Source organism: Phragmites australis, chromosome 2, assembly GCF_958298935.1.
Source record: "Phragmites australis chromosome 2, lpPhrAust1.1, whole genome shotgun sequence".
In the NCBI taxonomy this organism is placed as follows: Eukaryota; Viridiplantae; Streptophyta; class Magnoliopsida; order Poales; family Poaceae; genus Phragmites; species Phragmites australis.
This window is the reverse complement of record NC_084922.1, coordinates 37600385-37743292: the sequence shown is the minus strand read 5'-3', so window position 1 is coordinate 37743292 and position 142908 is coordinate 37600385. Positions and strand designations below refer to the sequence as shown.

Here is a 142908-nt window from a genome sequence, read left to right as displayed (position 1 = left end):
CGCTGATGTGCTCTCTGGGCTCATGTTGTCGGATGCTACCTTCTTCAACGCGTCAGCCGCATCCTGGATTTGGTCTTGCATCAACAACACAAGCTTCGCCAGAGCCGCCGCGTCCATCTACATAGTTCACCACGGCAATCCCATGAGGCCGATGACTCCCCTTCACCGCCGGCATCGCAAGTTCCCCTCGCCCCAGTACGGAAGCATTCCACCCTCCCACCGCCATCGCCGCCATTGTGCGCAGCACAGGGCCTAAGCACCCCCTGCGATACCTCCAACACCCACCCCGTCCGAGCTACCCCCATGTCCGACAACGAAGCAATCGACCTCCGCCGCCGCCTCCCTACCCCTCCGCCTGTGCACTGTATCTCGCCGAACCTTCGGCTGTGCTGCAACATACCGACGACCTTCGCGTCCTTCCCCCCCTGTCCAACAACCGCTCCATGTACCGACGGCGCCGCCTCCCCCCCTTCCTCCTTCCCCCGCCGAGCAAGGACTGACGACTGTCCGGACCTCAACTACAAGCCGAAACCCAATCCATTGACCTACCCTTCCCCGGATCTACGGCTCCTATATGGGCAAGCTATTGTGGGCGTACCTGCCGTCGATTCAACGTTGCGCCGCCTGGCCGCCTCCGCCGACGTCGACGCTCCCGTCCCCGCGCGGTCGACCTGCCCCCGTCGCCCGAGTCGCCTGCCCGCCGACCCTTGCGCCTCCGTCCTCCCGGCTCGTGCCGCCTCCGCTTCGCCTCTCTACGGCTTCCGCACCAGCGCGCGACGCCAACTGCCGGACCGTTGGCCACTCTCCGTCTGCGCGAAGGGAACGGAGAGAGGTTCCCACGGCCGAGGGAACCTCTCTCCTTTCCCGTCCCACGCCGCGCCGGGAGGGGAACCGATTGGGCGTGCTCGCGCGTTCCCATCTCGGGCGTTCTCCCATCGCGAAGGGAATGCGGCCCGGGACGGGAACCCGTTGGGTTCGGTCTAATACGAGGAAGCTGATTAGGAGAACTCGTGAGATGCGCTAAGCCCAATAATTTTCAGGTGTCCTACATAGCGAGGCGAACGTGGGACCTCTTCATTCCTACATGTGCCAATAATCAGCTGGAATTTGAATCTGATGGCCAACAGCAAGAACATAGTCTGGGACGTTTTGAGGTAAGGCCGGAGGTATCTGAGCACTCGTGGGTCGAAGAAGCGCATACATCTTCCAAACGTTGTCGCTTCCTGTCATTTTGTGAGATTTACTTGCCCACTAGCGAATTAGTTGATGGACTGATGGCTGGAGAAGCTAGGGACAAGAACCGGCATATCTCCTGCTTTAGATACTTCCATGGAAAACACCACACTTCGGGGACATGATGAACTAGGGACAGGAACCTGAATTAGACTATATGAGCCATTGGGGGCTAGTCTGTGCCGAAATTGGAGGGCGTTCCGGCGCATGATGTCGTACTATCTAGAAGCGGATTCACGTTGATCTATTCGCGCAGCGCCGGAGCCACAACTTAGGGTACCAAGCACCAAGCCATAATGCCCACCCAATTGCCAATAAATGGCATCCCTGTTGCAGCTCATTATCGATCTATCCATCCTACTCTGTTCACACCATAAACACTAGCGACAGGGACACGGGGATAGTAAGCAGCCACACGAGGTCTTCGGGAGGGCATTGATTCAAATCCCAACTGCGATGACACGATTTAGCATTGGCTACAAACAGGCATATGCTCGCCGATTCCTGCAAGGGGTATCGTCTGATATGAGCGTGATCGTATTAACACCACTATGTCTGATCAACAATCAAATAGTTGAAGAGACATGTTCTAGAGACTTGAGTCATGCAATTATCTCAGCAATTTAGTGCCACATTTTCACATCAGAATAACTGCGATATTATAGCCGGTTTAAACAGCCATATGGTACATTTCCACATCAGAATAGCTATGGCATTATTAGCTTCCAAACACTAAAACAACGTATCATAACCGTCTTACTTGCCTCTGAACCTGGTCAGAGAACTCCTAGGGACCGAAGTATTCCTCAGGAACATGGAACTTCAGACCGATGGCCTGTAATAGGAAATATCAGATGTCAGCTAATGAAGGCTTCGACTTATCCCAAATAGAAATGAATAGAATAACGAATAAGTCAACTAAAAGTAGTCTAGAAGTAGCGTAGTATTTGTAGTACAGTAATGAAAACTGTTTAAATAAAATCAAACCCAACATTTAGTGGAACTGAGAATGGTCCAATATTAGGAGAAGATCCCAGTGCTCCCTCCAGCTCGATGGTTGAGATGGTATATGATATAATCCTAATTTACACAGCTTGGAACCTATGGAAGGAACCCAAAAGGCGGATTTTTTAAGGCAAGTTGCAACAGCCGGCACAAGTATTTAACTTCATCAAAGGGGAAATCAAGCTACACAAGATGGCCTATGGTAGCCCGGAGTTGGAATAGTATGCCCTATGATAAAACAAGAGTTTTCTTTGATTTATGTAGTAGACCTTATGTAACTATCGGCTTGCTTTATTCTTAAATGAAAGAGCAGTGCTCCTACTCATGGTTTAAAAAAATAGTTTTCACTTTCCCTTCTTTGGTTGTTGCGGTGTCACGGCGTGCTCAAAAGCAAAGAACAGTGGCACAAGCTCTCCAGAATCGTCGTTGGGTGTGTGATATCCGGGGTTCCTTAACTGTGCCGGTGTTGACGGAGTATTTGCAAGTATGGGATGCTATTGAAGAGATCGTGCTGCACCCGGAAGGGCAGGACCATCACATATGGTCGCATTCAGTGTCAGGCCAATTCTCGACCAGATCAGCCTATAGAACTTTCTTTTCTGGTGCAATTGGCTTTGAACCTTGGAAACGAGTTTGGAAATCATGGGCACCCATCCGCTGCAAGTTCTTTCTATGGCTGGCAATAAGGAACAGATGTTGGACAGCCGACCGGCTAGCTCGCCGAGGGCTGCCGCATCCAGAGTGGTGCCCCCTGTTTGATCAAGAGGAAGAGACAGTCCAGCAATTGTATTTTTGCATGAGAGGTATGGTTCCATCTGCTTCGGCAAGCTTATCAGCAGGATGCAGTGTTGGCTGAATGGTAGCGTAGCTCTCAGGAGGGTTGACAAGCCGAGTTGCAAAGGTTAAGCTTTGGTGTATGGCTGGAGCTAAGGGCCTGAGGGCCTTGTGGCTGGATTAGTTCTTTTCCTCTCCTTTGTTTTTTTGGGTCGTGTTCTTATAGTGTGTGGCGCATCTGGTGCTCTTGGTTGTGAGAGTGTGTTCGTGTGAGATTTGTTTTTCTTCTTTTCTTGAGCTTCTCCACTTATGAGGGGCATTTGTTTTTGGACCGTGCTTTATTCCTTCTTAATACATAGATAAGCAGCTCTCCTGCATGTTCAAGAAAAAAAAAAACTTCCCTTCTTTTACCAAAAGAGATAAATAGATAATCCAGTTTTCTTGTAAACTTATTTAATGTATTTTTACCATGACTACCCAATCTTACAATGCAAGATGGAACACTTACTCCAAAATCACTTAATCACAAGGTTCAACACTTCCATTAGTAATTGGCAAAATGGCAAATCATAGCAAAAGCATGGATGAATAGAGCAACAACTCTGAAATGCTGCCTCCGCTAGCAGCTATTCGTAAAACGAAAGAACTGCCAGTGTGCTAGTGCTGGTTTTAGATCTGTTCAAAATGGTGATAGACCTTGAACATGTCTAATTCCTAAGGCTTCCAGTGTCCAGCAAATTTCAAGCGCGATGAGTTATGATAGTTTTTTTCCATATTTAGAGAATGTTGTAAATTAATAAGTTCCATACAGTAATTGGATTTCAGAGCAGTCATTTACAATGCAGCCTACAAAAAGCCAATAGAGAAGTTCCTAGCACACAAATAAGACGGTCTAACAAATCCTGGTCATAATCAGCTCTTCTAAAGCTTCTGAACTTCAGCAGCAACAATTATTTTCCAAACTATTTTGCATATTTGTTAAATAATTAAATCCCTAAAAGAGCGAGCTGAATTGATATTATCTGCTTAAAAGTCTGACAGAGTTAACTGCAGTAAAACACATTCACATAATTTTTACTTTCAATAGATATATAAAAGTTAAAATCCTGCTCTGGATTGTACAGCCAGATCTCAGTTTCTTATTAACTACTTTGCCTATGCCTTGTAAACCATGTTGTTATACTTTCTCTGAATGACAAGTAAAATTGTGAGAGACATTTCAAATTGTTTGAATTGAACAAAGAAAAATGTTTTGCTTATTGCTCATTCGTTGTAGCTCAAGGGACAGAGATTTTGTCATACCTTAGCAAATTCTTTATCTGCGTCACTATGATCGTTCTCTCTCCCAGCAGCATCACCAACATAGAAAGATCTGAAAGATTATGGCAAATATCAGAAGGGGTGCTTGTGGATAACTTTGCATCAAATACAAAAAAGGAAGCTAGTAGTGTCTCTTGAGTTTCTTGTATCAACCAACTTAAGTGACCCAAAAGCTTAATCCACAAGGCCAAGGTGGGGAATGCTAGTCACATCTTTTAAAATAAAAAGAATGCTCACCATATTTAGACTTGATCAACCCTAAAACAGTAGCACATGGATGGAAAAAAATGGTTTTGAGCCTTTTTTTCCTGTGTGGGTTTAGCACTCAGACCTCCTGTCTCTAGTACAGATTTCCATAAGCTGACCATTTCGGACAAAAGGTTTAGGATATTCGGATAGGTGAGGTGGTAAAAAAATCCTCACATCTTACAACATCTGCATGTAAATCACAAGAACATATTGAAATCCGAAATGTTATTGGTGTACATATTAGCAAGTTGAGCATGAACTATTGTACAATCAACTAGAGAACTACAGGGGCATAGCAGCAAAGAAGCAATGGTCCTCAATACAAGCACTGTGAGATTGGTGCTTGTTCTTTCAAGCTCAACACCTATTGTAACATCTGGAATGCCCAACAGAGGTTCATTTCCTCAGCATCTGACACTAGTTTATTTTGAGAATATATAGGACAAAAAATCTGAAGAAATTACTAAGGCTTGACATACAACACACATGCATCCCTACTTGCAAGCATATATGCAAACACATACTGCTCAAGATTTTTTTGTGTGTGTAAAAAGAGAAGCCATGTGCATCTGTCTATGTGTACCCCACTGCAATCTCGCCAACATTTCAGCCCATACACCACGTGTAACTACCTCCATATTAGCAAAAGGAAAGAGGGTAAGCTTGTGAGACAGACGAGTGGTCGCAGCCCATTGGATATGATGGCAATACTTAAAAGTGGTCCCAGAGAAATGCAGTTCTTTAGAATTATTGATTAAAAGTATGATTTTGTGACAGTTTTACCAAAGGTAATGTGGTTTTGTAAAACTAAATATTTGTCGAAGAATAGAGTGATTACTGATCCATGTCGATTTTGATTCCAGAATTGAAATGCTGAACCATCAACCACCACATTCCTGGATTTGGTTTGCGGTATGGATCATCTGGAGTACCTTTTCCTTTCCCTAAACCACAAGCAATGAAAACCTGCAGGTGCAAATCAAATTAACCCATCATAGAACTACCTGAAAAGGCAAACACGCTTCAGGTGATGAGTCCTATTTGAGCAAATTCAGACTGGGGACTGGGGACTGGGGACTGGGGACCCCAGACCAGAGGTTTTTTTTCTTTTGGGTGGGGGTGGGGGTCCAACAAGATAAAAATAAAACGCATAATAAGAACTCCCAGAGAAGCTTTTGGTGTAAGTAAACTACACCAGACACCCTACTGGCTCTCAAGGATTTGCAACGTCAGGCCAGATATGCCCAGCACTGTTTGTAGCTACACTCTAATAAAATGTACTAGACCTATGTTTTGCCACAAATTGGAATGCTGTATCCAGTGATAAAGAATTCAATGTTCGCAACTTTATCTTGAAATATCATAAACATTTTACATAATCCAAAGTCCAGGTCTCATGATTCTGACAATAGCATCAACAGGGAAAAAAAGGAAATCCAAGGTTCTATGTTTTGCGTGTCAAACAATAGTAGACAAAGGCTCCCTTAGCATTCTGGTGGATTATGATAATCTCGTTTGTTGAAACTGCTTTTCAAAATCCTAGTGTATGGCTAACTGATTTTGCAATCTAGGTTGCAAACATAAATACTAACGGTTTCAAATAACATACGTGTGAGAGAAAAAAAAAGATTTGTATAACAGAACATATCTAAAATTAATTTGATTTCCCTGACAAACTACAATTTTTTTTACAACTGCTTTCTGACAGCACCTTAAGAAATAAACACAGCACTGCACAGCAACCGCAAACTGGTCCTAAATAGATCTAAGTGATTTAAGTTATAGCACAATGCCCATTTCAGTTATCAGAGTATCAAAATAACTGATACATTTCTTTGTTAAACAGCAGATCAGAAGCATCCGGATAAATTTTAGACAGAACTCAGATAAAGAAGATAAGTTTACAAAATACCTGAATAGGGACTTTAACGCACTCAATGAAGTTGTCTAGGCGTCCAACTTTGGAGTCAACTGCATTCTGCCGCTTATTTTTCCAGCGCTCAATGTTTGACTCATTGGTGAATATGACCTAAAAACAGCAGACAAAATGAATTAGCATTATTACCAAAAGATTATATGCCATGAAAGCAAATTGATAACTATTACATTGAGATACTATGTCCTGAGTTACATTTTTTTCCTTGTAAGAACATGCTACATGATACTTACTTCAAAGTACGCAGATACAAAAACTAAAAAAAAAACAGTGATGGAACTAAAATAACTGGTGAAAATAAGGCAACTAACCAGCTTGTAACCATCATTGTACAGTATTTGCAACTTTTCTGGGATTGATTTATGCTGTAAAGACCACTTGTCTGCACCAATGCTGCACTTGCAGTAGGTTGAAAATTACCATTTGTGTTCTTATTATAGCAACAGCATGCAGAACAGATAGTATTTTGAATCAGAAGCTCCATTTGTAAGAAACCGTCAAATCGGAGAACAATATGCCACAAGTGGGCCCTTAATCATTATGCAGAAGGCCATCAAAAGGTCCAGCATATATTTTTCACGGCTGAACTCTAGGTTGGTCTGGTGTCAATTTCTTAGAAATATTAACTGATAGTCGATACTTGGCTTGTAGAAAGATCTTGCTTATTAGCCAAGGACGCCAAGGCAAAAGGCTGAAAAATGAAGAAAACTTGAAATCTCCTTGAGACCAAGGCTCTTCAAACTTGAGCATATGGATGTCTACAGGTTTTCTAGCGCGTTTTGCAAATATATAATGCTACATGTTTGGTTACAGCAGGATTTAGGACACAATACTCTAACTTATAAACAGATGACAGGGTATGAGAATGCTGTTTTATCCAACTGCTAGAAGAACTTCAAATCAGCTACCATTACTTGTAGAACTGCACTCTGTAATTTAAAGCCTTTATTTAATAAGTCAATTTAAATGCATCATCATAATAGAAGTCTGAATCATGGAAATAATATTCACAGCAGAAGCATCTAGAATACCATTTAGAATGAAACAATCTTGTATATCTTATATAACACAATACCTCCTCACTGAGGTTTTGGCAAGGCACCCATCAAAATCAAATGCAGCAATCTTAGCAGAAGCATGAAGGACATCTTCCTGAACATTACAATTGGAAGAAAGTTATTTACTGCAAAGTTTGCAGAAACAGTATATGACATAGATATCAACACACCTGCTCACGGAAGATAACTGTATCAAAAACCTTCCAATGAGAAGGAAGGGTAGCATCCTACATCAACAGACAGCAAGGAGATGCATATGTAGCAAATTAGTAGAATAACATGCTTGCACAAAAGCAAACATGGCAAGATATAGGGAGCAGAATCACTTAGCAGCAGCAGCCTAAAGATGGGATTAGCTAAGAATTATAGGTCTACCTTGTACTTTTTCTTGATATCAGAAACTGAAAAGGATATCGATGGACCATTTTTTTTGTTCCCTGCAGACAACTGTTAGAAGAAACAATAGAAGATCAGTAATCAGATGTTGAGATTTGTGACGGCTTTTTTGAGGAAAACATGGTAGTTGCCTGCCAATTCACAATAGAAGTGAAAAGTATTTACAAGGTTGCCTGGCTGAGTGCCAGGCCAGGAGCACTATTCTAATGACACTCGGAGTTACTGAACCCTGTCTGACAACAGAAGGGAAAAACTAAGAACTAAATGCTCTGAACAACAAAAAAATTTAAACGTTTCGATGGACATGCTAAGGGATTTGAAAGTAGAGTTGACCCTTTACTTTCAGCAATTTTAATTTTTTTGTGTGCACTCTCTGTAGTTATTATCAAAGGTTTAGGTAGAGTCCAAAGTATATAAGATCACACAACACCTTTACTTCTTCCAGATTCTTTTCAGCATCTTCTTTAGAGTCCCCCATGCCGTGAACCTAGAAGAAATTAAGCAATGCAGAAAAGTTACATCAACAGGTGCTTTTGGCACTACAGCCAACTGCAAAATGCTCATGTGGAATCAAAGTCTAACCATTTCTTTCGTCAGATTTGGCTCATTCGACTGATCAGCTGCTTTGCTATCTCTCTTGTGATTCTGCAAAAGAATACAGTGAACTAACTAAGAAACCACATGTAAGCACATAACATACCACAAGTCACAGGGAAAAAACAAATAAACAATACAACTGAAATAGGATGTTAAGCAGCAGCAGTGCTTTAGAACTCCAAGGGTTTCAATTGATGAAACAATGTAAAATCCTTTCATCTTCCTTTGTTCACCAAAAAAGAACCACATCTTTTCGTATTTACAAAAGCTACACACTATGAGTAGAGATAACTGGTACTACATCCGTTCTCAAATAGATGTGTTTTAGAATACGTGCAGTCAAACTTAAAAAACTTTGACCATGAATACACAAATTGCTAGGATTCGATACATGCAAATGATATAAGTGGATTCACCATGAAAAATACTTTCATATGATTATATGTTTAACAAATTGCACTAAGAAATAATTGTAAAAGGTAATTAAAACATGTGTATTGGAGATCGTGTCAATGTCCTAAATGACAAGTAAAAAAGAACGGAGGTAGTACTTCATTGCAAGAATGTAATTTGAATTAAACTAGCTGTATGAGTGACTGAATTGTTACCTCCAACTCCCGCAACTTCTCACGGTCATGATCCTGCACGCACCACAAATACACAAATTAGTATCCATAAAGAGAACAAATACAAAAGTTTGTGACATATAAAAGCACAAAGCCACAAACCTTGATAGAATCAAACCCCTTCAGATTCTCCGCTGGAAATACAGGATATGATGATGCAGGGAAGCACACAACATGGTACCACTTGGTATTGTCAAAGCCACGAGTATCATGAAAGGAGGTACCAAGGCGGAGGGAACCTTTGGCAATATTCTCACTGCAGCCCTTACAGGTAGAGCGGCCAGACTTCGCGTACTCAACAGAGACGCTTGCCTTATCTGACACCCCCTCTGCAGGGGAAGACATCTGAGTCTTTACTTTCTTTGGACTTGGTTCCTCCAATGGACCGACTGCAGTCTGGTCTGTCTCATGATTCTGAAAACGAATTGCTCTGAGTATTAAACTGGGAACTGGGTAAAGATATTCTCACAACTTCAACTTTAACAACTTGAATAGCCATTACAAATTCTTTTTTGCTTCTTTTGTCCTCGCTTCCCATATATGTTGCTTTACTAATTACAGAATCAGGGCAAACTATACAAGCAATAGCTCCCAAATGCTCCCATTCAAAAACAGAATGACTGTGGCGCATGTATTTGTGATTTATGCTCTTTCCATACAACTATCCAAACATATACACATCATCCTACAAGCAGGGGTGGCGACGAGTGGAGATTTTTTTTTGTGGGGGGGGGGGGGTGCAAAATCTGAAAAAAAAAACAATCATTTTTCCAAATATTATTCTACATTACTCAAAATTAGCATCCAGAAGGCAGAAAGTTTAGGAATCTGTAGCAGAAATACGAACAGCCATTTCAACAAATAAAGGATGCATTACCTTCTCTAGCTCTCGCAACTCCTCGCGATCGTCTTCCTGCAGTCCCAAAATCCCACATATCAGTAAGCTCCCAAATAAAAAAAAAACACAGAACGGGATACGATTATACGAACAGCACGAAAACCAACAACCTAATGCGCAAACCTTAATGGCGTCGAACCCCTTGATGCTCTCGACGAGGCCGAGCGGGTGCGACGCAGAGGGGAAGCATGCGACGTGGTACCACTTGGTACTGTCGAAGCCGCGGGGGTCGCGCGCGGAGGTGCTGAGGCGGAGCGCCCCGGAGGCGATACCCCCGCTACACCCCTTGCAGGTGGAGCGGCCGGACTTGGCGTACTCGACGGAGACGGTCGCCGGCGGCGGCGACGAGGTCGACATGGCGACGCCGGAGGCGCGAGCGGCGGAAGCGGGGAGGAGAAGGAGGCGGCTGGGGTTTCGCGCGATGGAGGACGAGAAGGGGAGCATGTTATAAATTTAACATACGTATTTAATACCTTATTTATCGAAAATAGTGAATTTCTCTTTGCCATAAATAATACCGTATTTATTAAATTTCGTCTTCTCTCTACTTAAAATGGTGGTCTTCTGTTAATTCATATCCAACCCATTTTAATTGGATTCACCAAAAATCCTTTGTATATTTTAAACTAAAATTCTAAAAAAATTATTTTTATAACTTCTAACTATTGTTAGTGCCTCAAATAAATTCTCAAAAATCTGGAAAAATTCACTAATATTCTTATTATATGATGAAATAATTTTTAAAATTATTTTTATCCCTAGGTTATATGATGAAAAAGTGAGTTCTTTTGTAATACTTCATTTGTATGCATTTTTATCATTTCATGTGATATTTTTTATTTTAATTCAATTTAAATTTAAACAAAATCCAACTATCTCATTATTTTTATCCCGTTAACGTGCTAACATGTTAACTACATTTCTGAAGAACTACTGCTTAAATATAATCATACTTTAAGCAACTATTGCTTGCACCGTTCAAGAGACGCGCAAGCTCGCCCACCGTTCTTCAGGGATGTAGTTAACATGTTAGCATGTCAACGGGATAAAAATAATAAGATAGTTGAATTCTTTTAAAATTTAAATTGAATTAAAAGAAGAATATCACATGAAATGATAAAAATACATGCAAATGGAGTATTATAAAGGAACTCACTTTTTCATCATATAACCTAGGTCTAGAAATAATTTTAGAAATTATTCTATCACATAAGAAGAATATTAGTGATTTTTCCTAGATTTTTGAGAATTTATTTGAGGCACTAACAATTGTTAGAAGTTATAAAAGTAGCTTTTTTGGAGAATTTTAGTTTAAAATATACAAAGGATTTTTGGGTGAATCCAATTAAAATGGGTTCTACATGAATTATGGAACACGTAAAAAAAGTTTTAAATTTTTTGGAGTAACAGAAGACCACCGTTTTGAAGGAGAGAGAAGACAAAATTTAATAAACGTGGTACTGTTAATGGCAAACTTAGTTGATGGGGCTGGTTGTATTCGGCAGGTCAGGTGCCGAATATGATACTGTTCATTATATTTGGCACCTGAGGTACCAAATACAGTTGATATTTTGTACCTCGGGTGCCGAAAATGGTGAATAGTACCATATTCGGCACATGAGGTGTCAAATATGTCATTGTTCACTATTTTCGGTAAATAAGGTACCGAATACGTATGCTAAATTTATAAATACGATAATATGTTATCTATTTCATTAAATACGGTCAAGTATGTTGTCTACTTTTAGATTTTTGCCGATGATATGGTGATGGAGGGGAGAAGGGGGTGGGGTGGGGTGGTGGCTAGGGTTTTGTGTGGTGGGTGCAGGTGGTCGGCGTGGGGATCGACGCGTGGTGCAGTGGCCGATGAGGGGCGATTGAGGGAAGGGCGGGAAGAAAGGGAACGAGATCGTGTAGACTAGGGTCTTGGTTGGACTTTTCCCGGGCTTCTGCTTATCAGATGCTAGAAGCCGCTGCTGAGAAGTTAGTTTTAACGAAAATGGATTAAAAGTTAATAAGCTGGTTCAAATAAGTTTTTTTTCTGGCGTGCTGAGAAGCTAAAAATTTATTATAAAAGCCAATAGCAAAAAACCATCAGCTAGTTTTTCAACCCAAAAGTCAAAAGCCTCAACCCAACCAAATACAGCCTAGATGTTAGCGACCAAGTCACTGTGCATTAAAGGAACCATTTCCGGAAGAAAGATGGAGGTGCGCAGGTTGGGCAGCGACTCAGTGAGCCGTGGTGGTGTGTTGTGATGACCAGTAGGGTTCTCAAGGGCTGTTAAGGTGTATTTGGTTATTGCACTTGGTTTTGTAGAACGGTATCGTATAAATAGTTTGAACGGAGTTATATTTATTTGAAAAAAATAGTATTTAGTTGGTTGTATCTGTCTGGAAAAGAGTTTCTATTTGGTTGACTGAATTTGAGGTCGTATAAGCGGATATAAGAGTTGAGATTGTGATTGGTTACTCGTATGAAGATAATTTTGTGACACTGATAAGTAGTCCTGACTACATAAGCAGATATAGAGCATGCATTCGTCGGGCCAGGATAAAATCGTATATTTGTGTTCGTCGAACCATATTGCAACAATAGATGTATGCAACCAAATAGGCTTTTTTGGGATTTTACGCATTCGTTGGTTAGGATTGCCAGTATTCTAATTAATCATTAAGTCAATCATTTACTTAATCACGACTTTAATAATTAACTAAACTATTATTTCGATAGTCCCGACACATATTTTGTGCCCAAAATTAAAACACATGCTTTTCCAACATTTAACATCACAACGTAGCTTAATAAAAAGCGAGTAATTAACATTAAATTACAAGTTCTTAAGCATTTATCAAGTTATTACAATTTACAGTAAAAGAGAGTTAGGAGGAGATAAAAACGACTCAACTCTTAACCAACAAAAGAAACTACATAACGAAAACAAAAGCTAAAGATAACACAAGATGGGTGAAGCCATATGCCCTTACGCTTCACCCAAAAAACACGACATCCAAGTAGTTACCTACTCATGCCCGTTACCACCCTCGGCGGACGTGAAGTAGTCAAAGACCAACTCCTCCTCAGCGGTGCGCCTGAAAAAGCAGCGTGAGTACGAAGATACTCACAAGACATAATATATAATTGACGCTTATAAATAGGCCGACTCCAAGGATTATATATTTGGATATTAGCAAGGATGTGGCCACATGGTTAAGTAAATTTCATATGCGAAAGCAAATTTGACATACACATATGTGAGCATCTATAATTGACCAAATTAACATACTTGCCCACAAGCATCAATTGAACATAATGTAAAAGAAACCATTAGACTAATATCTGTAAAGCACCATCTCAAACCATCAGCCACATCAATCCACACTCGTAACTCTACGACTGTTGCAAATAGACAAAAACATACTCATAACAAATTATTTTTACTCCCTGCAGAGGTACTCCTTTACCTACAGGACTTGAGGACCATACGGCTTGTATGAGCACACAAGTCCATACAGGGGTACTCATGTCAACGTTTTTCAATAAGCCCTGACCGTTTGATCATACGTCAATAGGTGCGGGGTCATCCAGAACTACTGCCTGAGTAAAATGGATACCTCAACCGGCCTCATGCCCGACACCATCGATCCGCACGCCAAAAAACCACAGCTACGAAGGTAATTGACTTATCATTCCCATATGCGACATGTAGTAAACACGAAAAATTCTTAAGCCAACTGCAACAACGATCGGTACAATGCAACCAGTCTACAGTGTCCGAGTCCTTCTCCCGACCTACCCAGTGGAACTCCACATCCGGACAGGACAAACACCCCTAACACCCCTCACATCTCTTCTTATCCTCATCACTCATCCAACCAATACTATCAACCCATCATTGTGATCGTTGTGCAAATAATTAAAGCATATGCTCGCGAACGATGAAATATTTCACTGCTTGACTTCTACCAAAGACCTAAGCACTTGCTAAGCATCGCGAATAACATTTTTAGACAACATCATATTAAACCTAGGCCACAAGAATACAGATCAACAATTATTCAAGATAAAAGAATTAGTGCATCAATATAGGTTCTACCCATCATAAACCCGACATCGACTCGAACTCATACATAACATATGTAAAGTGTAATTTATCACATATGACACATATGATCCAAATTAATGGGAGAAGTATGCTTAGATGCTCGCTTTGCTGCTCAGGTAACCGTCTAATGCTACCCATACAACACTCATAGAAATCAGGGAGGTTGGCGTCGTTTTTAACCGTGCCCGCATCACGCACCGGTTCTTCGCTCACAAAAGAAGAACACATGCAATGATGAACATGAATGAAGTGCAACAATGCATACTACAATATGCATAATAATATGCTAAAAGTGTAATATATGCGAAGAAATAACAAACTTCACGATCTAACAACATCGAAAAAGTACATGAGGCTGGAGACTTCGGGCAATTCTCCAGACTCCCCGGGTTGCAGAGTCTCCGGATAATTCTTTGGGCTCTCTGAACTATGGAATCTCTGGATAATTTTCTGGACTCTCCGGGGTTCTGCAAAGAACGTGTGGTTCCAGAGCCTCCGGACTTATCTCTGGACTCTCTAGATTTATGTGGAGAACATGTTTGTGTTGTTTCGTCGATCAATTCGATTTGCATATTGAATCTATGCTATATAGACATGCATATATACTATACAAAAGGGTTTTATATTCAAATTGCACCCTAAACACTAACGATTTCTGAGTACAAAACAGGGGGGGGGGGGTTCCTGGGAAGTCCAAATTGTCCGGACTTTTATCCGAAGTATCCGTATTTCAGCAGAGAGCAACTCAGAAGGAAAAACTTGACCAATTTGGTTTGCGAGCCTCTCTAAACCACAAAGAAATATGTTTAAGATAGTTTATAGAGTTTAAAATTCACTCACCAAGTCTTCACACAAGTGCCTCGTGGCCAAAAGTATGGATAGCGATATAAGTGATGATGAATCTGATGAGGATTCCCCCTCCTATGATGAACTCCTTCAATTGATAAATGAGCAACAAAAGGCCATTAAGAAACAATCAAAAGAGCTTAATAAATTCAATGCACTTAATGACATCCATGCTACATTTGTTTCTAATTATGATCAATTATTGTGCAAATTCAATTTGCTAAACAAGGAGCATGAAGAGCTTAAGGCTAAGTGCATTGAATCTCAAACTAAGACCCCTTTGAAGCAATCTACCTCTCTCTTTAATTACAATCCTAAGGTAGATATTTTCACTTCTTGTAATGATTTAATTGCTTTATCATGCTCATCCCTTTGCAATGAGATGTGTGTTGAGAATTTTATTGTAGAATCATCTAACAACCTCATTGCAAAAGAAAATGTTAAGCTCAAGCAAGAAGTGGAAAAGCTCAAGGAAGACTTGGCAAGATTGAAGGGCAAAGGACATGTCCAACCTCCTCAAGATAACCATGCATTCATGGTGAAGAAGCTTGCGGAGGGGTCAACTGTGACATGCTTCAAATGCCATTTGGAAGGCCACAAGTCCTTCAAATGCAAGCAAGTGAAGAAGGAGACCAAGGAGAAAAAGAAGATGGCTAACCTCTTAAACAAAGCCTCCAACTTCTACACCAAGCCCAACTACAAGCTCAAGTCTAAGAACAACCACTACAAGCTTAAGAAGAAGGAAAATGTTAAGGTGGTTGCACATAAGGTTGGGAGAAGAGATTGGGGGAGGAACCAATCCATTTGGGTACCCAAATAAATCATCACCAACATGAAGGGGCCCCAATCGGTTTGGGTTCCAAAGAAGACTTAAAGTCCGAAGCGGCTACGGGGATTTGGAGACTTGGCTCACAAGATGAAGATGATGCTCAAGCAATGAAGCCAAGTGTACAAGATGGGAACATTGATGAAGATCATAATCATCATATACCCAAATCCCCATCCAAAGGTGAAAGGTACCATATGTTAATTTCTTTCAATTTGTACCTTTGCCTTGTCTAGGATTGCATGTGCTTAATTCAATTTGTTGCAATGCCTAGTGTAAGTTTTCATATGGTAGGTTGCTTGTGTTTATCTTTAATCTATGAGCAACCTACATAGTTTATTAGTTGTAGGTTTAATCAATGGCACTAGTTTTCATTTGGTATCTTTTTATGTGCCATAAGTCCAATCTATAGGATAAATTCTCATTGTTATCAATAACAAGTGCATATATCCCTCACAAGTATTCAACATTTGTATACACACATTTAGGTGGAGTATATCCTATGGGTTGTGATTTTGAGACTAACATGTGTTGCAAGTTGTATCTTTTGTAGTCTCATGGAGAAGTCAATAAGACCCCGGAGGTATGTTATGCACATACTTTTCAATTGGTATCATTGCCAATCCGGTTGTTCATTTAAGCTACCTCCATACATAATATGGTTTAAACTTTTCATCTTCTATATTGTCTAGTTTTGCATATGTCTTTCTCTTATCATATGTATGCACCATATAGGGAGAGTTTAAATTATATTACGTGAGTTTCATGAATTGTGATCCATATGCTTTCTTTGCATTGAATTGGTACCATCTCCTTGATTTGATTTCCTTCAATTGGTATCATTTTCTTTTATTGGATCATGATTTGTAAAACTCTCTCCCATGTGTTCTAATATTTTCCCTTGAGTTCAACATGTGCATATAGCCTTTTTGGGAGATTATTGACAAAGGGGGAGAATTATGGTGACCAAAGCAATAGACAAATCAAGTTCAAGTTGCAAGTGTTGACAAAGGGGGAGAAGAAGGAACAAGAAACAACTTGAGGCATCTAGGTTGACAAAGGGATGAAGCTCTTGCATGGGCCATCCAAGGGAGATAGTGGCGATGGAAAAAGGGGGAGCCACAACAAAGGGGGACTTAATGGTAAGAATATGCATCCAAGCAATGTGGTAAGGCATTTTGCCTTTACAATTGGTTTACATTTGTTATCTTTTATTATTTGCCACTTGTTTTGGTTGTGTTGTCATCAATCACCAAAAAGAGGGAGATTGTAGGAAACATGCCCTTAGATTGATTGCCTAAATTACATAAGGGCATGTATGTGATTTTGGTGATTAATGACAACATAGTCAATAAGACTAACATGTTTGTCAAGTATATACTTTAGTAAGTCTCATGGATGCAACAAAAGAGAAGTCACCGAAGCCGGAACAAAGAAAGGAATGAATTGGACTTGTTCCATGAATTTTGATGTGATCAAATGGGTTGGATTTCTGTATAATTTTGTAGAGTTCTTCAAAAGCTTTCAATAGAGCCCAAGATCATCAAAATCGGAGTTCGGAGCGAAAAGTTATGCCCAAAATACAAAACGCAGTTGTGCTGAAATTTGCCTCACCGGATTATCCGGTGCTCACAATGAATTTTGATATGATCAAATGGGATGGATTTTTGTATAATCTTGTAGATCTATTCACAAGCTTTCAATAGAGCCCAAGATCATCAAAATCGGAGTTCGGAGCGAAAAGTTATGCCCAAAATACAGTTGTGCTGAAATTTGCCTCACAGGATAATCCGGTGCTCAAAATCAACATAACTCCGGTGCTTCAGAGGAATATCCGGTGCTCAAATCAACATAACTCCGGTGCTCAAATCAACATAAGTCCGGTGCCTCACAGGATAATCCGGTGCTCACAAAATGAACTCACCGGACTAATTTTTGCAGAGAGCTCCAAAATGAACCTATGGGCATAGGATAATCCGGTGCTTTTGTCCGGTGTTAACTAACTCATCACAGGATAATCCGGTGCTCACAGTTGAGTTTGAGTGGGTTCCAACGGCTAGTTTCTCTGATGTACTCACAGGATAATCCGGTGCTCACAAAATGAACTCACCGAACTAATTTTTGCAGAGAGCTCCAAAATGAACTTATGGGCATAGGATAATCCGGTGCTTTTGTCCGGTGTTAACTAACTCATCACAGGATAATCCGGTGCTCACAGTTGAGTTTGAGTGGGTTCCAACGGCTAGTTTCTTTGATGTACTCACAGGATAATCCGGTGCTTGTACTACTATCATCACAGGATTATCCGGTGCTCACAATTTTCTGAGCCGTTGGGGCAACGGCTAGTTGGCGGGTTTGAGGCTATAAATACTCCTCCACTCAGTCATTTGAAGGTGCTGGAGTCCAGAGAAGTTCATGTACACTTGAGAAGACATCCAAGCCACCAAAGTGCTTAAGTGATCAAATCCAAGGCGATTAAGCACACCATTAGAGAGTGATTAGTGCTTGTAGGCCTAGAGAGAGTGTAGCTAGTTGATAGCTGCATAGAGAGTGGATCAAGGAGTGATCCTAACTTGTACCAAGTGGTACGCCGGCACCTTGGAGTCTTGGTGACTCGCCGGTAAGCTTGTTGACCCTCCGACTTGGTGTGGAGAGGCGGCAAGGTATTTGTGCGGGGACACGGAGACCCTTGCCTTTGTGGCTCAAGCTCCGAAGTGATCACGGCGGTGAGGAACCGGAAGAGAGGCTAGTGGTGAGACCTTGCCTTGGTGGTTTGGTGGCTCATCCGGGTAGAGGCCTTGTCTTTGTGACTTGGTGGCTCAAAGGCCGTGACCGGGTGCCGACCGGGAGCATATCCTTTGTGGAGCTCCAACGTGGACTAGGGGTGGCTTTCATGCCATCGAAACCACGGGATAAAAATCCTTGTGCCGAGTTTGTTCTCTCTACCCTCTTTACACTTCCGCATTTACATTCTTGCAATTTACCTTATTAGATAGGTTGCAAGTTTCCTTAATCGGTAGAGTAGACACGCTAGATAAACCTAGAGCACATTTAGATAGAAATTGATATAGGTTTATCTTGTGTTATTTTTTTGAGCCAGTTTAGTTCTAAGTGTCCTAATTCACCCCCCCCCCTCTTAGGACGTCACCGATCCTTACATTTCTAACTCAAATCTCATCAAAAATCCTCTAATTCACTTCAAAGCTCAAGAACATGCCAACTTCACAACCTTAGCACCAAACTCGAGATTCATCCAACCAAAACATGCATCTATGGGATCCTAGAAGACTCACCCAAGATGCTTTACCGAGCTTAGGGACCGTCGGGGAAAGGTGGAAAAGCTCATGAATAGAAAACCCTCCTGCTGAAATTTCAGTGAGGAAGGGTGATGAATTTGAGTTGTCAAACCTTCAAATCTTCATGCACGCGAACAAGAGTTAGATGGATGGGAAGCTAAATAGGAGAGGAATGCAGTGGTATAACATGCATACCTTGAATCCTTGTTATTGAGTGGGACTTTGGGTGAGAAAATGGAGAGTTTTGAGGGAGAGGGAAGAGGGTGCTGCAGCTCTTGGCCGGTTGGAGAAGGATGAGCATGGGTGAGGGAGGAGAGAGAGAGGGAGTGGGCTGCTACCCAAGTGGAGAGAAGGAGAGAGTGGTTGGCGTACTTCAGTGAGGCCCACGTGCTAGAGAAAGAAATCCGTTTTAACTGTAAATTCTATTATTTTCTCTCCCGATTTTTTTTTTCTCATCCATTTGACTCAAAACGAAGTGCTCCGATGTGCCAAAATAAATTGCCATGAAATTAATCATGACCCTAATGATGCATTATACTTACTTACATGATCACGTTTTCGGGATATGACAAGGATGGAGGAGACGTGGGTAACCGAACACACCCTTATACGTTGCCCTGCACCAACAACCGCACACCCCCACCCACCTTGAAGGTAGCAATGTGGCCCATAAAAAAGCAAAGTAGCGTGGTCCATCGAACCCCTCCAAACGGCCCAACTCAACACTTGCCCCACCACACATTGTCCCCACTCACAAATATTGTCAATGTACTCCCCCCTACCCCACCTCGATGCCTTTCGCCAGCTCTATCTCTGTCTCCAGCGAGCCCCAACCCTCTCAAATCAAAATGTTCCACCATTTATGATCAATTGTTCCAACAAATAAAATCAGATGTTTCGAGGGGCAAATCATTTGTTCCGATGGTAGAGGCGACAAGTGGAGCGACGGCGGCAAGGAGCGGAGAAGAGGAGGGTGAGGGAGATGGGAGCATGGATCACGGCTACTGTCTACTGGGAGCCTACCTCATATCCTGCAAGATCTCCACCCCTAGGCGAGCGAGCGTGCGGAGGTGAGGAATCAACATTGAGGCTCACGTGGAGGATAGGAAACGACAACGAGAGACCCTGGGCATGTGGGGGGAGGCAGTGGTGGTCAGGTGTGGGGGAACGAGGCACGTCGCCTACAATAGCAATAGCGAAGAGAAGATATGGGTAGTGCTCAGTTGGTTAGGGTAATTGTCATAAAATCTGTCTACCTAGATTTCAAAGTGTGCCCGTGTTATATGAGATTATGTCTTTAATCTTGTTTAGACGTGTGCTTAGATATACTCACGTAAATATGATTTGAGTACGTATATAGGTCCGACTTGTGTATATAAAAAAGGAGAAGACATGGGCCGCCACGGGACACGGTTTGCGTCCACCTGTAACATTGGTGGTCCTCAACTACTTGTTGCCCTTGAGTCGCTCCTGGCGGTGGTGTGTTCGTAGCAGGCCAGCCTACTGGCTTGTCGTAGGAGAGGGAGAGGCAAAGGCTCCTGCGTCGTGAGCCTAAATCTGAGCCAGTTGTGCTAAAAACATCTAGATCAATTTGACCAAGCCTATTACGTAGTACTGCTTCTGATTACAAATAATTATCACTTTGATTTTTATTGTTTCAACTTTAACTAACATATTTGCTCAAACATTTAGTTAAGTAAAACGGAAAAGTATCACTAGATTTGTTATCAAAAGTGCTTTAAGCATGTCTTATATTTTTGGCTATTTGCACAAATATTCGTGGAAAAAGGCGAGGATTTTGCTCCTCCAAGGTTGCTCTAGTGACGGTATAGGCGTCTGCACTGACGGCTTCCCTGACGCCACTTCGAAGAAGTCAATTATGATCTGCCTGTATATGAATGTGTGGGAGCTTTTGTGTAATCCATGTGTGTGGGTTTCAATTTCACGTCGTTGGCTTTAACACCAACGGTGGAGATTGTTTTTGATCTACCATCTCTGGTGATTCCGACAGTGGTGATGCTGGATATTTGCTTCCTCTTTCAGCTTCGATGATGGGACTACCGATGGTCGTTCAACATCTAGATATGCCTCGATGAGGGTTCTGTGGCGCTGGCTCCTGCAGCCATCCAAGGAGTGAGGTCCTTCATTGGATTTGGTAAGAGGATTTAACTCCAACCTGTGTGTTCTGATCTGCTTCGAATATGTGAAGCAGTGTGAGGAATTTGAGAGATTGGAAGAAGGTGAACAGAACCCGAAGGTCTTCTTTGAATTTATTTTTCTACAGGGTTCTTTATGTTAAAGGGTTATACTGTGCTTGATATCATAAGACTATCCTAAGAGATTCTCTTTTTGGATGAGAATTACTTCTACAGAGATTCTTGTTAATTTTAGTACTTCAATGATTTTCATTAAAAAAGAATTTTTAAAGTCATTCTCTTTAGAACGAGATTATCTTATTTCTCTTTACAAATCTTTTCGAAATAAAACTATTTAAGATGAGAGAAAATAAAAAGATTAAGAATTAGAAAGAGGACAAAATAAAAGAATAGGATTGAGACGGTAAGTCTATAGTTTCCTGTCACGCTACTGTTCACTGTTCACTCTCTTCGTACGGCTGTTCGATCTCGCGCTGCAGAAACGATCCTACGGTTCAACATCCCTTAATCTCTATAATGTCCCTTTCTCTTCTCACATATATTATTTTTAATATAATCCCTACTTTTTTTTGGCCATTTGATACGAACGTCGGTCAGCACGCAACACAGAACATACAGGCACACAGATGCCTGCTCGAGAAGATGGCGTGTCACTGTCGGTCAAAGCGCTTTAAGTTGCTTCTTCTAACAGCCTAGACTAGAAGGTCCTAAACTCGTCAGCGTAAAATTGACGTGTCTGAATTCTCAGTGATAATCAAATGGATGATTGTAGAATCTCTCGTGCACACCCACAAGAGGTGCCAACAATTTCACCGTAGAGTTCACACACGCATACGTGTTTGATGGTACTACGTATTCTCGTGCAGTGAAGGTTTTGAAGTCTTTTAATTTTTTCTAATATGTGTATACATATAGGATATACTAATAGTGTACCTTATAACCTATTAAAAAACAATTCCACCCGTGGCGTCTTGCGGGGCGCGATGCTGCGACGTTCTCTTCCTTTGTCGCCTGTCCGAGGAAGGGGACCCGAATAAATTCTCAGGGGCTGTGGATTATGTCACACGAGAGCGACCAGGCCGAGCCATGTCAGCGAGGTTGCTTGCATGTCGTGGTAATCGACCGCTCATTTTTCGCTTGTTTTGTTCTAGCCGCTATTTCTTGCCACCGATTCCAACTCCACCTCTCGCGCATGGCCAGCGCAAGAGCTGCACCACGGCACCAATGGATCACACTGCCTCACATCACCTGCCCCCCGACGTCGGCAGCTTCTCCTACAGCTGGCCGACCAGCAAACCGAACCCGCAGCTCGAGGAGCGCACAAACCACGGCGACATCGCCGCCTTCATCGAGATGGACCCCTCGTCGTCGACGCAGTGCAGCTTTGACTTCCGGCTACCAAGCTCCGAGCAGACCGCGGGGATGGTCGATGCCGACCAGATGTTCCTCAACGGCCTGCTCCTTCCACTGCAACTTGTGGGCTATGGAGGCGAGGAAGACGGCGACGGCAGCCGTAAGCGACCGGTGCACCTGCGGTCGCTCTCGCTGGACTCGTCCCAGAGGATGATCGTCTCCGCGAGCAAGCGGCACCGGGCGACCCGGGCGGCGTCACTGAACTCTTCTCCTTCGGCTGTCCGTGGCGACACGGTAACCCCCGCGAGATCGTCGGCCGTGTCGAGGGGCGCCGTGTTCAGGGCATGCAAGCTCAGGCTGCCGTCGTTTGGGAGGTCACGCAGGAAGCAACACAAGTGGATTTCATCCAAGTACCTAAAGTTTTTGGTGCCTTTGTATGAGAGGATAGTGGGATGCGTCTGGAGGAGGAAGGCGAAGGAGAAGGCGAAGGATGCTCCTCACCGTGCTGAGTTCTGCAACGGTAAGGTACGTGATCTGGGTAAAGAGAATGCCATCAGGGACGCCATTCTCCATTGTAAGAGATCCCTGTAGGTCATAAACACCGAAGCATTTACAAGGCATGTTAAGCTCTAGTGTCGTATCTTTTCTTTAAAGAGATGCATGTTTAGCTTAAAGTCCTGGATTAGTGGTGCGCTAGTGTCTAGATGTCCGATCAAGGGAAACGATAGCACGCATCTGCGGGGTCCGACCATCATCAGTCCTCCAATCTGGCACAAACATGAATCGCTACCAAGAGAAGTGAAGACCATCTCAATGCATAAAAAACACAACAGAATGAGAACAAGTGCAGCAAACCATCAACACTGCTGCGACCAAAACCGATGACCGCAAAAGTTCAAACATTCTGCTACATGGATGGCCGGCCAGTAAGATGGCGCGTGACAACAAATGTTTTTTTGCATGATTGCTTTCAGCTCGATCTAAATTTCAAGATCAAACTGGAGACTGACCCAGTGTTGAATGCCATACATGACAATAACATCCCACGAAACGTGCTTTAAGGCCACAAATGATTGCCGTAAACATTCTGAATCTGAAACAAACAACCGATCTCTTTTCCTAAGCACGACAAGCAAACTCTGCCCAAACACTTGCCATGCAGAATTTCTACGGTGTGATTGGTTGTCTGCGTGGTTTTTACTCGTACGAACCGTATATACGGACTGAGAGAAGTCATATTTATTTAATAAAAGAGTATTTGATTGGTTCTATATGTCTGGACAGGCTAAACTAAATTTCTGTTTGGTTGACCGAATGTGAGGCCTCATAAGCGGATACAAGAGTTGAGACTATGATTGATTGTTTATATAAAAATAATTGTGTGACACTGATAAGTGAAACAACCTGCATAAGTAGATGCAAGAGACTGTATTCGTCGGGCCAGGCTACAAGAGTACATTTGCATCTACCGAGTCAAGCTAGAACAATGCATATGGACAACCAAACATACTTCTCACCAAGATTATATACATTTGTCGAGCCAACATCTATTCGTACAGACAACCAATCACACTCAATGTTTATGTAACAACGCTCAAAATGACTAAAGACAAATCATCAAGCATCAAACCCGCTAAGTACCAAGAACACGAACACAGTCACTTATCAATGAATTTAGCTCCTAAGCCATCCGCATGTGCAATCTCATTTCAGAAATTAAAAGACAATAGCATAGACCTCTATGTCATTCCAGAAAAGTACAGCCATTGAAATTGTTAGCGTTGATCTAGAAAAGGTACTAAAGCCTAAGTTTTGTGTTCTATTTTATCTGTTACCATTGAAACCATCGTAACTAAGGGTTTGCTTGTTTTTTTACTGTGATTCTAAAAATCCGATTCTAAACTGTGAATTATGAAAAATTGGATTGTTAAAAGTTGGATTATAAAAAGCTGAGTGTTGTTTGGTAATCCTGGATTCTAGATGTCTTAGATGGTTGCTTTTTGTGTATTATGTCTATAATAACCCTAGTTGTTAGATTCATATTTAGAACATAGTTTCAATCCATATATGATGTATGACACCATATGACGTGAGTGTTGACTGTTGTAACTACGGCCCATCTATTTTGCTTTTGTTATCTCGTGTTGAGGCTTACAATAATGAAATTGATGTGAGTGTTGAGCTTGTAATAACCGAGGAAGAAAAGGAAGGTAATCACACACCAAATGAAGATAACAACATTGATATGATTGTATTTTTATCTCTATAACATGTCCTCTAATGGACATCAAAGATAGTAACAATACACTCTCTCATAGAAAATAAAGCGTTAGCAAGATTATCACAAAATGTATTCATGTCTCCATCTGCGTCTTCTAATCCCTTGCCACCACCTCTTTGAGATGAAGATGATTGACCCTCACTAGGGATATAATTTACGTCTTGATCACACCTCTCAAAGTCTTCATCTATCAAAGCAATTTCTCGAATGAAGTTGTGAAGAGCCATGCATGCAATAATTATTTTTGTTTGCTTAACCATAGAATAACTAGACAAGTCCGATAATATTCTCCAATTCACCTTCAAAACTCCAAATGACTGTTCGATCACATTGTGAAGAGATAAATACAAATAGTTAAATATTTCCTTCTTACCACTAGGGTGCGAGTCTTGTCGAAATTCTGGTAAATGGTACTTCACTACTTTGAATGGAGCTAGATACCCCACTCGATTAGTATAGCCGGAGTCAATGAGATAATATTTTTCTAAAAAAGAACAAGTAACATGATTAATACTTATGACAACGCTATAGTGAAATGAGAGTGAATAATATGCAAATATATCTTGTGGGGATGTGAAAACTTGTCACCATATTTGCGTAAAACATCATTGAACACCCTCATATCATATACCGAGCCTGACCATTTAGCAACAACAAAGGTGAACCTCATGTCAAAGTCACATATGACCAACACATTCTATATTGAATATCCATGGCGTCCCACATGTGCAACCACTCTAGAGGAAGGCACAACAAAATGTACACGTGTGCCATCTATTGCACATATGCAATTATTGAAATATGGCAAGAAATAGGGATCTTCAAGTCTAGGATGCATGGTCTTGAACTCTAGATCTCTTGGTTTGATAATATTTGCAGCAACGAGTTTGATACTATCCAACACTATATGGAATTTCCTATTAATAGTTTTAGTTGACCTTTCAAATTGGTTTTTAACTTAGACTACATTACTGTGGTGCCCCAATAGTCTATAAAAATATGCATAAAGATTCAATAGAACTCAGGACTGAAGTTGACTTTAAACCATAATTTGACACCAACAAGTCATATAACCTATCAAACAATAGTCTTCTCATTCTAAACATGTTGTAGCACTCCGTTGGATTGTTCAAGTGTTCTAACCTGATCAAAATATGAGAAAATAGATTCTCTCCCCTTCATCTTGTTTAAGAACTTGTCACCATAGTACATACCAAAATCATATGATATCGCTCCATATTGTTCAGGATGACGTTGTTGACTAATTGCAATCTCAAATATTGCATCATCATCATCATTGTTGTTGTTGGGGGATAATTCCTGACAATGAATGCAGGGTGTACCGGACGACGCGCGTTGATCTATGTTTCTTGTGGGTGTGTATTGAGCGAACTCAAGAACATAAGGATTTATCTAGGTTCGGGCCTCCTGTGGGATAATAGCTCTACGTCATGCATATTTACTTACAGATTGAGCGAACTTGTTACAGAGTGTCCTCCTTTTCTACTCGGGTCTTCATCCCCTTATATACCAGGGGAAAAGATCTTCATACAAATGAACCATGGCAAAATACGTGACATACCTACACCTGACGAAGCCTAGCTATTCCTAGCTCATCATGATGTTGGGTAAGCACGCCCACCCTGTTCTAGTCATCGTGCACGCCCTGAAACATCACAGAACATAGTCATGCTCACCTGTTAGGCCATCCCACAACATTAAACTATGGGACGGGACACTGCAACACCACGTCGTCCTACAACCATGCTCACCGAAAGAGAGTGCATGTGGAAGGAAAATACTCGAGTGGGTAGTATTCAATAAGATTTGACTGGTTATGTGAGTACCTACCCTGCGACTAGCCTTTGCTAGTCGCAGGGTCTCCTACCGTGACTAGGGGCTAGTCGCATGAGTCTTACATTGGTCGCGCAGTGAGGCTGTGGTCTTGAAAATATCTAAAGACGGCTGACATTTGGCGGTGCAGAGTCCCCCTGTTAGGGCACCCCCTAACCCATTACATCGGCAATCACTACCACTTGAACTCATCTACAAACAAATATAAAAGATAGGTTACACACATGGCTCGAGTAGTAGCAAGGTTGAAGCCAATATTACATATAGATGGTTCAAATAACAATAATACATAAAGATTGTTCAAATAACAGCATTACATATATATTGTTTGTTCAAATGGCACAAATAAAAATATTTGGTTCAAATGGCACCAATAAAGGTTGATGGTTCGAATAACTACAATAAAAATAGATAGTTCAAATAACTAATTCTTATTTTCCTCACACCACCTCTTCAACCAGTTGAACCTCCCGTCTTTGGTGCTTAACATGAGGAACATATCACGATTTTCAACTTTAGCAAAAGCTTGCTAACCATGAAATATTCTTCACTTCCTTCTATTGCTCCACACTCCACAACCAAATCCATCACTTCCTTAATAGATTCTAACCTCATTGGACCTTGCAGCACCTCGTTAGATAGCACACTAGAAGACTACATATTTTCTAAAATGCTTTTCATTATCTTAACCATATGGTTCTTCCTACGCTTCTTGGCACTATCAGTATTGGGAAGCACATTTCGTTGCAATTCATTGGCACCCTTCCTATTGATGATGTTTTCCCCTAAGAATTCATCATCATCCAACTGTTCCTTGTCAACCTCTTTACTAGCATCTTCTCCCACTCCTTCACCCGAAACACAAGAAGAAAAACCATCAACATGACTATTCTCAAACATACTTTCAAGTTCTGTGACATTTTCAGATAGCCCATAGCTTTTTTCATTCTGCATATCCCTAAAAACCATAGAGTATTATGCATTTCAAACTTGGCTAAAATAAAAAAAATAAAACAAATGATGTGGAAAAGTGGTTACCCTAGTGTGCTCTTTCCACCAACTGTTGTTTTCTACCACTGTTCTTTTAGCATTATCCCATCCAAGTCTTGTTACTTTATTAATGGTTAACCAAAAGTTGTACAAACCCCTCAATACATTCCATCATTTTTTAAATTGTAACTTTGTGTGTCTCTTTTCCGTCCGAGCAAAGAACTTGCCATGCAGATTCTTAAGTCCTTTGCTATTCAGATTTTCAAAGGCCTATTCTTAGCATTTATTTCCTACACACAAATTTTACAAAACACCCTATTATGAAAGGTGTCCTAATTTATGTTATCTGGAACAAATTTCCCAACATGTGTTTCCTCCATCTATTTTTTCACAAATAATTGTGCAATTAGCAAAAAAATAAAAAATAAATAATTATGCAACTAGTTTCACACGAAAAAAAACATATAAGACAGAGACATGCCACACTATTGGAAACAAAGAAACAACAGATAGCCAGGACATGTGAAATCGAGTTGTTTCAAACACACAACATGCATTCTTCCACACTAGGATCTTTCATCAATTAATGTGTAACTGTAGAGGATTGATGAGTTGGCTTGAGAGACTGCAAATCATATGCAAGTGAAGTAGCTATCACTGCCGGTTGATAAGCTCAATCATCACATAAAAAATTGAGCCATCAAGACCTGACAATGACAGTAGCTATCACTGCCAGTTGGAGTTATGAACAGGCAATGATAGCCTACTGCCGGTACGGCTTCAATGCTCTGCCTATTTGGCTTCTCCCAAAAGCCTTATAAATCCCAGCCTCCGATCGCTCAACTCTCTCTCTCTCTCTCTCTCTCTCTCTCTCTCTCTCTCTCTCTCTCTCTCTCTCTCTCTCTCTCTCTCTCTCTCTCTCTTCCGCCCTCTCCCCTCCACCACCGCCATCGTTGCGATGGAAACTCCACCATGATCGTCAGCTCTAGCCACTCCATGGTCCCCCTTACCACCACCATATCCGCCCACACCATCCACCCCTGCGCCTTCATCCAACGATGAAGCTCCGGTGCCATCGGAGAGCTTGGATGAGGCGTAGTCCTCGGACTCTAGATTAGCGGAGTCCCCCTCTACTGACGAAGTATGGGACTTCTTCATTGATGAATCGAAGCTAAAGAGGCGCTGGTGCGAGGACGACAACGAGGAGGCCACTGAAGCCACCGATGCCAATGACTACTTCTTCGTTGTGGTCGATTCCAACTGGTCGTGGTAGGCATAGGTGCGTAACGGATGCAGTTCTTTTGTGACCACGGCGACCCGAAAGTTTTAAGGTTCCTTTTGCACGCATGGCCGTGTCATTTGCTTTGGTGTACAATGATGACTAATAGCTAGGGTTTAGTTATTAGTGTGATAAAAAATAATGATTCTGGTTTAGTAATATAAAGCTTAATTAATTATGGCATATCGGTTTCAATTTCGATTTTTTGCCTAGATTGTGTATCACTGTTGGTTCGTAGTTGGAACCGGTAGTGATAAGGGATATTCTGCAGATTAGAGCCAATATCAGTGTCAGTTCTTGAGCTGGTAGTGACAATCGGCAGTAATACAATTTTTGAACCGACGGTGTTAAGAGGTTCTGTCATAATGCTTGTTCATTTGGTTTGGGTTAAGAAAAGAACTAGGTTTGTGGGTAGTGATAAGTTGAGCGCATATCCCACCAGAGAGCTTAGTTTATATAGTGAGGGGATTATATTATAACTTGAAAAACTACCAAATGTGCATATATTTAAAATGATAGCTTCCTATTCATCTTCCAAACCCAAATCCATTCACCAAACCAAAAAAAGGCAAATATGAGAATGAACAAATATGTCTATTACCCAATCCAAAACCACACTCACATCATTCCCCGATCCCAACATAACATACAGACGTGACCCGGACCCCTACCGAGACGTTGGGATCGCATCGTTTTGGTGCCCACAAATTTAAGGCCGTCTCCAGCGGAGGAGGCATCGAGCGGCTACATCCCTATATGCGTCCTTTTGCCGATCCGTCCACCCGCAACACCGCTCCAATGGGAGCCGTATCGAGCGGCACAGTGTGTGCGGCAGGTGAGCGGACGGAGGAAGGCAACGGCAAATTTGCGGGAGGAGAGTGGAGACCGCATCACTATTCACAGAGAATGTATGTGGGTCCGAAAGAAGGAGCAGAGTAATAGAGGTAGAAAATAGAGTAGTTGCTGGAGATAAAAAAAATAAAAGATACTGTAATAGTTTTAGAGGATGTTATAATAGTATTATAGGAAATGAATTTTTAGAGTATCTGTTGAAGATGTTCTAAATAATTATAAAGAGTACGTTCTTTTGCAGGGTTTTTCAATATGTACTCTAATCCATGGCACAAATGGCTGTGAGAGGAGGAACTCGAATTTTATTGGTTTGTGATGTGAATTCTTATTAGGCTATATAACGGACGTATTCGGTTTCCGTTTTGAACCGTCTGTATTATATTCGAGTCGTATGTGTTCAACTATATAAATATATATCTTATAAATTGAAAAAGAGTTGAAATACTCGTTATAATCCTTTGTATTAATATAATGAAGATTATCAATTGACGCTCGTGTTTTTTTACAATAAGAGTTTTCTAATATAAAATAGTGTCTAGTGTTTAATTTTATCATGCTTTATTAGTAACCAATGGTATTAGAACCGGATTGATACACCACGACACTAGAAAAAATAGATCGTTCGGTTTCACCAAATCGATTTCGCCGTCGTCTCGGTCCGATCTACGTCGCCTTAGTCTCACCGAATCCGTCGCCGTCGTCTGCCTGGATCTGCGTTCCGTCCGATTCATTCTTCCTTTGCAGCGATTTCAACCGGAGCACCTCGGCAAAACAATCTGCTCACGCGCGCGTGGTGCTGCCTCGCCTCGGCCCGCGTGGATCGCGAGTCCGAGTCGGCCGTACCTGGAAGAGGCTCGGCTGTCATCCATCTACAAATGTTACAGATCCAAGTCTCGAGGTGATATCCAGCCTGCTCTCTCGCGTGAAGACCGAAGCTCGGTGATTCTGCACACCGTAGGTTACTAAGAAGAGTTTACTAGCTTCTTTGCTAATCGTACATCGGAAGTGTACACAGGCTGTAGTTTTTCTTTTTTGCTAGGGTTACACAGCAGTGTACCTAGACCACTGCACATTATTTTTCTTCTGGTATTTCTTGGTCATAAATTATTTAAATTGTGATATTCTGTCACTAGACCGAGATATAAGGTTTTCTTGATGACAAATAAAGATGTGAGCTGTTTTTAGTTGGAAAGCATGTTTGCATGCTACTGTTGCTTTTATCAACTACTGAAGTTGTTTCTGAAACATGCAAAGAAGCTGTTTGACTAAGAGGTTTGTACACTTAGCTTTGTAGAGATAGTTCTTACGTTAATATTTTTTACGATAGTTAGAGTGTTATTTGCCTTACAAAGAATCATATGTTTCATGAAAGAACAAAGCATATTGATGTGACGTATCATTATATTTAACATCTCATTGCTCAAGGTGATATTAAAATATACAAAATAAACACTCACGATAATCCTGTTGATATGATGACAAAGTCAATTCCTGCTACTAAATTTGAACTATGCTCAAGTTTAGTTGGTGTTACAGTTTGAGCCTAGAGACTTTTAGCGTCGTTGATATTTATTATTGAAGAGAGTTTATTGACGACTCTTCATTTGCTACAAGATAGAATTCATCTCAAGATGGAGTTTGTTCGATTGTAATCCGAATTCTTGTTGGACCATATAAGGGACGCCTTCGGTCCACGTTTCGGAACAGTCTGTATTAAACTTGAATCGTATGTGTCCCTCTATATAAATATGTCTTGTAAGCTGCAAGTGGAATTAAGATGTTCATTATAATCTTTTATATTGTACACATCTTTGATATAGTGAAGATTACCAATTAACGCTCGTGGTTTTTCCTGCAAAGATTTTTCAAAAAATTATGTCTCATATTTAATCCTATCATATTTTATTTCTAACAAATTTTGTAGCGGGAAAATTCCAGAGGAACCATGTAAAAATTGTACTCACTTGTGTAGAACTCTCTCTATATTACCGTGGAACTCGTGCACTTCAGAAATCAGAACCTAACCAGGACACTCTAAAGTTGCACAAAATTAAACCACTCTAAATATAGATTTGGGCCCAAACTACCTCGTGCCATCATTGAGGCCCAAGTGGGCCGAAGCCCGGAAGGAACAAAATGCTTGGTGAATAAAGAGGAGAAAGCTCTACCAGGACATATCCTGGTACCTGAAAAGGATTTCATCAGTATGTCGACAACTCGACATGAATCCCGATGCTAAACTAGCTCAGAATTAAATTTCTGACTCCATGCTTTCCTACATGTCATGCACAATCGAAAGTGTATGGTTTTGGCTCTTATGCCACCACTGTACACAGTACGACGGTAATATAGGGTCTAAGCATGTTGTTCTGAGCCGTCTAGCGCTCACACTCTGAGCTGAAACTCTGAACTCAACCATGGCTAGGATCAGCAAATTACCTGAGCAATTGAGCATGGCTAACTAAAGTACTGCTAAATTCAGCAAAGGAGAACAGGTGAAATCGCATCGTCAAAACTCAAAAAGGACGAGTTGCCCGGGGGATCGAGGACAAAGATAGGCTAATAGGCTACTCACAGTAAGAGGTCACGGGTGAGAAGAGGAGACCATTTCAAGTTCCTGCCTGCTCGATCGAGCTTCATCCGTGACGGCATCGCGGCGGCGGAAACTCTAGTCGACATGCAGCTGGTGCGGAGAAGATAGGCTCGTGTGGTCGATGGGGGCAAAGCGAGCGCACAGACTGAAGCGGAACCGGATCACGATCTACTACTAAAAGCCAAGAGCGGAAGCTGGAATATGCTGCTGCGGGTGCTCAGCGATGGATGAAATTGACAGTCATAGTGTTTACCATCATGCAATTATAGTAATATACATTTAGTATTTATGATATCCACCACCATCAAAGTCGTTGTAGTATAGTGGTGAGTATTCCCGCCTGTCACGCGGGTGACCCGGGTTCGATCCCCGGCAACGGCGATTTTTCCTTCTCCGTTTTGCATTTTAGGAAGCTTCAGGTCTCCAGTTTCCAAAGCATGATCTGAACCAATGCAGTTTCGCGCTGTGCTCTACTGACGCCGATAGCAATTCGCCGTTGCACAGAGAACATGTGTTATTAGGACCATACCTCACTTTGGAGGTAAGGGATAAGCTTAATCGTTGGAAATGAAAAGGCAAATCTACCATCTCGTTGATATGGCATTTTGAAGCCACGCTAACAGGTGATGGCTGACAAGCTTGAGCAGCGAGGAGGCAGCATCCCCAGCAAGCCTCCAAACTGGGAAGTCACTCGTGTACCTGTTTCAGAGGAGTTAATTTTAGATACAGTAGTTACGGAAAACCTATCAATAAAAGTTGTGCAACTTTTGTATTTGTTCGGGTGTACGGTAGTGCACTTTTTGGTTATTGATGGTCGTGGCGTTTCTATAATTAAGGTCTCTGCCAGTTTTTACTATTTTCGAACTTGATTTATTTTATAAACTAGATTAATTATCTTCTTCTATAATAAAAATTTCGGGAAAAAAAGTTATGCAACTCCATCAGTCGATCGGACGACATGATATCCTCCAAAATCGACTCCCGCTCTCGCTGTCACCACTCAGCAGTCGTGCGCAAAAAGGTCAAACGAATGAGTTCCAACATAAGTTTCCCTCCCACCCCACGCGGCCACTCCACAAGTGACAAGTCGTTCTCCTACCATCACCCATCGCAGCTTGAGCCGGGCCGAGCCGAGCAGCGCAGCAGGAGGAGAGCATCCCCGACCCCGTCCCCCGCCATTACTCCTCGCCGTCCCTCTTCCCCGGCAATAAATGCAGCCGCTCGAGCCGCGCACCCACCCCCGCCAGATCTAAGCTCCGCGACAACGCGAGAAAGGGGAAAAAAATAGCACCACGCCACCACGCACATTTACTCCCCTCCGCCCCACCACTCGGGTGCGCCTCGGTTCGATCGAGTTCGATCCACCAGACCACCACCACCGTGCGCGAGCACCGCCAATGCCATTCCGCGGCTCCCTCGCCACTAGGGACTCGCTACTTCCGCCGCCGCCGCCGCGGGCAGAACCGCGATGTCGTCGCCCTCCCTCCTCTCCTCGCTCTCCAACCTCGGCCTCGGTTATTCCATCGCTATCGCGCTCGGCTTCCTCGTCCTGCTCGCCTCCCTCCTCCTCGCGTCCTACTTCTGCTGCCGCCGCGGTGGCGGGGACCATTGGGCCGGGTGGTACCCCTCGGGGGCCATCACTTCGGCCTCCAGCTCGGGCCACCTCTCCATCACCGTCCCGCGGGTGCTCTTCGTCGCGGAGGGGTCAGAGTCCCCCGACGCAGCCTACTCCTCGTCAGCCGCCGTGGCATCGTCCCCCGTGGGGCTCGACCCAGCCGCCATCGCGTCCTACCCCAAGGTCCCGTTCTCCAGCAGGGCCGCGGGCACCGAGGCTGACGCCATGTGCTCCATCTGCCTCAGCGAGTATAGGGATGGCGAGATGCTGCGCGTGATGCCCGAGTGCAGGCACAGGTTCCACGTCGCGTGCCTCGACGCCTGGCTGCGCCGGAGCGCGTCGTGCCCGGTCTGCAGGTCCTCGCCCATCCCGACGCCCACCGCTACGCCGCTCGCGACGCCGCTTTCGGAGCTCGTCCCGCTCTCGCAGTACGCCGCCGACCGGAGGCGCAGAAGGTGATGGATGTGAGTTGCCACATTGGTGCAACACTGTGCTCTTCACTATTACCCTCCTTTGTAGCAAATCTTTTTACGTTTAAGGGTGTAAAGTTAGTGGCTTGCTTGATTGGTCATGAGGGCTTTGGGGGATGTTTCAGTTTCACTCTGAGGGTGTGTTTAGGACATCTAAGGAATTGTTTGGTTTGGCAATCAAAATCGCCTTGAGTAAATTTTGTAATGTAGAGGTAGATGATGGAGTAAAGGATAGTGTAAATACATCGTTGCTGGTTTCAATATGCACAGTACCTTCTTATGATACGGCAAATACTTTATGTGCTACGGAAACAGTTGCGAGCTTGATCGAACAGTATAAAATTGGTGCATGATGATTACTTGTATCAATGAATGAAATGAATTACTGTAATATCATGTTGAATCTTTATCTGTGAAATTGTGAAGTAGTATCCCACATCTGCAAGTACATTATTGTTACTGTAGCAAAAGCTAAGCGAAAGCATTCTTCATTAAGACCCTTTATCGGTATAAGAATGAGACCTTTAACTCTGGATGATTGGTGAATTGGACCATCAAGGCCCATGAGTTAAACGAATATTGATTTGTCTGCTACCTTCGTTGGCATGTGAACATGCTAATGTCTGTTCTAGATAGAATGATACTCTGAGCCTCTGAATAGCTTGTCTCAGTTCAATATCTAAGCATCACATTTAGAAGAAAAAAAAACTCTATGTTCTTGCTAAAAAAAATCATCTTTTACCTCCTCTTCGTAATGACTTGTGTAATATTGGGCTTCGGAAGAGTGAATTCATTGTTCATATAGTGACGCAGAAAATTGGATCCTACCTGCTCATTTTGTAGTAGATGTTTACCTACTACTAGTATTGTGTTTGATTTTTCTTCCCATGCAATAATGACAGAAAATAATCCTTTTGGTACGCATTCAATTGCGCTACGCTGTTTCCCTGTCACTTAATTGTCCCTCTGTTGTTTAGTCAATATATCTTGGTGCCATTTGAAGTTGCTTCTGGCCTCGGAAGTACTCTAATTGGGTCCACTTCAATGCTCAGGGATTTCAAAAAGGCTGATGTGTTTTTGTGGGGGCCAACAAGCTAGAACAGCAAGAGTATGTCACTACTGTAGAAACCTTTAATACCCAGCTTCAAAATCTCGACTACTAAATAACATGCAGTGATAGTCCTGTATGCTATTACTTAAAAAACTCTTAACATTTTCAGCTTCAAAATCTCCTTTATTACCTGTTTTGTAGCTGAAGGTTTCACCGGTAGTAATTATCGGTCTCCAATTCAACATGTTTGTGGTAAAACAAAAACATTTTTTTTACGACCAGAGGCATCCGATCAACTATTGCTCGCATGCCCTTGACTAGAAGCTCGAGTATCGATCACTGCTCATTCGCTATTTTTTCACATGAGTTTCACGACTCGAACTCACGACCTCCATCAAAAGCTTCGTGTGTGTGACCTCTCTGACCATCTCACTTCTCATTCGTTTTTTATACAATAGTAAAATCAATCATTTTGACATCTTCTCATCGAATGTTTGAATGGCTATTTGCACATCTAAATGATCCTAAATGAAAATATATTAACTACAAAGTTGTACATCTCATCGAGTTTTATAATGTTAATAGCAAAAATTTGTCTTCATCCGACTCCGTATAAAAAATTTTGTGTCCAATCCGTACTGGACCTTTTCATACGGAGTCCGATTTCGACGTTTGACCTCTACTTTTGAAGCTAATGACAAGACGTATCCTAAAAAAAATATAGGTCATTAGATCTGGACCTTTCTTGACCCAAAAAAGGCTCAAAAGATTCTTGATATGACCTATGAAGTTTTTAGACGAAAACTAACATTCTCCAATTTGTTTGATAATTTTTGAGACATAGTGCTACATCTGAAAATCAATACTGTTCAGACGTTTCATCAATCCGAGTTAACAAACTCGCGATAAAAATATTTCAATTTGCAGTTTTCAACTTTCTGATCTTGTGTGTAGCTTTTCAAATGATTTCTACTAGTTTTACACTAGATCTAAGCCAAAAGTTTATGGTCAAGTATGTGGCTCTCTGTATCAGTTTTAGATATTTATTTGTACATATATATAGTGTTAAATAAAAAAAAGGATCAACTACAAAGTTATAGATCTCATTGAGAGCTATAATTTTCATATAAAGTTTGTCTTTATCCGACTTCGTATGAAAAAAAATTATTTTTTTAAAGATTAGCTGTCATCGATCACGGCTGAAACTTTGTTAAGATTTTTGGGTATTTAAATGATCTTAAATTAAAAGATTTTCAAGTACAAAGTTGTAAGTCTTGTCGATGACTATAATTTTCATGTAAAGTTTTTTCTATCTGACTTCGTATAAAAAAAGTTATGAATTTTTTAAGATACGCTGACATCCATTACCACTATCGGCTCGTCACACGAGCGGATATATACATATTATCACTGTCGGTTCATGGCTAAAACCGGTAGTGATAGTTTAGGTATTACTGCCAGTCGGCGCCCTCACCCGACAGTGAAACATCACTGCTGACTTAAGCCTTCAACCGGCAGTGATGCATTTTATCACTACGAGTTCATAAGTCACATTAGTTGATTCTTTTCGCGTAACTTTTGATATGATAATGATACCTTATCACTGTCGGCCTATTAGATACCGATATTGATAGATCAATATAAATGGCTGGTTTTATAGGAGTATGTAAATGTTTGAGTCGTGACTTACACTTTTGTAACATTAATCCATTTCTCTAGATTACCTACCTGCAAAAGTTTTAGCGGGGAGATCTTTTGATCCTTTTGTCTTTTGTCCTGGTAGGTTGCGTTTAAGTTAAAGGGCAAGTATGGATGGGATATACCTATTCCCCTTTTTTTTTAATATATTCATCTAAATTGTAAGCTTGGTTGGTGGATATGATGAATCAGTTTTTTTTTTTTGGTTGGTGGATAGGATGAGCCTGTTTTGTTTGAATGAGGCTAAGATAGTATAAGAGCAATTAACTAAATTATATCTCTGAATTTTAAATAATAATAGTTAACTATACACTATTCAACATGTACTAATATTTATCAATGCTAATCTTATTGTAGTAATTATTAATTAACAATAAAATATACTAATGATCGCTAATCGTACTCTAATCGACACACTAATAGTGCACTAATAAACACACTAATACTTAACAACCATAATTTTATAGTAATAAATACTAATTAGCAGTACAACATGCTAATTATCATTAATTATTTTTACTAATAATCATGATTAGTTAAGGTGGATGGCATCATCTGGCTAAAATGAATGGATTGTGTAATCCAACATATTTAAAAAATACTCATAAAAATCAGATGATCATATTCACCTGTCCTCCAACCAAACGTCTCAAAAATATACATGGTCATCTCCCATTCAATCTCATTCCACCCACCAAACACACCCTTAATGAATTAATGTCTTTACTTCTCTTCCAGAATTATTGTCTTCACTCTTGTTTCCGCTTGTAAGGGTGTATTTAGTTGGAGGATAAGGTTGGATGAGCTGATCCAATTTTTGTTTAGTAGTACGGATAGAACGATTTAATTTCTTGTTTGGTTGAATGGATATAATTTTGATATGGTTAGTTAAAATTTTATAGGACCCGCTTATCATATATTTAGTTTTTCATTAAAATATATTCATGCAAGATCTTATTTTATTGATTTAATTATAATGAATACAGTGGTATAATCAGACTATAAATCAGATAAACGGTTTAAGAGATAATATTATTTAAAATGTATTAAAAAAAGTCCATTTACTTAATTAATCAGAATATGTCATATCATCAGGGATAAAACTCATTCAGAATATAAATAGATCATAAGCTCATTCAACATTTAAAAAAACATTCACTCAAAATGATCGTTCTATCTAGCTTGCCGTCTAACTAAACACTTCAAAAAACTGAATAGTTATCTATCATGTAGGATATCCTTCTAACCAAATGCACCTTACATGTTTGAAGCTTGACAGCTGGAAATTGAAACTCTGTTGCAGAAGGTACCTTCCAACCAAAAGCTTGATACTTGTGAAGTTCTGAATTCAACCGTTTTTATCATTTCGAAATGAATTCCATTTTTTTACCTTACCTTGCTGATTCTTGTGGGTTTATGGCTAATGCAGTTGTTAAGTGATCGACAACTTTTGGTATACTTTTGCGTCCAGACTAGCGGCTTTGATATATTCGTGTGTTTGCATAACTGTTCTAACTAGAGAGTCCTATATTGTGAATCCATGTACCCTCAGTTGTAATCTACATGCTTCAACTTGCATTCATCTGTTGACCAGTATGATTGTCTATCTTCATCTGTTTTTTTTTCATTGATTTGTGTTTGTTACCTTTCTGGTCTACAACTGTGAGAGCAAAAGGTTACGCTCTGCAAAGTTTCTTAGAAGAGTTGTAATCTCTATGCTTGGATCGCAGAAATTCCCTTAGGAATCAGGGGAAAAAAATTCCGTGTTGCAAACATGTTTTAAAGTTCAGATTTAGTACATGCTCGTGCTTGTACTGGAACACCAAATTGATCTCTTAATCTTAAAAACATGATGTACATGCTCGTGCTTGCAAGAGCAAGCCAGGAAGTAATGGTAAGTCAGCCTGAAGCATTTCTACATGGCTATTGTTTGCTACTGCATCTGTTACTGACTTGCTACTAATACTGTCGGAACCTTTCCTCGACTGCAGTCATTGGAACGAAGAACAGTGCTGAACTCGCGGTGGCTGGCACGAGCTGGCATCGATCTGTGCAAACAATGTGTACATCGAAGACAAGGAGGCTGGGCGGGCATCATCACGCCGGAGAAGCGGGGAGCAGGGAGGATGAGATTACTGGCGACCGGGCGTACAGGCGTACTGCATACATCTATGGCTACCTCTGAAATACGCGTCTTCCATCATGTACAATGAGAGCTGGAGCACTGAAGCAGCAGAGACGGTGCTGGCGTGCACATGCAAGCTGGACGGCGGGGCATTGTATCGGGGCTGGAACGGTCGGCAGGATGAGCAGGCGAGGCTGTCTGCTAGTCAGGGAGTACACTGTAATGACTGTATAATACTGGTACGTGAAACAGAGCTGCAGTTCGCACGATTTGGACTGATTTAACGAGGACGAACCAGCTGGGATAAAGAAAAAGAACCGAAGCATGCCAATATCTTATTCTAAGGGATATTGTCGGCTTACTCGCTGTAGAATATACCTTCCTTGTTTTCTTTTCTTTTTATGGTTAGGCACTCTTACGCGTAGGTGTTGGAATTCTGATGGCTCGAAGAATGGGTTGTTATGCACATATACGGATATACCTGTTGTGGTGTACGCTTCAAGTGCAAATATGCGTGGTTTTGGGGTTTCTGTTTTAACTTTTATTTTCATTTCGATTTCAAATTTTTAAAGATACTTTTTTCTCAGAGGGCTTTGGATTATTTTATTGGAAATAGTTTCTTGAGCTACGCCTTCTTTTTTAGGGAATCTTGAGCTCACATGTGAGGCCTTTAGCCCAATTTGAAGATTCCACAAGGCCAACTCTTCAAGATCACCCAATGATTCAAACACAAAAGAAGCTCACATGTGAGGCCCAATTTTATTGTGGCCCATAAAAGGGCCCATGAGCACCATTACCCCCAGGTGTATGAGTGCAGAAATGCTATAACTCCGGAACGGCCCGTTCAGTCCATAGCTTATTGTTGGGCTGATCTAAAAATATTATCTATTTGAGTTTATTTTTGTATTCTATCTCGTATCTCTAATGTTTTAGATGTTCAAGTTTAATGTTTCAGACGTTATGGAATTTTGTTAGAATAATTATTTCTGTATGTTGTATCTCGAAAACTCTTGCTTATAGATCTGGACCCGAAAAAATTATCCATTTGAGTCAATTTCTATATTTTCGTATCTTTAATGTTTCAGACGTTAAAATTTAATGTTTCAGACGTTGTGAAAATTTGTTGCCATAGTTATTTTCGTATGTTGCATTATGGAATCTCTTGCGTGCAGATATGGACCCAAAAAATTATCCATTTGAGTTAATCCTATATTTTCGCATCTCCAATATTTTAGATATTCAAATTTAATGTTTCAAACGTTATGAAAATTTGTTGCTATAGTTATTTTCATATATTGCACTGTCACATCCGGTTTTTAAGAGAATGTATGTCAGGATCAAGATTCAATACATGCAGTGACTTCATAAGTGATAACATAATTGTGTCAATAAATAACGATAATATTCATTAAAAAATGACCCATAGGTAAAGAAAATACTAAGATAACTTTCAGCGGCAGCAGGTCTTCCATCCATCCACAGGCGTTGTCCGGGGGAGCGCCAGCTTATGACATGGTCTTCAGGTCGACATCTTCCTTCGCCTAGAACTCGGCTCCATCGGTCGAGATGTCTGCGAATTCCTCACCTTCTGAGCAACATCAAGAAGTTGGGAGAAGGCAAGCGTTAGTACATAGAGTACTTAGCAAGTGTGGGAAAACATGACATGTAGGCTTTAAGACAAGGAAAAACTTGACTCGGACTAACTGCAACTATGCCAATCTAATCTTGGACTCAAAAGACATAGCAATATATTTACTATGTGATGACTCCAACATTAAAGGAGACAACTCATCGGATTCCATCCGACTACCAGTCTCACCAGATATCCCATATCCGGCTATCGACTCATTGGGATTTCACCACCCGACTACCCAAAACCAACCATCCAAGATCCCCAATAATTATGAAGAAGTCAAAGCTCGCTCTTAACCGTGAGCACGACTGATCGATCAGTTTTACACTCTGTAAAGTTTGCACACTTTACCTACGAGTCATGATTTCCGTTTTGTTTTACACTTCCGGGGTGTAAAACCGGTCCTTAGGACCCCCCACAGTAACAACCACAAACCTGTTGTGCAGCAGCACCTTAAACTAACCATTTAGTTGAGATCCCTATACCATGTTACTACAAGATTACCATACCCAAATTTTTGTTGCATAAACATTAGTATAGATTAACCTTTACCCTAAACATAACAGCACTAGCATATCTACCCTTCATTTTCCATGATTCATCAACGACGACAAGGATAGTCAAGTAAAATCTAGTAAAACCCTAACCATGGGATTCCAAATTAGACAAACATGCATCTAGAAAAATAAAAGCTACACTTTCCTACAATGGGATCAAAGTGATCAAGGACACTTGCCTTCGAATGCAGGTTGATCAAATTCCTCGAACGTCTGGTCCTGCAAGTTTACACACTGCTAGTCTCCTAAAGCAATCGCACACACCGAAAATAAACAAACACAACATCTAAGAACAATACACAAAACAGTAGAAATGCACTATAAAAAGGTTACTAATTGATAGTACACGCTGCTACAATCGTGTAAGCGCAAGAATCGCCTAAAACAGAGCTCGTATGAAAAAGTCATGAAGGTTTTAAAGCTACAGGAGCTTTTCTTAAAAGGTGCAAGGGCTAAATTGTAAAAACAGAAAGTTCTAGGGGCTTATTTGTAAAATTTAGGGACCTATTTGTAATTATACAAAGGTTTAGGTGCTAAAAAGTAAAATATAGTAGTACCAAGGGTATATTTGCGAAAACAGAAAAGTTTGAGAGCTTAAATGTAAAATTACCTAATTTCAAAGAATAAGGGAATTATTTTTATGCAGAAAAACCTATTTATTGCGTCACGCTGACCTCATCCTACTGACTGGGCTCAGGTGGTTGACGTGCCCGTGCCACGTAGGACAAAAGTGTTTACGTGGCACGCTGACATGGCCTGGGTGGCTGACTGGGATTAAGTGCACATGTGGCGCGATCTAACTGGTCACCGAAAGGTTATCCAAGCTTTTAATCTTAACCGCACACAAGAGATCCAACGACTCAGCGTGATTGGGGAGGTTTGATGGCCGATGGTGACAGAGAGACGGCGGCGTTGCCGCGGACATGGCTGGAGCATCGCCGGCGAAGCGCGGAAACGAGCTATGGTCTACCAAACGCGATGGGAAATGACACAATTGAACGAGATGATGATGGGGATTCTCACCGAGGGTTTTTCGACGGTCGGAGAGGTCTTAGCGGTGTTCAGCGACTGAGAGATGCAGCGGTGGAGGTCGGAGCTCGACGGGATCTCGGCTACGGCGGCGGAGGAGCGAAATCAACTGTTAGTGAAGCTCCCTCGGGGTTCTACGGTGCCGAAGAGGTGATCAATTGGCCACGAGATGCAGTGGGTAAGGCTATCAACGGCGAGGTGGCGGCGGAACTTACCAGCGTTCAGTGGGAAGGGTCATTCGGCGGCGGAACAGCGTCGATAAGCGGCGAAAAGGGATCCTCGTGCTTCGGCGAAGCTGATGGCGGTCTCAGGTGCGCCGGGGAGGGCTCAGATGCGGCGGAACGGCGCTCAGCGTAGCTCGGTGGCGGCAATGGCGGCTCAGCGACGGTGAGGGGAATGCGGGATGGGGGGCGCGGGGGCTGCAGACGCATCTATATAGGTGAGAGGATGCGCGTGCCGTTGCGGAGATGTGGGCGCGAGGGGTGGAACGCGCGACGGCGAAATCGAGCGACGCGGCACGGCGGTTGCGGACGCGAGCGCGAGTGCGGGCGCGATGCGGAAGAAAGCGCTGACAGGCGGGGCCCGGTTGTGAGAGAGAGAGAGGGGGCGGGCTGGGCTGCGCTGGGCTGGGAGGTGGGCCGCGACAAAAAAACAGGCATCACATGCACCCATGGGGTTTCACCCGAAAATGTTACGTGCAATATGGAGTGATGTTACGGTGGGAATTTTCTCCTGAAATCGGATGCATATAACGAACTATTTTGATGTATATTTTTTAATATTACAGACACTTCTCTTCGATATTACAGAATTAGTGTTTGATGTTACGATGAAAGAACATAGCGTCCGATGGAAAATTTTCCAACGGACATCCAGGTGCTAGTAAGACCGTTCTGAATGTCATGCCAATGATGCTATTATTTTTGTCTCTAGATTTGTCCTTTCTCAATGCAGGAATAATCAATAAGTTGTTTTGGAGAAAAGGTTATCAATAAACCTATAAACAGAACATGTGACATCAGGAAAAAAGAACTATGAAAAGCACGGTTGTTAGCCTACCAATCAATATCAAAGACACGGATTAGTTGGTTTGTTCCCGTCCTGTCAGAGGAGATTGAAACTACTCTAAAGTTGATTGATTGTGGGCTGAACTAGTAGTTGGCCTTTCATAAGAATCTTGAGAGAAGTAGTATATATATAACAGTCGCTCACCTCGAATAAAAACGTAGGTACACAACAATCTATAACTCATACAGAAAGGGAGGGGAGAAAGACAAAAGGTACAAAATTAGAGTGACAAAATATATGAATCCGCGGAGGTAACAACCTGCTAGCTGATCAGCTGACGTTTGCAACGCAGTCCGTGGTTTTACTCTGCACGGTGGTGAAGGCCCCCACCTCCAGCGTGATGGAGCAGTTCATCTTGATGTCGAGGTCCCTCTTGTAGATGCCAAGAAGGTTCACCCTCCCGGTGATCTCCGTGTAGCTCGTCAGGTTGTAGTCCTGTCCGAAGATGAGGTCGGTTATGTTGACGTTGGGCGAGATGCGGTCGGCGAGCACGTCGAGCGTGACGTTCATGCGCAAGGTGCGGTCGGCGCCGACTTCGCCGTCGGGCGCGTACGCCACGCCGACCGTCTCCCCGGCGTAGTAGAAGTCCGTCTCGCTCCGCGCGAACCTGAACGAGGCCACGTTGGGGTTCTTGATGGAGATGTCCGCGTTGAGCGTGGCGTTCACGGACACCGGGTGCTGCTGGGTGCCGAGATCGCCGTCGACGCCCTCCAGCGTGACGCGGTTCATGGTGAGGATGGGGTCCTTGACCCTGAACACGGTGAGCGCGAGCACGAGGATGACGATGCCCAGGATGACCACGGAGGTGGTGCAGCAGCCGCAGCAGCAGAGCAGGCACCTGCGCTTGCGGAGGTACTGCATGGAGCGCCAGCGCCTGGTGGTCGCGGCCGCCTCCTCGTCCGCGGCGTCGTTGGTCGTCGCCGGGTGGACGGTCGGGGACGGGAGGGCGAGCGGCCTCATCGGCTCGTGCTTCTCCTCCACCTTGGCGGCGTTGTACGGCCCTGTGGTTGCCATGGGGGTGGAATGGAAGACCAAAACAAGCAGCGCAAAGCAGGGCTGGTTTATTTGCGAGTGCCGAGTTGGATATGAGAACTTTTGACGCTGGGTCGCACGGCTTTATACGGTGGATTCTAGCAATTTTTGACGTGTTCTCGCGACGGAGCGGGGCAAACACGTTCGCTTGACTTTGCCAGTTTGCCATCGCTTGAAGCCTTGAACTGTGGACTGCTCCAATAAATGAAGCATTGCAGGTTTCCGCTGACACAAATTGACTCCCGGCCTTTTCATAGTCACCATGCGCATGTTTGGCTTTTTTATCTACTAGTTTTGCCGGGCAAGGATTAGCAAGACAAATCTTGTTAGGGGAGTAGAGTTAATTTGTCTCTGCCTTGAAAGAAGATCAATTCCATAGGAGACAGGTATCAAAGAAATTCTAATCCATTTTGGTTAAATTCAAATAAGTAAAGGAATCAAATATACTTGTTTGTACTCTAATCTTGTTAGACAAAGCTAGACAACGATGGGCAAGAAAATCAAACATACCCCGTAACACCAATTCACCATAGCCACCTGTCACGTGAGCTTCGTTGCTAGATCCTTGATCGTCCGGAGGTCTGCTCCGGATCGATCGCTTGGAGCCCGGAGAGGGGCGCACCGACGCACAGTTCAATTACTGTTCGCTCCAGAAAACGGTTGCACCGGGACGAGTTGGTCGCGGAAGGCATGACGACCCTTTTCGTCAACAAAATTGTAGTCCCGACTCCCGAGTCGCGACCCGTGAGAAGCGTTTAATCAGCTCGAGGGAGTGATCAAATTTGACCTCAAGCACTTGACTTGGTATAGTGTGATCAGCTACTACGATTGTGGAATCATAGGCTAATCTTTCTCCATAAAATAATATATCCCTGCTTCACAAACTTACAGGCGACAGCACAACTTCTGTACGTAGTACAACTTTACCAGCATCTCTTTAGAAAAAAAGGAGGAATGCACCAAGACGAAAGGATATGAAAGATACGGGTCAAAGCTGCCGGCCGGAACGACTCCACAAAACAGCACGGCCGTGCCAAGAAAGCGAGAGCACGATGGAACCCGGCCGCCGCGTTGTGCTGTACGCCGGCTTGGGCGTGGGCCACCTGACCCCCATGGTGGAGCTCGCCAAGCTCTTCCTCTGCCGCGGCCTCGCCGTCATCATCGCCGTCCCGACCAGGCCCGGTCCCGCCTCCGTTGCCAGCCTCGCCGCCGCCAACCCCTCCGTCTCCTTCCACCTCCTCCCGCCCCCGCCCTATCCCGACCCGGATCCGAGCCAGTTCGTGCGCATGCTCGACACGTTCCGGCTGTGCGCGCCCTCCCTCCTCGCGCTCCTCCGATCGCTCCCCTCCGTTGCCGCGCTCGTCGTCGACATGTTCTGCGCCCACGCCGTCGATGTCGCCGCCGCGCTCAACGTCCCCGCGTACATCTACTGGACCTCGTCCGCCCGCGCCTTCGCTTCCTTCCTCCACCTCCCTTACTACTACTCCAAGACGGCCAGCTCCCTCGGCGACATGGGCAAGGCGCTCCTTCACTTCCCTGGCGTCCCGCCGATCGCGGCATCGGACATGCCGTCCACGGAGCAGGACAGGGAGGGCAGGGCGTACAAGGCGCGGACCGCGCTGTACGCACGCGTCGCTCAGGCGACCGGCGTGCTGCTCAACACCTTCGAGTGGCTGGAGGCGAGGGCCGTGAAGGCGCTTCGGGAGGGCGCCTGCGTCCCGGACCGCCCGACGCCGCCGGTGTACTGCGTCGGGCCGTTGGTGGCGGCAGGCACATCCGAGGCGGGCGAATCGGAGCGGCACGCGTGCCTCGCATGGCTAGACGCGCAGCCGGACCGCAGCGTTGTGTTCCTCTGCTTCGGCAGTGTGGGCGCCTTCTCGGTGACGCAGCTGAAAGAGATAGCCCGCGGGTTGGAGACCTCCGGCCACCGGTTTCTGTGGGTCGTACGTAGCCCACTTCAGGACCCGAGCAAATTCATCGAGCCGCGACCGGAGCCGGACCTTGAGGAGCTGCTTCCCGATGGGTTCTTGAAGAGGACGCGGGAGCGTGGGCTGGTAGTGTCCTCGTGGGCACCGCAGGCTGAGGTGCTGCATCACGGCGCGACCGGCGCTTTCGTGACTCACTGCGGCTGGAACTCGGCGCTGGAGGGCGTCACGGTGGGGGTGCCATTGCTGTGCTGGCCGCAGTACGCGGAGCAGAGGCTGAACAAGGTGCTCATCGTGGAGGAGATGAAGGTTGGGGTGGTGATGCAGGGCTACGACGAGGAGCTGGTGAGCGCGGAGGAGGTGGAGGCGAAGGTGAGGCTGGTGATGGAGTCCGAGGAAGGCAAGAGGCTCCGGGAGAGGCTGGCGGTGGCGAGGGAGAAGGCCGCGGATGCCCTCATGGACGGCGGGCCGTCGCGGCTGGCGTTTGACCAGTTTCTGAAGGATTTGGGGAGGTCCAAGTGATCATTCGGCATTTGGGCACAAGATTCACGCGAATGACATGTTTGGGCGGATTTATGTTCAAGATGTTGTGAGAACGGGTAAGAGATCCAGAAGAACAGGTCGTTTGATCAAAGCATCATTGAAGCGGAATTATCTTGGAAATAAATTTGAGTTGGAATCCATTTGCTCTTGACGATCATGCCTGGGGACCTAACGATCATGTCAGGCACCCGCGTGAGATGCACATTGATCGTCCCAGCTCCTATCTCTGAAGGGAGGAAGGGATCCACGAAGTCCCCCGACTCGACAACACCGTCCACATCCGCAGCTTGCGTGCTCGTCTCCTGCGTTGCTCGATGGGTCTCTCACTCTCCACCATGTAGGTAGTCCACCAGTAGTAGTAGACTGAGAAGACTACGAACATTCTTCGCTGCATCCAACTATGCAAGCCCTCCGCATCTTGATCGTTAACATCCCTGGCGACGAGTTCACCCGAATTGTTGCAACACTTCTGGAAAGGCCTGGAATACTGGATGTATCGTGCTATGCTAATTGGGCTTGGAGCGAAGTAGCCCAGTAATGAACGAAATAGGCCGAGTTGTAAAGTTTCACGGTCCGTTCTTCAGACTCTGAACTTTTTCCTTATTTTCTCGTCTCTAACCGTATTTTCTTTATTTTGTTTCTTTCTTGATTTTCTTTTCTGTTCTTATTTCTCTTATTTTTAACAACTTCACTTCGAGTGAATCGTGAAGAGAAAAAAAAAGATAATACCGTCTTGAAAGGAATGACCTTAGAAATCACTTCGTGACGGGAACCATAAAGAAAAACCGTTAAAATATTAAAAAAAAATTTATCGTAAAGAAATTCTATCGTTAAAGAGAAACCGTTGAAAACGATCTTAAAAGAGACTTTGACTCCTGAGCGAGAATCGTCGCTCCTGAAGAGACGATCAAACGAGTTAACGTTCTTGTCGGGCTTGACTGGTCGATGCCAGGCAAGCGCTTCTGCTGAAGATCAAGGGTGAACATGTCAACGATTTTCTTCCTCAGCGGTACGAATCGCTCATTAAAATTCGCTGAGAACACCTCAGAGGATAACATGAGGTCCGATCGTTTATTTGAAAAATAGTGAAGCTAGAAAGGTGCCACGATTAGACCCGTACTCCCGTGCACGACGATTCGGTAGGACTTGTGGACCAAAACAAAGCCGCCGTGTAACGGTATAAGTACAACTCGGTTGTCAGTGGAAGCACACCACGGCGGTGAGAGAAGTCGGAGGCAAACGCAAGCTTTGCCAACATCTTCTAGCTCAAGCTGCCGTGTGGCCTTTCATTCGCCAGTGCAGTAATCCCTCAATGACGACCCCAGATGGTTGCCATGATGAGCAGCCGAAGAAGCTGGTGGTCATCTACTCCCCGCCAGCGATGATCGGCCACCTGGTCTCCACGGTGGAGCTCGGAAAGCTGCTCGCAGAGCACGGTCTCAAGGTCACCATCGCCCTCGGCGGGCAGGCTGACGATCACAAGGCCGCCGGCAGCACCACAGCTAATCCTCTTCTCGAAGGCGTCGGGGCCGCCCACTCCGATCTCTCTGTGCACCGCCTACCTCAGATCACGCGCCCGAGCCACGTGCCAGCCCATGACCACGTGGCGCAGGCCTTCGAGCTCGCTCGCGCCTCTACCACTGACCTCCGTGACTTCCTCCGCTCCACCTCCCCTGCAGCCCTCCTCCTCGACTTCTTCTGCGGCAGCGCCGTGGACGTCGGCGCCGAGCTCGGCATCCCGACGTACTTCTTCTTCACCTCTGGCGTCGCCGGCCTCGCCTTCTTGTTATATCAGCCGGTCATCCATGGACAGACCACTCTGAACCTCCGAGACCTCGGTGGCGACCTTCTGCACGCGCCGGGCCTCCCTCCGGTACCGGCAGATCACCTAGCCGAGGCTGTCCTCGACCGCAACAGCCTTTCCAGCAGGCACTTCCGCGCCTTGTCCGAACAGTTGAACAACTCCCAAGGCGTCATCGTGAACAGCTTCCGCTCCCTGGAGCCACGCGCCACGGGCGCCATCGTGGCCGGCCTGTGCACGCCCCCCGGGCGTCGAGCTCCACCGCTGCACTGCATCGGTCCACTGATAAAGTCGGAGGTCGGCGCAAAAAGGCACGAGTGCCTCGTGTGGCTCGACGCCCAGCCGAAGGCCAGCGTGGTGTTCCTCTGTTTCGGCAGCTTGGGCCGGTTCAGCGCAGAGCAGACGAAGCATGTGGCGCGCGGGCTGGAGATGAGCGGGCAACGGTTCCTGTGGGTCGTGCGCCGCCCGCCTGGCGATGACGACGAGCAGCAGCCGGACCCCGACCTTGACTGGACCGGTTCGGCGCTCCTCCCGGAAGGCTTCCTGGCCCGCACCAAGGACAGGGGGCTGGTCGTCAGGTCGTGGGCGCCGCAGCGCGAGGTGCTGGCCCACAGCGCTGTGGGCGGGTTCGTGACGCACTGCGGGTGGAACTCGGTGCTGGAGGCCGTCGTGGGCGGGGTGCCGATGCTTGCGTGGCCGATGTACGCCGAGCAACGGATGAACAAGGTGTTCTTGGTGGAGGAGATGCGGCTGGCCGTGGCTGTGGAAGGGTACGACAAGGAGATGGTCAAGGACGAGGAGGTGGCGGAGAAGGTGAGATGGCTGATGGAGTCAGACGGTGGCGCGGAGCTCCGGCAGAGAACGTGGGCTGCCATGCGGCAGGCGAAGGAGGCGCTGTGCGACGGCGGCGAGTCTAAGATTGCACTGTTGGAGCTTGTAAGACATTGGAAAATGCTGGCGTGGACGGGTGAATGGCGTAAAGGACGAACACAAACTAGATGAACAAGCAAGTTAATTCGTGTGACTGTACAGACTAGAAATTTAGTTTACAGTTGAATAATAAATATTTGTGTTAATAATAGTTATATGTTAAGATACATCAACTATTTATATTTAAATATTAGAATGTAAAATATAAATGTAATTTTTGTTTAAAATATTGGAATCATGTTTATTATTTGTGAATAGATCTAATTTATAATTTTCGTTTTATGTGTTATGAAAATTGATTTTTATTTGTTTCTTGATTTTTTGAAATTATTATTATTTTTAATGTCGTCACCGTATCTCATATTATTATTATTAAATATATTATAAATTCTTTGATATTATTTTTGTGTGATAATTCATAATATGTTTGCATTCTATTGTTTTAATTTTGTAAGGTTTGATTATAATTGATTTGGAAAAGTGTGTTGATTGCTAACATAATTAAGTTGGAGTTTGCTAACGTAACCTTGTTGGACAAATGATATCTGCAATAAAAAAGTGAAGGAAATGTAAGGCAATAAGTAGTCTTAGGGCTGGACTCTATGATTTATTTTTTTAATCTTCTACGTTATTTTGTCTGGTTCTTGATCTATGGTTATAATTAGTCAATCAATTAATTCGACGATCGAATGTTTTACTTTTTTATGAGAATTTTAAGGATTTTCTTAGGATTAACGGGGAGGCACCAAAAGAGCCTCCAATTAGTAAATATAAGATTGTACTAGCTATAATAATGTAGTGGCGATGTACAAGACGGTTTCGATGCACGTAGATTTAAAAAAAAATCTATATAACTCCAACTATTGAACGGTGTATATTTAAAATTTTAAACTATAAAATCAGATACGGTAGATCTTAAATTTTACAAATCATTTACTTAACTCCATAACCTAGTGTCTGAGGCGGTTTTTGCCTCGCTGATGTCCACGCTATGTAACACCCGTTCAAATTTTGCCGCGGCCCAGCCCAATTTTCCGAGTTCGGCCCAGATCGCGCAGTGCAGCCGGCCCAACATCCGCGCTCTCTCGCCGACACCCGGGTCCCACCTGTCGGCGCTCTCTTCTCCACCGTGCCACGCCGCGCTCGCGCCCGCGCTGCCTCCGCAACCGCCGCGTGCCGCAATCCGATTTCGCCGGCACGCCCGCCCGACGCGCCCTCGCCTATTTAGCCCTGCAGCGCACCGCCACCCCGTCTGCCTCAATTCATCGAGAAACCCGAGCTCCATAGCCGTCGCCGCCGAGCTCACCGAGCAAATCCACCGCGCCCGAGCCTCCCCCTCCGCGTCTGAGCCCGCCGCCGAGTTCGTAGAAGCCCGTGGAGCCCATTTCACCGTTCGCCGACGCCTTTCCGCCGCCGGAACCAAGACTTCACCGATCGGCGGTAAGCTCTGCCGCCCCTTCGTCGTTGCCAGCCTCCTCCGTTCATCCCCGCGGTCAATTGATGCTCCCCCTATCTCCACGTGCCTTCCAGGAAGCGTTTCCGACCTTCAATCGAGCCATTCCGTCATAGCAGCTGGGTTCCCGCCGAGTTCCGACCGCCGCCGACCGCCATTACCGTCGCCGACCGCCATTACCTCCCCGGCCGTCGACAAGCCCTCGGAGAGACTCCCCGTGCACTCCCCGTTCTTTTGCGCCGTTCCCCGTAGAGATTGGTAGCCCGTAGCGCGATCTAGAGTGTCTCCGGCGAAACTCCGGCGAAGCCCGAGGCGGCGCCGCCGTTCTCTGTCGCCGCCGGCTCTGTTTGTCCCCCGATCAGCCTCGGCCATCCGATCCGAGATGAGCGCCCCAGATTAGAAGGCCCTGTACCCCTTCGCTAGCCAGTTAGAAGCCGCCACGTGTTTCCTTTAATCCAGTCAGCAGCCGAGCCACGTCAGCGCGCCACGTGGGCGTTCCTGTCCTATGTGGCAGAGCCATGTCAGCCCTGGAGCCCAGTTAGCTGCCCCGTCAGCCAGTGACGTCAGCTTTACGCATAAAATAGGGTTTTCAGTATAAAAATAAATCAATTTATTCTCTGAAATTAGGTAAACTTGCAGATAGACCCTTAGGCTTCACTGTTTTCACAAAAAAGCCCTTAGATAGTTCTGTTTAATTGCAATTAGGCCCCTGAACTTTAGGATAATTGCAATTAGGCCCCTGAACTTTAGGATAATTGCAATTAGGCCCCTGAACTTTAGGATAATTGCATTTAGACCCCTGAACTTTAGGATAATTATTGTTAGGTCCTTGAACTTTACTCATAAGCCCCTAGAACTTTCTGTTTTCACAATTTAGTCCTTGCAATCTTTCAGAAAAGCCCCTCTAGAGTAGAACTAGCGTAACTTTTTCATACGAACTCTGATTTAGGTGATTTTCGCCCTCCCGAGATCGTAGCAGCGTGTACTTTCCTTTAATAGCCTTTTTAGAGTTAATTGCTCCTGTTTGGTGTGTGTATTTAGCTGTTTGTTTGTTGCTTTCCAGTGTGTGCTTCGGCTTTAGGAGACGAGCAGAGTGTCAGTGTTCAGGACCAAGCCTTTGAAGATTCCGAGCAGCCTACTTTCGAAGGCAAGTGTTCTTGATCACCTTGATTCCACTATAGGTCATTATAGTTTTATTTTTCCTTAGTTGCATGCTTGTCCAATTATGAAATCCCATGAATAGGGTTTTACTAGAATTTGTGTGACCATTCCTTGTAGCCTCTTTTGGGTCTTGGGACATGTAAAGGGTAGTCATGCTAGTGCAGTCAGGGATTAGAATAATTATGAATTGTGACTAATGCCTATGAAACAAGTATTTAGGGAATGATAATCTTGTAGTAACTTGAATTAGGGATCCCAACTAGATGGCTAGTATGTGGTGGAGCTACACAGCAGGGGTTGTGTACGTTCTTGTGTGGGATCCTAAGGACCGGTTCTTGGAGCCTGTAACCCGGCATAACAGCACAACCATGAGGCCTATATGGGTACGGCCTGGCTAAGTAATTAGTGCCCTTCACATTCTGCACGCATCAATGGTTGGTTCAGTGGCACAAGAGGGGGCCTCTGCAGTGGATGGAATCTCTGTTAGTGGTGAAACCTCAGTGGGTGCTTATAGATGTGGAGGTACTTTGTAACGGTCTTGTAGTGAGACCCCGGCTATACACCCCGGAAGTGTAAGGCAAAACGGGAATCACGACTCATGGGTAAAGTGTGCAAACTCTGCAGAGTAAATAAACTGATCGATCAGCCGTGCTCACGGTCAAGAGCGGCTTGGACTTCTTCATGATTAGATGAAAATCTTAAGGGTTGGTTTGGGTAGTCGGGTGGTGGTACTCCCGATGAGTCGGTAGCCGGATATGGGATATCTGGTGAGTCTAGTAGTCGGATGGAATCCGATGAGCTATGTTCTTTAATTACTGGAATATAATTTAGTAAATAGGTTGCTAGGTTATTTGAGTCTGGTTTAGCTGAGCATAGTCGCAGTAATCCCCAAGTCAACTTTTCCTTGTCAAAAGCCTATGTCGGAGGATTAACTCTAGTCGCAGGGATCCCGAGAGACCCCTTTTTAGAGATTCGGCCGGGGGGATAATCCTGAATATGTTCGTCGGAGAAATAAATGGGAGTGAATGCAACGGCCGGTGGTGGTGTGGTGACCTAGTGCAAGAAGAAGTAAATGCACCAGAATTTAGATAGGTTCGGGCCGCACGGGGGCGTAATACCCTACTCCTGTGTGGATACTATAACTTTCCTGAGGAAGTCCCTCAAGGATGTTGCTGGTTACAAGAATCTTGATCTATCTAAGAGACTGAGGCTCCTTGTTCTTCGGCCCATCTCGTGTTGCTCACTTCTCAGCCGTGTTCCCCTTGTGCTGTGTTCTTCGTCCGTCTTTTTCTCTATCTAGCTCTATTCTGCTATCAGCTCTCTTTCTCGCCCTCTTTTTCTTTTGTGCCACCGGCTGCCTTAAGTATCCGCCGGCCGCAACGTGCCCCGAACGGGAGGGGGGGCATGAGTTTCGAGACACCATAAATGGAAAGGGCATCATCATTTCCTCTGGGTGAAATGACCGGGGGTGAAAAATGCGTCGCACGCCCGGTCATCCATCACAATAAATGCCTTGGCAACGGGCGCCGTGGAGAGGGCCCACCGGGTAGCCGTAGAGCGACCTGGCATGCCCACCCTGTCTTGTTCCCCTGCCACAGCAGCGCGGCAGACGGAACACCTTGGTCTTTACGACGTTATCCCGAGACAGGCCGGATGGCACGGGACGGGACCGGTGCAATTAATAACCCCACGCCTCTCTGCCAGAACGTGGCAGGAACTGACGCTGAGCGCGGCGGGAGCAGTTGGAGGTGTCAGGCCACGCACGCTCATTAAATGCGGCCTCGGTCCTTTGACTGGTTGACACCTCGTCGGTGGGCCCCTCGGGGGCCTTTCTGAGTCGTCGGGGTACCGAGTGCTCGGGGGTACTGTTCACCTCCCCGAGCACTCTCTCCCGAGAATGCCTTTCCTTGTCCTCGGAGGACCGAGTGCTCAGGGGTACTGTTCACCTCCCCGAGTACTCTCTCCCGAGCACTCTTGTACGGATCCTCGGGGAACCGAGTGCCCGGGGGCTGCCGCACGCAGCCCCGAGCACTCTCTCCCGAGCACTCTTGTACGGATCCTCGGGGAACCGAGTGCTCGGGGGCCGCCGCACGCAGCACCGAGCACTCTCTCCCGGAACTTAGCTCTCCTGGTCATCGGGGAACTAGGGTGCTCGAGGGTGGCCGTACACCTCCCCGAGCACTTTCTTCCCGGCACTTGGATTCCGTGGATCATCGGGGAACTGGGGTGCTCGGGGGCCACTGACTGTGGCCCCGAGCGTCTTCTCCCAGGACTTGATCTTTTCTCATCTTGCAGGAGAGACCCCGCGGATGGAGTGGCGGATGGCTGGCTTGGCATCGGGATTCGGGGACCCCCGGTTCCTGATACACCGACAGCCTGCATGTCATATTTTTCCCCCACTTGCTGAGTACTCTATGTACTCATGCTTGCCCTCTCCCAACTTTCGGATGCTGCTCAGAAGGTAAAGTTTTCGAGGATTTCCCGGACGATGATGCTGAATTCTAGAAGGAAGGAGGCGTCGATTGAAGACCATATCCTAGGCTGGTATTTCCCCCGGACAACGCCTGTGGATGGATGGGAGCTCCGCTGCCGTTTGAAGATTTCTTAGTATTTTCTTTCAGACCTTCGAGTCCTTTTGTAAGGAATGTTTATGTTATTTAAGACACAGTTTATGTTATCACTAATGATGTCGCTACATGTATGAAAAACTTGATCATGGCATACATGTGGAATACATCTGGTTTATTTTCTTTAAAACCGGGTGTGACACGCTAGCACTGGTACTATTTATGGCGGCGCAACTAAACTCGACGCGTGTGGATTGCCGCATTGGTTGCGGGCCATTGCCAAATTTGAGCGCGCGGAAGCTCATAGGATGGCCGGCGATGCTCACCATAGTCTCAGTTTGGGCGGAGGGGATGCATGTGTGGATCTAGATGTGGGCGTCGATGGGGAACCGGTGGGGGAGTCCCTTGTGCGACAGGACTCAACAGAGCCAGCAAAACGTCAATGATGTGCAGATCAGTAGGGTGACGTGACTTCGAGATTGGGCGGCCACAAGCTTGGCTCTGCACCAGGAGCGACGGCTTCACTGGGCGGCTAGCAGAGCAGCAGATACTGCGGGCCATGGCTAGGATGGTGGGTGCAACAGGTCTGGGTGGCCAGCAGCGAATGTCGACGGGCCCCAGCACAGGGCTCTGGTCCTCTTCTCCATGGTGAGTGATGGTAACAGGGCAGCCAGCAGGAGCGACGCGGGCACATTTGAAACGAACATCAGAGATCCAGGTTTTTGTGCATCAATGAAAGCCCATCCTTCATTAATAGGCAATGGAGCTGCTGATGGAATTTGCTGAACACTAGACATATGTGGTCGTTGTTGGTCAAAGCCAGTAAACAGATATATTGGTGGAGGGGGTGCAGAAGTTGTCGGTTCCTACAAAACTGACAACCTGAAGAGATCTTGGTGCAAATGATGAGATGCGGTGAGCGCTTCTGCTGGAACAAATGATGGTGCCATAGCCTTCTGAACAACAACTTTATGAGCAGGTTCTTTGCAACATCAGAATGACTGCCTAAATCAACTGTTTTATAACAAACTGATGACTATTCATTAAAGCTAGCAAATAGATCTATTGGTGCAGCAAAAGTGACAAGCTGTTGCACAATAGATTGATCAAATAGGTCAAGAGTTGTGAAAGTCATTGGTTGTGCTGGAACATGCAATGTCACCACGGCTTCAATGTGAATACACCATGTTGCACAGGTTCCCTGGCGGGAGCAGTTTGGCTACGTAAATCAGCAGGTTTTTGAGGTAAAGTTGTGATCTGATGAATTCATAGTGCTCTTGATGGGTAGCGAGGCATATGATTGTGTTGAATGAGACACAGGAGAAGCCACAATCTGATGGTTTGCAACAGAATGCACTGGCTTTTCTGTAGGTGCATCAGGCAGGTAACCTGATTCAATTGATTTGTTAGACAGTGAGCTACCATCAAATGATCCAAAACTTCTAGAAGAACCTATTCATTGCACATGGAAAGAGGGGCGGAGAGGAGCGGTGGGGCCGTGGTCAGCGACGACTTGCAGAGGCCCGTACGCGACGGTCAGTGGAAGCTCTGTGCGCTCATCGCCGGAGCTGTGCGCGGTGATTTTACAAAGAGACGAGAGGGGTCAGGGCGGCGAGGGTGGCATAACAACCTACCGTGGTGGCAGTGCGGTCGGCTCGGCAGTGTTCGCGGTCAGTGAGCTCGGCATGCGCGCGCGTGACAGGAGGAGGAAGACGACGGCGACAATAGGTTGGGCTGGGTCGATGCGTGCGGATGCGGAAGAGAGTGGGCCGGGAGGGGAGCTGGGCCACGGGAGAAGGAAAAGAGAGAGAGAGAGAGAGAGAGAGAGAGAGAGAGAGAGAGAGAGAGAGAGAGAGAGAGAGATGAGCTGGTCGGAGAAAAAGAAAAGGAAAAATGGGTTGTGCTAAGAGAAAGAGGCGGATTGAGCCTAAGAAGAGAATAAAAGGTTTTGACTTCTGGAAATGTTGTGAACTGATTTTGAATTTGAGTTTTCTGAAAACTAGGATGTTACACTTAGTCTCCACCTTGTCAGCCTTCACTAATTCCTCATCATAGCTCTCCACCACCACGAGTTCCAAGGCACCATAAATGGAAAGGGCGTCATCATAGCCTCTGTGCGAAGTGACGGGGGTTGAAAATGCGCCCCGCGCCCGGTCATCAGGCGTCATGATGGCGCTTGCAACGGGCATCGTGGAGAGGGCCCACCGGGCACCGGCAGAGCGGCCCGGCGTGCTCGCCCTGTCTTGTTCTCCTACCACAGCAGCGCGGCAGACAGAATGCCTCGGGCCTTACGACGTTATCCCGAGGCGCGTCGGATGGCACAGGATGGGACCCGTGCATTTAATGTCCCCACGCCCTTCTGCCAGAATATGGCAGGAACTGACACCGAGCGTGGCGGGAGCAGTTGGAGGTGACAGGCCACGCGCGCTCTTAAATGCGGCCTCGGGCCTTTCACTGGCTGACACCTCATCTCTGGACCCCTGTGGGGGCCACTGTCAAGGGGCTTCCTAGGTCGTCGGGGAACCGAGTGCTCAGGGTCACTGTTTACCTCCCCGAGCACTCTCTCCTGAGAATGCCCTTTCTTGGTCCTCGGGGAACCGAGTGCTCGGGGCCACTATTTACGGCCCAAGCACTCTCTCCCGGTCTTAACTGTATGGACCCTCGGGGAACCGAGTGCTCGGGGGGCCGCTGCTCGCAGCCCCGAGCACTCTCTCCCGGAACTTCCTTCGTTGAATCCTCGGGGCACTCGGGTGCCCGGGGGGCTACTGCTCGCAGCCCCGGGCACATCTCTCCCGGTACTCGGTTCTCCTGCTCGGGGGTCACTGTTCACCTCCCTGAGCACTTTCTTCCCGGTTATTTAGTCTTCGTGGTTCATCGGGGAACCCGGGTACTCGGGGACCACTAACTGTGGCCCCGAGCGCCCTCTCCCGGGACTTAGTCTTCTTTACCTCGCGGAGCTGACCCCGCGGGATGGCGCCACGTGGCGGATTGCTGGCCTGGCCTCGGGATTCGGGGACCCTCGGTTCCTGATTCACCGACACCCACGTGCCATCTCTTTCCGTTGCACCACCATGAAGGCACCCATGCTTCCAAAGCATAGGAACACCATGCTTCGCTTGGGCTGCCCGTCTAGCCACTTGAGGTTTAAAAGTACATCAATCTCTCCTAGATCTTTCATATCAAAAATTTAAAATAAGAATTTATTGACCTCATTAACCACATCAAGATTAATCCTAAAGATCATTATGTCATCAACATACATGCACAATATAACTCTCTCACCCTCATCATGTCGATAATATACACATCTACTAGATTTATTAACTGCAAAGCTCGTAGATGTTAAAATTCTGTTGAACTTCTCATGCCATTATTTAGGAGCTTGTTTGAGACCATACAAAGATTTTAATAGCTTACATACCTTATCCTCATGACCTTCTACTGCAAACCAATCAGACCGGTCCATATAAATTTCCTCATCCAACTCTCCATTCAGAAAAGTTATCCTAATGTCCATCTGATGAACGAGAAGACCATGTGAGACAACGAAGTACAATAGAACTCCTATGATGATCAGTCTAATGACATGTGAATAAGTATCAAGGAAATATTCACCTTACTTTTTGGTATAACCTTTGGCCACAACCCAAGTATTATATTTTTCAATAGTATCATCAGCCCTAAGCTTCTTTTTGGACGCCCATTTTCAACTAACATGTTTACAACCATAAAGTTGATCTGTGACTTCCCATGTCCTCGCCAACACCTTAGGGTCCTAACTTAATAATTCAAAAGAATAAAATGATTGCTAGGGATCAATTGAGATACTCTTAGATTATTGGATCACTCATGTACCTAGCTAGTGCTACAAGATCTGATATCTCATTTGCTGTGAATAAATTGAGCTGATTTATTTCTAGCTCGGGTGATGATCATTGGCGTGTGCTTGAGCGAGTTATGTGCTATTTGCTATGTACTATGAATTATGAATTTCACTATATTGGGTGCCCCTTAGTACTAGATGGTTATAGTAATTCAAATTGAATATCTAATATTGATGAGATTAAGACCACAAGTGGATATGTATTCACTCTTGACAGTGATGTTGTCTCATGGAGGTCTTGCATACAGACTATATTGACGAGGTTAATTGTGGAAGCAGAACTCGCAGTGTTAGATACAACCATTGTTGAGGCCAAATTGCTATGTGAACTCTTGCTGGATTTGTTAGTGCTTGAAAAATCAATATCAGCTATCTTTATGAATTGTGATAATCAAAGAGTTATTGATAAAGTGAACAGTTCTAAGGACAACATGAAATCCTCAAAACATGTAAAGAGATGATTGAAGTGTCACGTCCCAAATTCTATAATCGTGTGATTAAGCTTAATCATGCATCATTAGCGTCATAATTATTTTTGAGGTAAATTATTTTGGCACACTAGAGCACTTTGTTTGAAATTAATTGGATGAGAGGAAGAATTTCGAGAGAGAAAAAGGATTGAATTCGCAGCAAAAATAGACCCTTTTCACTTACATGTGGGCCCTACATATGGCCCCACCCTCCAACCACTCCAAAGGGGCAGCCCACCTGCTCTCTCTCTCCTCCTCACTCCCCCTCACGTCCCCACCCGAGCTCCCTCTCCCTCTCACTCCCTCTCTCCATTTCTTCCAAAATCCGAGCTCAAGAGAGGGATTGAATGTATGCATGTGGTACCATTGCATTTTAGAGCTCATAAGCTACTCATCCATCCAATTTATTTTCGTTTTCTCGAAAGATTCAAGCCGGATTTGATGTCTTTTGGTGTTCTTAGTTGAAGCACAAGAAACACTGGAGTTCTTCGATTTCCCTCTATTTCCTCAACTTCTCGACAGTCACCCAACTCCACGAGCATCTTGAGTAAGTCTCTTAGACTCTCCATGGCAAGAATTCGTGATTTGGTTGATCGATTTTGAGTTTTAGCAAAGTTCATGAGTTTTTGAGGTTTTAGACCAAAATGAGGATTTAGATGAGATTTGAGTTAGGAATCGAGTTGCTAGGTTGATGAGTGAATTCTAGACTCCATAAACCATCTCAAACATGTTCCTCTTTAGTTGGAAAAGATCGCTATTCGATTTGGCAAAAAAATTTCCAAAACCAGAGAAGTTCTGGACAATACGGAGTATCCATATAAAATTGCGGAGGTTCCGCATCAAAGTGCGGAGGGTCCGCACTTTCTGGGAAAATGGCAATTTGAATTGTATTCAAGATTTTCTTAGAGTTAAGCTATAAGGTTAGTCTAGAACCCTTGGTATGGTATATGCGCAGAAGTATGTAGCATAGATTCAAGTTTGGAGTTAAATCGATCGACGAATCGTCGAAAACACATTTTTAACCTAGGTCCGGAGTATCCGGACAAAAGTCCGGAGGGTCCGCATATGTCCGGAGTATCCAGAGAATTTCCCGTTCTCATTCCTTTTATTTTCTCTCATCTCCAACAGCTTCCGTTCGAGGGGAATCGTGAAGAGAAAGTAGAGAGAATTCCGTCCTGAAGGAAATGACCTTGGGAATCCCTTCGTGACAGGAACCGTGAAGGGAAACCGTTGGAGCGCTGAAGAGAAAAAAATTCCTTCACGACGGGAATCTGGTCCGTGAAGGAAAACGCTCGGCAATGGTCTTACATGCCTATTAGCTTGTCGGCTGTTAGCTTGTATGCAGATTAAGCGAAATGGAAAAATCATACATGCAACAATCATGCGAAAATGCCAAACCTATCGAGTTACAAGCAAATCTGGATCAAGATTGTTTTGCATGGATACATATCACAACAAAGTAGAGGATTTGCGTAAATTAAAGGTGCTCAAACAAGGTATGGAAAATTGAAAACTGCTGCTCGCAGCAGCACAAATAGCTGATCCGTGCCATTTGTACCAAAGTAAAATTGGAGAGAACGTATGAAGCAGATGCCGATAAAACTAAGGTTGCCATCTCCATTTTCTGCACACATCGAACATATTCCTATATTCAAGACTTAAACAAAGGACAGCACCTCTCTTTTGGCCCTGCAGTGACAATACCTGCAATGGAAAATAAATATGCAGCAGATAAGTAACAATGTAATGAAAAGTTCAACCAAAATTTTTAAGTAGTAGAGAGACTAAAACAAAGCTCGAAATCAATTGATATAAGTTCTTATTTTTCCTCTTGACAAAAATTTGGAGCCATCATTTTGAAACAATGTAAAACAGAGAATTTGTTTTGCCCCGATGGATTTCATAATAACTTGATGTCTTGATCGAACAGTTTACATGTTCTAAAGTGAAAAGTTGGTTCAGCATTATTGAATCACAACTTCTTTACAAATATCAAATAATGTCCCTTTACAACCCCAAGTTTACAATATATCACTTTCCAAGAACCTAGATAAGGGCATAATGCAGAGCATTATTCCTCAAAAATGTGCAAAAACAAATTGATAAGGTATACACCCTTGATTTTGAAAACAGAGAAATCCTAGATATGGAAAATTTCAGCAAAACAAGTCAAAAAAACAAGGTACGATTGATTTAGATTTCTGCTTAGATTAACAAGCCTACACCTAGACATTCTCAATTTTCAATAGCATTTCTTATGACAGTTGTGCAAAGAAGAAAGGCTGTGCTTTTCTTCTAACTCTAAAATCAGTGCCTGGAGTAATAATGAGTGTTCCCGAATTCAGTACAAGGTTTCCACGAAACAAGAGGAAGGCTAACATGCCAATACCAGTAGCGTGTAAGTTGGCAGAGCTTGCTATCTGTCTGAAGTTTCAGGAACTAATAGCGTATTATGTGCCTACAGACTAACACAAGATGCAGATGAAAGTAGAGACGTCAGATAGTGCCTCCGGTCAGCCAAGACCTCCATCTTATAAACTGAGGGGGGAGTTATTCCCTCCTGGGAACATGCGTGCACTCCCCGTCCTTTCACCCATGAGGCCATGGTCATTGGGGGGGAGGGGGTGCAAAACCGCCTCACAACCGTCCAACAACGAGGCACCATGTGTCCCACTACTACTTGATAAGACATGATCACATCGTTAAATGCAGTCCCACTACTACTTGATAAGGCATGATCACATCGCTAAATGCAGGGCGCATTGAATGCCCCATCACAAGTGTTACCAGGTGTTTAGTTCAAATCAATTGGTCTGGACTTTCCAAAACAACTCGAGCAAGACGAAGGAGCATAGGCCGTCAGCCGTGGAGCCAGGGACTACTGGAGGACCTGCACCGAAAACCATGGGGCCGATCGCTCCGCTGGCCTCCCTCGCAAGGGGCTACTGTTGGGAGTCATCACTAAGGACCTCCGACACCCCTAGCCCTGCCAACCTACATCGTTCGGATTGCGGATCTCCGAAGGCCATTCAGATCTCTAGGCTCCGGAGCTTTTTGGAGCCCTTATCCTTCAAAGTCTGGGTGGGCTCTCCGGAGCCCCTGTCCTCCGAAGGGCAAGGCAGCCTCCCTAGAGCCCGGAGTGTGAGCCATCAGATCTTAGCAAAAGATCAACCATAAGGGATCTGTCAGATGTCCTCAGCCTGCAATGAAGTGACTGTCATTTAATACCCATGTAAGTGGGGGTCATTCTGACATCCCAGCGCAAGTGGTGGTCGGCTTGACACTCTTAGACAGTGCAGCGCCGTAATAGGTGGCCGGTCCAGTACATCGCCCTTAGGACCACTTGCACCATTGTATTTATTATAGTAAATAATATCTTCTAAGTATGGTTAAAAGTATTCTACCTAGACTCAGATTATGTGATTCAACTGGTCCTAGCTCTATATAGTATAGCGATGATTGATATCGTTGTCTCCGTAAGGATAAACTTATATTTTTGCACCATGACGACACTATAAATATAGACCTTGACCATCAGACCAGAAGGAGAGATATCTTTCTTATTAATATTAACAACACATTTGGTATTCTTTTCTCTTAACTGTTTCTCTAAACTTAAATCTCATCTTAAAAAAGACTTTCGTCGTATTTATTTATGGAAGACTTTTCTTTCCCCACTAATTGTTAGTATTATTATAGCTGATGTTCCGTACAAAGGGTGGCTGATAAACGATCAGTGGAGTAGATCGTTGGAGAAAGAAAAGCAACAAATACACCAAAAGCAACGAGTTTTACAAGTTCGTCACTCGCCGAGGTGCTCTCCAAGATTCTCCACGTCCGACAAGAACTGAAGAAACGCCGCATGAGACGAGCCCCTGATCTCTAGTGCTCCATCGGCTTCTTTCTTGCGTGCCGCTACTTGCACCTTAAGCTCGCTCCCCTCCACTATCACCAACCTCACTTTCGCCTCCACTTCAGATGCCTTGATAAAACCTGTCTTGTACCCCTCCATCTCCACCCCAATGCCCATATGCTCAGTCATGAAAACCTTGTTCATCATCTGCTCTGCATACAGCGGCCAACACAACATTGGGACCCCAGCCATGACGCCCTCCAGCGTCGAGTTCCACCCAGAGTGGGTCACGAATGCACCTGTCGCTGGGTGGTGGAGTACTTCTACCTGTGGTGCCCAAGACTTGACGACGAGGCCTCGGTCATTGGTGCGCTCCAAGAATCCTTCCGGTAAGAGTGCATCGAGGTCTGGCTCACTATGCTGCTCCAAGAACATCTTTGGGTCGTCGATGTTGGCCGGTGTGCGCACAACCCACAGGAACCGTTGCCCGGACTTCTCCAGGCCAACAGCTATCTCCTTGAGCTGTTCCTCAGAGAGTGAACCCATGCTCCCGAAGCAGAGGAACACGACGCTGAGCTCCGGCTGAGCATCGAGCCATGCGAGGCACTCATGCCTCTCTGCTTTTTAACTACCCCGCGCGCCTTTTCTGACCAACGGTCCAACGCAGTAGATTGGAGGGAGCACCTTGCCAGGAACGCAGAGGGGATCCTTGAGCGCCTGCACTGCCCGGCTCTCCAACGACTCGAACGTGTTCACTAGAACTCCCCTGGTGTCCGTGATGCGCTTCCAGCTGTTTGTTATGGCCTTGCACAGCTCGTCCTCCGGGTGCTCGAGCAGTTCCTTGACGAGATGAGATGCTGGCATGGGCGGAACGCCAAGGAACTCGAGAGGTTTGTCCCCCAGCTCCTTCAAGCCCGTTTGCCTACTGGCCAACAGCCCCGGGATCTGGGTAAAAACGGCCAGAGCCGATGCGCCCGAGGCGAAGAACGTGTAGACCGGGACGCCCAGTTTTTCGGCGACGTCGATGGCGTCGACGCAGAACATGTCGATGACAAGAGAGTGCAAGCGCTGCCGTGGGATGGAACAGAGGAAGCTCTCGAGCTTCTCGTTGTACTGGCGCAGCATCTGGAGCATGAGGAGGAACGGGTGCTTGCTGGAACCGGCGAAGTCAAGGGGTGGGATCGGCGGGAGTACGTGGAAGGAGATGGACGGATTGGCCGCGGCGATGCGCTCGACGAGGCTGCCGCCGAAGGCGGTTGACCTGAAGGGCGGCGGGACGAGCACCATGGTGACGTCGTAGCCGTGGTTGAGGAAGACCTTGGCGAGCTCCACCATGGGCACGACGTGGCCGACACCGACGCTGGGGTACAGAACGACGGTCTGCTCCATGGCTTTCTTGTTGTTCAGGTGGGAGGCGGCTTGCCAACTAGGAAGAAAAATCGAGGAAGAAATACAGATGCCGTGGCTTTCACTGGAGGGATCTTAGGAGATGCTGTGGAAATGGAAATGGCTGCGGTAGCTGCGAAACTTATAGTTGCGTACTGCCTTGCCGGAGAGGCAGCCGGGCTTGTTTATTTTCTTGGTGGTCAAAGGAAGTGAAAATTTACTACTCCTTCCGTTTAAAAATAGTAAACCTATTTCTTTTAGAATCGATATTATATATGGATTTTAATTAAATTTTTCTCACAAAATACATTAGTGATAGCTACAAAACCTATATATTATAAAATCATTTTAAATTATGAACTTAATTGTATAATTTTTATATACTAGATATTCTTATAATTTGATTATATATTAGTTAAAGTACATTAAAATTTGATTTTTTTTTAAATACGTCTACTATTTTTTAGATTATTAGGATAAGTCCTTTATTTTGTGGCTGGCGGTTGAGCGGTAGGATCCTACGTATCTGCTTGGATATGGATACCTTCCAGAAGAAGCAGACACATTTTCCATTTAAAGTGGAAATTGGTCACTTGGCTGTGCTTGCAATACAAGCAGAAAAACCCGGAGGAGTGCAAACTCAGTTTGACAACAGAAGACAAAGCTCATCAGATCAAGGCAGCGGTAGAGCTTGAGAAAAAACAAAGAGCTAGAGGGCCAAAGCAACAGGAATTGTGCTCTAAGTTTATGTTTAGATATAGTTCTCTTATCACATTAGTGAACATAGAAGAAAATTATATAGAATCAAATTCTTTGAAAGATCTTCTCCCTCAACATAACACATATCATTCTTGTTTCACATCCGTGCCAAACGTTGGGTCAGAGAAAACATAACATAGATCAATGTCTTGTGAAGATTTTTCTGTTAAGGGTCTTATATAATTTTCTTTTAAAAAAGTAGGTGAAAAAACTTAGGAAGGATATTTTAGTTTATCTTTGATGATTTTTATAAGATGATTTGTTTCCATAGCTCTAATGAGATAATGTAGATTGTTTTTCACAAATCCTGCAAAACGCACCACCATACAGACAAGAGAAGATAAACCTAGCAGAAATTTGAATTACCGGACAACAATGATAACAGGAAGGGTTAAGTCTTTGCCATACATGAATAATCAAACATTACATCCCGCCTACCAAGTCAGGGACTTTTTTTCCGGAGGAAAAATAGGTTGGTTTGGTGAACGAGAATGCCAGTGCACAGCATCTCTCACGACATGGATCCCTTTAACATACTTAAGTTACATACTTAAGTTATATATATATATATATATATATATATATATATATATATATATATATATATATATATTTCAACGCACACAAAATTAATGTCCCTATCAGTACTCTTTCAGCCCTCTAAACTTTTATTTATTTATAAATAGATCCCTAAAATTTATAAATAAGTCAGTGTAACTTTCTATTTTTACAAATTAGCTCTTATTCTTTTTCAGAAAAGCCTCATAATTTAAAACCCTCATAACTTTTTCATACGAGCTTCGTTTTAGCGATTCTTGCGCTCACACGATTGTAGCAGCGAGTACTATCCGTTAGTAGGCTTTTTATAGCAGTTTGTTTCTGTTTAGTGTATTGTTCTTAGATTTTTGTACTTATTTGTTTATAGTGTGCGCGATTACAATAGAAGACGAGCAGTTCGTGAATCTGTAGAATCAAACTTTTGAAGAGTTTGAGCAGTTCGCCGCTGAAGGCAAGTGTCCTTGATCATATTGATCATATTATAGGAAAGTGTATTTTTTACTTTCTAATTGCATGCTTTGTCAATATAAATCCTATATTTAGGATTTATTAGTACTTTCTATAATTATTCTTGTCGTTTGTATTGTAGTTGAGTGTCAAGGATAGAAATGCTTAGTTATGCTGTCAATTAGGGTGGGATAAATGTCAATTTGATTAATGGTTTATGCAAATGAACCGGTTTGGGGTACTCTTTTGTAGCAACATGGAACATAGGGATGTAGGCAGGTTGGTTTGGTTGGTATGGCTGTTGTGTTCGCATTGGGTGATGTGCGAGTACCTGTTTGAGATCATAAGGTCCGGTTCATGGGTATGTAACTCAGCATAACAGCGCAACCACGATGCCTATATATATACGGTCTGGCCAATTAATTAGCCACTCTTTCAGTTCTGTGAGCACTATTGGATGGTTGAGTGGCACAATAGGGGGTTTCTGCAGTGATGGAATCGCTGTTAGCGGTGAAACCTCAGTGGGTGCTTGCAGTTCAGCAGGAGCTTTGTAATGGTCTTGTAGTGATCTCTTAGCGCACATCTTGGAAGTGTGTAAGGTACCGACAGGTGCTGGCAGAAGAGTTGATCACGATTCATGGGTAAAATGTGCAGACTCTGCAGAGTATAAAACTGATCGATGAGTCATGCTTATGGTCAAGAGCGAGCTTGAACTTTTTTATGATTACTAAAGATCTTGGATGGTTGGTTTTGGGTAGTCGGGTGATGGTACCCCGATGAGTTGGTAGCTGGATATGAAATATCTGGTGAGTCTGGTAGTCGGATAAAATTCAATGAGCTGTTCCTTTAATGATGGTATCGTCACACCTAGTAACTAGGATTGCTAAGTTCTTTTTAAGTCTTAGATTAGGATAACATAGATGTAGTAAATTTGAGTTAAGTCTTTCTTGCCTTAAGCTTTCATATTTTTCTACACTTACTGAGTACTCTATGTACTCACACTTGCATTCTCTCAACATCTTTATGCTCCTCAGAAGGTATGGACTTCGAGAACATCTCGTCCGATAGAGCTGAGTTTTAGGCGAAGAAAGATTTCGACTTAAAGATCATGTTCTAGGCTAGTGCTCCCTCGGACAACACCTATGGATGGAGGACTCGCTACCGCTAGAAGTTATCTTAGTGTTTTCTTTAAAACCTATGGATCATTTTTAATAAATATTATTGTTATATAATAACACTGTTATATTATCATTTATGAAATCATCGTAGGTATGAAACTTAATTCTGGTATATATATAAAATATATCTAATTTGTTCTTTTAAAACCGAGTGTGACATAGCACACGCCTCCCGTGCAGCTCCACCTTCGTCGAGTGACGCCGCAGCGAGGATATCGTCACTACCCCCGTTCAAACATTTTGATGGCCTCCTCGACGTCCGCGACCACGATTTCCTCTCCGTGCGCCGTCAGGACGAGCACAAGAGCAACAAGGACGCCGCGCCCTCCTCCCGCCACGAGCCCTCAGCAGTCCTCAAGAGCTCCTCATCCGTCCATATACGCCGATCTGCGCCCGCGTCCTGCGCCATCACCGCTGGGAGCGACCACGGCCTGTGTTTCTCTGGTATGTTGTACAGTGTTATCGATTTTTTTGGTTCGTCACTCATCTGTGTCTCTCTCATATGGTATACAGTGTAATTGAATTTCGGAAGTACACCACTCAATCAATTGGAAGTGCATCACTCAAATCAACTTGTTTCCTACATTGATGTTGAGGCATGCATACAGATAACCCTATGTTGTCGTCCATTGTTTTGCAGTAAGGTCATCCTCGCTTGTCCTTTGTTTAGATGGCTCAGGGACCTTTTTTCTTGGCAGAAGTTTCAGACTGCAGGACACTCAAATGGCATTCTGGAAGTTTGAATTATAAGAGGTATGTGCATCAAAATAATCCTATATTAGATGAGTGTTATAGTAAGCCAGAGGTGGTACTCTCCCTCGACTTCGCAGATTTATGTCTGAACAAATGGATGCATATTCTGACAATCATAACCGATGACACGATTCATTTTGCACTGAATTCAATTTTTTCCTTTTATGGATCATTTCTGTCTTGGTATATCCAATAATATGCCTAGCTAAAATGATGGTAGGAGTTACTTGCGGTTCAATGGAAATATATGGTTTACCTTGTCCTTTATTTATCTTTATGATTTATCAAAAATTTGACAATATTTGTGATATGCCAACATCTCGTATTTATAGTTTTTCTTTGGTCCCATATAACCCTTGGTCGCCGACTCGCTGCTACCATTTGCCTGGTTAGTTCACTGTTATTAATAAGGATCTGAATTTTCCTTTCTGTCTTGAAACATATTTGCAACCTTGAATATCATTCTTAGCTCCTCTCATAAAATATATAGGGACACAGATAGCACAAATATTGCCCGATGTTCATCTCGTAGTACCATGCAATGACTTACAATACAAACATGGTCTAAATGGAAAGCTAATAGTAGCAGCAGCGTGATCCTCTTGATTCTTTAGTCCAAACTGAGTTGATTGGTTCTTAACAATCACATTAAGTGTCCTCTCCAAGATTATTTTTTTAGTTGGGATATCAAATTCCACTACGGCATGGCCGCACGGAGATTGGCGGCCACCCCCGCAGAAACACAAGCGGGACCTGCTCCATCCAGCACATGACAAACCCACATGTAGGCCCTGGATCTACATCTCCTAGACATATCAGCTATCCATCTTGCCGACATCTTGGCTTATTATCAGGATTTCGAGTGGTGTCATCTCAGAACTTCATGTGACTGCTACTGCTAAACAAAACGGTCTGCGCAGTCGTCTCTCACTAAACTGTAACATATACGTTCATATGTGTAATCTTTTCCGCGGCATATGGTCAGGCACCATGCCACTCATCATTAATTGTTTCTTTTATTCCAGCAGATGTTCCTTAAGAACGGTACAGAAAATGGCTAATTAGACAACATGAGTACACGAGGACTGACAAGAAGTTGGACAACAAAACAAACATAAACGCCAAGAACAGTTGCAAATTCGTCACTCCCCGAGCTACTCTCTATTCTCTAAGATTCTTAACATCCGACAAGAATTGAAGAAATCCCTCTCGCGATGAGCCACCGTCCTCCAGCGCACCATCGGATTCTTTTTTCAGCTCCACAGCTCGTTTCCTAAGCTCCCTCCCCTCCTCGGACTCCAACGCCAACCTCACCTTCGCTCCTATCTCCTCGGCCTTGATGAAACCTGTCTTGTACCCCTCCATCTCCACCCCGACGCCCATGTCCTCGGTCAGGAACACCTTGTTCATCTTCTGCTCTGCACCCAATGGCCAACACAGCATCGGCACACCCGCCGTGATTGCCTCTAGCGCCGAGTTCCACCCACAGTGGGTCACGAACGCGCCTGTCGCTGGGTGGTTGAGTACATCCACCTGCGGTGCCCATGACTTGATGACGAGACCCTGGTCCTTGGTCCGCTCCAAGAATCCCTCCGGCAGGAGCACGTCGAAGTCTGGCTCGGAGCGTTGCTCCAAGTATCTCTTCGGGTCGTCGCTGCCGGCCGGCGTGCGAACAACCCACAGGAACCGTTGCCCAGACTTTTCCAGGCCAATGGCGATCTCCTTGAGCTGCTCCTCGGGTAGCGTGCCCTTGCTTCCCCAGCAAAGGAACACGACGCTGCGCTCCGGCTGCGCGTCAAGCCACGCGAGGCACTCGTGCCTCTCCGCTTTCTCTTCGTCCGTCGCGCCCTTGCCAGTCAACGGGCCGATGCAATAGACCGGAGGCAGCACCTGGCCGGGGGCGCAAAGGGGATCCCTGAACGCCTGCACGGCCCGACTCTCCAACGAATAGAACGTGTTGACCAGAACGCCATGGGTGTCCATGTTGCGCTTCCATATGTTCATCATGGTCTTGCACATCTCGTCCTCCGGATCCTCGAGCAGTTCCCTGATGAGATGGGACGCCGGCATCGGCGGAACCCCAAGAAACTCGAGGGGCATGTCCCCAAGCTCCTTCAAGCCAGTTTGCCTACCAGCAAGCAGGGTCGGCAACTGCGTCAGGACGGCCAGAGTTCCGGCGCCCGAGGCGAAGAACGTGTAGACGGGGACGCCCAGCTTGGTGGCGACGTCGATGGCCTGGGTACAGAACATATCGATGACAAGGGAGTGCAAGCGCTCCCGGGGGATGGAGCAGAGAAAGCTCTCGAGTTTCTCGTTGTACTGGCGCATCAACTCAAGCACGAGCAGGAAAGGGTGCTTGGTGAAGCTGGCGAAGTCAGGTGGTGGGATCGGCGGGAGTACATGGAAGGTGATGGACGGGTTGGAGGCCGCGACGCGCTCGATGAAGCTGGCGTTGGAGTCGGACGACTTGATGGGCGGCTCGAGGAGCACCATGGTGACGTCGTAGCCATGCTCGAGGAAGAACTTGGCGAGCTGCGTCATGGGGCCGACGTGGCCGACGCCGCCGCCGGGGTACAGAACGACGGTCTGCTTCATGGCTGTGGCTAGTCAACTAGGAGATAATTAAGCAAGGTAGGAAAAGTAAAGCAGTTGTGGCTTGGGAGCTGCTGTGGAAATGGTTGTGGAGCGCGACTTTATATCTGGCTCACTGCGCGGCAGTGCCTTCGCGGACAAGCATCTTGACTTGTTAAGCGCAACAACTGCGTGTTCAACGGTAAGGTGCTCAGGGAGATCTGACCGTGAGCTCGGCCATGCGTCGGTTCAACGTCCTGGGCGCGGGAGTCAGGATGTGATTTGGAGATCTACCTGTGGATATAAGTCTTCTGTACCAGGCAGTGGAGCCGGAGGATCGAACCCTCGAGGAAGCTTCTTAGCTGCTGGGACTTTAGATACCTTCAGGAAGAAGCGAAAACTTGTGCACGCAAGTTTGAATGCTTAGACTGAACCCAACAGCTTCCTTTCGCGGCCCAGATTTCCGTCGTGAAGGGATTCCCGTTTCCTTCAGTGCTTCCAACGGTTTCCCTTCACGGTTCCCTTCACGATGGGATTCCTAGTGTCATTCCCTTCAGGATGGGATTCTCTCTCCGTTCCCTTCACGATTCCCTTCGAAGGGAAGCTGTTGGAGATGAGAGGAAATAAAGGGAATGGGAACGGGGAAGGGAATTGGGAAGAGAACGAAATGAAGGGAATATAGTTAGGGGTAGTCTTATCAGGGGTTGTTGGTCGTGCTTGCACTGCAAGTAGGGGACTAATGCGAACTTTTTTAATATTATCTTTTACAGATATTACGAAAATAATATCAAAAATGAGGAAATTCCAAAATTAATACTTGTTCGTCCAACGGTTTGACGAAAGCTTATTTTTGCCAAACTGTATAGCGAAAATTGGTGATGTGGCACCGGCGGAAGGTTTTGGGTGCTCGGCAACAGTTTCGAGGCAATTTTCGCTAAATGGAAGGCTGAAAAATCTGGGCCCCATATCCCCTCACCCCTACGCTCGCACGGCTACACCCGCCCGTCACATTTTAGTCGTGAGCAGAGAGGGAGCACGTCAACAGAAGAGAGGAGAAGAGAGAAGAGAAAAGAGGAAGAGAGGAGGAAGAAGGAGGAGGTAGGAGGAGGAGAAAGGAGAAGGAGGAGAGAGGAGGAAGGGGAAGGGGAGGAGAAAAAAGAATATTAAGGTAAATTTTTTTCTTTATATTTGTATATTAGATGGATGTTTATCGCTCTATATGTATTTAGATTAAATTAGGAATTAGAAAAATAATTTTTCCTTTGTAAATGTTGATTTTAGTATAAATCTTTGTATTAGATTATTTTTAGTATTATGTTAGGAAAATAAAATATATATACATGCAAATATTAGATCTCGGTACTCTAGTTATTTTGGACTTAGTACTAGTGGTTTGCAACAGAAAATAATAAAATAAAAAGAGGATCCAAAAAGCAATGCAGCACCGAAGTATTTATGTTAAAATTTTAATATTAAATGGTATTAATTAATAAGTTCTTGAGAATTAAATATATTTAATTTGTTGGTGCTAGTAATATGTTTATTTAATAACGATATCTCTGATGTAGATTTAGGACATTAATATTGATTAGATTTTAGGCAACGAAGACTATAGTACTTTTCATTGTACGACCAGAAACGGTGGATCGACATGGCCACTGCGTTAGTCAATTTTAAGTTAGTCGTATTGTATGAATGTAATTTAATTTTATTTCTAATTGATATATTTTTTAGGTAATAATTATGTCAAACTCTATAAATCTTATAGTATTCTATGGAAATTATCAAAGCCATAACGGTCCATTAGGTGTTGATTTGAGCAAATTTTCATTTAATATCCTTGAGCATCCAAACCCTGAGGGTACAAGGATGAAGGAGATAAAAATGTGGTTCACCTAATACTTTCAGCTTGACTCTCAGATTTATTTCCACATTTTTAGTATTATTTCTGTAATATCCGCACAAAAATGTAATATTAAAAAAATTTCGGACTAATGCTTACATTTTTTATATTGCTGAATCTTTGTGACCTCCTGTTCTTGTTTTTTTATGGAAACCTCAGTCTTTTTTTTTAACAGTCTCTATTCGTTCAGTTAGGCATTAAAGAAATCATGATGAGAAGCTACTTGGAACAATAACGATCAGGCAAGTGATGCATACTCACTAGGATGCAAGTTTTACATTTTGCAGGTCATTAGTTCGAACAAAAACTTAAAAAACACTAAAGATTCACTACTATACAATTAAGTTAAGAAAAAAATAGACTGAGTGATGATGATCAGAAATATTTATTGAGTACTCACTTACATCTCTCATACTCAGTATCTGCGCTTCTTGTACTACTGCTAGCACATTCTCACCACCCATACATCCCATACAGTCAGGTCAGATCCGTGCTGCTTCTTGTACTACTGCTAGCACATTCTCACCACCCATACATCCCATACAGTCAGGTCAGATCCGTGCTCTTGCCGCTCATTCTTCCCGTTCCTTAAAATTGCCATCAGGGCCCTTGTGTATGGAGGACGGATTCCGTAGGTACGAGGACAAGACCTTCGTAATTGTTATCCCTGGTAACCACTGAGGGACCCTGGCACGACACAGGTGAGTTGACATGTCACTGCTCGTAACGCCCTAGCAGGCAGCGGGTAACAACGGATCGCCTCATGCGTGCCTCCTCACTAGCGTGGTCACGGGGGCGTGCATTGTTCTCTCGGCCGCTCTCCCCACAAGGCTCGCGCGCACCATAACGCTCACCATGCTTACTGCAGCTAGGGTCACGTGGTTTAGGGCTCTGCGCAGCCTATTAAGGGCGCCACGATTGCGGCTGCTCTGTTGTGCATCCACTCATCCTAGTAACATCTTAATGCGATGCGTGCCGCATAGTGTAAGAACACCGGACACTGTCGGTAAATCAGGAACCAGGGGTCCTCGACTCCTGAGGCCAGATCAACAATTTGCCACGTGGCGCTCTCCCGCGGGGATCATCTCCGCGAGGTACGAGAAGACTAAGTTCCGGGAGGGGGTGCTCGGAGTCATGAACAGTGATCCCTGAGTGCCCGAGTTCCTCGATGATCCGCGAAGACCACGTGTCGGGAAGAGAGTGCTCGGGGCCATGAACAGTGGCCCTCGAGCACCCAAGTCCCCCGACGACCAGAAAAACCGAGTACCGGAAAGGGCGTGCTCGGGGCTGCGAACAGCGGCCCCCGAGCACCAGAGTACCCCGAGGACCTAGGGGAGTTAGTTCCGGGAGAGAGTGCTTGGGGCCGTGAACAGCGGCCCCCGAGCACTCGGTTCCCCGAGGATCTGAACAGTCAATTCTGGGAGAAAATACTCGGGGCCGTGAACAGTGGCCCCCGATCACTCGGTTCCCTGAGGACCACGAGAGGGCATATCCGGGAGAGAGTGCTCGGGGCTGTAAATAGTAACCCCCGAGCACTCGATTCCCCGACGGCCTAAGAAGCCCTTCGCCGGTGGCCCCCACAGAGGTCCAGCGGTGAGGTGTCAACCAGTGAAAGGCCCGATACCGCATCTAAGAGGGTGCGTGACCTGTCACTTCCAACTGCTCCTGCCACGCTCGGTGTCAGTTCCTGCCACCTTCTGGCAGGAGGGTGTGGGGACATTTAATGCGCACATGATGGTCACTCTTCCATTTATGGCGCCTTGGAACTCGTGCCCTCTCTTTCTGGGTACGCTACCGCCAGCGACTATTTAAGATGAGCCGGTGGACACGGAAGGGGGCCGAATTGAGACACATCCGAAGTCCGGACGAAGATCGAAGACAGAAAAACACCCCAGTACAAACACAGAAGCTGAGATCACCGAAGAACAAGGAGCCCGAAGCTCTAGGATAGACAAACATTCTTGTAACCAGCAACATCCCTGAGAGACATTCTCAGTGCATTTATAGTATCCAAACAGGAGTAGGGTATTACGCTCAGTGCGGCCCGAACCTGTCTAAAAATCTCCAGTGCATTTACTGCATTCTGCATTCGATCTTTACATTCCACCTGCCATCGCATTTACGCCTATTTATTTCACCCGCAAAACAGATTCAGAATCATCCCCCCGACCAAATCTCAAAGGGGGTCCCTCCGGATCCCTACTTTAGGAGTTCACCCTCCTACAGACACATAGCTGTATACTTCATCTTCATCATTAGACTATCCGGTGAGTTATCCTGAGTCATCCGAGTCTTTCCTTCTTCTCTGTATAAATTATTCTGGTGTATACATCCGGTGCACATCACTTCCTCACCGCAGATTAGGAAGAAGCTTCCACCCCCATGTTTATTGTCATCTCATAGGTGATGATATTACCGAGCACTTAACTTAGAGTCATCTTTTTGATGTCATTGTTGTCGTAGATGATAGATACTATCAAATTGTACTTCGGAAGAAGAGCTTAAAGTATTTTTCTCACCACTTGATCATTTTCAATTGGCGTCAAATCTAACTTATTGATCTCATTAACAAGAATGTTCAAACGAGAATACATATCATTACCAATTCTATAGGGTAGTTGCTTGATGTCATTGAGCTTAGTAATAATCACATGATATTTCTCATTGCGCATATTCTTTGTGCCTTTATATATTTTAATGAGACTAGTCCAAATATCATGTGCATTGCTGAGAGAATAAACACGATAAAATAAATCAACACATATATATGATAAAAGGATACTCTTGGCTAATGCATCTGATTGCCTCTCCTTGTTAATGATGCAAGGTCTCAACCCTTTATCGATGACTCTCCAAAATCTAACCCTCATGATTGCAAATAATAAGTCATTAAAATTTTCTACCGGGGGAAGTTTATGTCATCGAAAAGTAGGGCACTATGGGAATCCATCCTAACCCCGAACGTCACAACTCATTAGGCGGTGAAGCCTAACCGATCACAATGAGACTAAGGCTCAAATACCACTTGAATTGTTGAAACCTTGCGAAAGGTATGAAGCTCTAACACAAATTATAGAGCTAGATGTGAGCTCTAGCTCTGATACCAATTGAAGGGATCGGTGACGTCCTAAGAAGGGGTGAATTAGGACACTTAGAATTATTTCGGCTCCAAAAACACCACAATATAAATCTATATCAATTTCTATCTAAATGTGCTTTAGATTTATCTAGTGTGTCTACTCTACCAACCAAAGCACTTGTAACCTATCTAAGAAGAAAATTGCAAGAATGTAAATACGAAAATGTAAATAAGGTAGAGAGCAAACTTGACAGAAGGATTTTTTTTCTCGTGGTATCGATGATATGAATATTACCCCTAGTCCACGTAGGAGCTCCACAAAGGATATGCTCCCAGTCGGCACCCGGTCATGGCTTTTGAGCCACCAAGTTAAAAAGACAAGGTCTCCACTCGGATGAGCCACGAAGGCAAGTTCTCACAATTAGCTTCTCTTCCGATTCCTTGCCGTTGTGATCACTTCGGAGCTTAAGCCACCAAGGCAAAGGTCTCCGTGTCCCCTCACAATCTCCTTACTGTTGGTCCGCACCAAGTCGAAGGGTCAACATGATTGCCGATGAGTCACCAAGACTCCAAAGTATCGGCATACCACTTGGTACAAGGTTGAATCACTCCTTGATCCACTCTCTAGGCAGCAATCACCTAGCAATACTCTCTAGGCCTATAAGCACTAATCACTCGCTAATGTTATGCATTGCCTCTGGAATAATTAGTGCGATGCAGTCATCACTGCATCACCGGATAATCCGGTGAGTTAAACTTCACTATTTCCTAGGCAATTCGACCTCTGTTGAAATTAGTTCAGTGCACTTTCAACACTAATACTGGACCATCCATTATAACAGTTCTAACAATTTTGGCCACGTGTCACCCAAGAATTCATCCAGTGATTTCATCAACTTATACATCAGAGCATCCGGTGAACTTATCCTCTTTCTGTCTTGATAAGCAATCAAAGCTCCGACGAGTCAACACCCAAAGCAACGGACCATCTAGTGAGGCAAATCTTCCTAGGACTTCTCCACTTCAGTCTAACTTTGTTCTGGCTGCGGTGGCTTCTTCACGTATTGCATCCATAAGACCTACTAATATATATTCTTGACAACATGTTAGTCTTATTAACCATGTTGTCATTAATCACTAAAATCGCAATTATGGTATAATGGGGTCATTTTCGCTATAATACTACTCTAGCCGCGCCACGCCGGATCATGCACGAGCATGTCGTTGATGGGATGGGATGCAAGGGTGTTTTTATAGATTATCCACACACGCCACAGTGGATACACGCTGTAGTCTAAACACCAACGGTGTGATTGGTTGCCCGGAGCAACCTAACCGCATGCATATAATTTAAGAGAGAAGTATGTTTGGTTGCTCGCAAGTATTGTTCTAGTTTGATCCGACGAATGCAAGTGTACGCTCGTAACATGGCTCGGGAGGAAAGCTCGATTCTAACTTTCCTTCACAGTTTGGCTCGGCGGGATGCAGACCCATACATTCACTCATGCATATGGGCCTACTTGTCAGTGTCACAAAATCATTTTCACACCTGCATTCGCTCATGTAGACGGACCCACTTATCAGTGTCATAAAATTATTTTCACGCTAGCAACCAATCACAATCTTAACTCTTTCATCCGCTCATACGACATCAAATTTAATCAAACAAACAAAATCTTAATTCAACCTATTCAAATAAATACAAATAATTAAACATTTTTCTTTATAATAAATATAACTTGGTTCAATCCGTTTTCCATATATATCCCATACAGACGTGAACAACCATATCACACCTCAACAGGATGGAGCAGTCGGTGATCGTGATGGATGTCGCAATTCAATACGCGCACACGTAACGCATAGGCCATGGCCAAACCATACTGAAGTGGGACCATCTTGGGCTTCATCGGGATCCAAATCCTCTCACTACAAGTCACAGGTGAACAGTAGTTTGACGCCAAACAAGATAGTAAAAACATTATAGTGATATATATACTGTAGCAATACTACTATTTATACTCCTGTGAAGTCAAAGGATCCGTTCCATTCATCGGAGGAGAATGCCCCCGCGTCCTTCAATCATAGCAAGGAAAAGCAGAGCACGCGGGTATTGTGGGGAAAAAAAAAGAGAGCACTAGAGACAAGCATCCATACAATACACATCCAACGTACGTGGATCACTCTAATCCTAATCAAAATCAAGCATCAGCTATGCCTGTTTTCAGCAACACTAGAGGCAAACATCCATACAATACACATTCAACGTACGTAGATCACTCAAATACTAGAAAAAAAATCAAACATTAACTACGCTTGTGGAAGCCTCCACATCCTTAAGGAATTTGGCATACACCGTGCAAGATGCGAGAGAAGTCTACTTCATGAATGAGCAATGTTCTCGAGATCCTTCAAGAATTCAACGAACGCAGCATAAGAGGAGCCCCCTTCCTTGAGCGCATCGACTGCTGTATCTTTCAGCGCCGCCACCCTCTCCCTTAGCGCCAGCTCGCCCTCGGACTCCATCACCCGCCTGACCTTCGTCTCCACCTCCTCTGCCGTCACCACCTCCTCGTTGTAGCCCCTCATCTCCAACCCAAGCTTCATCTCTTCCACAATGAACACCTTGTTCAGCCTCTGCTCCGCGTACAGCGGCCAGCACAGCAGCGGCAGCCCCGCCGTGATGCCCTCTAGCGTCGAGTTCCATCCGCAGTGTGTCAGGAACGCGCCGGTCGCCCGGTGGCGTAGCACATCCACTTGTGGCGCCCAGGACTTGAGCACGAGCCCTCGGTCCTTGGTCCTCTCCAGGAACCCGTCTGGAAGGAGTGCGTCGAGGTCTGGCTCCGGAAGCGGCTCGCCGAACTTGTGGTCAGCGCTGCGCGGGCTACGCACGACCCACAGAAACCTCTCCCCTGACTTCTCCAAGCCAATGGCGATCTCCTCCAGCTGCTTCTTGGGGAATGTGCCCATGCTCCCGAAGGAGAGGAACACGACGCTGTTGTCTGGCTGCATGTCCAGCCACCGCAGGCACTCGTGCTCGTTTTCTCCGCCTCCCGAGACCAACGGCCCGATGCAGTAGACCGGCGGCGTGGCACGGTTGGGGATGCACAGACCGTCCCTCAGAGCGCACACCGCGCGCGTCTCCAGCGACTCGAAGGTGTTGATGAGAATCCCGTTGGCCTCTGGCATCCGCTCGAACACGCGGAGGATAGCCTTGGCTCCCTCGCTATCATTGGAACATTCTGAGGGCAAATCTGAAGCTTTGAACGGAGGAGCACCCGGCAAAGAAAGAATAGAGTCGCCGAGCTCCGCGAAACTCGAGGTCATGTTGGCTCGAATGCTAGGCAGCTTGAGGAAGACGGCGAGGTCGAGGGCGCCCGACGCGTAGAAGGTGTAGACGGGCAACTTGAGCTCGGCCGCGACGTCGAACGCATCGGCGCAGAACATGTCGAGGACGAGCGCGTGGACGGAGGGCAGCGAGCGGAGGAAGTCGCGGAGTGGCGCGTTCATGGCCTTGAGGAACTCGAACATCTGCGCGATGGGGTGCGTTAACGCGTTGTCGGGGTTGGATTTAGCCGGAGCAGGCGGCGGCGGCGGCAGCAAGTGGAAGGTAATGGATGGGTTGGAGGCCGCGGCGCGGGCGACCGCGGCAGAGAATTCGGGCGCCTTGGTGGGCGGCTCGACGAGCGCCACGGTCACGTCGACGCCGTGCTGCAGGAACACGTTGGCCAGCTGGACCATCGGCGTTAGGTGTCCGACGCCGAGGCCCGGGTACAGAACCACGGTCTTCTTCATCGCTCGACGACCCAAAGTCCTCTGCCGGTATGGCACTACCGCAGCGTGCACTTGTGAATGCTCTCTGGATTGGAATGCTTTGGTGTCTGCTTGGTTCTGGAGTCTGCAAACAATGCACCAGGGGCATGTAAATCGGGTGGCGATCTTGCATTTGGAGTCATGGAGGTAGAGGCCTCTCCCCGGCGAGTGGCCAAATGTCCTGGCAATCTGGGTGAGATGAGAGGATAACAAGTTGTATCGAGCGGCTTGCGTTGCTCGCCGGCACCGCGACGTGTCTCAAACATCAGTCACATGGCCCAGCATGTCACGCTCTCTGATTGGAATTGCTTTTCCGGGTAGAGACGAGAAGGGATTGGCAGTGCATTGCTGGTGGTGCTGGTGCTGGTGCTGGTGGGGGAGAGGATGGAATGGGTACGGCTGTGGCTGTACTGTGCTGCTACTGTGCGAACACCAACGTCACCCGTCACGGTCCAAGTCGTGGACGTTTGCACTTGCGGGTGGACTGAAGCTTCGGAACGGCTTAGCGACCGCAGGTCTAGTTCGCCTCATTCCATCAACTGCCTAAAGCAAAACTCGCTTTGAATGGGTCATGCAGTTGGCCGTGCTTGCAGGAAGTAGTAGTACCTCAAAGTCCTCAACCGTGCATGTATTTTGTCACGGCAGTTTTTATTAAAAATCAATCTCTTAGTTTTTTTTTTTACAAAGTTAGTATCATTTTGTTAAATAATGTATAAAATTACACGAGATAAAAATTATGTTAGTTTTCTTCATTTGAGCCTTTATTCGTTCAGTTAGAGCATCTCCAACCGGCTTGCCTTCCTGCTTGCCATCGCTACTTATAGCGATCGATCAAAAAACTAGACTCCAAACCGGCTCTCTACTTCCCTCGCTCGCTATTTGGGGCTCGCCATATCCTCCATTCGCTCGCTGCTTTTGGCGAACGGCAACGCACTCGCCATCTCTCGAAACGGACTATGACATGTGGACCGCCTCGCTCCAGAGAGCGTTCAGGCTCACAACGCCACTGTAGATTTTGACTGCAGCACAAATCAAAACAATGGCCTTTTGTTGCTCTAAAAATTCTAAAAAAAATTGTACGTGTTTCATAATCCATGTGCAACCTATTTTAACTGGATTCACCCAAAAATCTTGTGTAGAATTTAAACTAAAATGCTAAAAAAAAAACTATTTTTATAACTTCTAACAATTGTTAGAGTCTCAAATAAATTTTCAAAAATCTGGAAAAAATCACTAATATTCTTCTTATGTTATGAACTAATTTTTAAAATTATTTCTAGCCCTAGATTATATGGTGAAAAAGTGAGTTCCTTTGTAATACCCTATTTATATGTATTTTTATCATTTCATGTGGTATTATTCTTTTAATTCAATTTGAATCCAAACAAAATTCAAATATATACAAAATTTAGCCGTTGCAAATATAGTTGTTGCAAATATTTTTTATTTATAGGATACCAATAAAATATAGGTGAGTGAAATTTAGAGACCGAGATTTAGGAAGTCGATTAAAACGCGTAGAGAAATAAAAAAGGAAATTTTTAAAGAGACTCTCTGTATGAAGATATAGAGAGTGAAATTTAGAGAGTTAATCTGAGATACTCCTATAGACATACTTTGGTGTTTAGCTCTGTTCGCTAAACGCCAAAGTATGGAGTACTACTTTTCATTCTCCAGTCGCAGTGACTAAACAAAAGTAGAACGCGCGAATTTGCTGGTTAATCGGGGAAAAAGGATAAGAATATGCTGTCAAGAGCACGAGTAGGTTCCGTAAAAAACGGAGCACGTGTAGAGACAATCAATACAGCTATAACGCCGGTTTGTCAGAGCCCTGTTGAGACATTTTGTTTTTATTTTTGATTTAATATATATATATATATTATTTTATTTTATCTTATAAATTTTAAATCATGTATTAATGTTAGAGCTAAAACTCTGTAAAACAGGATCATACTATCCGCATCCCATGAGGATCACTTCAGTACTACAAATCAAGCATGAACCATGGCTTTGGAAGTCTTTTAAGTCTTGAGGAATTCGACATATGCCATGTGCCGTGTGCGACGAGCCCCCTTCATGAACGAGTGACGGTCTCCATATCTTCCAGAAATTTGACAAAAGCAGCATGGGATGAGCCCCCTTCCTTGAGCACCTCGGCAGCTCTGACTTTCGTCGCAACTACCCGTTCTCTGAGCGCTTGCCCGCCCTCGGACTCCATCACCAATCTAACCTTTGCCTCCACCTCGTCCGCCTTCACCACCTCCTCGCTGTAGCCCCTCATCTCCACCCCCAGCCTCATCTCCTCCACGATGAACACCTTGTTCATCCTCTGCTCCGCGTACAGCGGCCAGCACAGCAACGGCAGCCCCGCCGTGATACCTTCCAGTGTTGAGTTCCACCCGCAGTGCGTGACGAACGCACCGGTCGCCCTGTGGCGCAACACATCTACCTGCGGCGCCCAAGACTTGACCACGAGCCCTCTGTCATTGGTTCTCTCCAAGAACCCGTCCGGAAGGAGCTCGTCGAGGTCTGGCTCCGGAAGTGGCTGGCCGAACTTGTGGTCCGCGCTGCGTGGGGTCCGCACGACCCACAGAAACCTTTGCCCTGACTTCTCCAAGCCAATGGCGATCTCCTCCAGCTGCTTCTTGGGGAATGTGCCCATGCTCCCGAAGGAGAGGAACACAACGCTGTTGTCTGGCTGCATGTCCAGCCACCGCAGGCACTCGTGCTCGTTTTCTCCGCCTCCCGAGACCAACGGCCCGATGCAGTAGACCGGCGGCGTGGCACGGTTGGGGACGCACAGACCGTCCCTCAGAGCGCACACCGCGCGCGTCTCCAGCGAGTCGAAGGTGTTGATGAGTATGCCGTTAGACTCTGGCATCCGCTCGAACATGCGGAAGACGGCCTTGGCTGCCTCGCTATCTTTGACAACTTCTTCGGGCAAATCCGAAGCTTTGAAAGGAGGAGCGCCCGGCAACGAGAGGAGAGAGTCGCCCAGCTCCGCGAAACTCGTGTTCATGCTGGCCCGCACGCTAGGTATGTTGAGGAAGACGGCGAGGTCGCCGGCGCCTGAGGCGTAGAAGAAGTAGACGGGCAACTCGAGCTCGGCCGCCACGTCGAGAGCATCGGTGCAGAACATGTCGATGACGAGCGCGTGGACGGAGGGCAGCGAGCGGAGGAAGTCGCGGAGTGGCGCGTTCATGGCGCCGAGGAAGTCGAACAACTGGATCATGTGGTGCTTGGGAGCGTCGTCGGAGCTGGACCCGGCGGACGCGGATGGCGGTGGCGGCGGCGGCAGGACGTGGAAAGTGATTGACTCCGCGGCGCGCTTGACCGCAGCAGAGAAGTCGGGGGACTTGACGGGCGGCTCGACGAGCGCGAAGGTGACGTCGACGCCGTGCTGGAGGAACACCTTGGCCAGGGCTACCATCGGCGTGAGGTGGCCTACACCGAAGCCCGGGTACAGAACCACGGTCTTCTTCATCGCTCGACGATTCCAAGTCCCTTGCAGCTGTAGCACTACCGGAACGTACAAAGTGTCCTTGACTGCTCTGGATTATTGCAAGTGTCGATTTGCCGATTTGGTGCTGGAAACAACGCAACCGGTGTGCGTATATGTATCTATGTATGTATGTGTGTGCAATCCAAGTTGCATTTGGAGTCATGTACGTAGGGCTCCGGGAATGGCCAGAAGATTTCGGCAATCTGGACGAGACGCGAGGATAAAAGTTGTCTTGAGCTTAACGCCACGTATGAGAGAGCAAGGTTGAAAGGTTGACGAGGCTTGCGTTGCTCGACGTCACCGCGCTTTAGACATCTACCGTTTGGTCCAGGCATGTCGCGCTCTGGATCTAGTGGAATTCTGAGGATGCGCTCGCCTTGCTGGTTGTGCTGGATAGAGAGGATGCGAGATTGGGAGGGGTACGGCATGTGGCTGTGCTGCCACTATGAGAACACCGACGTCACCCGTGACGCTTCGGTGGATGTCTGCACTTACGATTCCTCTCCTGAATCAAAGTGTCGTGTAAAATTATTTTCCTTTTTTTCACACATTCACAATATAAGTTAATATGTGCAACCATCAGTGGTATAATATTTTTTTTCTTTTTTTAGTTTGTCTCAGGACTCTATGATATAAATGAGACAGAGCGCTAAAATTAATGTTGGCGAAAATCATACGGAACTTTGGAGGGAAGCGACACTTTGGATTAAGTTTGTTATAATGATAGGTGTGGGTAATTTAGAAGTAGATATTTGGATTCTTTTGGTTAGTTTTTTATAATGGCATATATGTGTAATTTAGTAGTAGGTATTGGGAGTACTTTAGGTTAATTATTTCAAAATGATAAGGATATGTAATTTAGAAGCATGTATTGCAGATACTTTGGGTAGATTTTTTATAATAGTAAATGTGGGTAATTTAGAAACATGTTAGATCAAATGGCTACAATAAATTGATGGTTGGATATTTTATTTATTTTTACGAGAATTTCTATTATTTCTCTCCTAACCTAGCGCGTCTCGTAGGATTAACGTGAGGCTCTAAGATGAGGCACGAATATATGTGAGCCTGACTCCGTCCTGTACCGACGTAATGGATAAGATAAACAGAGATATTTTAGCTCTCTAGATTTACGATGCGGCGTTTGCTGTACATGCCAACAGAGAGAAGCGGCCCCGTTGAAGATGACTTGATGGGATGGGTTTGGACGCGAACTGCAGAGCAGATGGGTCGAAAGTGATGGGCCACAGCCCACTAACACCGAATTGCCATAATCCGTTTGTCACAGCCCACTAACACCGTACGGCAATCTAGCCCTTCGTTTCTAGGATTATCGCTACGACCGGACCATCTAAAAAAAGGGAGTGGCTGCCTGGTAACTAGCTAATTTTTTTTTTCAGATTTCAGTCAGTTTTCTGGCCAATAGCAAGGAGACACGTAATCCAGCTGGTTTTTTAGATGCTATCAACAATCGACTGGTTTTTTTTCCTATTGCAGTCAGTCTGAAATAGACAGAGAACAGAAAGGCAGAACGCAATACAAGGAGGAAAGAAAGTCTTCCCTGCCTCCATTCTTCAGATTATAGTTCTTCTAATTACTATCCTTCGCTGTACTCAGAGAATTATTAAGTTTCCCTTACCTCAATCAGATTTCAAGACATATCCGACAATGGAAAGGCCTAATACTAAAATGATAGATTGGCTACTCGATGGTATCAATTAGAATTTGAGTATTATATCAAAGATCCTAAAATTAACTGAACACTTAACTCGTCTAGCACAACACACTTGTGAAACACAAGTAAGCAATAAAATCCTAAATCAGAGGAGAAAAGATCCTAAAACATTCAGAATTAAAGCTTAAAAAAACTATTAGTCATTTAAACTTGCATTATTACCGCCGTTCTAACTCATAGCTCCGAATCACCATCATCTGCTAGGCTGCCAGCTCTTCACTACTCTCACATTCCCTGAAAGAAAGTAGTTACCATAATCACAAACACTGTAAAAACTATAGATGCTAAGTGTAATTAGAAACGTCGGGTAATGTAACTCGGTTAAACGAATAAACTACTAAAATGAATAACACTAATAAAAGCCTAATTAGCTGATCAAACAAAAGATCATCATCCTCTGACGATATAATTGCATGTAACCTGATCTAACAACTACACATCGACCTAAAAATTGAGAAAAGAAAACGTAACACCCTCAAATAACTAAAAATGTTGAGATACTGAGATCACCGTTCATGAGCAACAAATTCGAAACCTAGAGGGCTCACACTCAACTTGCACTTGCATATAAGGGCCAACGACCACAAGAGATAAATATCAGATCTAAAAATTCACAATTGAATAGTGCCTCATGAACGAAATGTCCCACTGATCCAACCAAATAAGACAAAAGGCAGCGAGGAACAATCACGCACAGCACGACAGCAATGGTGAATTTTCAGGACAAATAAGACCTGAATGCAGGTGACGCTCCCTGCCTGTAAACTACCAGTAACACTGTGCAAATACAAACGTAAACACGTGCTTCTGGCCTTTTTAGTGTTTACCCCTCTTTTTTTTGTTTTCCTTCTCTGTGTAAATACAAACGTAAACACGTGCTTCTGGCCTTAGCCAGACACTCAGCTGCATGGCAAATATACAGTTCTCCTATGATCTATATCATCCTACTTATAATTCCAACTAAATTAATGAGCTCAAGGTTTTCTTGTTGGTTCTGTACATTGGAGACCATCTGGGAGGAATCTCCTCAGTTCCGCTGGGCGTTGGGGGTCCATGCTGCATAGGCCACGATGGACGTTGCATGACTGTACACAAGATCCCTCTTGTTGCTGCTCTTATTCATTTGAAAGCAGCCACCAGCAAGAAGTGCCGGGCAGCAACTGTTGAACACTTGATGACCGCCTCTCCCCACCTTGTTCTCCCATGTTCTTCATAGAGATGGATATACGAAGACAAAAATGCTATACACGTAACATATCCTATCCTTGTTTCCCACCAATTATTTCCTTCAATTCAGAAATGCTCCTTGTGAAACTCGAATTTCGTGGTGCTTTTCCCATTGAATTCGTGGCACAGTTTGCTTAGTTCTTGTGCAAGGACCGGAGCTCCACAGTAGAATACACCTGCATGCAACGAAAAAATACAAAATATATAGCTGCATAGAATTTGTTAATGGAAATGAAATACCAACTCAACTTGAGCTAGATATTCTTGCTGTTTTGCTCAATCCTGCGGACCAAAGCTGCGTAAGTTTTGGTATTTAAAGTTATCTTCTTATAAACTCCATACAAACTGAATTTAAAGTCACCCCTCCTGTTTTTAGTCTACAAATTGTCGATGCTTTTGCATCCTTATGTATTGGTGTGCTTACGAAAAAGAAGCCTAGCATAGATAAAACAGATTTAAGTTTTGATAAAGGGTACACAACTCATTCACAAGGATGTGCATGCCTCTGAAAAAACAGAGATGCTTAATTGGACTTTGTAGTGTGTTGACTAACCTATCTTGGCATATGGATGCCTGGAGGCAATTTTAACTAGGACCTTTTGCCAGTTTGGTCTTGCAAAGTGTGTCCGGACCTGCAAAATCAGTATAGGGATGATGAGAAGAGACTATTTGCTTTATATTGAAAAGGTAAATGTACACTATTTTACTATTTATGCTAATAAATGGTCAGGTACAAAACCCACATTCCAACACAATTGACTTCACAGAGACTGAAGCTGTTAATTGTCGTATCAGTACTTACTTTAGTTCCAGAGACAATGTCAACACCATTCTTGGCATGGTTCAAAGCTTGAAGCATGGTGATGAGTGTCGACCGAGCATCCCCTTCCTCGTAAACACTCGTGAGGTAGTTGTGCATCTCAATGATATTCTAGCATGGAGCAAAGGTGAACTGTAAGTAAAATTCGCGAGGGGAGCATATAATTTCTGACAAGAACAAATTGCACTGCAAACAAAACAAGCAGTCAATCAGTATTATGTACCCTTTGATCCAGTTCAGCAATCTCATTCATGACTCCTTTGAACCAATCAAAAGAACCTTGCTCACGCGTAACCCAATAAAAGTAAGCATTCGTGGTCCTTAGAACCCTCTTTGGTCTTGTGGTGACTGTCATAAGTGTGCCCAGATCAATGTGTGGCTTATTCGGACCAACTGGAGGATAAAGATCAGTAGAAGCATCCTGCAAATACACACAGAAAAAAACACTAGTTGTTAGCAAAGTGCCAAAACAGTGCAGAAAGAAGATTGCTCAAATGTAGTTATCTGTTATTTCACTAGTGGGATTAGGAAGGTGACAACTGAAAATACGGAAAATAGAAATTGACCTCCTCTTCCTCCATTTTGATGATATTGTTGAGCAGATCTTTCAGTATGCTGATGAAAGGTGTTGCACCAATTCCTAATCCAACAAGTAGTAAAACATCATACTTGCTGTAATCCTGAGCAGGTGAACCATAAGGTCCATCAATCAGAAGCTTCGGTAAGCTGCATCGTGAAAAAAAATAGATGTTGTAACTTGTGATTTCTGAAGGACCTACAATGCACAAAATCAACCCTTTTTGTAGTTCATACGTTTTCTTGGTTGTCTCGTCTGCTCTAAGAAGGCCGCTTTTACCACCCACCGGGGGTTCGCAAGCTGCTGCAAATACCCTTTTGAGCTCTCGTGTCCAGTCGCCAAGTTGTCGAACATGAATGCTGAGATAGTCATCCCCAGGTGCTGAAGTAATTGAGAACGGATGCCTGTGAAGAAAAAGGAAGTGTTCAGAGTTGAATGAGTTTCATCAAGACTACCTTCTGAACATATAAACTATTTGTAAAATTAGAAATTATTTATCCTAGCAGTGGCATCCATCATACATAGTTCCATCAAACTGAGTGTTGCAAGTGCTAATTACCATTCAAAGGGTGACACTGCTGGACATTGAACAAACATATATTGCCCGCTCTTGTAACGGAAAGTGGGAGGCTTGGACATCTGCAGCGTCAACACATTACCAGGATATATGGCCACCTGGAAGGGAAAAAATATTGGATTATTAGGTGGCACACATAATGAATGCTCAAGTTTCTCATGTCTTTTGGATCGACCTTCAATAGCCGGACAGAATAACTGCCAGACCTGAAGAACCTTAGCACCCTCTCCCCTAGATACAAGCAAACAGGCACCGCCAAATACATCCACGTCTGCAGCAAAATAAAAATACAAGAATCTTAGCAATCGAACTTTAGTAGCCTCGTGTGCAGAGATTGAAGAAAAATAAATAAATGTCTCACCGTTTTTCTGTACCAGACATGAATGAGGTACAGGTACTGACCATGAAGAATGAGCGCCAAGTACACAATAATGAACAAATGATGAGAGTACCAGAAGGCATTGAAGCCAGTCAGTTTGTCGAATGGTTTTGGAAGCTTCACCAGGCTACGGCGGAACCACCGGGTTGCTAAAGTAAAAGCAATAATCATGCACACAACCATGATAACACCAGTGATGCCCTCCATTCCTTTGACCAGCGCATAATATGTTGGCTTTGTTTCCCCAAAGTACTGGCCCAGAGGAGCATACTTCTCATTAGATGAATTTATAAGCCGTGGAAAATCACATACGAGGTGGTTGCCTGCATGGAGGATTATAGCAACTACAATTGCTGCTGCAATAGTCTGTCAATAACAACAATAGAACAATTTCTTGTTGTTAGTATTCTCAGCTGGCCAAGTTAGTCAAATTCTCCCTAGTTGTTAAATCTAGGCTCTCTTCTGACACAGCTAATAAGATGACCAAGAACATTTTATCTTATAGATACAAAATTGGAAACACTAGACAGTCTGTTTTGTTAGAAATAAGATGGACAAATTCATCAACCTACAGTTAATGTCAACTCATTCTAGCAGGGGCACAATGTGTTTTGCATAATTCTTATACTCTGCTTAAAATTCAATATAAGCTGTAACAGAATCTAATATCCCATAGGACATGAGTAACTGAATAAATTGATTTAGTTCACATGAATGGGTATTATTAACACACACCGTAGTATGAAAGGTACTAGGAGGGTAAAAGCAATTTGCTATATTAAATTTTCCTTAATATACAGTTTTTTTTGGAAATAATGTCAAGCTCCTAGCTGAGTAACTGTATTTCCCATGTGATTCTTTAACATCTAACATAAAATCACAAACAGTGAATAATCAATGCAACCATGTAAAGCTGGTACAGGATAAGGCAGGGGATCCCAATTAAAATGTTTTGTGTATATCACATAACAAGCTTCTTTATGCTGTTGGACGCATATGCAGAATCAACGCCACATGCAACAACTATGACTGGAACCTCAACGACTGACCAATTTTCTGGCTTCACATGAAAATAAAATTGAAGCAGCCTACTTCTACATGTACAGATGATGCAAATGTGCATTCACATCTTTTCGGACCTAAATTAATTGATTCGAGTACGACTATCACTGCTACATGAAATTCTTAAAGTAAATGGATAAGAAAATGCTATGATGAACTAATGGCTAACCTTATGGAAATTGATATTGTCATCAAATGGCAATATTCGTGCAGCTCTTGTATTTCTCAACCAAGTAATGGTATTCCGGCATACTGGCAGGAGGATAATTGCCATGTTCAGCTTCAGGGTTTCAGCAGCACCTTTTGCAGTTGTCACGCAGTATCCCATCACATTAAAGACATACCGGTTTTGATACTGCATGAATTTCCAGGTGAAAAGGCCAGCCATTATCCCTATCCACAGTGCAAGCACCCACAGGCGTTTCCAATTATCTTCCAAGTAGTAGCTCAACGTGGTGCTTAGCTTGCGAATTGGACTATTTTTCCTTATCCCAGCTAGGTTCTGGCTTAGTGCTTGACTTGTGTAACTTAGGGCCTGACTGTAGTTCATGTAGGTGTCCTTCTGCAATAAAAGTGTCTCCAACTGCCACAGCTGCAATGGCAACAACAAGCATATATCTCTTCAGAATCAATGAGAACACAAACCACTTATTGGATAACAGTTTCAGTTGATAAATATAATACTTTATGAACAAATAATAGGGCACTGTTTCAAAACAGGTCCTTCAAGAATGAAAACTGGATTTATAATACAGAAGCTGGTAAGCGCACTAGCTATGCGTCACAACTGGAGACCAAGATTAAGGCTGATGTAACTACTCCAATACAGTGCTTTATTGGTGCAAAAATGCAGGTTCCTCTCAACAACTGAGCAACTTGTGATATGCACATATAGCGCATCCATGATGCAGCTCAAAAGACTATAAGTACATATAGTTCAAATAGTTCTGCAAAAAATTGTATATATGCATATTACTGTTTTTATATAATTGTATAAATGCAAATTACTGAGGGACTTCCTCCTTGAGAGACACTATAAAACTAAAGTTGCTTTACTGTAGAAATATGTTACATCAGTAAAAATGACAAGGTATGGCATTTACAAGAAAGAAACTTCAAGTAAAACAGGTATGCAGTAAAGTAAGATGTAGCATGCAATAGGAACCAATGCAACATTTCTTGTTAAGAAGATGTCAAGAGGTTTTAAATCGTGCATTTTTCTACAACTGTTGGAACAATTTATTTAAGATCTGCATAGTATTGTTGCATGATTATTCGATTTGAAGAACTTCAACTTAGACTTCCTAATATTGGCATATCTTCATGCCATTACTGGAGAAATCTATAATAGTAGGGATATATTTTTTGTTTCTAGAAATTCATCACCTCATAGAGGCATATGATTTAACCAACCTCTTGACACAGTTACTGAATGGATGCTTACTCAAAGACAGAACATAAGGGCAATTTTGTCATATCTTGTGTTGTGTGATCTATCACAACATGACAGATTTGCTACAAAGGTAGTGAAGTTCTATCTCACTGCCATTCAAAAATGTGTTATCTTATTGAATAATGTAAACATAATTAAATTTACATACTTAAGGAACGTGCCATGCTTAGTTGTGCCACATGGGAAAATAATACAAGGCAGGTAAAAATTAGAAGTCAATCAAATGAAAATTTGTACCGAAGCCCCACCAAAACTGCAGTTCAGCCTTCGCTGGTTTTAATTGCATCTGGTGGTGCACATGGCCCATATGACCGAACTATCCAAACTTTATGTGATGTGCGTGTAATAATTACATCTAAAGAATTGGGGAATGGACTTGAATCCTCTGGTACAAAGCATGGCCTGGCCCATATGACCGAGCTGTCCAAGCTTTATGTGATGTGCGTGTAATAATTACATCTAAAGAATTGGGGAATGGACTTGAATCCTCTGGTACAAAGTATGGCCTGGCTATTCTAGCCCCTGCCAACTCTCCAATGTGGTCTAACACGAGTACACGAAACAAAACATGGAAGCATAAACGGCCAATGGGAGTATCATGGCCCTGCAAAGGAACTCTCCTAGGTGGACGGGCATGGAGCCCAGTGGTAAGAATCGATGGGACGAGTCAAACCGGCGGGGGCTCGAGCCCCCGTCCTGCACCCCCTGGCCTCCAGGCCAAAGAAGGCCGCACAGTGGGGAGGTGCTGTTAAAAAAAAAAGCAACTCTCCTAGTGGTGCCTGCAGTGGGCAAGCAAGCTTGCTCATGAAAAACAGTTGAACACAAGTAGGTTAGGGACATCAGAGGTCCTCTCTCGGCCCAGGCAATTATGGAGTACCTCCAGCTCTGGGATTTGGTAGGAGTGGTGCTACAACAGGAGATTGCGGATGTCCATTCCTGGGTACACACAAGCTCAGGGCAATATTCCGCAAAGTTGGCCAACGACCAGTTTTTCTTGGGGAGCATCACTTTTGAACCCTGGAAACGCTTGTGGAAATCCTGGGCACCGCTGCAATGCAAATTTTTCCTATGGCATCTCCTGCATCCTACCCTACCCTCTTTGCGATCAGGCCGAGGAAACAATCCAGCACTTGCTCATTGATTGTGTTTTCTCTCGACAAGTGTGGTTCACGGTGCTTAGTCGGGTGGGCCTCCCTCAGGCAACACCTCAACCCTCTTATATATACCTTCAGTGATTGGTGGCGCCTCGCTGCGTACATAATGCAGATGGCCAATCGGTGGGGTCTCAACTCGCTCATCATCCTCTCGGCATGGATGATATGGAAACATCGCAGCGCTAGTCTTTGAGAACGCGAAGCCGGAGGTGGATTCACTGGTGGAAGCCATTTGGGAGGAGGCGTCGCTCTGGATGGCGGCCGGCGTCAAGGATCTGGCTGTGTTTCTACCTTAATTGTTCGTTGGTTTTTGTTTTTCTCTGCTCTTCTCTCTTAGGTCCTGCTGGACTCTCAAGAGAAAAAAAAAACTCTCCTAGTGGCAAATGGCCAGTCGTCGATGGTAACCTGCTGATATCAATTTGCCTAACCTTGCGCCTTAGCTATATACTAAAGAGTCATGAGCCCTGATGAAACGTTTTGGCATTTTCTTTGGAGTGGGATACTATCGTTTCTTCTACCCTCAGGCCAATGACAGTGCCCTTTCAGAAAAAAGGGTATCAATGACAGGACGTGGTGGGGGCGACGAGCTGTGAACTGTGAGCGGCAAGTATGGCATTGAACTAGGCCGAGGAATGAAGCATAAGAAATGGATGCGAGCTGGTCCACAGCTGCTCACCAACTTCGACATAAATGATGATGGGAAAGAGGATTTTATAGGGAAATAGTTCGCATTTCGTTTTTGTTGTGAATAGTGCATTCATTGCATGTTCAAGTCCTAATGTTGCCAGGGTCAAAATTTTATTGCTACCACAATAATGGATAGGCTCTTCCTTTTTCTTTTTAAACTAACGGACAGGCTCTTCGGCCGGTTGAAGCGCACCCATCCGTGACATAAAATTTAAGTATGGATATTGATACGGCTCTACATTTTATAATCGTACTAGTACTACTCCACTACCTTGTTCAGAGAGACAATCCCGGTCAACTACTCCTGACGGTTATTGATCACCATATAAATATGAGCTCACTTCCAATGCTCGTCGCTATGACGCTAAACAAACACTACCACCTCCTTTCAGCTAAGCTTACGGAATTTACTCGTTACTGTTGTTGACGCTAAGTGGTCGGGAGCCTAATTGATTTATTGCATAAAATTCGTATGGACTGACTGCCACCAAAACAGTGAGCCTACCTCGATGTAGCCAAGTCCTTCGGGATCAAGCTCTTCCATGATCAAGGCGGCATACTCTTCAGCTTGCTCCTTAAGCCTCGCCAGCTTATTGGCAGATGCGCTTAACAGAATAATCTGGGAACAGGGAAAAGGGAAACATGAGTTAGTAACATAACGTGATCTCACGTTAACCAAACAACATGAAAGTAACCCAGAACAACCAAGATGTCTGACTCGATTCTTTACACAGTGACATCGGTGAAAGGCATAGGGATGGAAACGGATCGAATACGCATGGAATCGAATTCGGATAGTACGAGATTTACCATATTTTAATTCGAATGTGAACACGGATTCGAATATCCTCGAATACGAATACGAATCGGATAGTTCGAATACGAATCCGTATTCGGATATCTACTCGATCTTCGAAATTCAGGTCGGAAATTTAAATTTTTGAAAAAATTTGACTGAAATTTGATAAAATTCGACTGAAATTTGTTCTAATTTGATTGGGCCGGAATTTTAGAAATTTTGTTCAAAATTCATGTTGGAAATTTAAATTTTTGATCAAATTTGACTGAAATTTGTTCTAATTTGATTGGGTTGGAATTTCGTTCATATCTGAAATTTTTAAAACTTTAGCAAAATTTGGTTTCTTGGATGGCGGATACGGATACGAATCGGATATATCTCGAATTCGGATATCCACATTTGAATCCGAATCTCAAAAACGAATTCGGATATATCCATTTTAATATCCATTTCAAAAACAAATACGAATACGAATATCCATATTTATATTTTAACAAATACAGAATCAAATAATTCAAATTTTCTATCATCCATCTCCACCCTAGAAAGGCACGTACACACGGTCTAATCCAAAAGCTACTACTACACTTCACCTGGTCACCTTTCAACGCATTGTTCGAGCGGATCAGAACAGAGGTAAGTTGGCGTGGCGGAAATGCCCCTCACCAACTGCCTCAGCAGCAGAGCGCAGACTCCCATCCGTTACAAAATTACCGGAATGCCCTCACATGTTCTAGAAAGAAAGGCGCCCCTTTCCTGAAGGCTAGAAAAAAATGAGTGTCCCAGAACTGGCAGGTAGGAGTAGGTAATGGCAACATGGCGTGATGCCTTCCCCGCCAGTTTCGCTCACCGACTCCGATTTAGATGCCAATATTATTCGCGTACGCCCTTCCTTCCCTACGAAGCTTTCCTCCCAAAAAAACCCCCTTTGTCGGATTATCACTGGTTAACTAAGGTTTCTCCTCCACTCATACATAATTAGCAAACAAGTCTGCGACATGGATGCACTATCTGTTTGAAGAACGGATATGATTGCGACAAAACTCTTGCCGTCAAATGACGCCTAAATAATTCAATTTTGATATCCCCAAATAGCAAATTGGAAAAGAAAGGAGGAATGAAAAGGTAGAGAAACAACTCGTACTGCAGGACCACCAACTCTAAGCACAGCCATCGGCATGGGGTATTACATACCTCTTTCACCTCCTCCTCCCCAATCCGTCCGTCCGCGTTCTTATCAACCCTGATTGAAGCAAGAAAAAAATTGCGACAAAATTAATACTATTATTGACGACGTTGTTCACTTGTTCTTCTAATAACATTAACAAATTGCATAGTAGTCAAGCTACGAGTTGCGTAATGGTGGACATGGTAGCGAGGTGGTTTACATGTCGAAGAAGATCTGGAGGCGGGAGTCGAAGCTGTTGTCCGTGATCTGCTGCCAGATCTCCCGCAGTTCCTCCTTGTTGATCTTGTCGACCTGCACCTGCCGACGACGGCTCAATGTGTCGAACAGCTCAAGCGCGAACTCCTTCGATTCCGTCATCCCTGCACGCGTAACTCGCCAGTGTTCAAAAAAAAAAAAAAAAAAAAAATTGGGGGGGCGGGGGGGGGGGGTGGGCAGCAACTGGAGAAGGCAAAGCGGAGGCAGCGCGGCGTGGCGATACCTATGCATTCTGCGAAGTCGGCGCGAGAGAGGAAGCCGTCGCAGGCGAGGCGGTTGAAGTTGGCCTGCACCTGCATCCAGGCGTTGTTGGTCTTGTTGTTGCTGATGAAGCGGAGGCCGCGGAGCGCCTTGTGCGCGCCGGAGCGAGTGCGGTCGAGCTGCGCGCGCTGCCGTCGCGCGGCACGTGCGGCGAGGGCGGACTCGATGCCCGACTGCGGCTGCCCGTCCGCGCGGCTGTGGGTGCGGCTGAACCGCTTGGTGAGGTCCTGCGAGAACTGGCGCGCGATGGACATGGCCTCCGCCTTGAGCTCCTGCGAGAACTGCAGCAGCCGGTGCGACGAGGTCCGCCTGATCGACGGCGAGCGCGAACGCGACGACGGGCCGGCCCCGTGCTCCCCGCGCGTCGCCAGCGGCAGCCTCAGCGCCCCTGTGGCCGCCGCCGCCGCGGCCGGCTCGACGCTCCGAAGCACAATGGTGTCGTCGTCCTGGAGGTCGAGCGTGACCTCGACCAGCTCCTCCCCGTCGTCGGAGCTGCGCGGCGAGGAGCCCGTACTGAGCGACCGCGGCGTCGTCCCCGCCGAGCCGCCCCATCGCTGGTGGCCCGCGCCCGAGGCGGAGGCGCCGCCACCCCTCATCGCCGACCCAATCAGACCCCGCTTTCCAGCGCGGCTCCCGGAACAGTCCAATGCTTCGCAGAAGCGCTCGGCGGATGGGTTTGGGGTGGCTTTGGATGGAATCTCCGGGGAAAGGCGCTCGCGGCGCGTCCGAGCGGGAGCCGAGCCGACGAAAGAGGAAGCAACGGGAGAGAGCAATATATGAGGAGGCGAGCACGGGCCGCGGCCCACGCAAAAGTAAACTATAATTTAGGTCACTTGGCAGACCTCAAACTTGCAGCTTCATGTTAGATTTTAATAAATAAAAATTTGAAGCTCCAGCTTTATAAATTTCTAGCTCCATCTAACTCTAGTTCTATAAGAATTTTAAAGATAGAACTCTGCTAAATAGGTACTAACAAAATTACTAGTACGGGTAGTACTAAGTACCGGCGATTAGGCTCGCACAAATTCGTGAGGAAAAAGAAGGGGCGAGCCTGTGCAGCAGAAAATGACACTGGCTTTTTTTTTTCACTTTTCCGATTCACCCCATTCATATGTAGTATTGTCAATGCACAAATTAGCTTCGGCACTCGTATATTATTTGTGGTGATTTTTCATGTGAAGTTTTCTGGGCTCGTGTTTGGAACACGTGAATATATCTTATATCCTAGAGTTCTAGGACTTTGCCTTTTTTAATGTAGCAAACCTATAATAGATCGGTCTTGGCTCCCGCCCCATGTGAGTCTAGAAAATTTTATTGTCACATCCTCAATCCCTGCTAGCTCAATCAAATCCACTCATCTCACAATCAAACATATAAACAAATTGACCCATCTCATCCCTACACTACTCGAACACAAAAATAAATTGACCCAAACAATAACAAAACAACCCAAACACAAGGTCAAGGCGGCCATCATCGACCTCACCCACGCCCTGGACTCGCCAACGACGCTTGGAGGAGGCTCGCCCGCACCACTCTAAGGAGCCACCCTCGTAGGCCACCGCACCCCCCACCCCCCACGACGGACTTGAATGGGTACGCCAGGATTTGCCACATGCGGTTAGCCATGAGCTAGCCACCGCTTCCTCGACCTTGGCCATCAAATTGGCCGGGAGGAGCCCTGGGGCGGTGCCATCGGCGATGCATGACCTAGATTTGGTGACCCCACTGCCGAAAGGTAGGGCCGCATTTCCAGATAGCCGCCAAGGAAGTCGCCCCGCCGCCTCCTTCCTCGCGCGGAGGCCTCCGGCAACACCAACAATCGGAGCACCACCTCCTATCCGAGAGCTAGCCTCACGGGAATCGTGCTCTCGGCTGGATCTAGCTGTGTATAGGCTCGATCCGAGAGCACCACCACCACAAGGTGAAGCTACAACCTCCTTCCTCGCTAGCCACAACCGGTAGGCAGCCGGTACGCCGCCGCCTCCCCTTCACGTGGTGCGAGACCGCTGCCACGCGCTGCAACAACTCCTAGCCTAGGCAAGCTGTCGTGTTCCTTCTTGCGTGCGTCGTCGCTTCATCGTCGTTGGGTTTTCCTTTTGTCGCATGTGCGCCGCCGCGAAAGCACCATCGTGGATCCCCTCGACGGAGCCACGTACAATTTTGATCGAACGCACACACTAGCGAGACAACCCACATCAGTGTTGCCGCCTCCCCTCTCCCCTCTCTCTCTGTCTCTCTCTCGCTCGTGCGTGTCACCCTAACCCTAGTCGCCCCCTATCCTTCTCCTTTTATCTACTATGGGGCACACCAATACGGGTTGTGCGGGCCGCCAAAAACGCCTGGGCTTGGGGCCAGGTTGGATTGCCCCGGAAGAAAAAGAAAAGAAAAAAAAAGAGAAAAATAGAAAAAAGGCCATTTAACAAAAGGGGCCCTCATTTTTTTAAAAAAATTGTGAGCCACCGGTCTGTTGCAATTTTAAGTTTAAACCCTCGGGCTTTATACTAATCATAGTTTAAGTTGTTTAACTCATGTAGACTTATGTGTCTAACATTCAACAATTAGCATATCCTCCTTGATAATTCTTCTCAATCACACAAAATATTGACTCCATAATTTCTGATCACTGAAAGGGAGTACGTCTTAATTATGGCTCCCAATATAAACAATATCCTTAGATTTTTTTATCTTCACTTGATTAAACCAATTTATCAGTGTTGTAGTGTAAAGTAGGAGCATTTATTATACAAATTAAAAACTCTCTTACAAGCTATCGCTTAACTACCTTTCGCCAATAAAACCAAAATAAAACGATACTTAGTATTCTCTTACAACACTATTATATCATTTTCGTATTGTGATATGTGGCACTCAGTAATCTTTTATAGTAATATTATGTCTCTTATACTTCCATATTGCGATCTATAAATATTTAAAAAAACAGATGATGCAATCACCTGTATGGGCGTGGCGTCTACCTGCCTAGTTTATTCTACGTGAGTTTACCAGAAATTCACTATGAACCGGTATAATTTCTTGGACATTTCTGCTGAAATCCTAGCTGCAAATGGGGCTTTAGAAACTCAACACAAACAAATTCTAATGTGCACGCATTTTTTCTTTATCAGGCTCTTATACACGTTTCAAGTAACGGAAGCGTGGAAGGTATAAATAAACAGCGCCAATGTCTCTGCGGCCTGTATGCAGGAGGGTGCTGGAAAACATGCAAGCTACTAGCAATGCTTTGTTAACTACTTTATTTATTTTTGCCCTTGTTTTTCTGAAGTTTTAGCGTATTTGACGTGCTACTCTACCTACTTAGGTGAGTAGGTGACCATGCATGCATATGTTACCTACATGAAAAACACACTTATCACTGTCTCAAAGCCAGTTATTACATATCCGTCCCTATAAAAATATTTATGATATCAATCTTACTACAAATAGTTACAACTTCGCCTGTAATAGAGTTACACGCAGATAAATATTCTACTAAATCATCTGCGCGTAGTAAGGATTACAGATGGTTTTTGTTGAAACATGTCTGTATTAAATATCATAGATGGAGTTTTTTTAAAAATCGTCTGTGTGACGTATTGTTTAGAACACATAAACCTAGCTAGCTATATATCATTGATGATGTTGTCTTCCAAAAGGATGAAATGATATATATCATTTGTGACATCGTCTTCCAAAAGGATGAGATACTTGACATCATGGTGTCATTGTCTTCCACATGGACGAAATGATCGATATCATTGGTCGTTCGACACTGTCTTTCAAAAAACCAAAATGATTGACATCATCTTAACCTCATGCGTTTCACCACAACGTTAACCCAAGTATCATCCTCAATGAGTATCTTATAGTCATCCGGATCAGACTCTATCTTAACTATTTCATGCATGAGTAAGAACCAAACTGTGTTGTTGCCAAACTGCCATCCATGATTAAGCAAGAAATACACGTTCAAACTAGTCTTGCAGTTCACGAAAATATCTCTATTATGACAAATATCAATGGAGAAATTTTCATCTGCAAAAACAGAATAGAGAACACGATTCACAACAAAAACATGGTCCATGGAGGTACCCTTGATAGCAGCAAAGAATACAAAGTCCACCCTGCTGAAGTCAACGCCAAAGCATCCGCACCGTGGAAGCAGTCATAGAACTATCAGCGCCTGATTGCCGTGAGCTAAGCTAAGATCTGCGACGGAAACAAGACATTACCCTCAGTTACACAGATCGAAGCAAACCCTAAAACATTCTAACAAAACTACGATAGAAACCCTACGATACTCACCTCAGTGAAGTGAAAGGGATTCGGCCCACAAATCTCACTTCTCCGATGCGAAAAAATCTATAGATGTGTGTGTAGAAGATATAAACACTCGAATGGCAATGAGTAAAGCGAGAAAGATAAACACTCATGGTCACTTTATATTAAGGGGAGACCAGCAGGATGTGTGTGTGGGAAGTCAAAGAGCTAGGGAGATGAGCGGGTTATGTGTGTGGGAAGAAAAAAAAAGAGGAAAGACAAGTGGTTAAATTTAAAATAGTATACTGTCTTTAAATATAGATGAGTTTTCATAAAATCAGTTTATGTTTATCATACAGACACAGACAAATCTTATAAGAAACCATCTATGATAATATCACAGACAGGTTTTTCTAAACTTCGTTTGTGTCTGCATGATAGTCGTCTGAGTGTGTTTGAACTCATATCTGTCTTAGCAATTTTTTGATGGTATTTTGTCAATAATGGGTTTAAGAAATTTTCTTGCCTTGAGATCTATTTACTTTTATTGATTCCGTGGTAGTGTATGGATATGGATCATAGATTAGTGGTCTTCGTGCCTTGGATTGTTAATGCAGAGCTTTGTTGCTGGAACGAAGCCATCGTGTTTGGGGAGATTGGCTCCAAAGGCAAGAAACAAGGTGCATGTTTTTGCACGTAGCGTCAGCCTTCTAGAGAGAGGAAACTCTTGGAAGTTGGAACCTTTGATTGATATGATACTACCATATGACATGGATGACTATCCCATGCACCTTCTCTGCTCAGTATATATGTATACGCTGATGAATCAATGGGTCTAATCATATTCATGTCAAACACACATGTCATGGGATGGAACCGCATAATTTATATGCAACTAACCCGGATACGGCACGGCCGGTTATTAGTAAAACGAGTCGATCGACGACATGCGTCGACGTGCGACGAGCTTGCAGTCCGGCGTGACCAAAATGGTGACATGCTGACGCGATTAGCTAGCTAGCTAGCACACATAACACTACGACAAATAGCTACATGGTCCCGCGGTTTAGCTGCCGAAATTTTCAGCACACAGTTAGCTTGCCCAGGACTGATGGAACGCGACCGCTTTGCAGCCGTCGCGTTAAGCAAGCTTGCATGTCGTTCCTCTCGTCTAGCTCGTGGCTGGTGGGTGCAGGGAAGAACCGGCGGTCTCGACGTGTTGGCATGCAGTTGCAGCAACGCTACGTACGTTGCCCCTAGCTAGCTCTAACCGGAGAGAATATTGCATGCGTGCTTCACTATTTATTTTTATTTTTTTTGCATTGCATGGTGCGTATGTGAAAAGTACAGGGTATTGACCGCATGCATGTGTCCATAAAAAATGCTACAAGCTGCGTAATTGGAGGCGTACTATATTTGTAGGGTCACGCACGTTGCTTTCACGTTCGGTTAAGAAATAGTCTTCTTCTTAGGTCGCTAACTCATCCAGATATTTTACAATTGATCTCCTCAACTAATGCACCAGAGTCCACAAGGGAAAAAAGAATGAACACTAGTAGTATAAAATAACGGATGACTTCACAAGGATTTTTTTTTTCATTTCCCATCAACATTCTCCACCAAGAACCATGACTCGATCGGTTAGCTAAATGTGCACTCCAGAATTTGGTACCATCAGGTCTAAAAGTTCTTAACCGAACCCAATCAGCGTCCTGGAGAATTTGTAGCAAACAGTGGGCGGAGAAAAAAAATGCCCAAAAGCTCGCTGAAATCAGCGGGCAGTGGCACGCAAAACCGCCGATCCCTCCGGATCCAATCCATTCCATTTGGTCATCTCATCTGCCTAGCTTAAAATCCAGAGGAGTCGATCGAAAGGCCTGATAGGTTGACCCGACCTGAACCTGACCTGGGCTAAATCCTAACCGATTCCCGGGGTGGAAAATAAAGGGAATCGCAACCTCCAAACCTTGAAACCAGCTCCAAACGTGAAAAATCCAAGTGCAAACGACAGCCTCGGACACCAAGGGAGACAAAACTTGCACCGACCAAACTCGAGGTCGACAGAACATTATGTTCATTGGAACAAGCAATTCACATTATGCTGATGAATCTCAAGGGGACATGAATGCCAAACACCGTGTACCAAACGACATGTGCACGACAACACGACATGCAACTCCAACTCCACAAAATCATGGAGTATAAAAGGAAGAACCAATTGACCTATGCTCACTTGCCATGCAACGTCTCAAAAAAGAAAATAATATTATGAGATCTAATCTCATGTATTTAAGAACTGAATCTAATTTATAATATGACATGTGATATAAATTGCTATAAAATATATGGATGAAACTGCTAAAATCATGAGTAAAAAAAGAAATAAATAAAATATAACGTGTTACATTATAAATTAAGTTTAGCACTTAAATACATCATGAGTAAAATAATAATAAATAAAATTTGATAAGCAATAAAAATATCAGGATAACAATTTATTTATCTGACATACTACAAAATCTCCATTGAAAACATTAGCATTGGTATATATGGCAAAGTCAATTGCATAATTTTTAAGTCAAACATTAGATCATTTAACTCAACACCATGTGAACCATTTAGAGAGAAAATATCTATAGATTTAGTGTAGCAATCTTTTAGTTCTATATCATGTAATAACTTCAAGGTTGTCGAGCTTAGTAAAAATCCTAATAGACTTTTGAATGTTTAGAGTTTTTTTAAATATATTTTTTAATAAAGTATCTGTCATATCAATCATAACAAAAAGTAATTACTTCAAAAACGAGCTTGTAGAATTTCTTCATTGTAATAAAATTTATCAAATTTCTTTTGATCCGATTAAAGGTTAAAATCATGCACGATTATGTAACTGTGACCGTTAGTTGAACGGTTGTGTTTGGTTAGGTCACAAATAGCTACCTTTATGAGAAGAGACATTGGGTTTTAGGGGATCGGGTGGCCGCCCCGCTTGCCCAGGGCCGGCTCTGCTGACACCGGGGAGCGCGCCGAGGAGGCGGCATCGTGAGCGAGAGGCAGAGACCTCGCGCGCATTCCCTCGTGGCTCCGGGAAAACGGCAGCACCTGTTGATCGTGGAGCACCTTAACCTGGCGCCCACGATAAAGTTGCGAGACTAAATTGAGCGAAAAGTGCGCCCCCCGCGCGAGCTTTTTCGCGTGAAGTGGCATGAACTCGATGTTCTAGCATATGGGCGTCGTACGGCAGTGTAGTGTCTGAAGGGGGAATGATTGATCTGGGAGCTAGTTGACTAGTAGAAACAAGGTGATGATTTGAGCGCTGCCCTGAAGCAGGAAACTGCAGTGCGCGTTTGACTTGCAGCAGTAGCAGTGTCTTCTAAGCCAAGCGTCGGCTAAAGACACTTGCAGGCAGGTTTCATCTGTGCCTTGGGGTAGTATCAGATGAGGGCTGTTCAGTTTCAAAAATCTGAACAATCTTCTTGCTTTTCAGTTTCACAAGGCTAATGTTGGGCGAATTCCTTCTCTGCCAAAATCTGCTTCCATTCCACATCACACAAGATTAAAAATCAAGTTATGTAGTTTTAACAAGGGACTGTATAATTGGAATTCACATAGGGCGGCTTCTTGAGTTCAGTGGTTAACTTGTTCACCTCCACATAGGTTTCAACAATAGATTCAGTGCATTCCAGCTGGGTCGTAGCAGCAGAATGGATGTTTTCAGAGTAAAAGGGGGAAAAGAATGATCAAGTTGGCCATCTGACGATCAGCAGACAGAAAACAAAAGTATAGATAAAGCAAAATGTACAATTGACTAAGCTGTCGTTCATTTTTCCTGGTCTGACTTTGCAATGCAAAGTAGGATGACCATAAATAAAGCTAAACATTACACTTTTAAAATGCAATAAATTCTGCTAGGTCATCATGAGATCCAACACACGTCATCATGAGTTAAATGATCTAATCAACTTGCGATGCCTTAGATCAAGTCCAGAGTCATGGGAGATTGCCACTGCACAGAATTCTTCCTATATGATGCCATGCTGTAGAACACCACAAACTTGCTTCGCCACGAGGTGAATGCCCTTTTCCCTCCCGTATATATTATTTGGACAAATGGTCAAGAAAAAAAGGTGAATGTGATAGAAAACAGAGAGAGGAAGTTAAAAGTTATTATCGATTGTCCAAAGAGTATGATTGCTTCAGAAGGCAACGAGCTTACTTGTACATGAAGATGCACTTTTTTTTCTCATAAAGATTTCCTTGTCAACCTATCTACCACTAATACAATATCGATGGCGTAAAGAAACACAATCAGTGCTACTTCTTTTAGAAAATATGACATAATATTAGTATCAATAATTCGATATATTCTCTCTGGGTACTTTTGATATTTCAAGGGGCTTTTAACAGAATGAGCAAGCCACCTGCCCATCTCTCATTCACCTTTACAGGAACTTCCAACTCTTAAAGAAGCAGAAAGAAAGGTTATGTATGACCTGTAGCGTCCAACCTGATCGAAATTTGGCAAACCATGACTCTACTTGTTCATTGATCTAGGTCTCCCAGACCAAGTCCAAAGCAAAACTGGACGTTCCATAGGAGCAATGCCATCGCAATCGAAAAATGTACGGGAGATCGACCACCGTGAAGTGAACAAATTGGAATGGTACAGAGAATTTATAAAGGGCATCTCTGATCCTGAGGTAGCCATCGACCCACCTAACACTCAGACTAACCTCAAAATGTTAGGTGATGGAGAGATGGCAAAAATGGTGTAATTCAGAAGATGACCATGACAATATCGTAGCACAGGAAGAAACCTTGTTCTGATCAATATGTAATTCCTGTCACTAAGGGTCAAGCAAAAGCATCAAGAATGTGATTTATGGAAGAGTTTAAACAACTACTTTTCCATATTTATCTACTCAACGGACAAAACAAACGGACTTTGTAGCGTTGGTTATGAGAAGGAAAAAGATTAAGAAAAGGAAGTGACAACCACAGCTGCTACTCCAACAATATGGTATCTGTGTTGTATGGCCAAAAACCATAGATCTAGTATCTCTGACTACATGTTAGGTGGGGCCTATTATGGATTTTTCCCGTTATATCTCGGTTGTTGAACCTTAAGGATCTGCACCCAAAAAGAAAAGAATTAAATGGAGCAGAAAAACTGTAACAAGGAAATTGACCTTAGTAGTAAGGCTGAAAAAATATGGAGCATATTACTGTCATGCTAAACGTGTCAACTGTGCTTCTAGAGGCAAGCTGATGCGGCCAGCGCACCAACTACTTTCGTTTGCAACTTGCAACAGCATGAGCAAGGTCAGAGTGCCAAGCCTGTCGTCCTCAGATGATCTTGTGCAGTATTTTTTTAGAGATGGCCACCAATCTTAAGAGCTGACGATGAACCACCCCATCTGCTGATCTGCTTCAAGAGATTACATTCTTCTACCTCCATATGCATGAATTCAAAAAATAGCTTGCTGTTCCTTGCTTTCATGCATGACAGTAACTTACTTTACCCTCGTATCTTCACTGATATATAGTCCAGCAGTGAGAGTTTCGATCAGGAGTTGAAACAGAAGCCAGTACTTCAGGATTTTGGTGATCTTTTGTTTTGCCTTTTGAAGCTAACTGGTTTAGGTGACTGGAGACAGCAAAAATGTGAACCCTAACAAATATTCGCTTCCTGCACTAGAGTCGCGGTGTATCATCCATGTACCCAAAAGTGAAAAGGATATATGGCTACAGGCTACAGAGCAAAACGCATCCTACAGAATCTCAATGGAATAATGGAACATTGTGGTGACTTTGCTTCAGAAGAGGTTCAGTGAGAAGCTTCTGGATGCATAATATGCTAGATGTCCTCATCTACTGGACTGTTCATGAATGTTCTCTGAAGACTTGTCTTACTTGAGTTTCAGTATGGTCAATATGAATTCACCTAACCTCCTGTTGCTGTCTCTCTCAAAAGAATGCATAGGATATTTGCTACTCCTCCTCAGCATTTCAACCGGTGTCATAAACTTGAAACCTAAGCAGTAGAATTCATCCGAACAGCAAAACTTTCGTTTTAGCAAAAGCAACAAGTGCTATCCGAGATTGTGAACTATCGAGCTTTCTGAAACATATTATCCATCCCATTAGAGAATATACCATTTTGCAAGAGCAGCATTTCTAAGACAGGTGCTAAGGAAACAATACTGATTTTGTAGACGGCAAGATATATACTTGATGTTGTATCATACAACATGTTTCAATCTGAAAGCAAAGAAAGAAGATGACATATGCTACGAGGGCGAATGGCAGAAGAGCAGCACACGAACAAAAAGCAAGCAGAAAGACCTTCCTTCACAGTTGAGTTCACACAATCGTTTGCTTCCAGTACAGACAGACGCTATGGTTCCTTTCTATAACCTGTAAAGAGGGGGAAAACTGTGGATTAATATTTTTTAAAACACTGTTGATAATGCAACGATGCGCTGCCACTTTATCTCTGGGTTGATTGATAAATACCAGAAGTGCATTCCAGCCAGGCGAAACTAGCACCTCCAAGCGCACCAGCTGCGTGGCTTTACTGCTCTGATCAACATGGCAGCGTTCTCACTTCACTTGCATGGAGACAAAAGTGATGTGCAGTTTTGATGTGCGTTCCGCCGGGAAACAGAAAAAAGGAATCCATATAATTTGTGGGAAGAAGCACATTCCTCGAATCAGAATTTTTTTCTTGGCATTCATATTACTCTGCCCAGGAAAAAAATAAAGGGTCTGTGTCATGTCGCCAGCATAAAAAAGATAGCCTAATATCTGTACGCACGCATAATTTTTCGTACCGCAGATTAAGTTGTTGTGATTGGTAACATCTCTCCTTGAGATATGCCAATGCATATTAGATTTGAGCAACCTGGCATCGCATACAAATTAGCTAGTCCCGCATTTTGATACCTTGTTTATGGAATTGTAAGCACATGTAATGGGATGATTCAGTTCTGCAGGTGCGGCTCTAGTGATATAATGGCATACTGACATTTGAAGTTTGAGCTCTACTTTAGCTGAATTTAGGGTTCTACGAAAAAAAATGCATCTGGCAAACACATAAATACACCTAATCTGAACAAAGAAGATGGCTCTCAGAAAAATAGTTTTACATCAATACATATCAGGAAAGCTCGAATAGCTTACAGCTGTTTGCCAAGAAAGAAGTTGAGATTTAGAGAACCCCATCTAAGTCAAAAGGTTGTTTGCATGATCAATGGAGTTGAAGACAGTAACAAGCCGACAGGCTTACAGCGATCGAACACGAATGTTCCATAACTCGACAAAACGGAAAGGTCCATACAAGATTCCTTTCTCTCTTTGTTTTTGTCTAAATCGAAGTAGTGTAAATATACATTTAGAAGGGCTGCTTGGTCTGTGTAATTTCTGTGAAATGCATGAAAAGAATCTGGCAGACATCAGAAAATACCAAGCTTGCATATTTTTGATAAGCCACAAGGGTCACCAATCTCTATTATTTGCTACATAATCAATTAGATTGCTGACATTGTCAACAGTACACTGGATTATCTCCATAAGACCAACAGGGGCCAAAAGAACAATAATTTAACTGGATGTATCAGTTTTGCCTATCAGAGCTAGCACCAAAGGGAATAGAGAAAATACTTGAAAGGCAAAATTACACGAGTCACTGGGTATGCTAGCTAAAAGACAATAGTAGTAACTTTCAACTGCAAGGAAGGAAACACCATCATGAGTTCAGTGATTTATTGGACAAATTGTTTCATAGGATAGCTGCTAGACCCTCCTTTTTGACAGGCCTGTTCCCTGGAAATGACGTGCGAGATACATCAACAAGCGCCTTGAAGCCGTAAGGTTAATGCATCGACAGCTCCGTGAGCACCTTCCTGTTGAGTTGGATGTTCTCCTTCATCAATCCATGCATAAAGTTTCCATAGTTCACCTGGTAGCCAGATGCAAGAAGAGAGCTACTTAAAACAGCAAAATGCAAGGCTGGTAGTGGTACCTTGAATTATTTGTTCTAAAATGAGCATGTACAAAACTATGGTGATTATATGTACCTAGCAAATCCCAAAAATCCATTCCTTTTCAGAAGTAGAGCGCAACAGATACATACCCCATGCAGTCGTGTACCAGCATTAATGCGCTCAATCCAAAGGGATCTCATATCCCTCTTCTTGTTACGCCTGTCCCTGTAGGAATATTGCAAGGCTTTCTCAACCCTCTCCCTTGCTATCTTATGCAATTTTTTGCCCTTCCTCTAAATCCCTTTGCCAACTTGAAAATCTTGCCCTTATTCATTTTCGAGAAACTGGGTTTTCCTGAATCCCTTTTTCCCTTCCTGCAATGTGAACCAAAAGATGGGGAACATTATGTTATCAAATGCTAAATTAGAACTTAGATGCGAGCTAAAACGCCCCAACTCTGCACTTAAAAACCCATCAAAAGGATCATATCATGGCAAAATCCATGTGCACTATCAGTTTGATAAAAAATAACTGCATGGTCACCAAAATATCATTTCGTCGCTCAGCCATTAACTCTCCAAGTCATGCCACCATATAGTAGTATAATGTAATGAACCATGGGTGGTAACATGCCCGAAAAACTACAAGACAACTAAGTATCTCTGTTTCACTTTGTCCAAGGAAACAACTGGTAACTCATGTTAGCACGCTCCCCTCTGCAAACGAAGCAACTGCATTTCCTTTTTATTGAGGAAATGAAAGTTTAGCCGTTCAGTTCACCATCTAAAATCAATTCCCCCTTGATATACTGATACGAACCCAACGTTCCAACCCAATGGACATCTTCAGGCCTCAACACACGCCAGATGTTCACTGCATCAATTGCAACCGGGCACTGTATGCCAGGGCCTGAGGGCCAGACCTAGCGTGGGGCAATGGGGGTTTAGTTGAACCCCCAAATTGGAAAATAAACTGCACCCACACCTTAGCCCCCTAGTCCAATGGCGTCAACTGAGATCGATCTTGCGCTGGATTTGATAGCTCACAGCAGTTAAAGGATATCCTGGAAGGAAACTCACTCTTAGATAAATCCATCCAAGTAGGCTAGGGTTCCTTACCAATGAAAGATAAATCCAAGTCCGGATGGATCTCCACCACACGCCACGCCAATACAAAGAGGACGGGAACGACGGCAGTAAGGGAGGAGTTCCTTCCCTAGGGTGCCTCCGCGGCTGGCGTGCTTCGGTGGAGAGGAGGCTGGAGGCGGGTTAGGCGGCGCGGCCGACTGCGAAGCATTTTTCTGGGCTGATTGAAGAGCAAGGCCCAGTCTGGCCCGACATGGTTAGGCCCGAAGTTTTTTTTGGTATTTTCCGTAAAGAATAAAATTTCCTTTCCTAAAACATTATAGAATATAATTCCTTTTTTATATCTGTACCTAATAAATATGTACAAGAATATATGCGAATTTAAGATACGAACATTACAACTATGAAAAAACTATAGAGGTCAACAACATTATGTAGGTATTTAGCATAAAAGAACTTGCGTAGGTGACTGAAAAAAAAAGTTGCAGAAGGGTTTCGGACAAACCCCAATATTTACAAAGCGAGTTTTTGTAAACAAACAAGCAGCCATAAAACTAACTCAAGTTACCGAAACGGCGAAAACTGTTGGATGCTATAGTAAACATCCTGTAACTAGCATATTAAAGCGCGGAGTTCTTTTTGCTGCTAGCAAAAAGTCATTAGGAGGAAGTAAATTAAGCTCTCACGAGAGAGCTCCAAGTACACGGTTAAAGAAAAAGAAACAGAAAACATGCTGTGCTACACTATAGAATAATATACAAGTATTGGAACATCATGGCACACATAGTCCTGACGTCTGTCTCCGTTGACTCTATGTAAAAGTTCAGGCAAAACTCCAACCAGCTGGGAGCCGCATGAAATTAATTATATATTCATGCCAAAACAAGCAAACATGTGGAGATGGGCGGAAAGCAACAAGAGAACTTCGGAGGTAGCAAATAATTTTCTTTTGCAATCATTTAGCATTCAACAATCATGAAGGAGGGGCACATTGTAGGCAGCGAAGGATATACAAATGGCTGCTAATCTCAACCTTCTCTGCCAAACTGCAGCCTTTTTAACCTGACCGACTATAAGTTAGATGCCTGTTAGAAACTGCAAAAGAACTATACAACAGAGAGAAGAGAAGGATCTACTTTGGTGTAAGTTAACTCTGAACAACGAACAGGGTTAATCCGCTAAGCCGGACTTAACTACCATCATGTAAGGCGCATGAGCCCTCATTGCATATGAGACCGCTCTGAATCCCGGATCTTCATATGCCACTTCATCAAGCCACAGAATTCAACTTGCCATCCAAGCTTACTGCATGCACAACATGCTTGTCGAGTGCACAGAGGTCTAACCCTTTGACTGATCTATAGCTATGATGATGGAAATGATGCTTACTAGATACAAAAATAAATGTGCCGATCTGGTCAATGGTCTTCTGGGCAACCACCCAGATAGTCTGAGTAATCGTCCTGCTGATCTTGCCAGCAACACTGATGAAACCATTTTGGAGCCACGGCCACTGAATGACAGCTTGGTGTTTTAAAAGAGAAATTTCTTCCCTCGCACATAACACCTTCCTGCATATGTGAACGTTATGGTTTGGCAGGTTTGCTAACAACATACAAATGCCTGTCAACCAACTTGTCCACAAAGGATTCGATCTGCATTGATTGTAAACTCCCATGAGTTAAAACATATATAGAAGCATACATCATTGCAGTTAAGTAAAAGAAATATCAGAAAACATTATTAAGTCATAGAATGGCTCCTCGAGGTCAGAAGCCCAAGCCATCAGAGAGAAGTAAAAAAACAACAGAATAATGCCCACCATTGATAGAGAGCTATGAAGTACTAGTAAGGCAGGGTCAAAAAGTATAAAACTATGGTAAGAAGTGAATATCGTATGCACCTTGTTTTTCCTTTTAACATCAAGAAACTCATGAGAAGTCATCAACTTCTCTCCTTCTGTGCATGACTCCGTGATCTGTTGAGACCAGAGAAAAACAGAGACTACAGTCAGTATTATTACTATCATGACCTAATGCACCCGGCATGTGTGCCCAAATATACCACAAAAGGCTGATGAAAATAACATGGTAAGAGAATAGATCAACACAAGCAGCATTACATGGAAAATAAACATTTAAAGTATGAACCAACTACCATAAAACAATGCCAAAAGAAAGTCTGTTAAGGTACCTTTTCAAGTTGATAATTCAAACACTACACAATTTTTATTAAAAAATTGAGGATATTATACCTTGTTAACAGCTTTCCGCATAATTGTTTTGTACCCCTCCCTGTCAATCTTTTTTCCTCTGTATAATGGCATTAGCAGCGAGGCTATGAAATTCACAAGAGCCTGTTTTAGTTCCACACCTCTCGACTGACCTTCTGATGCAGGTTTGCTCTCAGCAACCTGTGAGGCAGAACTACGGCATGTCTGCTTCTGACTACTTGAATCTTCTTCATCGGGTATGTGTATCCGACTGTAGAATTCTTTATCAGCTTCCATTGCCTGTGCCTGCCACCTCTCAATGGCTAGAGGATCCTTGACACCATCGATGCAGATTGTATCAGTATCAACCCATGCCCTCGTAAACCGACTGTCTACAGCACAGCTATCTGTAGAATGATCCCTAATATTTGTTAGGCAGGCTTTCTCGTTTGATTGGCTCCTCTGTGTGCAGTTATCTTCAGTCATTTTTGAGCTGTCAACGTCAGCACAGTTGGTGTTGTCAGCTGATGAGTCCTTAGCTTTGCCATTCCTGGAATCAATTTCTGATATGCACTCAAGTCTCCCAAAATTATCCTTCGACACTTTTTTTCTTGTATCAGATTCGTCCAAATAGTGATCACGCCTCGCAAAAGTATGGAATGATGGTATCTTTGGAAGCTCACGAGGCACATTTATCTCTGCCTCTACAGATGCATATGCCTATGAATAAACCAACACACAAAAAACTGGCATGAGTTAGATGAGTTTCCTTTTCTTTTGTAAAACACCGCAAAAGTTCACTTACTCTAGGATCAACATCACCGATTGGAATATTCATATACCACTCTAGTCTGTTTCAAACATTAATTACCACAGTTGACCATTGACTGCCTCAAATTTTGTCAAATTCCTTTTTTTATCTGAATTATTCAATCTAAACAATCAAAAGTCGGAGTTGAATCTTCTTACATTTTTCTAGTTTCTAAACATCCAACTTTCTATGTATTTTTTTTAAAATTTCCATTTGTAGTGGATGTTCGATCACTTGTGCACATGATAGTCAACAGCGGTAAATACAACTTGCTCCAACCATTGCACAATATAAGGCATGTCCCAAACACGCCCACAAATTAAGGAGTTCATCAGTTTAAGAAAATAACATGGAAATGACCAAACTAGCCTCTTGTAAATGTATTGGAAAGAAGCATTTGCACTCAGTAATAAATAAAAGAAAAGAAGGGCAATGGATAAGAAAAAAAAAGAATATCTCAATAATTTTGCATACACAGCTACACACCTATTATGCAACAAGACTAGTAGAAAGATATATGCCCTAGATTTTGCAACAGAGGATATAAAGTTTACAGTAGCATAAAATTTCCAACTTTGCAGTGTCAGGTATTAAAATTGTGATAATACTGAGCGGCACATAACAAACTCTCAGTTTTTTATGCATAATGTTCATTTCAGAGCTGATAAGGTTGGCGAAGATAAAAACCAGGCTAGTCGGACAAATCTTAATAAAAAGAAAACTTTAGTCACCCACCTGTGCAGCTGCTATGGCAGTAGCTCGAGCAGCCTCGGCAGCAGCGAATGCAGCAGCTTCTTCCTCAGACATAGGAACGACAAGCTCTACCTGAGGTTTGATACCGTGATGTTGCTTTTGGGAAAGTGAGCTGCCATCGGACCTGGTAGCTGTCACAGTTTCCAATTTTGTGTCCTTGTTCTCAGACTTCTTGTTTGTTTTGGGTGGTGAGTGGCTACTGGGAGATGCTCCATGCTGGCGCTGCGAAGCTACTTTATGATTGTCCAAAGTATCATCTTGCACACGTAAAGTAGGCTTTCCTGATTGCAGATCCTTACTCCTGGTCTTAGTTGATTCAATTGATGGTATTCGACGCAGCAATTTGAGTCCATTGCTAGCCTTTTCTTTACGAAAGACTTCAATCCACACACTGACCAACTGACGAGCTATAGCACGAATATCTCGGCTTGTGTGCATGCAAACTTTCTCCTTTACAGTCCTCCCAATTCCTGCATGAAGTTCAAGAGAAGAATCAGGTTTGTCGCCAAGCTGCGATAGCAAACAATTTAGACAAGCATCCACACAATACCTATAACAAACAGACATCAATCTAGCAGTGCACAAATAAACCACTACTATCTCATTAGTCATTAATGTCAGATATTTGCATATTTGTTTTCCTATAGATATTCTAGCAAAGTTAGTTAATAAACAAACATTATACAAAAAGTAAAATGGGAAGGGGTTTGCTTAATTGGTAAGGTAAATTAGATTCCTAGGAATGTAATAAGTAATAACCCACTATGGTGTCTCTTCCAAAGGAAGGGAGGAACATGAAACACCTGCCATGTCGACAAGCATTTTCTAACAAATGCCACTTTAAAGGATATTGAACTATGTGCATACCTGATAAACGCACAGCTACCAGATCAGTTGAAACAATCACAAGCAAGCGCACACAGTGCCGCAGTAGTTGAGTAGCATTTTTCCCTAGTGAATCCTGCCAAAATTAGAATGTAAACACAAACAACTTCAATATAGGAAAAGTACCGGTATCCTGCAATGCATAAAGAAACAACTCATCAATCTACTTACAAGTATCCAAGAGTTCAGTGTACTTAGTCCTTCTTTAGACCCGGCAAATGATTTAAGAACATCAGCGGGAAGCTTCAATAATTCCTTAGCCAAATGTAGGCGCCCTGACGTAGTTTTTACACTGAAGAACATTTCTTGCAGCAAAGATTCCTTGCTAACAATTGGATACATTATATCAGATGAGTTTTTACTTAGAGCGGTTGAAAGTTCGCATGCTTCAAGTCTATTTGACATGTCTCTAACTTCATTTCTTTCACTGTCTGACTGCATTTGGTAAGTCTGCAGAGCTTCAACCTCAGCGATATAGTCATTTCCAGTGTTTACTAAGTCAATGATGCGAACAGCTTCTCGCAAACCACTCAAAACTGCACCACCAACAGTATCTGGATGCTCTTTGCATGTTGCTTCACCAGCAAAAAACAAACAATTTGCAACTGGTCTTCCGAGAATATCATAATCTCGCCCGGATGCTCCAACTGCAACGTAAGAGTAAGCACCTCTACTAAAGGGATCAAGGCCCCAATTTGTCACAACAGATGCAACTGGATCAGGTACAGAAGCATCCCTAAAGAGCTTTCGGAGAACCACCATAGCATTGTTAACATGATCACCGGAACTGATGCTTTGTCCATCTATAGCAGCCTTCCCAACAACTAGAGCTATCAGAACTGGTGCCCCAACTGTCTTTCTGAGATTCCAAAACATAAAGCACCGTCCTCTTAAATCTGTTTCTTCTGCAGTTGCACCAAAGTAATCCACATTATCATCCCAAAATACCTCAGGGAACTCCAATACTATTTTGTTTAGAACACCAAACCCAAGCCTGTTTATCGAAGATAGTTTCCAGTCTGGCAAGGAAGGAGAAAATTTAATTGTCTGTGCTTTCAAGCAACCAAGAGGAACAGTTATTAACACAGCATCTCCAATAAATTCACTTCCATTTGAAGTGGAAACCTTAACATGTTTCCCACCCGCACAGCTAGCACCTGATTCCTCGGATCCATAGAGTACTTCAGTTACAACATGGTTTAACCTAACATCAAGTCCTTTTGCAAGGCTATGCAGAACAGTGTCATAGCCACCTTTGATCATGCAATGAGCACCTCCAAATCCTCCATATACATCATCCTGGTTCCAGTATGGAAGGGATACAGATTTGAGCGTTGCAGCACAACCATACTCTAAGTGTGCAAAGTGCCAGTTCATAACTCTTCTCTCAAGAGGGCTGAGAACATCTATCTTATCGTCCTTCCCACAATGAGCTATCTCCTTTTCTGTTGCAGCACTTTTGGAAATGTCTACAGCTCCAGAGTTGGCCATACTTGTCAAGTGATCATCCTGCTCCACAGAAGCTGTAGGTTGAGCTGCACGATGCTTCCTAAGAGCATACTCCAATCCATCCTCAAGGGATAAACCCATTGCGCTCTCACCATTTTGTGCAAAAAGCAGTGCCATCTCATCAAGAAGGCCATTGTATTCAGCTTCTAAATCTTCATCCAAATCATCAGGAACCTTGTCACCAGTGACTACATCATAGAGAGGGCAAGCACTGTTTAACACAGTCAGTTCAAGACCAAGCTGAGAACAAATCAAAGAGGATGGATCAGCCCGTCTTTCAGTAGCGATATCAGCCTCGACTCCTGTAATAATGCTAGCACCCAAATCCACAGGAACTGAAAGTGATGTGCGATCTGTGTAAACACGACCACCAATCCTATCACGTGCCTCAAGAACAGTGACCGAAAAACCTTGTCGTTGCAAATGGCGCGCAGCAGTTAAACCAGCAGGACCAGCTCCCACAATGATTATCGTTTTGCGATACACACCAGATTCAACTCTATCACTTATTGGACGGCTGTTTCTACAATTTTCAATACCAGCTGCTTCTGGTTGATTAGGGACTTCAACTTTTCCAACAGGACTGTCCAGATATGACCTGCAGTGGATACCGAAATTGCTGGATGGCAGCGATGCATCTCTACCCTCAGTTGACATGTCTAGATTCTTTTCTTCAATAGGCTGTTCTTCAGACTTCAAGTGAGGTAGCAACTCCAGAGCATCACAGTGAATAGTGGGGCAATTCTTTTCATTTGATGCTTCTACCAAAGCACATTCAGTATTTTTAACACTTGCAGTTCTGCAACATTCAATGCCCGTGCCATACTCAGGACCCTTATTCTGGAGTGATGCAGCGACAATGCCATCTTGAAGGCTGTCTGATTCCATTTCATGTGATTCATTTAGCTTGGGTACTTCCACAACTTCAGAACAAGGAGTATTGTGCCCCTTTACCACCTTGCCTGATGCAATTCCAGCATTTATGCAGCCCTGGAAATTGATGAAAAAAGGGGTGTTATCATGCAGGCACTTCTGTATTTTACCAAAACATATTAACTAAAAGACAGTTTTTAACAAGCCAAGAAGGTTAGTAGTAAATTGGAGATCTACAAGCTGATTGCATATAAAAGGGAAAAGATGTTCAATGATTCAGAATATTATTGAGAAGTCTTCAAAGAGGTACGATAGCTGCAGCTAACGCTGGGTGGAAGTTCATGGCTTAATTTGGTAAGTGCATTTGGAAAATAACAAAACATATGTTATGAAACCTGATCAAGAACTACAGGCAACTTAACTTACATTTTGGTCTAAGAATAAATACACATCACGAATAAGTGCTTGACGTGACGACTCATATTTCAAAGGAACATCAGAAACACCACATTCTGCAAGATCCAATAAATGTTTAACATCCTTGCTCCAGTGACTTAGTATTACATTCCTGGAATGCAAAAAGAAACAGACAAAGATAAATCATGATGCAGAGTTAATTCCACTAAGCACATAAATTTGAGATTAATATGGTAAAAAGGAAATTGGGGTAGATAGCAATGGTTACAGCAGCAAAAAAAAACATTTAACCTACCTGCACTCTAGGTACTCCTGAAGGCCACCCTTGCGCTTCAAGACTTCCTTAAACTTGATCTTCTCAATTGGTGTAACAGCCTTCGCCTTTAGGCCAGCACGTACTGCAGCAACACCATTATCACCTCCACTCTCATAAACTTCTGAAGTTTTAATTTTATCTTTCGATTTGACGGATTGATCCGCAAAACCTGCTGAGGGGTTTGAGAACAGCCCCTGCTCTTGCATTAGAGTTTCCCAGTCAACATCGCCTTCATATGCCATGTCACCATGTTTGCGTTTTCTGGAACTTCGTGTAACACGTTTCACCTTTGATGCATTGTCCATGTCTTCAAAATCCGATGGTGCTGCCATGTCAACCATATCCAGATCTTTTGCAGGTGCCGTCATGTTACGAGGAGGACAAGAATCCTTGGCCCCAAAAGCAGCCAGCTGATCCAAATTTTCTTCTGTACGTACATCTGCATTTGGTTCAATCTTCCCATCATTAGGGCCACCTGTACACCCTGCCACACTGGTTGTCAACGAATTAGACTGCTTAGCACTTGATCTCGACAGCTGAACATCACTTCTAAGTCGCTGCTTTGATAAAACATCACTTTCTGCCGTCTCAGCTGGTTTAGCATCAACAGATGATAATGCCTCTTTTTGTCGAACAGGTTTCCTGGGTACCTGTTTTGGTTTTAGACCAGTTTTCCTTTTTATGGTTGATGTTGGTGACTTGCCTTGTGAACAATCTACATCATCACTGCTGTCCTTCCCTAATATTTGGGAACATGTGTGCGCATCAGAAACACCCCCAGTGATTGCATTTGCTGCAGTGCAAGATGCTTTTTCAGCAAGCTCTCCTGAACAAGATTTCAACCTAGGGTGATTGCTTGCCCAAGCTGAAACTTCAAAGTGATGACTAGCCCCATCGAAAGAGTTTCTAGATCCATCCCTTAGTACATTGTTGGCTTCCACATCTTGTAAAAGCGCTTCTCCAAATGACAGGCGACATAATCCATCATCTGCAGCCTTCTCTTTCCCATCAGACTTCTTTTCCAGTTCAGGACCCAAAGTTTGGTGAGCACCAACCTTAGAGCGTCTGTTAAAATTGTTAGTGTTTGCCTTTGCCTTTGCCTTTGCCTTCCGGGGCAATGAGGCTTTCCGATCATGCGCACCAGCATTCTTCATCTCTTCCTTTGTGCGCCGCCTCCTCCTTTTGGTGCCCTTGGAAGCTGTATCCAGAGCCAAACCAGATCCCTTGTCAAGACCTTCCTCATCATGTGGACAAGCAAGACCCACACCTTCTGCCTCCTTCTCTGAGACTTGCCGAGACTTCCGACCAGATTTTGTAAACAGCACCGACAAGGAGTCTTCCAACCCCAAATCATCCAAACCCTGCACGCCGTGCCCAGCCACTTCACCATCCCCCACTTTCACGCCATCATGACTGCTCCTCTCATCAGCAACACCCACACCTTTATCAACAACACCCTGCGCATCTTCCTGTTGAGCCAATACCTCACCCTTGGCACCACATTGAGCCACTGCAACACCAGTGCCATCCTTGCCCTTCTTCCGCTTCTTCAACTTATTCTTTATAATAGCCAAGGTATCATCCATCTCCCTTTTCAACACACAAACCCTCAGCCACCACGGGTTCCACCAGGAGAGGACTTCACTTGGGTCATGGGGGTTCAGCTGAACCCCCAATTTTTTTGGAAAACTGAATGCACCCTCACCATAGTCGGGTACCAAAAGGATCTATGGTGCCAACTAGGGCTTGTTTGGTTGCCACCTTGAGCTGAATTTGCCTGACCGAAGTCCTCCCTGAAATTACCGGAGTGGTGTTTGGTTGGTGCCCTGATATGCTGGCTGACTCAGGCACAGGAAATCGGACGCCTGAGTTTGTTGTGCACACCCTTCATGCAAGCCCACAAAGCATCGCCAGTGGCAGACCAAGGATTCTGCAGTTGGGTATTCCCAAGCAAAAAAAAAAATGTTCAATCCAAAATGTGAAAAGTCCACAACAGCATGAATTAAAGTACAAATTGTTCACACTACAGATGTCTTAACTAATTAAGAGAAACTGCAAAAAAATTAAAGAAAAATACAATTTAACTTTGCGTTCCTTCATGGCTTGGAAGCATTTGATGATGTCTCTATCCTTAACTTGGATAAAAAAATTCACGCTCAAGAGATGTAACCATCCTATTTATCATCTTATTCTTCACATAATTCTTTGCAGAAAATACTCTCAACCCTAGCAGTTGCTACTGGAAGAATTAGAGAAGCTTGTACAATACATCATATTTGAGGTTTTCTTTGTTTCAACAAGCATAATGGAAAGCTCAGCAAGATTTTTTTCACTTTTCTAAACCTTTCATCTCTACGCAGCTCTTTCCCACGAAGATTTCAAATCATCCGATTTCTTCTTCATTTGCCAATCGTACATTCACCTCAAAACGAAATAATGGTACCAACTGCGCAAGGAAATCAGGAACTGGGTGGGATGTGGGGATTCTCCTCACCGTGTTCGTGTGGCGCTCGACCTCGCTGCTGCCCTGCTGCTCGGCTGCGGCGTGCCGGCGCTCCCAGCCTCCCTCGCTGGCCGCGCGGTCGGGCCTTCGGACTGCTGCCGGCCGCCCTAGGGTTTCGTCAATTAGGGGCGACGGGGACTGGGGACTTGGGGAGAGAACGAGGGGAGACAGGAGAGAGCGGCAGAAGCGACCGAGCGAGAGTCGAGACTCGAGGGACGGAGAGAAGAGGTGCGCCGTGCGCGTGAGCGAAACGGCCGTCGCCGTCGGGTGTGGCCAGGTTTGCCGAAGCCCAACGCCCATATCTGACCTGCTGTCGTGCCTCGTCTAAATGTTGCGGATTGGGCTCCAGTCTAGAAAAAACGAAGAATTTGGCCCAAATGTTAGATGTATACATGTATACTTCTAGGTTAAAATTAATGGTAAATAAGGCAAATTATATATGTGTTTGTGCTATGGTGTCAACAGGCATGTTCTTTTTCTGAGGAACGTCGACAAAGATGTTGATTGCGCACAGTGTGTAATGCGCTTAGAAGACGTGGATATAGCTTGTTTTACTATTTTGCATGGCATGTAGTAAAGCGCGCGAAAGGTGGCTACCAAGTGTAACAGTCTAGCAGCTAAGTCTGTTTAATTCCATAAATAGGGTAGACACTAAATTACAAATATGTCAATAGAGGGTTTTATAGTAACCGAAAAACAGTCACAAGAGACACAAGAGGCACACTACAAATAAAAAAGAGAATGGTAGGCGGATAAATCTTGTTAGAGCATCAAGGTGAGAAATTGATGTTGGACATGTAAAGCGCAGGAAAAGCGGGTGACAAGCATATTAATCTAGCAGTTATCATCCGTTTAATTCCATAAATCGATATGCGCTAGATAACAAATATGTCAACTTAGGTTTAGTCTCTACTATATAAATCAGAAGTTGATCGTGTGTCACCCACTCTCACCTCACGTTCCCCACTCCATCTAATAAAAAATGAAAAAAGCCCAGGCGAAAAAACACCCGAACCATGAAGAACTAGGTCAACTCCCTTGTGCACGCACGTGCCTCCACCCTCCCCAACCACCCAGCCTACCGCCCCAATCCTCATCTCCCCTGTGCATGCCCTGCCCTCCAAAAATTATCGCCCTACACAGTGCCCCACCCCGCCACCGTGAGCCCCCCTCGCTTTGGTGTTTTCATGTTGATCTTCTTGGGTGAAGCAAAAAATCGTGCAATGGGTGCAGGCACGTAGTGGCTGGCATGTGTAGATCTAGGTCGAGCCATTGTGAGAAATCTGTGAATCCGAGCAAGACGAAGAGATTAATCGAGTTTTGTTTTGTTCTTTTATTTTATTTTAGTCATCTTCTTTGGTATGTTCACGTTGTCTCATCCGATCCCTGTGTGTTTCCGGCAATCCGGCCACGACCTTGCCGGTGTTTTTTCCTTTGTGTGTGTGGGGGGGGGGCATTTCACTTGAGTTGGACATAGCCATGGCCCAGGGGGCACTTTCGATCCAGCGGAGGATGGGAGGGTTCTGAGCATATCCACCAGCGACACGTACGGTCTCGGTTCAATTCTCCACTGTAGGAGCACAACGGTGGGTTTTGATGGTGATTTGGTGTGCGGCGTGCTAGATTCCAATGACTCGTTAATCAGCAACTAGAGGCTACAACTTTGTTTTGCTAAACATCATGGTGTCGACCGCCGAGTGATTTCAGCGAATTGCTGCTCCATTTGCACCATGGGCACATGTTGTTTTGCCCATGACATGGATGGAAGCTTCAAGAGGAGGGGGCGAGAAGCAGGGGATGTGCCACGGAGGATGCTATCCATGGCCATGAATCATAGAGCTAGCTCTGCTCCAGTGAGCAGTGGCTGGGGAGATCAACACAAATGCTCCCTTGGTTGATTGGTGCTAGGCCTCCAGTGTGTTCAACTTTTGCTCCATCGATGACAACCACAAACAGATCTGAGATGATCTAGTGAGGCTAGACCTGTCCCAATACATATTTAGTAGTTCAACATGGTTTCACGCACATTCGTGCCCAATTAGCTAGATTTGCATTTGCTGATATATTGCATACAATGGGCGGCGGTGCAACCGAGTCCGCCGGTCCAACGAGCCACTTCCCCTTTTCATGCTTCGAGCCTTCTAGAAAGCATGATTTATTATTGGTTTTTTTAATGATGATTAACATACTTCATTTTGCTTATTGTGTAGGTTAGAACAAGGTACCTAGGTGGGGAACCAGAGAGAGGGTGTCATGGAGACGTCGCTTTATTAGAGTACAGAAGATATGAGGCAGCGAAAGAGCCCTCCTAGCTTGGGAACTAGTCACCTGATCAAGGGACGGTACAATCTCACTCCCTCTTCGTTGTCCCTGGTTTGGCCCCATGTTTTTAAATGCTTTTGCTCTTGCAGCTCATCGGCGATGGAGTTTTGGCTGTGTGGAGGTGGCAACATACACGGGGAGGGTGTCGTCTTCGTCTTGGCAATAGCGAGACCATGCTGTGGAACAGGCTCAACCGTCAGGCTGTTCCAAGCTTCTATGGTCTGTCATCCACTCGTGATAGGGTGAGACTATTTTGTGCTCATTTGGATGCTCGTGCTCCATTTGATTTTAGGGCTTTGGGTAGAATCACTTGTTTACATACCACTCCATCTTTGTTTGATAAGCAATTCAATGTGTGTTTACATGACTCATGACAGTGCAGGAGTTGTGCTTTGTTTTTGACCGCTCAAGTGTCCTCTGCTTGGGGTGAAGCGTCAAGTTCCCAGGAGCTCTGTTTTAGTTCAGATCTGGTGGTATTCTTATATCCTACAAACATTCCCTGATGATTATATTAGTTTATCTCCCTTGTAAACTGCGTGCTCTGCTCTTCTGGTTATCATGGGGTCATCTATTCTTCAGTTCTTCTTGTTGATTTAAAGTTGGATCAGGACTTTTGTGTCATTCAGTTTCCGCTGTTGTTCTTTCCACAACAAATTCTATTAAGTGTACTCTTTGTATCCTACAGGATTAGAGACAGTTGCATTGTGCAAAGCCAACCGTATCGTTCTGCTGAAAGGACCGGTGACATTATAAGAGGGGGTGAATTAGGATACTTAGAATCTATTCGTTTCAAAAACTATACAAGATAAACCTATATCAATTTCTATCTAAATGTGCTCTAGATTTATTTAGTGTGTTTACTCTACCAATTAAAGCGCTTGTAACCTATCTAAGAAGGTAAATTGTAAGAATGTAAATGCGGAAACGTAAATAAGGTAGAAAGAGAACCCAGCACAAGGGTGTTTATCTCGTGGTATTGATGGCATAAATACCATCCCTAGTCCACATTAGTGCTACACAAAGGATATGCTTCCGATTGACACCCGGTCATAGCTCTTGAGCCACCAAGTCACAAAAATAAGACCTCCATCTGGATGAGCCACCAAGTCACCAAGATAAGGTCTCATCATTAGCCTCTCTTTCAGTTTCTTGGCGTCGTGATCACTTCAGAGCTTGAGTCACCAAGGCAAGGGTCTCCGCGTCCCCATACACGCTTCTCGTTGTCGCTCCACACCAAATCGGAGGGTCAACAAGTTTGCCGACGAGTCACCAAGACTCTAAGGTACCGGCGTACCAAGAGGTACAAGCATGATCACTCCTTGATCCAATTTCTAGGCAGCAATCACCTAGCAACACACTCTCTAAGCCTATAAGCACCAATCACTCTGTAATAGTGTGCTTAATCGCATTGGATGATCACTTTAAGCACTTTAGTGGCTTGGATATCTTCTCATGTGTGCATAAACTTCTCAGGACTCCAGCAATGTCAAATGGCGGAGTGGGGAGGGGGTATTTATAGCTTTAAACCCGTGCACTAGCTGTTAATCCAATGGCTCAGAAAAGTTGTTAACACCAGATGATCCGGTGAGAATAATAGTACTAACACCGAATCATCCTGTGAGTACACTCTCACAAACTAGCCGTTGGAACCCCCACTCAAGCCTCTGTGAACACCGAAGACTCTAGTATATACTTCATCTCCATCACTGGTCTATCCGGTGAATATATACTTAACATCTGAGCCAACTGCATCCTCTCTGTGTAAATTGCTCTGGTGTAAGCATCCGGTGCATATCACTTCATCACTGGACTATCTGATGTCTTGAACTTCGTTATGCCTCTTTGCACTGTTCATTGTTCGGTGTAGCCTTGCTTTATCACCGGACCTTCCGACGTGTTGATCTTCGATCTTCCACAGCTGCAACCTTCTCTGGTGAAAATGATCCGGTGTGTATCTTCCTCTAATTACCGGACTATCCGGTGGGTTGTTCTATTATGCCTTTTCGACAGAAACACTCTGTTGTTGCTATGCTTTGATCACCGGACTATCCAGTGAGGCTTAGCCTTCATGAGTCTGGTTGATTTACCTTTGGAATCCGACCGAGAGGATTCAGTCTTAGGGTTGTCATGCATCCAGGAGCTCCAGCCTTCCCTCGGAGCCCTAGGACCCTCCTGACGACGAGCATATGGTCCTCAGTTTTGTTGGCTGGCTCCCTAACCACCTTGGCCTAGCTTGCTCGGTTTATAAAGGGTGTCGCCAAGAACCACGTCCACTCAGGCTTAAACTTAGGTGTACAACTCATTCTTAAGTGAATGTTAGAACTCCTAACATTATTTACAAAAAAGAAAAAACACATGGTGATGGGAACTCTCTCAATGCGTGTGGGCTATGATTGTGGACATTTGGACATGGAAATGGATATTGCAAGGCATTTTTCACTGTAAATTTATTCTAAATAAATGGAATTAAATCTGTAATGCGTAGACACATGACAGGTTCTATTTCATGCTTGATTAGGGTTTTCTGAAAGTCATGGTAGGAGTAATTACTTACAGGAAATGAAAATTTGAACTTGGATGTACGTACCTACACATGAAATTTTGGATTCACCACTTATCTATTACATATACTAAAGGGTCAAGATTTAAAGCGATGCTAGGGTCAAGTATTGTAGCTACTGTTCATATGGGTCATATATATGTGTGCATATATATATATATATATATATATATACACACGTATATGTGTCTGCACGTACACATATATCATATATATAAGTATACATATATGTATACATATGTGTACGTACACATAATTTTTTGTGAAATTTCAGAAAAATAGCGAAAGTAATAATAGTTATATTGAGAAATAGACTGAAATAATCTAAAATGCATAGGAAAATATCTAAAACTAAAAAAAAATGAAACAAATTTAGTTAGGTTTGTATTACTGTCATCTACATGTTAATATTATGTGCATTTTGATCTTCTTTTATTATGCTTTATGCAATAAAAAAAATAGGTGCAACGTATGCACACCAATCCGGCTAGTATTCTTTAAAGAACCATACATATAGAGCATGATAATGAGATGTGAAATGAAAATGACTTTGGATTATATTGTTTGCTCAATACATATTTGCAAAACTTAATATACACGATGTACATATTTACACCACCAGTGCACAGGGTACGCACATATATAGAGGATCAGTGTTTTTCTAAAACATATATAGCATGCATATGTGTGATCAGCAGAATATAATGGGGAGGTAGGCACTTTTTTCTCCTTTTCTCCCCCCCTTCGAGTTGGCTTACATATCTAAGTTTACAGTGCTACAATATACAATATGTATTAATGTTTGTATTGCTTGACCGTAATGATCGACCATTCGATCACGATTCATATTAGAACTGTGAGAGGAACTGGAGCTGCTTCAGGATGGGGCTGAGCGCCTCCATGAGCTTCTCGCAGGGATGGTTGTGGACGCCCTCGTACGTGGTCACGACGATGCTCGTGTCCTTGGCCAGGCGCTGCACCTGCTTCTTCACGTTGCACGTGTGATGGGTGCACCGGTAGTAGCTCCTGCATCGGCAGCAGTGTTTTGTAACAAATTAAAGGGAAAGTATACGAATACAAAGTACTAGCTGAATTTTTATTCAGTAAAATCCTTAATATAAAACAAGAAATTACACGTTATAGAACTGAAAAACTGGCGGTGGTAAGATCTCTATTACCCAACATAAAAACACTTATTCTAAAACATAAAACCAACAATCAGAAAATCCTTTTCTACTTTCGGGAGTACGTACTCCCACATACATATCTCATTACATAGGGAGTATCTCGTGTGATAAATGGTATGTATATGGAGCATGTGAGTATATAAGATCATCTAAGTGGTATGTATAGTTTTTTAGTGGTTTACACATTTTTTTAGTGTATTATATTTTATGTACAAATACAAAGGTATTATCAAAATCTAATAAAATTGATGGACTCCTTTTCTATTTTTTCATATAGTTTACATTGGAGTATCTTAGAATGAGTATATAAGTATACTTATAGTGACAAAAGAGTATATCTATTTCATTTATGTGGTATATCATAGTAGGGAGTATGTACTCCTGAGAGTATATACTAGTTTTACTATATATATATATATATATATATATATATATATCATATTTGATTCTCGAGAGTATGTACTCTCACGTATATATCTCATAACATAAGGAGTATCTTATATAATAAATGGTATGTATATAAAGCATTTGAGTATATAAGATCATCTAAGTGGTATGTATACTTTTTTATGTGGTTTGCACATATTTTTTTAGTATATTTGAGTATATTACATTATATATATATATATATAGCATATTTGGTACTCTTGAGAGTATGTACTCTCACATACGTATTTCATAATATAAGAGTATCTCATATAATAAATAGTATGCATATAGAATATTTGAGTACGGAGTATATAAGATCATCTAAGTGGTATGTATATTTTTAGGTGGTTTGCACATATTTTTTAGTATATTTGAGTATATTACATTTTATGTACAAATATAAAGGTATTATTGAAATCTATTAAAATTGATGAACTTCTTTTTAATTTTTTCATGTAGTTCACATTAAAGTATCTTAGAATGAGTGTATAAATATACTCATAGTGATAAAAGAGTATATCTGGTTTATTTATGAGGTATATTATAGTAGGGAGTATGTACTTCTAGTATATATATACACGACGAGTCTATTCTGCGCCTAGACGTAATATAGTTTTCACTGTTGCGCCACCCCCAGTTACAACTCAAATAACTTTCAGTTACGATGAAGAAAATAGTCAATTACGACAACACAGATAGTTAAGTTACGACCATAACTATATCGGTCGCAACTGACATATTTTATGAATTGTAACTATACTATTTTTGGGATTGTAACTAGGGTGCAAACAGATGTGAACAAATTACAATCATAACGAAAAATACATAATTATGACTGAAGAAAATACTGAATTATGATTATATATATTTATAGTACCTAGTATATCTTGTGGATCGCTAGATGCATGATTAATACACGTGTCATTTTAAGCAGGGAACAGCCATGTAGATGTATGAGGATAGAGATATTTGGCGAACAACATATATAGAGGTCCGGCGTACGTAGCTCTCCAACCGTATCCAGGATCCACCAATCAAAATCAAGGGGCATGCATGCAGGGCGTCAACGCGGCGGTCCCGGTCAAGCTAACACACCCATCATTCTTGCACGGCCCATGCATATTAGTTCGGGAGCGTTGAACCTCCATTTCTTTTCTTAATGCATGTCAAGATGATGCACGCCGTGATATAGTTGGATACTTGGATGCATGCGATTTTTTTTGGCGATGAGAATGCATGCGAAATTGCGAATACAACAAGACATACAATGTAAGTACATTTCAGCGTACGTACGCACCTGTGCATCCAATAATATTGATCCACATCCACGCGCGACATAATACAATTATGCATGCATGCGTTCGGTCCATTCGACGTCGTTGCACTCGTGCATGAAATGATGAATCAAGAATGTTGAGAAATCGAACCTGGGGTTGGCGCTGTTCTTGACGGCCTTCTGTCCGTACTTCCTCCACCGGTAGCCGTCGTCCAGGATGTCGTTCACGCTCCTCGTCTGGAACGCGAACCGCGGCCTGCTCATCTTCTTCTTCCCTGACCTCCCTTTGCCGCCGCCCTTTGCCGCCTTCTCTTTACCACTACTCCCGCTGCCCCCTGCCTCAGCGCCATCGTTCTCCCCGCTCTGGTCCATCTGCACGGCCTCTTGCAGCCCCGGCAAGGCCGGGCTCATCAAGCTGGCCTGCCGGAGCAGCGACGACCAGTCCATCGCCGGGAGAATCATCGGCGCCACCGTTGCCGCCAGCTGATCAGGGCCCAGAGGAAGGTTATTGCACGCCGGCGGCTGCTGCTGTTGGAGGGCTGCGAGGGTACTATGCTGATCATCCGATGATAAGATCGGGGGCGCAAGCGGAGGCGACGGCACGGCGAAATAGGGGAAGCTCGGGAGTGCGTGTGCGTCGTCGTCTCCTTGCAGGTTCTCCATTGAAGGGCTCTGAGCTGGGCGCGTGCGTTCCAGGAGAACGTGCCACGTACGTGGCCTCCGAGAGACATGTATTGGTCTTTTATAGCAACGACAACTTTGGGGCGAGGGTTAGAGTGTGAGTGAGCGAGAAGGCACTAGAAGATGGCAGGAAGTTGAGCAAGCGTGCACGCGCAAAACCAAGGATATGAGAGAGAGAGAGAGAGAGAGAGAGAGAGAGAGAGAGAGAGCACCGGATCTCAGCTACCCGTGTCTGAATTATATTTCTCGTGTCTAAATTCTGCTCAACCGCCCCGTCCGTCCCGGGCATGAGTCTCAAAGTTATCACCTTCATTCGCCGCCGATTCGGCATGCATGGAGGCTTGCCTGATACTACTCTCCCTGTAAAAATCAGAGTAGCGCACGTTTCACGAAGTAGTAAAGCCGAATGAAATGGGCCTGACGTCCATTATTCTGTGTTTACTTTGGAGCAAACAAGTGATCGCGGTCCGAGGAACATCCATTATCGATCTTTACTGACCGAGCGAGTCCGTGAGCAGGCATGCAAAAGCGTTGGGATAGAAGCATCGATCCATTGTATACTGGTAGTTCGTGTTTGGTGAGTGCCCATGCATGGTTGTCCATTAGTCCTTGTCCATACGAAGACCACTAACAAAATAACTTCATGAGATGAATTGCCTGGAGGCGAAATAGAGTTTGTGTCAGATCACGCTATCACCATGATTTTTAACATAGTTGTCTATAAAAAAATATCTGTAATATCGAGTTTATCACAAATGAATAACCATCCATCTATGATAAGACATACACAGACAATTTTTAATAAGAAACATATGTGATATTATTTTTAGAAAAAAATATTTTCAATGTAGATTTCTTTTTTTGCATCCGAGTCACAAATCACGCGTGCACGGTTTGTAGGTGTCGAACTCATGACCTTATGGCTCACGTGTAGCTTACTTTCACATGTACATCACTGCTAATAGTAATAGAATATTTTATCCTTTTAACCCTTGTTATCCAAAATTTTGGATAATTATTTGAGTATTTAATAACTTTAAATGAAAATATTATAAACTATAAAATTTTAGATCTTGTCAAAAACTACAATTTTCATATAAAAAGTTTCTTCATCCGACTTCGTATGAATATGTTATGAATTTTCAAATATATACTACAGACGGATATTTATAAAATCCGTCTGTGTGATCATCTAGATACGGACGGATATTTACAAAAAAAAATATTGTGTCTAGGAGAGCGAGAACACACATATTGTTTTACTAAAAGGTTGTCTGTGTGTAGACGGCTACTAGACACATACGGTTTTTCATACAAAGTCATATGTGTGTTCAACAACACAGAGATTATTTTTCAGGAAAATCGTCTATGTCCAGGAGCCGTCAACACACAAACGGTATTTTAGTAAAACCGTCTGTGTGCTCTCACTCTCCTAGATGGCTGAGAATATCACAGACAATTTTTTCCTGTCAACTGTCTGTGCGTAATTTATTAGTGATGGCTTTTAAGTAACCGCTTGTGATGTTGTGTCAGTTATTGTTGTTTTTGTGGTAGTGTGTTCTATTTAGTTGTCTCCTTCTCCAAAACACCCGGTTTATAACACACTGGTATACCTGGCCATTGGCCAACTCACACCGAGATGCACACCACACAGGCTAGTTCATCCATTTCGGTCCCGTCACACATGTGCTGGAACGTCTTGCCCGAAGGATCTCCTTTCACTTGTTGTATGGTCCTCACGTTGTGACAATCCTCCCTCCTTGAGAACCGGCTTGACCCCAAGCAGGTGCGTGTGGAAAACACTACTTGAGTGCTTCTATGTCTTCCCATGACGCGAGCTCCGTTGGAACGCCTAACCGGTGGATCAAAGCTTGGGCAACCGAAGCACCTCCACGCATGATCAAGCGCTTGTCTAGAACCTATAAAGCAACTTGCAAGCCATGGTGAACATCACTTAAGGTAACATTCACCTTGTGCTTAGCTTCGACGACTTGTTTGAGCTGGGACATATGGAAGACATGATGGACAGCCATGGTAGCTGGCAGATCGAGCTTATAAGCCATTGAACCCACTTTGGCTAGAACACGATAAGGACCATAAAACTTAAAGGCCAGCTTGTGGTTGACTCTGGTTGCCACTAACGATTGCACATGTGGCTACAACTTCAAGAAAACCAGATCACCCACTTCGAATTGCCTTCCATACCTGTTCTTATTGACATGTGCCTTCATTCACTGTTGAGCTCGAATTAGGTGTTGACGTACCAACCAGGTCATTAGGTCCCGCTCATGTAGCTAATCCTGCAATTCTGGTGAAGCACATACCGCTAAATTATCGATGCCAAAATGGCGTGGTTGATGTCCATACAATACTTCAAATGGCGATAGTCCCAGAGCTGAATGGTGGCTAGTGTTGCACCAAAACTCATCAAGCGACAACCAAACACTCCATTTCCCCGGGAAAACATGCACAAAACAACACCAATAAGTTTCCAAGCACTGATTAATGCGTTCTGTTTGACCATCGGTTTGGGGATGACAAGAAGTACTCATGCGAAGTTACGTACCTGACAACCAAAACAACTCGTGCCAAAAGATGCTTGTGAAGATTTTATCGTGATTAGACACAATGGACAATGACATCCCATGTAGCTTGTACACATGATCCAATAAGAGCTTGGCTACCTTGGCTCTCATGAACAGACGAATTAGTGGCAAGAAGTGTGCATAACGCGATAGTTTGCCGACAATCACCAGTATGCAATTAGCTGAACCTGATCGAGGTAGGCCATCAATAAAGTCCATTGACAACATTTACCATGCTCTATCAAGATTTAGAAGGGGTTGCAGAAGGTTGGGATAGCGAGCACGATCAGGCTTTGCTTGCTGACACACCTAACAATTTTCCACATACAGTTGAATGTCCTATTTCATGTCTTCCTTGTAAAAGAGTTGCTTGATCCAGCGATATGTAACTGGAAACTCAAAGTGGACTCCTATGGCACTGTCGTGTAATAATTCAGTCATGATTTTGTGTTGAACTTGTGTCTTCTCGCCACACCAAATATGACCTTTGTAATGGAGAAGCCCAAACCGAAGTTGAAATCAATTAGAAGTCAGCTTTTACTGCAATTTGGTCAGTAGCTATTGAGCCTTAGGATCAGTAAGATAGCCTTGAACAACTTCATCCAGCTATTAGGGACTGAAACTTGAAACTGACAATAGAGATTCTGAATGTTATGGCCGTCTGTACAAAGCATCTCCAAGCTTGTTGTTGGATCCCTTTTGTATACAATACGGTATTGCAATCCCAATAATTTGGTGAACACCTTTTGCTTCCAAGATGTGTTCAAACATTGCTCATTCAGGTGTGATAAGCTTCTCTGATCTTTATATATCACAAATTTAGCATGTTGTAAATAGGAACACCACTTATCAATAGCAATGAGAATAACCAAATATTCTTTCTCATATGTTGAGAGTCCACTGTTCTAGGACCTAAGGTTTTACTGACAAAAGCCAAAGGATGTCCATCCTATAACAACATTGCCTCCACTCCATGATCTGAAGCATCTATCTCAATACCTAAGGTTTTTGCAAAATTTGGAAGAGCCAAAACAGGTGCAGAACACAATGCATCCTTTTTGACATAAAATGCAGTTTCATGCTCTTCAATGCAGATATATATGCTATCTTTCTTGAGCAAACTAAACAAGGGTTGACTGATTACTCCAAAATTTCTCACAAATTTCCTATAATAACCAGCTAGGCCCAAGAAACTATGCAATTCCTTAGCTGTGAGAGGTTGAGGACAAGTTTTAATTGCTTCAATTTTAGTAGCATCAGTAGCGACTCCTTTATGACTGATGACATGGCCTTAATAAGCAATCTCTTGTCTTCCAAAAGAACATTTGCTGAGTTTGATTTGCCACTGATCCTTCTGCAATAACATCAGCACTTGTTTCAAATGTTGCACATGAGCATCCCAAGTTGGTCTATACGCAAGTATGTCATCAAAGAAAACTAGCACATATTTGCGCAAAAGAGGAGCCAATGTGACATTCATAGCTCCTTGAAAGGTAGCTGGAGTACCTAACAGTCCAAATTCCATGACTTTGAATTCAAAATGGTCGTGATGTGTTTAAAATGCCATCTTGTGCTCTTCCCCATGTGCTAGCATAATCTGGTAATACCAAGCTCTCAGGTCAAGGTTAGAAAACCAACTTTCATTGGACAATTCATCTAGGAATTCATCAATAATTGGAACTGGGTACTTAACTTTCATGGTAAGTGCATTAAGATGTCTATAGTATACATAAAACCTCCATGTTACATCTTTCTTATTCACTAGCATAAAAAAAATGAAGAAATGCACTTGTACTCGGTTGGATGACTACACTGTCTAGCATGTCAGCTACTTATTTCTCAATTTTGGTTTTTAGGACAAGAGCATACATGTAGGGTCTTACATTGATAGGTCGAGCACCAAGAATTAGAGGAATTATGTGATCACATTGTCTAGATGGTGGAAGACCTTGAGGTGAAAGCAAAACCTCAGAGTATATGTGTCAACAATCCCTGAATTTCTACCGGCAAGCTTCTTACAATCACCTGTTCACTGGCCAACAACTCCTATATACTAAAAGCTTGTACCATTGTACACTCAGGAATGGCAGTCAAGATGCCTTGTAGTGTTATATTGCTACCCTTGTAAGGTATCCTCATCCATTTAAGAGTCCAATTGATCTTCATAGGGTTGTATTGCTCTAACCAATCCATACCCATCACTAGGTCATAAGATTATAGTGGCAAGATCTTAAGAGTAGACTAAAACTCATGACCATCAAGGAACCCACTGAGTTTGCACTAATTCCTAATCACTGACTAGAACTTGACCATTAGCTACTTGAATTCTAATAGGTGTGGACATTTGAGAAACTCCTTGCGATTTATGGCCTATGCTGCTACAGAGGTAGGAGTGTGAACTCTGTGAGTCAATTAGCACAAGGAGTTCAGTGTTCTGAATCTAATATGCCATATTCAGAGTTTTGGATGAGCATATTCCACTTATTGCTTCTATGGATATGGCCATCAACACACCCTCAATTTGATCATTGTCTTGGCAGCTACCCTCATCATGTGCAATGAAACAATAGTTGCACATCAATGATCCTTACTCCATTTCTCAACACACCTATGACAAAGGCCTCAAGCCCGTCAATAGGCACATAGACTGCCAACTTTTCTTCTGTTGAGGGTGATTTGGTAGAATCCAACCCATGTCAATCTTAGCTAAGCATTGCATTGTCAGTCTTGTCTATTTCAGAGGTGGTGGTAGTGGATAGGGACCCCTCGACACTTTCTTTGCAAGGAACGACTCATCATCTCGTTTGAACTCCTTGCGCCGACTTGCATCAATCATCTCCTCCTGCAAAAGGGCCAAGGCACAAGCAATATCCATATTCTAAGGCCTTTGTACAACAACTACTGAATTAATATCATCACGTAAACCATCTAGGAAGCGCATTGTATAGTATAAAGGATCGGATATTGCTTAGTAAGTATCTAGTTGATCTACCAGTTGACAGAATTTCTCAACATACTCAGTAACCATACCCGATTGTTTGATGTGGAACAACTGTCTAATGAGGGACTCATGATGATCTCTTCCAAACCTTTCCCTAATCATTTGACACAAATCCCCCCAGCTAAAATGAACTAGGTGTCATTCTGTAGATTGCAACCACCTTGTAGCTGGGCCTGTAAAATGCATTGTTGCCACCATAATCCAAAGAGATTGCTCGACCGAATACATTTCAAAGTAATTCTCGCAACGTGACTGCCACATCATCGGGTTTTCACCATCAAATTCTGAGAAGTTCATCTTAAGTAGTCCCCCCCCCCCCCAAAAAAAATGCGTCCTCTTATAGCTCTCCGTGCTACCTGGGAATCGGCTAGAAGATTCAGAGTTCAAAGGCATGGAGGCTGTCATGATGAAGTTTGAGGTACCTTTGATCGTGAGATGATTTGGGGTGGTGACCGACCCAAACCCGTTCTCTTGGTGAAGCTATTCGATGCAGTGCCCCACTGGGCCATCGGGGTGAGCTCCGACAGGTGGGCGCGCGGACGCTAATCTGGGGTTCATCAACAGGCCCAGCGTGCCTGTTGATTGGTGGAGGATGATCTGTTCCTAGTGCTTGTTGAGTTCGCTGACCTCCAATTTGATTTCGTCGATGGCGGTCTCGATTTGGGAGCTTCCATGTTTCGTTTGCCTCCGCCGCCACCTCCAACACCACTACACGCTTGTCCTTCTTTTGATCCTGCTCGCGAAAGCGCTGCTCCCACTTGAATGATTGCCTTGGTACTGGAATCCGTAGCTCCTAGCTTGCATTGGAGATGGGTGTAGTGCTTGTGCTGCTCCAGGATCACGGCTCTAGATACCAATTGATAGTGTTGTTGTCGATCCAGCAATACCCTGGTGATGTAGTTCGAGTAGAAACAGAGAGGAAGAATAGAGAACGGGAGAGAGAGAGAGTAGAGATAAATTGCTTGGAAGCAAAATGGAGTTTGTGTTCCAGTTAGTTGCCTCCTTCTTCAATACACCAGATTTATAACACACTGGTACAACTGGCCATTAGCCGACTCACGTCGAGACGCACGCCTTGTAGGCTAGTTCACCCATTCTAGTCCTGTCACACAAGCACCAGAATGTCTTGCCCGAAAGGATCTCCTTTCACTTGTTGTCTGATCACACACACATATACTTCTTTCTAACTGGTGTTTAGAAGGAGTATACACATATTAAAAAGTAGTATATATATCACAGGAAAAATATTTTACTTATACAGAAGTATATATATCTTATAAAATAATATATACGTATCAAAAATAGTACGTACATCTCAATAAGTATTATATATATAATTCAGTTATAATAAAATTAACTACGTATCAAGCTAGGAGTATGTAATGCCGGAGTACAGACTAGATTCGCGTGGCCCTACGCAATTGTTAAATACTCCATTAGATAGCTACACTGCTGGAGGCTTAACACACAAACTTCCCTGATGATATCATACACAATTAGCTCACACTTAACCGGTAGCGGAGACGAATCGCGCTCGCTCTGTATGCAAGTGGATATATAATATAGCCTTGATCGCATTGCCATCAACAAGCTAGAGCAAATAATGTCGACTATTCATATGCAAGCATATAGCTTGTCTGACACGGTCGACGACGACGTAGATAAGATTATATATACACGTACCAGGGATTACGTGTCCCGATCGACGAACAAGCGCCATGTGTTACACGACATCTAGGGCAGGTACGAAATCCATTGGTAGTGTATCATGTCATTTCACACGCCTCCATGATGTAGATGCAGTGATGCACACTCGTACTTTATTTCCTCGATGATGTATGTGCATCCACGCTGTGACCGGGCAGGATTTCGAACGTGTATGCATATAGTATTATATAATTGGTTTTTCTTAACCATAAATATTTAACAACATCAAGATCAAAAGTACAAACTACTCATAATAATGACAACATCTAAGCTAAATTACACCTTCATATATACCTTCAACGTAAATGTGTTAGCTATGTCCTGCGGTAAAGACTCACTTAACTTGAAGTAGAATTTTCAAGAAAATAGGTATGAATCAGTTGGTGATTGTGAGACATAGTTTCTTAGTTTTTTTTAAAAAAAATACTTATCTCTCGTAGTACATTCATACTTACCATCAAAGGTATTTTGGTTCATTTTCTTATCCATTCATCGTACGGCCGTGATGCCTTTATGACTTAGCTTCGTCTCGACACAAGCTTTGCGATGGTGCCACGTACTCCTCCAGTCCTCCTACGGTTTTGAGACCAAACCGCAGAATAGCCTGCACGCTTCTCAAAGCATGACTCGCCACCTTACTTACACCTTAAGCAAGCACTTCGATATCGGCGCGTGTACTCCGTCATGCGATCCTAACCGCCGGTAAGTCTCTTCTGCTCCTGATCTCTCGGATCGCCTTATCACTTGTAACGACATCCCCTTCGCTTGACTTTGTCATTATCTTCATTCGTCTTTCATGTTTTGCTTGACCTCCATGTGTTCAGCTAGAATCACCCTTGACTCCGCCCGACCTCATTGATCGTCCGGCAATAAGCACTCTGCTTGGCTCCGATCATCCCACCGTCGATCGCCAAATTACATCCATCACTTGCACACCATGAGACAAGCAAATGCATATCTCAAACTCCAATTACAGTTAGTCTATAATACATATGCTCAAATGAAATCCCAAATCAATTCAAATCACATCAAAGCTCATGCAACATCGAAGATCATCAAGCCAAATAAATACCAATGTCAATCACTCATCACAATTAAACCAATACGCATTTCAACTTGGTTTCTCAATCTCCCCCTTGATAAATACATTGACAACCCTCAAAGCACAAAGATTTTGATTTGAAGAAATTAGATAAGCTCATCCAAGTGACAAAAACTCGAGAAAGAGCAAAATATGTCACTTGGCATAAGAAAGGTTGTAAAAGCCCTAAGAAAGGCAAAGACGAGGCAAAAACCTAAAAGAGTAAGAAAAAACTCAAAAACCTAAGAACACATGCTCCTCCTTGATGATTGCACATATTCCATTTTTTCTTTCATTTCTAGATAAATACAATTTTCTCCCCCTTTGTTGAATATTTATGCATAATATCTTGGGCATATTTTCTCTCCCTTTAGCAATACAAACATCAAAGATACAAGACTATGCAAAAGATGTGCAAATAAAATGCAAGCCTACAAAGCTTCATATATAGATCACAAAGCACTCACAAGGACTAGAGATATCAAAGCACTAGGAGGAGTAAACAATATAACTCAAAGATGCATAAAGTCTCGAAGTGAGTTCAAGTCATAAGCACTGGGAGTGAAGCAAGTTTTGACCATGTTATTCAATTATCCAAAAGATGTCACCATAAAAGCATCCATAATTTCATGATCAGTGCAAAGATTAGATAAACTAGTGCTATGTCAATTTCAAACTAGTTAGATAAACTAGTGTATGCCAATTTCAAACTAGTCAACCAAGTTTAACCCGACGGGCTATGTAAACACCCACAATCAATCCAAGCCTTAGTTTGACAACATGAAAAATAACATTCTTATCACATTAAAAAGCACGAGTTAATTTTCTCATTTGATCATTTAACTGTCCTTAAGTGAGTTTTAAGCAACCATGGGTTCACTTCTTTGTCAAACCAGATGAAGCCTTAAGCCACCGTATTGGATTCAATTTTAGGTCAAAACTTGATCATTCATTTTATTAACTCAATATAGGATTCAAGATATACAATTTTTCACAAAGTCAAAATAAGTTGTGTTTTTACGACACAAAAGAGTACATGCTCTTCCAAGGACTAATCATAGGCTAAACATTTACATAGACAAAGGTCAAAGACCCATAATCCGCTGAACTGAACAAAATGGCCTAGCACAAGCTTTTCACAAAACTAGCCCTAATTTAAGCATTGATCAAGCTAAAGCAAACACTCAAGAGTCACAAGAGATTATGTTCATATTTCAAGTTCATTCTTAAAAAAGACAAGTTTGCTCAATAGATTTTATACAATGTTTCAATAAGAGTCTAAGCTTGCACATATTGTTATACATCCACTACACTTAGCAAAAATTCACAACTAGTACAAGAAAGTGCAAAGAACACATAAGTGAAGCTTGCTAACATGATTATCTTATAAAAATGCTATGCAATGCAAATGCAACAAAAGTAAGATAGAATATATACAAAGGCAACTCCCTCTCACACAATGCTATAGGGATGGCACACACCAAGCTCTTCCCTCAGAAAGTCAAACCTTGTTGCATGTAGAGCCATGATAAATATATCGGCTAGCTAGTGTTGGGTATCTATGTAGCTCAACTCAATGTCTCCCTTCTCATTGTGGTCTCTCAAGAAGTGGAATCTTACATCTATGTGTTTGGTTCTTGAGTATTGAACTGTGTTATTGGCTAAGATTATGGCACTAGTGTTATCACATAAAAGTGGCACACTTCAGAAATCTAATCCAAAATCCCTCAAGGTAGCAACCATCAACAAAATCTGTGAGCAACAGCTAGCAGCAGCTACATATTCAGCTTCAGCAGTAGACTGCGTAGTGCTAGGCTGCTTGCGAGAAGACCAACGCACAAGAGAAGTACCCAAGAAATGACAAGTACCAGAGGTACTGTTCCTGACAATTCTACAACCAGCAAGATCCGTATCTGAAAAGCCATGAAGAGAAAGCGAAGAGGATGCAAAAAATCAAAGGTCATACTCGAGAGTGTGCTTGAGATGCCTCAGAATATGTTTCACCGCTTGGCGGTGAGACGTCCTCGGTGAAGCCTGGAACGAGCACACAAGCAGACGGTGAAGTGGATGTCAGGTCTTGTCGTCGTCAGGTACAGGAGGGAGCCGATCATGCACCTGTACTCCCACTGGTCCACCTCCTCGCCATCTTCATCCGGATCAAGCACGGTCGATGTAGCCATCAGTGTCGTCAATGGCTTTGCATAGCTCATGTCGAATTTCTTCATCAAATCATTGGTGTACTTCATTTGGTAGATGAATATACCTTGCTTGTATTACTTGATTTGCAACCCAAGGAAAAAGTTGAGCTCGCCCATCATCGACATCTCGAACTCCCTACTCATAGTTTCAGCAAACTTGGACACATGTGTATGAAAAGAGCCACAAAAAATGATATCATCCACGTAAATCTGAACAAGTAAGAAATCATTTCCATGCTTGAGAGTAAATAAAGTTTAATCAGCCGATCCCATCACATTCCCATGCCCTAGCAAGAAAGACCTAAGCTTAGTCTCCTATGCCACATCCAAAGCTAAAAAGAAGGTTGAGCAATCAAACAACGAGAAAAACCAAAGGACTAGAAAAAAATTAGCTCCAAAAACTCTCCCAACCATGAAAATCCAACAAATCAAAGCGTCTGAAGAATCAAGAACTTGAGAAGTATTGTGTTTGAAACACACTTCTAAGTCCGTATCCAACAACTAAGATACAGAAAGCAAATTGTATCCCAGATGCTCCACCAAAACCACATTCTTGAGAGTAAAAACTCTCATTCACCCATACCATACTTTTGGCTTTCACCCTTCCTTTCTGATCATCCCTGAAAGTGATATACTCGTGCTGCTTCATCGGGGTGAGGCTAGAGAACCATGATATATTTCTGGTCATATGGCGCGAACAACCGAAGTCAATGAGCCACTTGTTCTCTAGGCCTTTGCCTGCCACCTACATGCGGGAAGAGTGGTACGTGAATGGCTCAGTACTGGGATTAGTCATAAACTTCTTGGGATTCCAGTACTGGGTCATCCGCCTGAAGCAATAAAAGCAGGTGTATGCAAATCAACACTAGTACACTAGGGGCGAGAACCACAAAGAGAAAAATGTGGTCCGCTAAAGCGTTAGAACTCAAAGCCTCTTACATGTGGATCAAAATCATATGAGTCATGGTAAAATCCACATCGGGCACCACCTCTACAGAAAGACTGAAAAGCGCTAGAAACTCGTGGGTAGGAGCGAGGAAAAGGCTCATGTACACCAATAGAGGGGCGATATATGTCCCAGGTACTCCACTCCCACTCACGCCGTTCATCCCTCCTACGCTGAAAGCAAAACCCAACCAAGTGACCCTCTTTCTGGCCTTAGGTGCAGTGGTAGCGTCTCTCAGGAACTCGACTGCCGGTCACTCTAGGCAACACGACAACATGACTCCACGGATGGTATATGAACCATATGTTTAATTTAAGATAAATCCATATGTCTTAGCACTCGAAAGATCATAACTTGCAAAGAAATAAGAAAAGATGAACACCGAGCAACGAAACTCTCCAAGCTAATTGTCTAAAGACAAGAGAATTTAAGACACCATCACATAAGCGTGTGTATGCTAATTTTATGCCTCTAGCAACAAGAAGAATGACCTCACAAGGTGCTAAAATTTCAGCCAAAAAACCAAAACGAAAATCAAAACCGGAAACCGAAAACTTGCAAACTTGCAAGAGAACCAATAGAGGGAAACTATAAGGAGGAAAATTCAAGCATATGCAAACACATAAATTTCATTACTCAAAGTGGTCAGTCATATTTTAGGCGAATTATAAAGATTTATCTTTTAAAACTCTCATCTATTACCTAGGCTAAGCACTCATCCTTCTCTGCCCTAAAATCCTAGCTCTAAGCTCTAAAATGGATGGTACAAAGGGGGCTTAAGTGGCTGGTTCAAACTCTTTCTAACCCTTCCTCTATATTTATAGGCCTAGAAACCTTGACCCCTAAGTTTCTAGTTCTTCCTAAAATATTTCTCTCTTGTAGTACACTCCTATCTACCATCGAGGGTATTTTGGTCCATTTTTTTCTCCATTCATCGGACGGTCGCAGCGCCTTTACGACTTAGCTTCATCTCGACGCAATCTTCTCAATGGTGTCATGTACTCCTCCAGTCCTCCTACGGTTTTAAGGCCAAACCGCAAAACCATATGCACGCTTCTCAAAGCGTGACTCGTCGCTTTGCTTACATCTTAAGCAAGCACTTCAATATCGATGCGTGTACTCCGTCATGCAATCCTGACTGCCGGCAAGTCTCTCCTGCTCCTAATCCTTCGGGCCGCCTTATCACTTGCACCGGCATTCCCTTTGTTTGACTTTGTCAACACGCCTTCTTCATCCGTCTTCCATGCATTGCTTGACCTCCATGTGTTCAGCTAGAATCACTCTTAACTCCGTCCGGTCTCCTTGATTGTGCGACAACAAGCACTCCGCTTGGCCTCGATCATCTCACCGTCAACCGCTAAATTGCATCCATCACATACACACCATGAGACAAAGAAACGCATATCTCTAACTCCAATTCCAGTTAGTCCATAATCATATTGCTAAAATGAAATCCCAAATCAATTCAAATTACATCAAAGCTCATACAAAATCGAAGATCATCAAACTAAATAAATACCAATATTAATCACTTATTATAAAACTAAAGTACATTTTAATATTTCAACTTGGTTTCTCAGATAGATTGTTACGATTCAGCACTTTTGTGTTTATTGTTGCTGTTGCTAATGATATTTATAACGTTTCTTAGTGACAAATCAGCGCTTGACTAAGGAGGGTTCTGACAGAGATGTTCGCCGCTTTGAATTGGAAGGTCCTACTTCTGTATATTATTTGTACCACACTCTGTAGTTTGCTCACAATTTTCGTATGAAGTGTAATACTTAATTAAATGAAAGATAATTGTGTTCCTCCTGTGTTAGGCCATCGGTTATAAAATTGGCGATGCTCTAGATATTCTACGAAGTCAAAATCCATCAGCTGTTGATGCTTTCATTGAACGCTGTAACTTGGATCCAGATTGTTACATAACGGTATGTGAATCTGTTTTGTTCTATCATGTGGAGTTATCTACTTGCAGTTTTGTGTTTTTCTCTCCTGCTGTCGCAAACTTCCTTTAGTATTCCAAATTGTAGATATTTGTGTTAATAATAGTTGTATGCTAAGATACATCAACTATTTATATTTAAATATTAGAATGTAAAATATAAATATAATTTTTGTTCATAATATTGAAATCATGTTTATTATTTGTGAATAGATCTAATTTATAATTTTCATTTTATGTGTTATGCAAATTGATTTTTATTTGTTTCTTGATTTTTTGAAATTATTATTATTTTTAATGTCGTCACCGTATCTCATATTATTTTTTTGAAATATATTATAAATTCTTTGATATTATTTTTGTGTGGTAATCCGTAATATGTTTGCGTTCTATTATTTTAATTTTGTAATATTTGATTATAATTAATTTAAAAAAGTGTGTTGATTGCTAATGTAACTAAGTTGGAGTTTGCTAACGTAACCTTGTTGGACAATTATTATCTACAACAAAAAAAGAAGGAAAGGCAAGGCAAGAAGTAGTCTTGGGGCTGGACTCTATAATTTATTTTTTAATCTTCTATCTTGTTTCGTTTAGTTGTTGATCTATGGTTACGTTTAGTCAATCAATTAATTCGACGGTTGGATGTTTTGCTTTTTTATGAAAATTTCTAGGATTTTCTTAGGATTAACATGGAGGCACCAAAATGAGCCTCTAATTAGTAAATATAAGATTGCGTTCTATTGTTTTAATTTTGTAATATTTGATTATAATTGATTTGGAAAAATGTGTTGATTGCTAATGTAACTAAGTTGAAATTTGCTAACGTAATCTTGTTGGACAATTGTTATCCACAACAAAAAAGGAAGGAAAGGCAAGGTAAGAAGTAGTTTTAGGGCTGGACTCTACGATTTGTTTTTAATCTTTTATCTTGTTTCGTTTAGTTGTTGATTTATGGTTACATTTAGTTAATCAATTAATTCGACGGTCGGATGTTTTGCTTTTTTATGAAAATTTCTAGGATTTTTTTAGATTAACGTGGAGGAAAAAAAACCCTCTAATTAGTAAATATAAGATAATTCTACTGTCCCCGTTAGGAACTTTGTGCTACTGGAAAAGCAAATACAGCTGCCATAAGAGGATTTTTGTTTTACAAACAATTTACAGATGGTTCGGAATTAAACCTTTCTTTCCTGAAATGATGGTTCTTAAGTTTATCTGTTAGAAGGCAGACAGCTAGAGGAAGTTGTGCCCTTTTTATCTTCTCACCTGTTGCAGTTATCTAGTTAACTAAAGAGGACACATGTTCTTTTGTTTCCCCAGATTCGAGCAAAAGGTGGGGATAAAGTTTCCAAGGGTTCAGTTGTGATTAGCCTGATGGATCGTATCAAGTTAAAGACCTTTGTTGCTTTGACAATGGATGTTGCATCAGCTTCCCCTCGGCGGTATTTCTTTGAGGCAAGAACTAATATTCTGAATGCTTTATCTTATGAACCTAATTTCTGTTTGTTTGATATATAACATTTTTGTATCTATGCCTCTGATCTGATGTCTAACTAATGTGCTATGCCAAGTTGCCAATGCTCATGTAACTCCGATGTTCTTTTGCAGGTCATGAGCTTTTTTGCCACAGCTGAACATGAAAAGGAGAAGCTTCAATATTTTGCTTCTCCTGAAGGAAGAGATGACCTTTACAAGTACAATCAGAAGGAGAGTAGGACAATTCAAGAAGTGAGCAAGTCACAGAAGTTTTTTCTTAACAACATTCGTCCAATACATGCCTTAGCATACGGAATTTTCGACAATAATATGCCTTTCTTTGTCCTTCGGTTACTTGTCATGGTTCAGCAGTGACATGTGGTTTTGTGGTGC

At 43.6% G+C, this 142908-nt stretch overlaps 13 protein-coding genes, 1 non-coding gene and 2 pseudogenes across 17 annotated transcripts; 6 read left to right on the top strand and 10 right to left on the bottom strand.

Moving 5' to 3' along the window:
* Positions 1-1843: 1843 nt before the first annotated feature.
* Positions 1844-10536, bottom strand: LOC133908674 (polynucleotide 3'-phosphatase ZDP-like). Its single transcript, XM_062350798.1, has 14 exons — positions 10216-10536; positions 10072-10107; positions 9297-9608; positions 9177-9209; positions 8554-8616; positions 8402-8458; positions 7951-8022; positions 7746-7802; positions 7593-7669; positions 6829-6910; positions 6494-6610; positions 5420-5547; positions 4315-4384; positions 1844-2068 (listed from the first exon to the last, which is right to left on the bottom strand). Exons 1-14 carry the CDS (start codon positions 10534-10536, stop codon positions 2021-2023), a joined length of 1473 nt encoding a protein of 490 aa, XP_062206782.1. The 3' UTR covers positions 1844-2020.
* An 11887-nt stretch (positions 10537-22423) lies between these two features.
* Positions 22424-23692, top strand: LOC133910076 (uncharacterized). The gene has a single exon (XM_062352597.1). The coding sequence runs from the start codon at positions 22544-22546 to the stop codon at positions 23261-23263; it is 720 nt and encodes a 239-aa protein (XP_062208581.1). The 5' UTR covers positions 22424-22543; the 3' UTR covers positions 23264-23692.
* A 9138-nt stretch (positions 23693-32830) lies between these two features.
* On the top strand, positions 32831-32902 carry TRNAD-GUC (transfer RNA aspartic acid (anticodon GUC)). The gene has a single exon. It is a non-coding gene; the product is annotated as a tRNA-Asp (tRNA).
* A 698-nt stretch (positions 32903-33600) lies between these two features.
* Positions 33601-34917, top strand: LOC133910075 (RING-H2 finger protein ATL67-like). Its single transcript, XM_062352596.1, has one exon. The coding sequence runs from the start codon at positions 33990-33992 to the stop codon at positions 34593-34595; it is 606 nt and encodes a 201-aa protein (XP_062208580.1). The 5' UTR covers positions 33601-33989; the 3' UTR covers positions 34596-34917.
* A 5932-nt stretch (positions 34918-40849) lies between these two features.
* On the bottom strand, positions 40850-45716 carry LOC133908673 (uncharacterized). Of its 3 annotated transcripts, XR_009908243.1 has the most exons (3): positions 44027-45716; positions 41850-41915; positions 40850-41068 (listed from the first exon to the last, which is right to left on the bottom strand). XR_009908243.1 is itself a non-coding variant. In XM_062350796.1 (2 exons), exon 1 carries the CDS (start codon positions 44779-44781, stop codon positions 44038-44040), a length of 744 nt encoding a protein of 247 aa, XP_062206780.1. In that variant the 5' UTR covers positions 44782-45716; the 3' UTR covers positions 40850-41915; positions 44027-44037. The 3 variants fall into 3 exon arrangements, 2 of the variants coding, with proteins under 2 accessions (XP_062206780.1, XP_062206781.1); XM_062350796.1 differs by having other exon boundaries at positions 40850-41915; XM_062350797.1 differs by lacking the exon at positions 41850-41915.
* LOC133908672 (anthocyanidin 5,3-O-glucosyltransferase-like) lies at positions 45712-47913 on the top strand. The gene has a single exon (XM_062350795.1). It carries the CDS (start codon positions 45774-45776, stop codon positions 47244-47246), a length of 1473 nt encoding a protein of 490 aa, XP_062206779.1. The 5' UTR covers positions 45712-45773; the 3' UTR covers positions 47247-47913.
* A 574-nt stretch (positions 47914-48487) lies between these two features.
* LOC133908671 (UDP-glycosyltransferase 1-like) lies at positions 48488-50274 on the top strand. The gene has a single exon (XM_062350794.1). It carries the CDS (start codon positions 48580-48582, stop codon positions 50068-50070), a length of 1491 nt encoding a protein of 496 aa, XP_062206778.1. The 5' UTR covers positions 48488-48579; the 3' UTR covers positions 50071-50274.
* A 12916-nt stretch (positions 50275-63190) lies between these two features.
* LOC133908670 (UDP-glycosyltransferase 88A1-like) lies at positions 63191-64933 on the bottom strand (annotated as a pseudogene).
* Positions 64934-69466: 4533 nt separating this feature from the next.
* On the bottom strand, positions 69467-71265 carry LOC133908669 (anthocyanidin 5,3-O-glucosyltransferase-like). Its single transcript, XM_062350792.1, has one exon. The coding sequence runs from the start codon at positions 71059-71061 to the stop codon at positions 69628-69630; it is 1434 nt and encodes a 477-aa protein (XP_062206776.1). The 5' UTR covers positions 71062-71265; the 3' UTR covers positions 69467-69627.
* Positions 71266-78132: 6867 nt separating this feature from the next.
* LOC133908668 (anthocyanidin 5,3-O-glucosyltransferase-like) lies at positions 78133-80087 on the bottom strand. Its single transcript, XM_062350791.1, has one exon. The coding sequence runs from the start codon at positions 79812-79814 to the stop codon at positions 78402-78404; it is 1413 nt and encodes a 470-aa protein (XP_062206775.1). The 5' UTR covers positions 79815-80087; the 3' UTR covers positions 78133-78401.
* A 1620-nt stretch (positions 80088-81707) lies between these two features.
* Positions 81708-83631, bottom strand: LOC133908666 (anthocyanidin 5,3-O-glucosyltransferase-like). Its single transcript, XM_062350790.1, has one exon. It carries the CDS (start codon positions 83314-83316, stop codon positions 81907-81909), a length of 1410 nt encoding a protein of 469 aa, XP_062206774.1. The 5' UTR covers positions 83317-83631; the 3' UTR covers positions 81708-81906.
* A 2149-nt stretch (positions 83632-85780) lies between these two features.
* On the bottom strand, positions 85781-96271 carry LOC133908665 (respiratory burst oxidase homolog protein A-like). 2 transcript variants are annotated; one of them, XM_062350788.1, is made up of 14 exons: positions 95472-96271; positions 95193-95352; positions 94999-95047; positions 93511-93624; positions 89881-90303; positions 88632-89015; positions 88446-88541; positions 88253-88368; positions 87930-88097; positions 87683-87842; positions 87340-87537; positions 87099-87227; positions 86850-86928; positions 85781-86472 (listed from the first exon to the last, which is right to left on the bottom strand). In XM_062350788.1, exons 1-14 carry the CDS (start codon positions 96103-96105, stop codon positions 86363-86365), a joined length of 2820 nt encoding a protein of 939 aa, XP_062206772.1. In that variant the 5' UTR covers positions 96106-96271; the 3' UTR covers positions 85781-86362. The 2 variants fall into 2 exon arrangements, with proteins under 2 accessions (XP_062206772.1, XP_062206773.1); XM_062350789.1 differs by lacking the exon at positions 93511-93624.
* An 11027-nt stretch (positions 96272-107298) lies between these two features.
* On the bottom strand, positions 107299-109444 carry LOC133906587 (uncharacterized). Its single transcript, XM_062348532.1, has 4 exons — positions 109408-109444; positions 108873-109059; positions 107904-107979; positions 107299-107729 (listed from the first exon to the last, which is right to left on the bottom strand). Exons 1-4 carry the CDS (start codon positions 109442-109444, stop codon positions 107643-107645), a joined length of 387 nt encoding a protein of 128 aa, XP_062204516.1. The 3' UTR covers positions 107299-107642.
* A 319-nt stretch (positions 109445-109763) lies between these two features.
* Positions 109764-119354, bottom strand: LOC133908663 (lysine-specific histone demethylase 1 homolog 3-like). Its single transcript, XM_062350785.1, has 9 exons — positions 119110-119354; positions 116595-118545; positions 116309-116450; positions 113672-115999; positions 113483-113576; positions 112598-113085; positions 111094-111771; positions 110743-110817; positions 109764-110494 (listed from the first exon to the last, which is right to left on the bottom strand). Exons 2-9 carry the CDS (start codon positions 118199-118201, stop codon positions 110426-110428), a joined length of 5481 nt encoding a protein of 1826 aa, XP_062206769.1. The 5' UTR covers positions 118202-118545; positions 119110-119354; the 3' UTR covers positions 109764-110425.
* A 5183-nt stretch (positions 119355-124537) lies between these two features.
* Positions 124538-127592, bottom strand: LOC133908664 (probable WRKY transcription factor 56). Its single transcript, XM_062350787.1, has 2 exons — positions 127044-127592; positions 124538-125026 (listed from the first exon to the last, which is right to left on the bottom strand). The coding sequence occupies exons 1-2, from the start codon at positions 127553-127555 to the stop codon at positions 124849-124851; spliced, it is 690 nt and encodes a 229-aa protein (XP_062206771.1). The 5' UTR covers positions 127556-127592; the 3' UTR covers positions 124538-124848.
* Positions 127593-140781: 13189 nt separating this feature from the next.
* LOC133906554 (NADPH-dependent diflavin oxidoreductase 1-like) overlaps positions 140782-142908 on the top strand; it is a 2823-nt pseudogene continuing 696 nt past the window's right edge.

Bases quoted from the DNA above. Each gene is read 5' to 3' on its own strand.
- LOC133908674 (XM_062350798.1), bottom strand. From the start codon at position 10,536: ATGCTCCCCTTCTCGTCCTCCATCGCGCGAAACCCCAGCCGCCTCCTT. The intron at 6,911-7,592 runs GTATTGTGTTAT...CTGCAAGTGCAG, and splicing joins GCCAAAACCTCAGTGAGGAG to CATTGGTGCAGACAAGTGGT. The intron at 6,611-6,828 runs GTTAGTTGCCTT...TGCTGTTTTTAG, and splicing joins ACAATGATGGTTACAAGCTG to GTCATATTCACCAATGAGTC.
- LOC133910076 (XM_062352597.1), top strand. From the start codon at position 22,544: ATGGATCACACTGCCTCACATCACCTGCCCCCCGACGTCGGCAGCTTC.
- LOC133910075 (XM_062352596.1), top strand. From the start codon at position 33,990: ATGTCGTCGCCCTCCCTCCTCTCCTCGCTCTCCAACCTCGGCCTCGGT.
- LOC133908673 (XM_062350796.1), bottom strand. From the start codon at position 44,781: ATGGCAACCACAGGGCCGTACAACGCCGCCAAGGTGGAGGAGAAGCAC.
- LOC133908672 (XM_062350795.1), top strand. From the start codon at position 45,774: ATGAAAGATACGGGTCAAAGCTGCCGGCCGGAACGACTCCACAAAACA.
- LOC133908671 (XM_062350794.1), top strand. From the start codon at position 48,580: ATGACGACCCCAGATGGTTGCCATGATGAGCAGCCGAAGAAGCTGGTG.
- LOC133908669 (XM_062350792.1), bottom strand. From the start codon at position 71,061: ATGAAGCAGACCGTCGTTCTGTACCCCGGCGGCGGCGTCGGCCACGTC.
- LOC133908668 (XM_062350791.1), bottom strand. From the start codon at position 79,814: ATGAAGAAGACCGTGGTTCTGTACCCGGGCCTCGGCGTCGGACACCTA.
- LOC133908666 (XM_062350790.1), bottom strand. From the start codon at position 83,316: ATGAAGAAGACCGTGGTTCTGTACCCGGGCTTCGGTGTAGGCCACCTC.
- LOC133908665 (XM_062350788.1), bottom strand. From the start codon at position 96,105: ATGAGGGGTGGCGGCGCCTCCGCCTCGGGCGCGGGCCACCAGCGATGG. The intron at 88,098-88,252 runs GTAATTAGCACT...TTTTCTTCACAG, and splicing joins GCAGTGTCACCCTTTGAATG to GCATCCGTTCTCAATTACTT. The intron at 86,473-86,849 runs GTTAGTCAACAC...CGTTGCATGCAG, and splicing joins GCATCCATATGCCAAGATAG to GTGTATTCTACTGTGGAGCT.
- LOC133906587 (XM_062348532.1), bottom strand. From the start codon at position 109,444: ATGTTTACTATAGCATCCAACAGTTTTCGCCGTTTCG. The intron at 109,060-109,407 runs GTAACTTGAGTT...CTCTTCAATCAG, and splicing joins CAACAGTTTTCGCCGTTTCG to CCCAGAAAAATGCTTCGCAG. The intron at 107,980-108,872 runs GTAAGGAACCCT...ATATTCCTACAG, and splicing joins CTTGGATTTATCTTTCATTG to GGACAGGCGTAACAAGAAGA.
- LOC133908663 (XM_062350785.1), bottom strand. From the start codon at position 118,201: ATGGATGATACCTTGGCTATTATAAAGAATAAGTTGAAGAAGCGGAAG. The intron at 116,000-116,308 runs GTAAGTTAAGTT...ATCAATTTCCAG, and splicing joins ATTTATTCTTAGACCAAAAT to GGCTGCATAAATGCTGGAAT. The intron at 111,772-112,597 runs GTGGGTGACTAA...GTTTATTCATAG, and splicing joins CTGCCATAGCAGCTGCACAG to GCATATGCATCTGTAGAGGC.
- LOC133908664 (XM_062350787.1), bottom strand. From the start codon at position 127,555: ATGGAGAACCTGCAAGGAGACGACGACGCACACGCACTCCCGAGCTTC. The intron at 125,027-127,043 runs GTTCGATTTCTC...CTGCCGATGCAG, and splicing joins AAGAACAGCGCCAACCCCAG to GAGCTACTACCGGTGCACCC.